A 144179-nucleotide genomic window follows, 5' to 3' on the forward strand; every position below is an offset into this window, starting at 1 on the left:
ACAGAGCTCTCAATTAAGTCTCAGGGCTCACACCTCGAAAGCCCCAGGACTTGATCGACGACGTGGAACAGAACATGCGCTTGTCTTGAGAAGCATGTGATGGAAGCAGCTGAGCCAGAGGAAGGTGCAGGCGCTTGACAGGTCACCCAAGATGAGGCTGAACTCGCAGACCCGCCAAGCGCGCGGGCGGTCAGGCAGCCGGGCTCCGCACCCCGCGCCAGCCCTGCCCCAGCGAGCCAACCGCCAGCACGACTCGAACGTCTTTTGTTTTTAAACTCACACTCCGCTCACCCACCCCCGCTCGCTCGCTCCCTCCCGCCCCAGAACACGGCTCTGATCCCCCGCCGCCTTCCCCGCCAACAAACGTCCCCCGACCGCAGCCCCCCACAAGCCCGTGCCCCTGACGGTCCCCACCCCGAGGGTCCCAGCCCCGCCACCCCCACAGCGAGCCCCCACACTCCGGACCTACATCTCGACCGGGGAAGGAGCAGGTCCCCCCGCATGGCACGTCCCCGCGCGGCTCTCACGGGAGTAGGCGAGACACGGGGCTGCTCCCGCCCACGGAGAGCCGGGCTCGGGCTCGGCCCCAGAAGACTCCACTGCCGCCCCCTCCCAGCGGAGCCGGCTGGGCATCCCCACGAGAGGTATCCAGGCAGAGAAAGGAAAGGAGCAGCACCCACCTCCGCCATAAGCCCCAGGCTGGCCGCCGTGCCGTGCCGTGCCGAGCCGGCCGGGCCGCTTATGACGGGCAAGACGGCGGCCCCGCAGGTAACGGCTGCGCGTTCCGACAGCAGCGGCAACAGGGCCTCGCTCTGGGCCGAACTGTGCCCGCCACAACTTCCGGGGCACGGCGCGAGCGCCTTCCGGGGGCAGCGGGCCGGGGGCGGGGGCAGCCGGCAAGCGAGCGAGGCGCGGCGCGGCGCGGCGGGGCGGCCGTTAAGGGCGGGGGTAGCGGCCATGTCACCCGGCCCGGCCCCGACCCCAACAGGCGGGAGGGGCGGGAGGGTTGCTCCTGGGTAAGCGGCACTCGGTGGAGAGCGCGCCTCAGAGCGGTGCAGGGGTCAGCCGCGAGAGAGGTGGCCGCGGAGCGGGTCTTACTGGCTTCTCAGGTAAAAATAAATAAATAGAGAATTAAAGGTGTAACTGCGCACACAGCTCTGGACAGGATTGGGTCAGCTGGTTTGGTTTGAATTTCTGGCGAGGCAGTGCTTTCAGTTGCACTGTACAAGGTGCCACAGTGTTTTAGGCACTTGACACGGTAACTCATCAACAGCTGTTGAAGTTGTGCTGTTTTCATTAAGTGCACTACATGCAACTGAAAGCAGAGTGGACAGTGTATCAGTTAAAACCAAAGATACAACAGGAATAAATAGGGTAAGAAGAATAATGAGAGGAAAGTGCAACACCTGTGTGTCGTGCAGCTTTGTGGAAACACCGAATGTTCCTGTTAGCTGGCGCAAAAAAAACACCACATATTTGTTCTTACTGTGACTACCCACGTGTCATCTCGTGTGTTGCCTGTTGACAGACCAATACATGTAACAGGTCCTGGGCCAGAAGACCTTGTAATCTACAATTAATCTTGAATGTGTAATTACTGTCCCAGTACACACACGCAAACCAAAAACATTGCTTGTGGTTAGAGCAGCCAGCAGCCTGCACAAAACTCTCATCAGCTTTGTTTCAGACCATGCTGCATATGTTTCCCTTTTGCTGTCTGGCTTCTTTGGCCTTGCTCTAACTTCTGACCTCTCCTCCAAACAATACCAATTGCCCAGTTACTTCACAGAACTGGTCTATGTATCTTACTTTCACAGAAGTTGTGCAACTCATGTTTTGACTGTGTTTCAGTTATTTAAAGTCTTTGACAGAGAGCAGGAAGAATCTTACTCTGACAGTTGCTCACCCTTCCCTTCTGTTGACAGTCACTGCTTCATAGCAGAAGTGGCAGAAGCACATGGATGACAGTACTCCACTACCCCAACATTAACTTAATCTGTAGGTTGCATGAGAGCTGGAGAAGCTGAAGTCCATGCAGAGATTTTCTTCAGATGTACATGCTAGAAAGGTCATAGTATCTAGAAGGAAAAGGGGAGAAAGCACACAACTGTAATTTGTACCATTGCAGCTGTTGGCTTCTCTGTGTGTGAGTCAGTGCTCAGAGAGCTAGATGGGTAAAACAGAGGAAATGGGATTTTCCTATAACTGAGTCACGTAATAAGTGAAGACACGTAGCAAACTTTGTCATCTAACATACTGTATATGTTCATGTCCCATAAATGTAATATATCAGTGGGTTGCAAAGCAATGACCTGCTCTTAAGACATCTGCAGTATTCTTTGTGACCTTCATATTGTCTGTTATGCACACTTGCCTTGAAGTTTGCTTGGCTTCAGTTGTTGATCTTGATCTGTGAGTCCACATCCAGATAAGTAGTTGTACCTTGCAATTTTTCCACAGCTGCCTCAGCAGCATCTGGATGAGCAAGGAACAAAGTCTACAAATGTCTATTCTGCTGGGTCATTTATTTCTTTTTATACTCCCTCTAGCTCTCACTATGGCTTCACCAGCTCATGTGAATGGCAGAGTTTATATGTCAGGATTTGTATTAAATTTGGATAGCATAGTGCCTCTTCGACAGTCAAGTTCACTGTCTTCATCAAAGGTAAAGTGCTGGTTTTGTTCACCTGCCAAATTGGTTGTCTTTACCATTTACCTGTTTTCTTACCCAGGTCACTCGGATTTACTGACAGACCAATTTTGGATTTAGATACTTCAGGAACTTTGCTGTTCTCTGTGGCTCTTTCTCCAGGTGGTTTCCTGTCTTCTTAAGACCTTACCACATCTCATTCCTGCTGAGAATTTCTGACTGGTCACATAGAATCATAGAATAGTTAGGGTTGGAAAGCACCTTAAGATCATCAAGTTCCCACCCCCCTGCCATGGGCAGGGACACCTCACACTAAACCATGTCAACCCAAGGCTCTGTCCAACCCAGCCTTGAACACTGCCGGGGATGGAGCATTCACAACTTCCCTCCACAATGCATTCCAGTGCCTCACCATCCTTACAATAAAGAACGACCTCCTTATATCCGATCTAAACTTCCCCTGTTTAAGTTTTAACCCGTTACCCCTTGTCCTATCACTACAGTCCCTAATGAAGAGTCCCTCCCCAGCATCCTTATAGGACCCCTTCAGATACTGGAAGGCTGCTATGAGGTCTCCACACAGTTCCTTCTCTTTCTGACTTCATAGATGTTTTGGATCCAAGACATACTGGTTCTTGGTCATATCTACTGTCGTTTTTGTCATCCCAAACTGGGATTACTGCAGCTAGTCCAGATGCTGCATCAATTACTAGTCTTTCAGAGATCGCATATCTGTTTGCAAACTTCTGCACATTATGAACTTAGATTGCTTTAAGTCCTTTGATGGCATCTTCAGTTCTGTTAGATTTTCCTAAACGTTCTTCAAATCAACTTTGAAGTCAGAGACCTCCTCTGTTGTTTCACTATAACTCATATTCTTTCTTTTTAAAAATTAAAATTGCTGCTGACACCTTTAAAGCTTTTCTATAGTGGTTAGCCCGTAGCTAACATTTGTACAATCATTATTTTAGTAGCTAAATGTTTCAGTTTGTTTGCCTGGGCATTTCTTACGTGGTCTTATGCAGTGGCTACTGGGTATGCTAAATGCATGGTTTTTCTGAGGCATCAAAAGTAACCATACATTTCATTGTTCTCTGATTCATAACTGGTGAGTAAACCATTTCATGGTTAAATGTTCATCTTAAAGGTATTAAATTTTAGCACTATTTAGAATTAACTCCTTTATTAATACTGAAACTTTTACCCCAAATGAAAATTTTTAGTTTAACCCATCCTTTTCATTTAAAAATTAGCAGGTCATATAAATATTTTGTAAGGAGTCATTGAAAAGGAAATAGAATTGAGCTGCGTCAGATATACTGTGGCTTGTATTTCCAGAAGTTCTCGTTTCATTGTAAAACGTATTTCAGTGTCAGTTCACAGACCCCTTGTGTTCCAGCTCCAGAATTCTTCCAGGTGGCGCCAACATTTTGTGGTGAGCTTTATCATGAAGTTTGGACTCAGCAGGTCAAGTGCTTTTGCCTGTGGCTTACACTGATTTAGGCAGCATTCAATTCTGGAAACGAGAGAGTCCAGTACCACACAACATTTTAACAGCAGATTCATCTGGTTAAGAAAGTGCTCCCTTATTTATCTTGTATTCTTTCTTTTAATGCCTGAGCCTGACAAAAAGGGGACTCTTTGGGAACAGACTGCCAAATTTTGCATTGTGTTTCTGCAGTTCCCTGTCATGCATTGTTCAGAGATTTGTGGCAACAAACTTCTCAAAGGTATGAAGTGAAGGAGTTACATTTCTTCTTCCCAAGAGCTTTGGAATTTATCCCATTTCATGTGTAGTTTGCCTTCTTATCAGGGAAGTATTTTCTGATCAGTATGAGGTGCGTATTCCCCAGCATGAAGCCTGGATGTATTTTCAGAGATGGATACTGATTAAGATCCTTAATGTTTCAACTATAAATTCTATTCTTGAAGTAAACATAGGAGAGTAAACAGTTTCTGTTAAAAATAAAACCATAGCAATAGCCTCATGACAAATCACAGAACTTTGCAGTCACTTTGTTTTGTAATAAAGAAGGCCTTTGATATGCTATAGGCACCACCTAACCCAGCTATAGGTGTCAGTAACACTGTCTCACAGCATGTATGACTCAGCATCAAAAGCACGTTTCTGGTTGAAATGCGGTACAGAAGCTCGCCCTCTTTCTCTGCTGTAAGAGGCTACCTAGAGCTCTTTTATTCTGACCCCAGAAGTGTCCTTTGGACACTGTAACAAAACCCTTATAAAAAAAAAACAAAACAAAAAAACACCAACACAACAAGATTAAGCCAATAATTTAAACCAGTAGTTCAATACTTCGAGTATTGTCATCATTAGTTAGGTTGTCATCATTTCAGTTAAAAGTAGGGAAAAAATATGTACAATAGCAAATAAAGGTGTTTTGCTGCTGGACATTGTAATTCACATTGCGAAACTTTTCCTGAAATGATTGCTGGAATATGACAGACCTTGTCCTCTTGTTCGTGTGGTATTCAGGGAAAAATGGAGCAGACCTGGTCATCCAGAAATTCCTCAGGTGGCTGTTCATATTGTAATTTGGTTTCCCTCAGTTGAACAGATTGTTTTGTTCTTGTACAAATATACCACTGATGTGGTTAAAGCATCCATGAGCTCTGAGAACCAACCTGTGAAGGGCAGATACTTGTCTCTGTGGCAGTTGGTCAGCAGACTTTTAAAGGTAATACAATATGCTACCAAAACCAGAATTTTAAACTTTAGGTGTTTTCTTAGGCTTGCTGTCTGAGATACTATGTATTCTTGAGATACTAGATGCTTGGTCCTTACCATGTGAATATTGAAAGCCTGGAAAACATCACTGCAAGTGAAGCTGCCTTTTGAGTCTCCCAAGTATATATTCTAATTCACTTCCCTTCACAAATGGATGTTCTCCTTAACCAAATTGATCTGTTTTCATTCCTCTAACAAAGGCTGCCACTTGCAGTTCCTGTAACTTCTTGATGGCTGTTTCCCAAGAGGAGCGTCAATGTGCTGACTGTAGAATGTACACGTCTGCTTCCAACTAGCCTGTGATAACCAAGTGGGATGTAAATCTAATTAAATGCAAAAAAAAAAGCTACAGTGTGTTGCAGTAACATTCAAGATCTGACATCAGCTGACAAAAGCAAGGAAATTCCAAGTGAAGATTGCTGCTATGTCCTTACTTCACCCATTTGTATTTCAGAATTTTAGGGCCTCAGAACTGCACACACTTGACTGTACAAAACTGTTCAAAGAGCATTGTCACAATGTCAGACTTTTAAAAATCAGCAACTTGTGCAACTGTAATTTTGACTCGCTTGTGGGCACAAAGTATGACAGAATTAAGTAGCCTATCATTCATACACTATTTTTCTGTTTTCCCCCTTCCTCATTCAGGACACAGAATAGATGCCTCTTACAGGAGAAAGCAGCTGGTTATTTCAAATCTCTGTGTGCAGCAAGTGCCCTTGGCCTTCTTTATTTATTCATTCAATGAATAAATACTTAGGTATTCTGAGGGCATTTGTCATTGTGTTAGGTGATACTTCATTAGCATTAATGGAATTATTTCTGTGTTTATTTTTCAAGAGAAGAAATACGGTTTCATTATAGTTGCAAGGGAGTGTGGATTAGGTCTGCAGGGGGTGTCAGTACTGCACTGCTCAGATTTGTGGCAGTTAACACTGAAAAACCTTGCTGGTAGGTGAAGTCAGTCACGTCGCAGCTAGTTCTCTGCTCAGGTTTCCTATATGGTCCTTGGTGGAAGCAAGTGAAGAAACAAGCTGGCTATACTGTACACTGTGAAAAGCCCATGACATTTATGTGACTGAAGTTACAGTGACCAGGGATTAGTGGTAAAGAATCTTGTAAGATGCTGGGATGGTGTCAGTTGTGTCCCATGAGCAGGTATTACTGCTCATGCTATTGGAAAATTGGCAGATGGACTGTGTGCCTTTGTATCAACCACTACGATGCTAATTCAGGAGTATTATGTTAGGTCCATGTCACAAACTTATAACCAGGACACAAGCAAATAATTCATTTTGCCAACACAACTACATGGGATGTGTTTCAGTGCAGATGCAAATCAGGTGATGAAGTACAGCTGCAAAACTTAGAAGTGTGTTTCTCAACATCATCAAAACTGAGTTGGAAGGAGCTGCTTGCTCTGCTTGGAGTTCAGTAAACTTTTTCATGTTTAGAAAGAGGTCATGTTTAGACCTAAGGAGGCCCCTTTATACATAATGCAAATATTTAAGGGATAGGAGATACCATCCTGTCCTTCTTCTATAGTCCAGTGATTAGAAACCCTGAAACTCAGCTTGAGGAGGGCCTGCGTTTTGTTTTATGCTCTCTCTGTGAACACAGAAATTAACATTTTTTTCCCCCTTCTTAACTATGTTATCCCAAAAGCACTACCATCTTCACTGAATTGCTCGGACTTGGCCAGTGATGGGCCCATCTTGTAGCTGGCTGGCACTGGCTTTGTTGGACATGGGGAAGCTTCTAGCAGCTTCTCACAGAAGCCACCCTTGTAGACCCCCACTACCAAAACCTTGCTTTGCAAACTCAGTACAAGCAGTCAGAGATGCTTTGGGAACCTCACTGAAATAGGAATTTATGGAATGTAGGCATCTCCATAGTTGGAAAACAACTGGATGAGAATTTTGGCTTTAATGATCAGAAGTATTCATTTTCAGCATCTGAGTCCTTTTGCTGGTGTAGTCACCAAGAGTTGTCTCAGGTCACACAGGGAAATTACTGACAGAGAGCTGGGGTGAGGCTTCAGCATACAGACAAATACGTCAGAGTATGGAAAAATCAACATGGGTTTTTGTAGATAGAGAAGCCTTGTCATAATTATGAAGTTGTTTGACAAAATCAACAAACTGATAAACCAGGGTGATGCATTCATTGCCATGATTTCAAAAGGGCTTCTGGCACAGTCCTTCACCAGTGCTGCTAAAGGACATGAGCAGTCAGAGGTTAGGAAGAAAGCTTGTCTTGTGTTTTCTGTCTTCCCTAGGTGAAGGAGAAGGGTTAACGGGTAGCAATAGTCATTTTTTACACCACAGGAGAGTTACGATTGGACTCCCACAGGGATTCATGCTGGGACCTGCACTAGTTAGCATTTTCAGAAGTGGTGTTGGAAAGAGACTGAGTAAGGAAGCAGCACAGTTTGCTGCTGATGCAAAATCCTTTACAGTAGTGGAGTACAAAGCTGAGAGCAAGGAGTTTCAAGAGGATCACATTCTGCTGAGCAGCAACTAGAAGTTGACAGTCTCAATAGCTGTAAAATAATGCCTACAGGCAAAATCAATCTTAATTGTATGAACCTAAGTTCTACATGTGCTGTTACACCAAAAGAAGTTCTTAGAGCCTCTATAGGTAATTGTTTAGAAACTTAATTTCCAGTTCCAAGTCAAAAATACCAGGAATTATTAGAAAAGGAAGACAGAATGGAGCAGAAATCGTTGTGGCATCCTTGTGTACACCAGTGGTGTGGCCACATCTAGACAACAGTATGAAGTTGGTTTTCCAGGTCAGAAAGAAGGTAAAGGTAGCAAAGAATAATAAAACATAGAGCACAGTTTCTGTTCTACACTTGACTACACTTGGACTTTTCAGTTTGAAAAAAACAAAACAATGCCTAAATGATGGAGGCGAGATATTTGAATTATATAAAATGGTCGTTTGTGGAGAGAAGGTAGGGAACTCTCATGCACTTTTTGTAGTAAGTAATTGATAGCAGGTTAAAACCAACCAAAAAGTAGTCTTTTTTTCAGATGCTGCAGAACTAAAGTGTGGACCTCACTGCTTCCAGAAATGTGGAATCTAAAACTATAATTACTTTCAAAAAGGGACTAAATTCAAAAGAGAGGTGGAGCATTGGTAACTAGTAAATAGAACAGAATACACTGGCCTTTAGTTCAAGTTTTTGCTAACCAACGCTTTACTGAAAATTCTGCATATGAAAAAGGATTATGCTATACCTGAGTTGTTCTTTATACTGTCCTCCTGACTGTGTAGTCCTGGTCATTAAGTTGAGAAGCAAGTTAGGCATACCTGTGGAGTCTGATATAGTACGGCTGCTTTGCAACTAGTACAGGAGTGAAACACCAAGATGGTCAAGGGACTGGAAAAAATGGCAACGCAGACGTAAACCTATCTGGGCTGCTGCACTGTGCAAATATATTGCTGCCCGGGTGCAGAACCTGGTGGTGAACGTTATTAATGAGTGTGAAACGTGCTGCAATTAAACAAGCCAAACGGTTAAAGCCTCTTTGGTATGGAGGACGATGGCTGAAGTATAGATATGGGGAGGCCTGGCAGATTGACTATATCACACTGCCACCAACCCACCAAGGCAAGCACCATGTGCTTACCATGGTGGAAGCAACCACCGGATGACTGGAAACATACGCTGTGCCCCACTTTGGGCGCCAAAAAGAACTGTTGTGGTTTAAGCCCAGCCAGCCAGCTTGTTCGTTCACTCCCCCCGTTCTTGCCCTCCCCCTACTCGTGGAGGGACAGAGAGGAGACTCGAAAAGAATGCAACTCCCACGGGTTGAGATAAGAACAGTCTAGTAACTAAGGTATAACACAGATCACTACTGCTACCACCAATGATAATAATGATAAAGGAAATAACAAGGGAAGAGAATACAACACCTCAGCACCAGACAACTGATAACTCGCCCCCCCAGCCCGACCAAATACCGACCGATACCTCCTCCAGCCCTGCAGTCGCAGCCCTTCCGGGTAACTCCGCATTACATCCTGGGTATGACGTGCTATGGTATGGAATACCTCTTCGGTCAGTTTGGGTCAGGTGTCCTGTCTCTGCTTCCTCCTAGCTTCCCCTCCTCCCTGGCAGAGCATGAGGCTCAGAAAAGTCCTTGGCCAAGCCAAACATCTGAGCGTTATCAGCTCTGTTCCAAGGCCGAAAGTCAAAAACAGTGCTGCACCAGCTACTAAGAAGGGGAAAAAATGACTGCTACTGCTGAACCCAGGACAGTATATTATAGAAGACTGAGAGAACTGATACTGTTCAGCCTTAAGGGGGCAGCTAAGGGAAGATCTTACTGCTGTGGTGTGCATGGAAGGCCAAGTCAGATTCTTGTCAGAGTTACACAGTGGTAGGCCAAAAGGGAATGGACACATGTTGAAACATGGGAAATCCTGCTTAGATGCAGAGATAGATGTATTTATTTATTTATGTATGTATTTATTTATTTATATAATGAAGGTGGTCAAATATTGGAACAAGTTGCCCAGGAAGGTTGTGTGACTCCTGGTAGATACTCAGAGCTTGACTAGATGTGGTCCTGAGCAATCTTCTCTAAGTGGCCCTGCTTTGAGCAGTAGGTGGTCCTTGGTGTCTTCCCAAGGCCCATTGCAACCTGCTTAGTTCCGTCCTCTTAAGATAGGCTCTTACTATTTGTTTGTGCCCTAACTACACATTACTTCATATGGTATATTTTTTCTTAGAAGTGGAATATAGTGGGTTTGGATTAATAAATATATACTAAAGTTCAGTGCAAGAACATAGGGGGACAAGACATTTTGTATTTGCCATAAAGAAAATCCAAGAGTCAGCGAAGGTACTTTCTAAGTGGCTTGACAGTAGTCATTAAAATGCTTTGTAAAAACACGTCAAGAAGAGGACTTGTTTGTCAGGGTGCAGCTGTAGCACAAGTCAGTAAAGGCACTGTTACCCATGCTTACAGTGTTTGTGTTTTACTTCTAATGTCTCCTTTAAACAAATGATACATAATTAGTTTGTCAGACACTGGTGGGGAAGAGTATACCTAGCATAGCATGTGCTGCCATGTCGCCCAATCTGATTGTGAGTGCATATTCTCTGCAGCTGGGTCAAACCTGTTTCCAGCAAGAAAGCCAATAGAAAGATGCTCTTCACCCTGATTTCTCTAATCATGGTCAGCATTTCTTGGTATTTGGGTTAAGATTTTTTGAAAGATAAGATAGGGCTGTTCTGACTGACTGCTTCTGTTCAACAGCTGGCATGCATGGCATGAACAAACATTTCAGACTACCAGAATATCCCAAACTGCCCCTCACTGTTTTCTCCTGTAATAAGAACTTTTATTCGTAAGCTGCAAACCTTGCTACAGCTCAGCAACTTAACAACAGTGTACTTACCAGCAGCACTTACGGAATAAGCTGAGTCCTGTACTTTCAAAGAACAAATGCACTTCAACTTAATTACAGTCAGGCCTGAATAAAAATTAAAGGGTTTGCATGTCTGCTAGTCTATATGTGGGTAGAAAGGCAGTGAGGTTAAGATAATAGGTTCAAAATGTATTCTGAGAAAACATTTAAAACCACAGCAGGGTGTGATTGTATGCAAATAAGTATTTTTGCAATAGCAGATTAAACACCTTATGGAATTTGTATGAAAAACTGCATGCTTGTACACGATGCAAAGTGTGATTAAGCACCAGTGTGTGGAGGTTTTGCCTTTGGTAAAAAATTAAGGCAGATTTAAATCAATCAATGTTTTTCTCAGTCTTGTCACAGAATATGTTGTAGGTTACGAATGGTGACTGCTAGAGAGAAAATGTTAAAAATAACACTACTTTTTCCTTGGGTGCACCCTTACAAGACTATGTCCTGCTACATGGTAACATACAGGAGCTGAGACAGTGAGAAAAGAAAACTGGCAAGTTGATCTAGGCTTTTACTGCAACAGCTGTTAGTGGTATGTATTTTGCCATCAGCTTACTAAATGACTTACTTAGAGAATGTTTTTTATAAAGCCTTCCAAGTATCTTTTTGATGGTTCTCATGAATGGGTGGATTAGTCATCCCAGGTTCCAGGGCTACATTTAAGTAAACATTTTTCATGTTTGCAGATTATTAAAGTGACTCTGAGGGGACCTGGTGCCTATAGGGACAGCAGGTACCTTCACAAAAATGTGCAGTGAGCAGTGGTGGAAAAACCTGCACTGGCATAGGCAGATAATCACTGCTCTACTTGGTTGTTTGCATAACTAAGATTGGCAGAATGACTGAATTGTCTTTAGGAAATGGTCTTTAATGTCAGTTTCTAATTGACATTACATGCCAGAGTTATGTATCTGCCTTTCTAAAACTCCTTTCTCTAACACATAAGTTACTGTGTCCTGGGCAATAAGAGACCCTGTCTTTTTCAAGAAAAAACAGCTTTTAGGTGCTCAGGAAGAATGTTTCAAGAACATTCAAAATTGCAGCCTGGATTTTTTTCTCCTAGCAGGGATAGATCTGACTTAGCAAAATCAGATATAATGGTGTTTGTTTTCATCTAGTGTTTTTCCTATCTGGAGTAGAAAAGATAAAATACATTACTTCAAATTAACCTTGATGTAAATAATGAAGTAAATTGCACTGACAATGATCTTCTGCAGCTCCTCTGGGTGAGTATGCAAGAAATAAAAGCTTCTCTGAAGAAGTCAAAGTGTCACATTGAAAAACAGTGAAACACACACTGTTTCTGTTTTCCAAAACAACTCTGCCTGCTCAGCAGTAAATCTGCAGAGGGAACCTAAGCTCACACTGCCAGGATTACTCTTCTTTCCTGCCTCTTAAACATAATTTGTTAGTGAAAGCAGTGGACAAAGAAAGTGCAAGATCAACAGTTCTGAACAGTGGTACAGCAGGCTTTGCTCTCCTTCATTCATGTGCCTTTGTCCCACATACTCCAAAATCACATCTAGCCATGAATGGATAACTGAGTGGCGTGATTTATACAGACAGATGAAAATCAGAGGGCTGTGAAAAGTATCACCTACCCATCTCTTGAAGGGTCCCATGACTGCTTGGGGGGGAGCTCAGTTTATGAAGTTGCTGCTGAACTATGTATTATAGCCTGACATTTTAAGAGAAGAAAAACATAAACACCAGGGATTTTTTATTTCTAACCAGTGTATAAGGAGTGGGTTTCTTCAGGAAAGCAAGAACCTTCTTACCATGTAGGCAGGAACTATTAAGTGAGGGTAAAGGGCCATCCAAGGTGAGAAACTAACTCCAGTCCTTGAAAAAATGACTTTTAAAATCAGAGCTGAGACATCCCACATAAAAGTCTGTGAGATAATTTTGGGTATGTTCCCTCAGAAAAGGCATAGAAGAAGGGAAGATGGAGTATGGCAAAGCAGACTTATTGGTAATAGAATATAAAGCTGCTTTTACAGTGCCTCATTTTGCAGCCAGTATATTATTTCTCACTTTTAGGACTCCCTAAATTCACACATAAAGCTAGTAGAAGCAAACTACATAATTGCTTGAAATAAGGGAAATAAAAGCAGACTTGTTAATTTAATGATATTTTAAGCAATAATTATTTTAAGCAGAAATAATTAGATTTCCCTTCAATTATGTGTAAGAGCATATATTTTAAGCCAAATAAGGTACAGAATTAGAATATATACCAACATTATTCTCTCATGCAGAAACAAGTATGGGGAAGAGTCTGAAGGAAGTCCTGCTTACGGAATATTTTCCAAAGCTATTTGATTCAGGTGGGACTAGCCAACTCTACTATAGAGAAGTATTTGTCCCAGTTGTCTTTGTTTCTCCATACTGCCTCTTAGCAGGAGGAGAGAGACAACGGAACATTTTTGCTTGGCTTGTATTTATGTTAAAGAAACCCCAAAGAATGAGATTGTCAAGATGAAGGGAGAAAAGTTGATGTTTCTGAGGTTTTGACTCCTGGGGATGTTTATTCCACTGCTAAGAAAGCTTTAGCCCCCTTGTGAAGAGAGCTTCATTATGGCAGAAGAACCAAACTGGTAACTGTGGACCATGGATGATCTTTGATGTTTTTTCTTCTCTCTCTGTCCTACTTTTGGCCTTTCCAAAGATGTTCAAATAGTTGCTCTTTGTGTTAGTGGTCAGGGCAGGCTGCATATCCTGCGTATCCACTTGTCAGTGCAAACCTCTATGAAGCAGCCTGAAGTATTTGGTTTTTTTGTTCTTCATTCACAGTTGTTGGGCACAAGCATATTTTGTCAAAGTAATGAAGCAAGATGCTTAGAGTACGGGGGTTTAGGTTTGCTTCCCAAGGCTACTTAGTTCCGTACCAAAGGACTGCATGCCCACTCCAACCCTCAAATCAGTCTTTCTGATACAAATGGGAGATTTTCAGAGTATTTTGGCTCAAGTTTCATTTGCATCTCTCCTTTTCTAAAACCATAAGAAAAATTTTCATCTAAATGACTTCCAGGAATATTAGTTTTTAAAAGAAACCTATTTTGTTAAAGATGGTGAAAGCCATAGACAGCAGTCGCTTTGCTTACCCAGTGTAGTCAGACTGAGTTGTGTTGCCACAGGATGAGAACTGTACTGAATGCTTCTTCAGTTCAAAGTGGATCAAGGGTATAATTTTAGAGCTAAAAGACTTTGCTTACAGTTCAAGTAAAGAACTGCAATTTATTTTACCACCCATCCTCTATTGCCCATTTAGATTGAAGGCCTTCAGGCCTGGAACTCTGCCTGTGCATTTCACATGTACAGTATTCTCAGGATACAATATAAATAATAATACATCAGCATTGAAGGGAATATCCCTGTGGAGCAATCCACAAGTGAGTGAACTTCTCGGATATTATGGAACAAGGCCAGCATTACTTCAAAAACATTTTTCTTAGACAAAGTCAGTCAAATGCCTAAATTAAAATTCCACTTTATTGCTTTGGTCTTATCAGATGAAGTATCTGTATGTTCATTTAATAACCCTCTCATGCATTTTATCTTTATGCTTAATTTAAATATGAGAAGCAAACACATTTTATATAGTTGTTATTCTCCAATTACTACAAAAGCTTCTGAGAATCTTTGATCATGAGAATGTTATTTCAAATCGAGTTGTGCTTCACAATTACAAAATGTCTTACTGAAGTTAGTTTGGATGCAGTTCTAGTCCAAGTGCAGTAAACCACAGTCAGTCCTCAAAAAACAGGTATGACTACAGAGCAGTAAAGAGATTGGAATGCACTCATGTAACTGACTTGATTTATTTGGTGGTGGGGTTTTTTTAGGCAGAAATTCCAACAAAACTGTAATAACAAGTGTCTGATGTAGTGATTTAGCATGAGATGCAGTTTTCAAAATGTTACTGTTATTAAAATACTGTAGATTATAAAATTTTATTAATTTATTGTTCAGGGACAGTACAGTACAGTAGAGTTTCAGCGACAGAGTTTTGGTTTTTAAGGGGTATTTTTACACAAGATCATGGAGAGGTGACACAGGCCAGTAACCAATATCAACAGCCTTGTGCATGGACATGGTCAGATTAGACTATGAACAAACTTTAATTAAATTTAACTTCTCAATGAAACCATGAAAAGTTTTACTGCTTTTCCATTTTCCACACACATACTGTGTCACCCTGTAACACTAAAACTCATACAAATGAATTTCATCATCTTTACAGTAATGACTTTGTTTCTACCTTTTATTCTTGAGGGGAAAAAAAAAGTACCAGAAAGAATTCACAGCCTTAAAAGAAGTGTCTTCTCTCTATTCTCAGCAAATGTACAAAACTCGGACTCACTTTTGGTTTATTAATAGAAAGCAAGCACAATTATAAGTTTATTTTAAATTCCAGGGAATTTTAAAACCCAGAGAACTACAGACCAGTCAGTCTCACCTCTGTGCCTGGCAAAATCTTGGAGCAGATTCTCCTGGAAGGCGTGCTAAGGCATATGAAAAACAACAAGGTGCTTGGTGACAGCCAGCATGGCTTCACTAAGGGGAAATCCTGCCTGACCAATCTGGCGGCCTTCTATGATGGGGCTACAGAACTGATGGACAGGGGTAGAGCAGTTGATGTCATCTACCTGGACTAGTGTAAAGCGTTCAACACTGTCCCACACGACATCCTTGTCTCTAAATTGGAGAGACATCAATTTGATGGATGGACCACTCGGTGGATAAAGAACTGGCTGCATGGCTGCACGCAAAGAGTTGTGGTCAATGGCTCAATGTCCAGCTGGAGACCAGTAACGAGTGGTGTCCCTCAGGGATCAGTGTTGGGACCGGTCTTGTTCACCATCTTTGCCGCTGACATGGACAGTGGGATTGAGTGCGCCCTCAGCAAGTTTGCCAATGACACCAAGCTGTGTGGTTCAGTTGATACGCTGGAGGGAAGTAATGGCATCCAGAAGGACCTTGACACACTTGTGAGGTGGGCTGATGCCAACCTCATGAAGTTTAACCATGCCAAGTGCAAGGTCCTACACCTGGGTCGGAGCAATCCCAGGCACAGCTACAGGTTGGGCAGAGAAGAGATTCAGAGCAGCCCTGCGGAGAAGGACCTGGGGGTGCTGATTGATGAGAAAATGAACATGAGCCGGCTTCAGTGTGCGCTCACAGCCCAGAAAGCCAAATATATCCCAGGCTGCATCAAAAGGAGCGTGACCAGCAGATCTCAGGAGGTGATCCTGCCCCTCTACTCTGCTCTTGTGAGACCTCACCTGGAGTATTGTGTGCAGTTCTGGTGTCCTCAACATAAAAAGGACATGGAACTGTTGGAACAAGTCCAGAGGAGGGCCATGAGGATGATCAGGGGCCTGGAGCACCTCCCGTATGAAGATAGGCTGAGAAAGTTGGAGCTGTTCAGCCTGGAGAAGAGAAGGCTGCATGGAGACCTCATAGCAGCCTTCCAGTATCTGAAGGGGGCCTATAGGGATGCTGGGGAGGGACTCTTCATTAGGGACTGTAGTGACAGGACAAAGGGTAATGGGTTAAAACTTAGGGTGGTGAGGCACTGGGATGGGTTGCGCAGGGAAGCTGGAAATGCTCCACCCCTGGCAGTGTTCAAGGCCAGGTTGGACAGAGCCTTGGGTGACATGGTTTAGTGTGCGATGTCCCTGCCCATTGCATGGGGATTGGTACTGGATGATCTTAAGGCCCTTTCCCACCCAAACTAATCTATGATTCTATTCTAAATTCAGCTAAACTGCATGAACTGTTTGAAATTGCAGTCTCATGGCTGTTAAATCCTGTAGAATGAACCTAGCAGGGAACAGGAACCTAGGAGACTGGTCAATAAAGAGATGCTCAAAGAGTACAACTACTAGCCAAGAAGAGTCACCATATGCTGGCTTGCAGGCCTCACAGTTGGGTGGATACTAAATCTGTTTTACCCTTGCCCACGACATTCTGTCATGATCCAGGGCAGTGCCCATGTTCATGGAACACTGCAGTTCCTGGGTGTTGTTGCTAAGGGCTAAAAAAGGAAGACTCAGAGCAACCACAAAGCTGTGCAAAGCAGCAGATGCTTTAATCATTTCCAAACACACTGTTAGGAGAGCAGTGGAGTCCAGTCTAAGTGCCTATGCTGTTTCTTGCCTCACCATGCAAATGTGCTTAACCTGGAGCAGGAAGGAAAAAAATCAGTTCAAATTTGTCCAGTATATAGATTTGTTCTACTTAAAAGGTGCATGGCTTCTGAAGGTAATAGGAAATTAACTCCATCTAATTTAGATATGTTCATTTACTAAGGATCTAACCCTTTTCTGAGATGGTGGCTTTATTCAGGTTGAAGAAAAGCACTGAATTTGTATTCTCCAATACCCTAATTAATAAGTCTTGCAGAGCTGACTGTCTGCAGCTCACTGTGAACAGCAGCAGTAGAGAGTACTTTTATGATCTCATGGTTAAGAACATCTAAAACCATGAGATACAGGTTCAGTCTTCCTCAGGATTATTTAGCTTATGGAGTGAATGCTTTAACTACTACATAGACTTACATACAGAAACAAGGAATAACTCCAGAAGTTAACACAAGCCCCTCAAACCTAAGTTTTCAAGATTCTCCATATTACCTACTCAGAGTTCAGGTGGCTTAGGACCCGAGTGGAGCTTTAAGTGGGACATAGTTATCACTTGAATCAGGACAGTGAAAAAAATGACTTGGATTAATTCTTGCTTTAATAAATATAGACAGGAAGAGGGAGCCACATGCTAGCCCTGCTACATTCATAAGACTCAGGCCATGGAACAGCTGCAGCACTATCCGTACTCCAAAAACTCACCCTGTAACAAGATTACATGCATAGAGGCATAAACCTTGTTGATTTTTCCACCTCTTAATACCTATATTTATCCATCATGCTAGTGCTTAAAGATGCAAGCTTAGAAAATATGATTTCACTGTGAAGTGATTTCAGATCTTTTGTTCAGAGTCATTAAACTGAAGTGCTGTTTTGTCTGATCAATTCAGCAGGTGAAGACCTTTTTAGCCATATGTCTTCGTTTACTGCTTCTATGAATAAAGATACAAGAATGTTTCACTGAAAAGCTTTAGAAGTGTGTTTATATGAAACCCATGCATTTGAATAACATCATAGATCAGAGGTTAAATAAAATACGTTATTTGAAATAAGACTGAATTTTAGAGTAGGAAAAATGTGAGATTTGCCAGACATTGCAGAATTAGGCATTGGGGAAAAAAAACTATCGATCCCTTCGGGGGGAAGTATTGGCAAAGCAGAAGCCAGTAGATCAGATGGAATTTGTTTCTCTCTGTGGGAATAAGTGCCAGCCACTCGTTTAACACATGAACACCTTCAAAAGTGTAGTAATTACAAAGGAGGGAGTAGGACAAATACTGCATTTTCCAATGCTAATGAGTTCTTTTTATGGCCTAATCACTAGGCATTGGAGAGGTTTTTCCCAAGAAATTTGAAATGTAAATCTTAATTTCAGATGTGTGTTGGCTATTTGCACAGGCCAGCCTTTCACTAGAAACTGAAATGATTTCAGGTTCCAGCTTAAAACATTTTAAAATGGAAATAGTATAAATGTATTGTAAATGAATGTTAAAAATTAACCCAAACTCTCTTCTTTCCTTACTTAAGCTGAGATGTTCTTCCCTACTGTATTTGGGAAAATTAAACATTTCACCATGTTTGGAAGCCAAAGGTTCATTCATAGTGTTCATTAAGCAAAGAAGCTTATGAACTCTATCAACATGAAGCTTAAAAAAAGAATTACTTTTACTTACGGAAAATCCTGCCATTTTGCACCTGCAGTTGAGTGCAAGCAAAGTATACAGTCCAGTCCCTAACTTACGTTTTGTTTGTTCATATTGTCATGCAATCTCAGCCTGAAAGAGCAAAAAAAACCAACCTGAAACCAGCCCCATAGATTCATATTTTGAAAGCTGCTTCCCTTGCCCAAGTGAATAAAAATTGCAAACATTCACACTTCTTTTGCTTCCTGGCACAGCACATTTGATTCGCTCACAGGCTGCTGGACAAACTACAAATACACCTTGTCTAATCAGATGATCAAGTCTCAAAGCAAATGAGGGCACCAAAGATATCACCAATCTTCCAAAATCTCAGTAGCTAAAATGCTGTTGAGACTGGAGAATACTTTGGACATCCCTGCCACCTGGCGTTTGGAAAACCACCTCATGTCTGAAAACAACCTGAATTGCTCTTAAATCTGTATTCCCATTAAGAAGCAAACAAACATTGATGTATTTAATATGGATTAAAAGCATAAGCAGCAAAAGTGTCCTTAGGTTGGTGTTATTACCAGAATCTGTCTAGAAAGAAAAGGAACAGGATTACTTAATGTTCCTTCCAATCCCACCTCTGATAACCACAAAAATTCTCAAGTAAATCTTTGAATTCAGTGTATTTACACATCTCCTGTCAGTAATGACACTTTTGATGAGAAACCTCCCTTACACAGCTTCACAGTCTGCAAGGTACAGCGTGCCAAGCCCAAAGGCAAAGGAAAAAAGTTGTATGAGGTAGAGCTACATAAAAAAAGGACTAGCAATAAATAACACTGAGCAGTAAATGAGTAAGCAGGCAGGGTCTGAAATTACTGTGATGACAATTAACATGTCTGAGCAAAATACTTAAAACCCCCAAGGCTGTTTAGTGGAAGTGGCAATGACACTACCACTTTTGTATGTTTGATGCTTGAAGGAAACATTCTTCATTGGCAGCATTGATCACATTAAGCACAGAAACTGAGATAAACCATGTTTTATCTTTACCTATGAAAGGGTTGTTTCAAGTGGGGTCTAAAGCTCCAGTGTGGGCAACTGGAAAAATTACTGTGCAATTCAGTGATGATCAAACTGTACCTATAGCACAGTGAGGGCTGGGGTTTTTTTTCCTTTCCTTTGCAAACCAGATTGAAATACATCTGTGTTTTACCGTTGTAACTCTGGATGAAACCACAGTCTAAAGTCAGTCTGAGCAGTATAAATAGCTAGCGTGTAAGTGAGCACCCCTGGCAAGCATGAACTGTAACTGCCTGGAATCGCTTCTTTGAATGGCTGCCGAAAGTAGAATGCAGCAGTTGGGTTTTTCTGCAGGGCAATGGAGGTCAAATACAACTGTGTGTTTGGTGCCCCACTATTTCAGTTCTAGGAACTTCGAAAATGATATGCACTAGAAGGTCAGCTCTATATTGTACATTTACTGTGTACATATACTATCTCAGGTGCTTGCATCAGCATCTCTTGTAATAGCAGAGCACATAGGTTACGTTTGGACCTATCTATTAACTGAGAACCAGGCACTTGCATGGAGAGAAGGTAGCTAGCTATAGCTTTACTTGTGAAATGCAGGCAGGTGGTTTTTTTCCAGTTATTCTTAAGCTGATATTCTAAACCTCTTAATTCTCATTAACTTTTCCCAGGATTTAATTACTGCCTAGTGCAGGGCTCAGTGGCTTTCTCACCATCTGAAAAAGTGCTTTCTAATGAAAACACAGAAGAAGGAACTTTATAAAGCAGAAGATATTCTTCCTGCTTTCTATCAACAATAACTGCTCAGCACAAACAGATGTTAGTAATATTTTTTTGCCTTACTATTGATGGGGAGAACTAATGACTCTTGTATGATCTTTACAGAGAGCATAAAGGGGAGGAAAAAGAAATACAAGAAGTTGAAGGAGAAAACCCCCTGCTAACCACAGGTAAAAATTATGTCACTGGCCTAGCATGTCAACAGCTACTAACAGTGGGTCCAGGATCATTGCTTCTGTGACGTTGAATACTAGGCTATTTATGGGATATTTAAAATATGTAAACAAAAAGAATACTTTAAGCTGTTATGAAAATGTTGGATTCAAAAGGTATCACTGTTCTCTTCTGGTCCATTCAAGCCTGTTGCAGCAGACCTCTTTTTGTTAGTCACAGCTCTTGCAAACCTCTTTAATATTCCATCTGATTTACTCAACATTAGTATTATTCTAACTGTCAAATACAAAGATAATAGTGTTGCATATAACTTAGTACCATGAAACCTGTGCTTTCCATTCCTGTTTTGGTTTCACCACACACAAATGGACCTTAAAAATCTCAGAAAATGGAATAAATCTGCAAGAAGCTAAAAGAAGACACCCGAACTCACTTCACACTAACCCTACTATTTTGTTCCTTAAATATCTGCCACTGATGATTGTCAAAGATAATAAAGCAGCCAAATAAACCTCAGAAAATGGAATAAATCTTCAAGAAGCTAAAAGAAGACACCTGAACTCACTTCACACTAATCCTACTATTTTGTTCCTTAAATATCTGCCACTGATGATTGTCAAAGATAATAAAGCAGCCAAATAAACCCTTTGGATAATAAGGTATCATCAAAGAAAATGGTATGGATGATTTTACTTTTCACTAAAAAAATGTGAAATGCATGACATTACACATGGAGAATGTATAATACACCATGGCCCACACGAGTCTTATTTTCAGAGCCCAGCTCTGACAATGGCACATTCTACTGTACTGAAATTGCCTAACATTCTCCTTCAGCTGCTGCTTGAAAGGAAATTGGCTCCTGAATCAATAAACCAAACCAGTTAGGTAGCCGGAAAATCTGGGATTTCCAGAAGGCTCTGAGTGGACACACTGGCACAAGCTGCTCCCCAGTCTATGTGCATACATAATATCTAATAGCTAAATATGCCAAGTTTTAACAGCTGTTTTCTTAACGAAAAACTGAAGTCTACATATTGAGTGTTTAAACTGTTTCAGTTCTAAATTTTTACCAAGCCATGGTAAAAGCCAATCAACAATTGTTTCAAATATGAAGAAATGTGTACTTTGTTTTCAAAGCATTGACAATATTTGTTTTCTACGGGAAAGTGAATGTGGGATGTTTGACTCTAATGCAGAGTTAACTGCAACACGGCATCTTGAAGCTGTACAAAAGGTGCCCAAGCCTTTTCCAACCCTGAGGTAGCACCATCCCTGTTCAGCTATTTTACCTGTACAAAAGGAAAAAAACCCCAAACATGGATATGTTACAGGCAAAATAAATACGTGAGAGCAACAGCTCTGCAGACAGGCAGGTCAGTGCAGGAGGGCAGGAGGTGCTCCAGGTGCCACAGCAGAGATTCCCCTGAAGACTGTGGTGCAGCCCACGGTGAGGCAGCTGTGCCCCCTGTAGCCCATGGAGGTCCTCCACTTGCAGCCCAGGGAGGACCCCACACCAGAGCAGGGGGGTACCCAAAGGAGGCTGTGACCCTGTGGGAAGCCTGCGCTGGAGCAGGGCCCTGGCAGGACGTGTGGCCGTGTGGGGAGAGGAGTCCACACTGGAGCAACCTGTTCCTGAAGGGCTGCACCCCATGGAAGGGACCCACGCTAGAGCAGCGTGTGAAGAACTGCAGCCTGTTCAAGGACTCACACTGGAGAAGTTTGTGGGAGGCCCAAGGGAAGGACTCCAGGCTGGAGCAGAAGAGTGTGAGGAGGAAGGAGTGGCAGAGACAACGTGTGATGCACTGGTGGCAGTACAGTGCAAATATTAACCAACGTTCTACAAAACAGGATCGGAACAATTTCCTGCTTCTGATCACAACTTGCGTAACTGCTGCATTTGTATGTGCTAACGCAGGTGTCGGGCTAGAAACTCTTACTGCAGATATAAGTTGTTATTTAAAGTGCTGTCTTCAGTGTGCTGATACCAGACAAACATGCACAAATCACTGTAACCAGACTTAAGCAACTTGCATACCATTATTATTTCAACAGCTGCCTTAAATCAGAGCATGTTTACAGCTGTTCTTGAAGCCCACAACTGCACAGAGACAAAAAAATACTAAAAAACCACATATTTTATTTTAGCATTAAAGATGCATCTCTAAACCATCAATACAAAACCAAGTAAAAAAGTAAACACCTGCATTTTGTGAAATCACATTGAACTAATACGAGACTAAGTTTTCATATACCACTCAAATGCAGTTTAAAAACAAACAAAACCAAACAAGTAGCCTGGTCTCCAAGACACCTTCTACCAGAAATAAGCTGTTGAGTATCCACAGATTTTACCTACAAACCAAGGATACCTTCCTCTTCTTCCATGTATGAAGTCAAGTCACACACTTCAATCACCTGCAAGTGACATCTGCATAGTCTCATTTACAGAACTGAAGAGAACGCATACAATGTCATGATTGAAGAAGTCCTTCCACTTTCAGTATAGGCTCTTGTATCAAGTCAATGCTTGTCACATATCCTTAGACTGATCATCTTCTTCAAGTTTTCTGATCTCACTCTTTAAACAGTTGATGGTTTCACGACTTGCTTTTAGTCTCTCTTTAAGGTCAGCAATTTCAAAACTAGTTTTCTTTTTGGCAGCTTCCAGCTTTTCCCTGGTTTTCACTTCAAGATCTGCAACTGTGGTGGCAACAAAGAAAAATGAACACTGTGAGTACCATGAAAAGTTGTGATCATGTTTTTTTAAATTTGCAACAGATACAATTTGGATGGGGTGTTCTGGAAAAAATGTATTTTAATGTATTTTATAAATAAATTATATTGCTGGGCCTCATTCAGCCAATCAGTTGTGTGGATGGAGTTATATAATTCACTAAATCATAAATCATTTTCTAGAGCTTTTTAAAGATTAAATGGGAAAAATACCAAAAACCCTGACATGGTAACAGCAAATAAATGGGAGATTACAGAGAGTTACAAATAATTTGTATGTGGTGCCCAGTGCCAGGACACGAGGCCATGGACACAAACTGAAACACAGGAGGCTCCATCTGAACACCAGGAAACTCTTTTTTGACCAAGCATTGATATAGGCTGCTTTAGGTAGGTTGTGGAGTCTCCATCCATGGAGATATTTAAGAGCCATGTGGACACAGTCCTGGGCAACCTGCTGTAGGTGGCCCTGCTTGGGCAGGGTGGAGGGAGCAGATGACCTCCAGAGGTCCCTTCTCCAGCCATCCTGTGACTCCTTTTCCATGTACTGTAACCACTTTCTCTCTCTGCCTTACTGGAGTAAAAGACTTAGTTGTGCTGCCACTGCTGTTATGAATATCTGACATTAGAACGTCTCGATCTGCTTTGCTATTTTTAATTTGCTCATGCACAAGTTTTTGGACAAAGCTGGCAAAGCCAATATACCAGGGAGGCCATGGATATCCCTTCCTATTCCAGACATTACATAATCCTGGATCACGGCAAAAAAACCCAAACAACTTAATTTTTACCTGCTTCAGTAGCACATTTTAAGGGAATATATACCACAAAAAAAAAAAAACCAGTAAAATTTCTATCTGCTCTCAGGAGAAACATCCAGAAATTTTAGTGAGAAAAGTTTAAATTTGGAGAATACTTTCTTATTAAAGATCTTCTACACATAAACCGTAACAACATGCAACATAAGGAAAATCCACCTCAAGACAGGCTAAACAGATGTAGAAAACACAAGTAGCTCACAAGTCCACACACCCAAACAGACATAAGGCAGATGGGAACCCAAACTTTGTAGAGCTCCAAAATGATGGCTGTTCTTGGCTCCAGACACTGACTGCCCAAAACCACCCAGTAACATGTGCTGTCAGGGGAACATGCAGATGAGCCAAAGGCCTGGTGAGCTGGCCTATGCTGGCATTAGAATTTGTAATAACAAGGTAGGGTTTGGGCTCAATAAGTATTACATTTGCTTTCTGAGTACTAAAGAGATGAAATCCAAATATTCAGAACAGAAATCTTCACTAAGTACATCCTAGTTTATGAATTACTGTATTTTAATTTCCTTTCTTCAATTCCCTTAGTATTCTGATTTAGTTTTAAAGACAGATTAAAGGACTCAAAGAACATTAAGCTATACTTAAGAAGCATGTTATGAAATTACCTACACTTAAAGAATTAGAAGGGAAAAAGGTAGAGCTTTCAAGACACTACTGTATCCCCAAAGGGTTGCTGCTTTGACTCAAACAGTACCAAATGTTCTGTATTTCAGTGCTTAAAGTGTGATCTTTGCATGCAGTTAATATCTAGATGAGCTAAATACGACTGTACCATGCACAGTGACCTTGATTTATTATCTGGTTTTACTCATTTCAAAGATGTTAAACTGGATGTAGATCATGTCAACATCTTCATAGTGAGTAATCCCTAAGTTGTGTTCTTCCAGCAGGTACACAGACCAGGAAATCTTAGAAGTTTTTAAATAAGCATTAATATCTTTGCAAAAGTCAAAGATAATTTAATGCAAAACCACCATTTTTTAGCAGCATCCAAGACCACTGTACTGTTACAGCCCAGAAAAAAAAATACTAAAAGCAAAACCAACCATTGTTCATTTCTAAGATTAAAGTATTTTCATTTTCAACTTACACTCTGTTTCATGCTTATAAGCACCTAACGTTAGTTGACGAGACGTTGTTAACAGCTGCTGCATCATTGCAGTAGGATCTTGAAATATCTAATGAAGGAGAGAAATACATGGTATCACTAACGCTCTTCAAAACAAAGTGAGGATTATGTTGAAAACTTCCATACCATTTCATCATAGAATTCAGAAACTACAGTTTTCTTTCCCAGAATGGCATTGGTATCGGACTGAAAAAGCTTCAGCAAGTGATACAAGGTTACCTGTACAAAGACAGCAGTTTATTAGATTGACAACTGTAGAGAAATAAAAGTCATCTTCTGGATATCAACAAACAGTATTTGTTCTTACTGAACAATTGTATAGGATTTAAAAATCTTTCAGGAACACAACAATAAATGTCATTTAACTTTAGAATAATTACTAAAGTTTAATATGAATCGTTAAAACACACCAACTACCCAGAGTTACTTTAAAGTACTTTAATATGATAATTTTAAAATATTTTAATGATACTTTAAAAATGCCTGGGCAAGTATTTTAGGATCAGTGTAGAAAAACTACCAAGAACACCTTCTCTTAAACATTTCCGAACAGATGGTTTCCTTCAAACCAACTCTCCCAATTAGAGAGTGCTTTCTGTGACTGTGTCAACCCTTCTTGTGAAAGAAAAACACCAGGAGGGGACTGTGAAGAGCTTCTCACTGAAGTTTCGCTTTGCAGCATTACTCTTCCATTACACCACTGCAAATGGCAGAAGCCAGTGAGGAATGGAAACCCTCTGCCCATCCCTGAGGAACCACTGACCACTTGAACCACGACCTGGGAAGGGGACACAGAGTTCTCCCCTTCCATGAACACACTTGTGAATGGCTGGGGAAGAGAGTGACACCTGACTCCGACTGGTACCTCCTGGAAAGGAAGAACCTGACAGGCACTGAAACAGCCTTCCACCAACAGCAGCAAATTAAAAACACACCCAACCAACTTTAGGACAGCTTGGTGAAGCTGTGAAGGGAATTAATACCACAAGTCAGGATGCTGCCGAGCACAATGGCACAAGAAACCCTTTCTAGTCTACTACCAATTATGACGTATTTAAGAAAAACTTAACAGTTTGCCCCTCATCTGGCAAAAAATGGCTAAAGCAAAAGGATCACAGCAGAATGAACTTAGTCCTTCCAGAAATAAACAACCCCTTCCCCTAAAATATGGTAACTGAGTTTCCTACCTAAGCCTAAGACAAACAAACCTGCAAGATACATCGAAAACGCGGAATGGGAAGAATGGGAAGGAAGAAATTCATTCCAATGATTTATGCAACTAGAGATGTGCCTTATCCTGGTTTTGTTAGGAAAGAGACTACTGCTAGCATAGTAGCCTGGCTGTCTTCTGACTGGTCTTGACCCAGTGTGATAAGACCAAGAACAAAAAAAAGAAGACAAAATAATTCAAGTACCCTAGAACTAGGAACCTACATGGAAGAAAAATCCTTAGTATGTGCTCAACCCAGGTAAGGTGCAACACGTGGTCACATACTAGCAAATGTCAAGAGAAGCCAAGCACAGGCAGAGCAGATACCACAAACGCAACAGTAAATAAAGCACAGAAACAGGAAAGCATGGCCAGTTTTTCAATACATCTCCTACGGGCACAGGCTCTATTCATTCCGTGGCTGATGGGGCTTATTTTGACCAGCAATATCCATCCCACAGCTCAGCTTCACACCACCGCAGCAAATTAAGCATTGATAGAAGTTCATTGTACTTACAGGCCTTTCATTTGGATCAATGAAAAATATCTTAATGATGATCTCAAATTCACCCCAGCCTGTTTCGGTGATTTCATACGGTGGTTTGGTAACAACTGCAGAAGGAATCACAGAAGTGTTAATATGGGTGAAAGCTCCCCAGTGGAACTAGTCAAAATCCCAATTGTAGGAACAAGCCAGGTGCAAGACCCACCTCTCAAGGGGTTCCCATAGCTCTCATGCAACTTGAACTGGATTTTTTTCACATAGGCTGACATATCCTAAAACAGAAACGCTGTTATTCCTGGTGATTTACCCAGCACACCAAACTACTGGTCATCATCCACAGAATCAGCCAGGCTGGACAAGACCTTTCAGGTTATCAAGTCCAACCTTTATCCCAGCACTGCCAAAGACCACCACTGAATCAAGGCACTGGGGGCCTCACCTCTATTTCCAGGGATGGTGATTCCACACTGCCCTGGGCAGCCTGTTCCAATGCCTGAGCACCCTCACTGTGAATAATTTTTTCCTAATATCCACTCTAAATCTCCCCTGGTGCGGCTTGAGGACATTACCTCTTAGCACTTGGGAGAAAAGACCAACCTCGCATCACTCCATCCTCCTTTCAGATACTTGAAGAGAGTGATAAGGTACCCCTGAGCCTTCTCCAGACTGAACCCCCCCAGGTCCCTCAGCCGTTCCTCATCAGACTTGGGCTCCAGGCCCTACACCATCTCTACTGCCCTTTTCTGAACCTGCTCCAGCACCTCACTCACTCCCTCCACCCATCCATCCTCCAGGCCTGTAGCTTCTTCTGACAAGCACAGAACTTCTTCTGACTTCAAGCACGAAAGTCAGGCAGTAAATCCACATGCTACTGCCTGCTGGCGGGTCTGTCACTCCTTTGTCCCGTCCTCATAGCCCTGCTTTTTAAACCCCCAATTCCCAACGCGGGGCTCGGCTTAGGCGGCGGGGTAGGAGCTGCCCCCCGGTCGCGCCTCACCTCGTTTCGGTAAGGCTTCACGTACACGGTCCACTGGTGAGTGTGCCCATCTTCTTCCCTCTTCTTCCCGAAGTACCGCGCCACGTTTCCGTACACGATCGGCTTCACGATGGTGACGCCCTTAAGCAGAGCAAAACCAGGAATAACCCACAAGTGACACGTTCCGACACGAGCCCGCAGCCCGACTCAGGCCGCATCCGCACGGAGCCGCTCCCGTTCCGTCCCGTCCCGCCCCCCGGCTCCTCCCGCCCGCGGAGCTCCCCGCAGGCTCGGGGTCCGGTCCGGTCCGGGTCCGCACCTTCACGCGTCCCCCGGAGTCAGGCCCGAACTCGGCCATTCTCTTGAACATATTGCCCCGGGGGGGGCGCCGCCCGCAGCCGCCGCCCGCGCGCCGCTCCCGCCAGGCCCCGCCAGCTCCGCCCGGCACCGCCGCCCCCGCCGCTTCCGGCGGCGCGCTGCCGTCATGGCGCCGCGGCGGGCGGGGCGCGGCGCTGAGGGAAACATGGCGGTGGCCGAGGGGCCGCTCTCGGATGCGGCCTTGGTGCCGTGGCGTTACGAGTGCTCACCCAGCCTTGGCCATGGGTGTATCGCGGCGCGGTCCCAAGGGCCGGCACGGCGCCGGGTGGAAGGAGCGCTGCCGGGCGGGTGCAGCGGGAGGGAAAGGCCCGCCTAACACACAGGAAAGGGGTAAAAGGAAGGTGGCAGCCGCACCGAGCTCCGGGACAGCGGGCTGAGTGCTCCAGAAATCCGTGTATATCTCTGGAATATACAGAATATCTCCTTCGGCAAGACACGAACCTGTTGTCTTCCAGACAACCGAAAGCTGTGTACTTCTCTTTCCATTATCCAAGGGAATGCGAAGAACTGCCCTCCAGCAACTCTGTTACCAGAATGAGCAGAGTAAGTCCAGTGAAGGAAGTCCACACATGATGGAAAGCAAACTGGGCTGCAAGAGGATGCTGCATCTCATGCATTTATCTTCACAAGATAAAATACAGAATGAGGTTAATGGTGGGAGAACAAACTGGTTTCTGCCACTCTTTATGGTTACTCTGCAACAGAGCTCCTTTGCTCATGGGTAAAGAACTGTGTCATCGCTGGTCTTCTCGGTAGACACCAGTTTTGCAGCAAGAGGGTTATCCCACCACAAGTTAGCAAGTTACGCTTCTGGCTCAGAATTGGACCAGGTTCAAAGTTGAAGGTTCTTTGGCTGAACAAGGTATTAAAAATTAACTGATGCTTAGGTGGGAGCGGCTTGTGCTGGTGGTCCTTGTCTTTGTCAAGACAAGTCGGTTTATCAGGAGTGAATGCCTTTAAATCACAGCCTGCGGGAGGACTGGGGGAAACACCTTTCCCATTACAAAGGTGAGTAAGCACAGCCCTGTTTGAAGCAATGAACAGATTCCCATGAAGTCTGTTGAAACAGCAATGTGTCGCGGGACTTTTTGCAAGGTGCACAGGGGGTTCTTGAGGAATAGCAATAAAGGATTACACTTGTAGAGTTGCTTTAGAGTTGGCACATCTGTATAGATTAGAACAGCCCTCTTACTGCAAAAATGAACTCGGTATTAAGTAATTTCTACTTTTATAACCATTTTTAATTCAGTTAGCTGTGCTACTGGAATTTTCTAGGTCTTCTGTATGTTGTTTCCCTTCACCATTTGAAGTGGGTGTCTAAGCACATCCCAAAGGAAGTAAAACTTGGAAGTTATTTTCAGTTCCAGCTGATTCTATAAACATGAAACGTGTTACTCAGAACATGCTGCAGTCACAGCTAAGTGGCTCTATTCACTACCCACATGTGCTCCAAGGCCCTCCTCTGGCTGGAGCCAAAGAGTATTTTCCAACCTTAGTCTTCATGATGGATAGAAGGTGCCACTCTCTCCATTTTTGTGGGGTGCAGGGAGGAAAGCAGAAGTGAAGAAACTGCCTCCATTCATTGTCACTCACGCAGTCAGTCTAACACTCTCCTGCTGTAATACTAACTAGTAATAGCTCAACCAGAAGCACTTCTTTTTCAAAACCTGTATTTAAAGATGCCAGATAAACAGCTTATGACCATCTTTCAGATCCCAAAGCTATATGACACTTTGGGACTTCATCCTTTACTTTGTAGGTGTGACAACTCCCCCTGTGCTGAAAAGCGCCCCTCTTTTTCTTGGGTATTGAAAACATTCCCTTATTCCACATTGACACACAGCTAAAAGCTCACAAGCATCATCATTAAAAAGGAAGATCTTGCCTTGGAGCTAGCAAATTCCTGACTACATGTTCCCATCTAATCTGGCAGTTCTGACTAAACTGCAGAGAAGCAAAGATGTAATGAACTGCACGTAAGCATCTACCTGGGAGGCATCAGTCAGAGCAGTAGTAAAGGCCTGAAAAAGGCTGTACAGAAGTAAGCAGCTTGGCTTCAGCTTGGCCATGTTCTTTGGATGGGCTGATTTAAGAGTTTTATTTCTAAATTAATTCTGAGTAAAAGCCATAAAATTATAACTAAATGGAACAGGCAGGGGATAACTTAAAATTAGGAGGGCACAGTAGGGATCCCACCTGACACACACCCCGGCCCATTATTTTTCTGAAGTATCATACTGTTACCACTGTGAAGGAAACACCAAGGAAATGTTCCCGGGCCCCAGCTGAGATGGAGGCCAGCCAACAAATTGCTTTCATCATGATGGAGCATTTACACTAACGCAGAGAAACTCAAAATACAGCTTTTTATAGCTGCCAATAAAACACTGGCCTTCCCTGACCCTTTTCATTCAAAATAATTTATGTGTTAAAAAAGAAGCCATTGCACAGTTTCAACATTATTTCCTGCAGTTCCTCCTGCAGGGCTCTGTTGGCCATTCTGCACTATTCAGTTTCCGTTACCTTTACACTATGGGTCTTTAAGAAAAGAGGAGGTGCGGACCTACATCTTGCAAAGATTCCAGGCTAAATGGCCAAGGAAAGCGAGTGTAGTTTTAATTATGCACAGGCTCCAAATGACTTTGAGGTGGGAGCGCAAGTCCCTTACAGCTTGAGCCATGAATAGGATTCTGTTTGGGATGAATGGTCTCTGTTTTCATCCCTTCCCACCAGTGTGGAGCTGTAACACATCCTGGCAGAGACACATTTTTAAGTGAAGCACAGTCTGAGGATTGTAAGTGATGGTGAGGGCAGCTGCCCGTCAGTCAAAAAGTAGATGGCTAAACAGGGAAAGGGGATACCAGCACACTTCACAAATTACTTTTAAGCATCAGTTTAACCATTCTGAAGTACAATAGCTTTGTAGAGCTTGCTGCTTCTTCAGAGGTGAATGCTGCGTGTTCCACACAGGAACCCACTCATGGTCTTGTTCAGCCTGGGGAAGGCTCCGGGGAGACCTTAGAGCAGCCTTCCAGTGCCTAAAGGGGGCCCACAAGAAATCTGGGGAGGGACATTTTACAAGGGTTTGTAGTGACAGGGCAAGGGAGAATGATTTTAAACTGACAGAGGGAAGGTAAGACTAGATACTGGGAATAAGTTCATGCCTGTGAGGGTGGTGAGGCACTGGCACAGGGTGCCCAGAGAAGCTGTGGCTGCCCCATCCCTGGCAGTGTTCAAGGCCAGGCTGGACACAGGGGCTTGGAGCAACCTGCTCTAGTGGAAGGTGTCCCTGCCCGTGGCAGGGGGGGTGGAACTGGAGGAGCTTTAAGGTCTCTTCCAACCCAAACCATTCTATGATCTTCTGCCAGGTTTTGGAGGTGTCTTCAACTACAGCCAACATGTTCTCTGCCTGTGTGAATAGTATCTTCCAGTGTCAAGGAAAAGCTTCTTAGCATATTATACAAAAAACACAGCAATTTAAGAGCAGCACACTTGAAAGGCATTCAAAATAATAAGTAGAAAGTAAGGCAAGAAACAAGGACTTTTTCATAAGGTGTCACAGCAAGGACAAAAAAAAAATACTTATGCCTCTTTATTTTGTGGGAAAAAAAGGGAAGAAGCAACTGCCATCTTAAATTTAGGGCAGGTGGGGATTATCATATCTGGTTCTGCTGATAAAGCTCAGAATGGATCTGGTTATGTGGGATAAATGGCCAAGGTGTGGATAGCACAGTAATTAGATAAAAGAGGATCGCAGACAATTAATGAGATTGTGAATTAAGCAAAAAGGAGTGGCTTTATGCCACTAGATGGCAGGAGAATACCCTTTCACACCAATTCTGCACATTGCACCATACTGTCACCTTGTGTGACAGCACACCGGGGCGGGGGGGGGCGGCTGGCTTCACCATTAGCAATATACGGGCTAAAATCTACTCAATGAGTGCCAGCGTAAAGTATTTCCATGTGCTTTGGAACAAATGTTCGGACATATATATATTTTAAAACACCTCCATATTGGGTTATTAAATTGGGAAATCCGGTTTGAGAAGAAATTAATTTCCTCTATTTCTCACACAAAGGGCACAAAGTTTACAAGACTTGCAGTTACTGCGATCTGATGGGCAGCAGAGCACAAACAATTTTCTGCTCATCATTCAGAAGAGATGCTAAACAGGTTCAGATAATTAAAAAGGATGGCAACCTTCTACCTGCAGCAAAAAGACCTGCTTCTACAAATAAAAGTGGTCTGCAATTGTTTTTCACACCATCTCTCTGGAAGTGGAAAACAGCAGAGTAAGAAAGATAGAAAAACTTAACGATCAGTTCCTTGACTACCATATACTTTGTGTCTCAGCGTTAAAAGCATGGGCTGAACAGCATCTCGCTGTTTTCTATGTTATTACACGTATAAAAGATTTTCTCTCTGACTGCCAGCTCAAACTTAACCAGCAAAATCTGTTCAGCAAAGCAAGAAACCCCAACATGTTCCATTTAGCTCCAGTCCTTCTCCCTGCCTCAGCCACAGGACAGCACTGAACCTCACAGTCTGTGACATCCTTGAAAATAAACCTGCTCTCTTCCCTGCCTGCCACTTCCATCAAACAGCTTCTGTACCTTCCACAAACCCCTTCCATCATCTCCTGTTCAATAAAGGGAATCCATTCTCACCCAATTTTCACTTCAGCCTCTTTGTTGCCTCTTCTATGCATCTCCCAACGAGTTACTTTTCCTGCATATGGAGCAGGCTTGTCGCCTCCCCACTTCCAGCCATTTACTTATATTTTTCAGAAGTCATCACTTGCTTTTGTATCTTCTAAGAGGCAAAACAGATAAACATTCAACGTGACTGATACATTTTCTTCCTCATGCAGCCCTGGTTAATCTGTCCACCTCTTACGAGACGCTCTCCAGAGCAGCAGCTGCCTTACCTGCTTTCATAAAGCATGAATGAGCATCAAGTAGTCAAATTATTAAGTATGTTTGGAATAATCTGTTGTTAGCCAAGATCCATTCAGAATGTTAAGTAGTGTCATGCTTCAAGTGCTTTAGGGCATGCCAACAAACTGTGAGAGGTGCTGAGTGTGCAGACTACATTCTTTTAATAAATACGCTATGCTACTGGGTGGTTATCTTTGGAAAATGCAGAGGTTAACCTGGAAAACATACTTTCTCAGTTGACTACTTGATTTCTGAGAGTGTGATGCTACAGGCCTTCAAGAGGACACAGCTAGTTCCCAATGCAAAACAGAGGTTCTGGCCCCAAAATGCTAAAACCAGCATTTCCTTGCCTGGCACATTATGATTGGTTATAGTCTAGCATTTCAGGTTAAGTTGGTTATAAAGACACTCAGCTGCCTGCATCTGATTTCCTTGTAATGACTGTAAAATCTTCGTGATCATGAGCTACAGATGCACCTATGGTTTACTTTACTCAGTCTGCACTGGACAAACTTACCTTTCACAGCTTCATACAGACTTCGCTGATTTTCGCTATTTGCTTTCTGTTGCTCCTCTTTTGCAACTTACCATCTCCCCTGGACCAGCTGCAATAGCATGAAGGACAGAGAACAGCACTAATACTGTGAACCTGAGAGTCTCTTCCCCACCCTGAACATAACAAGGGTCAAAAGGGACATTTCTGAGCGCTTACTCGATGTATGCTTTCCAGCAAGTGCTTAGGTGTCTTTCATTTCCATAAAGACAGATTTAAAACACTAAAGCCTCTCCCCAACCAGGAACACTCCTCTGTTGACAGGAAATGAAAAAAGATGCCAGGAAGTTCAGTAGTACCTTCAGTGAGGCTTCGGGTGCAACAGCAGCAGAAGAGAAGACTTCTCTTTCCAGAAGGATATCCTGGTGACTCTGCTGTGCCACTGCCTGGAATGCAAACCCTACAGCAGAACATCTGCAGAACTCCAGAGCTACCTCACAGAAACAGTTCCTACAGTCCAGAAATCTCCTATCAATTGCAGCTGGTGTAAGAACACGTCTCATACAGGTGACTGTTTTAGGCTCCCCTGCTAAACCTCACACATGCCTTCCACCACTCTCTCCTCCCAAGAAGCTGCCAGTCAGTATTGAGGGTCACACAGGTACTCAGCCAAGTACAGGCTGTGCTCAGGAACAGGTTTATCCTAGTGTGGGTCATTCTGGTTTTGCCATCTTTCCTTGCAGTCCTCAGAGGTCAGGGTAGATGGGAAGGGTTAGCACTGTCTTCTGAAGGCCAGTCAGCCTGCAGCCAAGAGGTGGCAGAGAGGCTTTGGCACCAGTGAGGCACTGTAGGAACACATAAGAACAATCTTCTGCAGAAGCCTGGATTCCAGCAGGATCTCCAGCTCATCTCAGCCTCTGGGCCTTTTAATCTGCAGCAGCTATTGAGAAGACACTGAAAAGGGTTGGAGGCAAGGTTCTTGCACGTAAAATTGAGCATGGAATAGTTCTCATAAGCATTATAAAGTTACTTGTTTCCAACTCAAGGGATGGTATTTTTCCCCAGAGAGCTTACATGGAAGAACACTCCCCCCCCCCCAATCCTCCCAGTAGTGCTTACCTTCCTCATTCTTCTGATACCATTTCAAATCACACCTTGATGATCTGACATCCTGGTTAGGCTGACCTGTGCTGACACAATGAATTCATCCATGTCCTACTGAATCCTCACTGTGTTTACCTTAAGAGTGTACATTCTATGTTTTCGGGGCAGGATGCTTTACAATTCCCTCCCATTCATCAATGGGAACTGCTGAACAACCTAACCTGGAGGAAAATTCCAACAAGATACTTAAAGTCAAGAGTTAGCAATCATTTCCCTCTGTTCTCCACCTAGAAAGAAGCCTAAAGGGCCCTGAACCCCAGACACAGCTGATTACTCCTTCTCTCAGTCAGTGAAGCCATGTCATTAAAAACTCATCAACCATGAAATTCAGACACAGTGCAGTAAACAATCGGTGGCCAAGTCAGTTTTGCTATCCTGTTGCTTGCTTACCATGCTAAGCCCTTTAGAGCAAGTGAATTTTACTTTCTTTAGTACAAGTTTAGAGCACTAGCCAATGAAATTCAAGTTAATTTTCTAATAAGCATTTTGTTTATTCTAAACACATCTGCACAATCAGCCACCTTAATTCACTCACAAATCAGGTTTAAATAAACTCATTAATGTTGTGGGTTTCCAAGCCAATCAGACTGCATTTCACACTTCTGAAGCTATAATGATTAGAGAATTTTTTTCACCAACCAACCAACCAACCAGTGCCCTCACATGATCTCACACTGCCAAATGCTGGTGGCTCATCACAGAGAAAAGTTTGAGCCAGTAACACTGTAAAATGGTACCAATAATATAAGATGGTACAATGGATATAGCTTATTCTGTGCTACAGTAAATCAATTTCAACAAGTATTATAAAGAGTTTGCCAGTAGTAGGGCACAGTATGACAATGCTAATGACCTTCTGTATATAAAATACAGATATATTTTTTGTATTTGCCCAGAGAAGCTGTGGATGCTCCATCCCTGGCAGTGTTCAAGCCCACGTGGATGGGGCTTGGAGCAACCTGGTCTGGTGGAAGGTGTCCCTGTCTGTGGCAAGGGGGTTGGAACTGGATGAGCTTTAATGTCCCTCCCAGTCTAAACCATTCTGAGATTCTGTTCTATGCAATACAATGATCTGATTTAGCAGCAGACTAAAACACTTGCCCATGAAACCCCAGTGTCCAAAGCAGTTTCAAAATCAGTATAGCGTGGATACTGTCATTGGTCCCAGACCAACTGTCGTGTGAGATGAGCTGACAACAGTTCAATCTGCCATAGAGCTGCTTTAGCACTGCTGCGTTTAACACACATACTTTGTAATGATGAATGTGTGCCAGGTTTAGTCAACTCAGGAAGCCAGATTAAAATAGGAAGTTTTACCATCACTGGCGAGCAAACAACCAAGAACATCTGCAGTTATCAATAATTTTAAACTCTGCAAAAAGTCTTTAGAGACCAGATGAGGACAAGAGCTAATATGAATAAAACTATTTCTAGATTCAGAAACAATCAAAGCACAGAATCTAGCTATAACTACATTAGAATGTCCCTGCTGTAAGTTTAAACGTCTGAAAATCTGAAAAGACTGACAATCATGAATGCTGTGAAGATATTAAACAAGCTGAAATGAAGACAGACAAAGTATTTTTAATAAAAAAAGGTCTTTATTTCTTCAATACAAGGTAAACTATTGCAGCTTAAGACCAACACAAAAGTTGGACAGCAAATTGCTTAACAGTCTCCTAAAGGCTGAAAAAAAAGAAACCCATGAAAGCTAAAAGTTGTGCAATATTTCAAGTATAACATCTAAAAAAGATGAAATGATCCCTAAACTTATTAACTAAGTACCTCTGCTGAAAACGTATTAAACCCCACATTTTCCAGGATACCATCTTACCTTGTTGAGAAATACAGGTCTCCAGAAACTCAAGTATTCAACAGACTCTTTGGCCTGCCAGTATCAGGAAACTCATATATATGTGTGTGTATATATATGAGTGTATATATATATGTATATATATGTGTATATATATACACACACATATAAAAAAATCCTTTGGAGTCAGGCATTCTGACAGGCATCCATTTCTTTACATTCTGCATTCCAACTCAGACAAGTCCCCCTCCTGTATTTCAAAACCATTTCTTGAATAGCTTACTCAAGACATCCTTGTGCAAAATGGGAACTGGGAAATGGAATGAATGGTACAATTCATTCAGGAAGACAATACAGCCTTTTGTTTAGAAATTCAGCAGTGCTGGCAACAGTCATAAAAACATTTAGGTTTACCAAACAGGAATGTATTTCACCTTTAAAACACTTGGAGCTTTTTTTTTTTGCCTTTTTTTTTATATATATAGTTGATTTTATTTTTAAAAAAGGATGCCTGCAGTAGTAAGGAAACTGAATTTGCAATCACTTGTATTTATAAAAGCACACACATTACTCCTTTTCTTACACTTGAAGATCAAGGTAATGTCTGTTTCATAATGTAATAGTAATATGCACAGTTTAAAATATTTTCTATTACAAAATACAGTATACAAGAGGGTGAGGCCAAAGTCTTATTAGCTGGATATATTCCAAAGTGTTAGCACTAAGTCATGTAAAAAAATCACATTACATGGAATGAATAGATGGGAATTTTTACAACTTAAATGCTCCATTTTATTGGAATCAAAGGTATAATGTTTAATATTTTCAAGAGACTTCACTAAAACTAATGTATCTCCAAAGAAGGTTTAAAGTACTTAAGCACAGGCATAGGTCATACCAGAACCTAGAACCCACTGCAATAACTGGGGCTCCAGAAAGGATTCAGGAACTAACAAGTGCATAACGTGCAAATAGAATGAGATGATTTATCATATTTTGTCCAACATGGAAAAAAAAAAAATCTCATGAGAACATCAAACTGAGGAACTTCCATGCTCCAAAATACTCCTTAGTAATTTGTCCTCTAAAGCCAAAGTGAATCTAAAAGTACATGTCAGATCTCAATTTGGGGGGGGGGGGGGGCTATGGTAAGGTAGGTGAGTGAGGGAAGTAAAAGCAACCAAAGAAAACCCCCGAAACACCAGACCACCTCCACCCATCCCAAGCCTGCCTGCAACATTAACTGCAAGGCATCATAGTTGTAACAGACACTATTTCTGCATAACCATCACGACTAATGAGCACGCTGCAACCATTATGTTTAAGACCTGTACAATTACCAAAATTAAATATAAATTCTGAGCAAATCAGTGTTGCTTCCTACATCAAAAATATTTATTTTGCAAAGAATTTACTTTTCTTTAAGTATATGCACACTGACCTGCGCCTTCCTTACATAAGATTTTGAAAGGTTTCCATTTCAAAGCAGAAGCAATTTAGTGTCGTGGATCTCTGAAGAGTACCAGTCTTAAACATGCATGTTTTATATTTGAATCTACATGACTAACAGCATCTTAATGAGCATTATGTTAGAAATTTTAAGGCTGTATCTCAGTTTACACAAGAACCAATGATAATGTTAAGAGTCTATGTATAAAATTCTGTAAATAAAAATAGGAGTAAAGTCTGATTAATCTATATATAGAGAGTAAGTGGATAAGAAAAGGAAATCAGGAATTAGGTATTTCTATAAAGAATGCCATGTATTTTTACTAAAAACACAGATGACAAGTATGTACAACATGTAAATCTCCAATTATCCACACAGAACTACGAAAACATTTACAAGGGTTTCAATAGGCAACTAAACGATCAGGTAAAAAAATTGGTTAGAAAAACTAAGCTTCACCAATTTCAAAAGGAACAAAACCAGAAAGCACTCACTCCTTGTAAAGAAATAAAACAAGAATTTCAAGCTAATGCCTAAATTTAATAAGGTATCTTGCTTGTAACAAAACCAACAGCTATCCAAGCTTATAAGCCACACTGTAAATAAAATGTCAAAGTTCTGACAAATGTTTTTCAAAATGCAAATCGGAACTAAAATTATTGGCACAGAAAGCAAAAAGGGAATGAGGGGAAAAAAGCCTGTACAGTTTCAAAAATGGTATGTTGTCCTTCTGAAGAAGTATTTTTGACCTGTCAAAACACGTAGTCCAGTAGAAATCTTACTTAAAAAAACAAACCCAACCCTCTACTTCAAAAAAAAAAAAAAAAAAGAACCTCCAGAAAAACAGTTTCGGTTGCTAAAGCACCCCTAAGTCACTACTCGTTGGTTTTGTCTTTCAAGGTAAAGGACACAGCCTTAAGATAGTATTTTCAACATTACTTATAAAAATCAGTATTTGAAAGAAATACAGTATTTCCTCACAGACTACTTTGTCCTTTCATCAGCAAAAAAAGAGGTGAAACACCACTGAACAAATATCAAAGAGCACAGCAGTAGCCATCATGGCATCATCACCAGCCCATAAGTTACCAAACTGCTATTTCCTGAGCGTGCACAGGAAATTGCTAGCAACATTTAGTAAATCAAAACCCAGTAAAAATTCTACTACAGATCCAGTTATACACGATGTGCATTAGGCATATTCCTTTTTGGTGTCTATCAGGGTCTTTGGATTTTTTTTCTGTACATTTTTTGATTCATTAAAAAAATTCTAACAAATGAAACTCAGAATAACAAGAGAGTATTATCTAAATTGCAACACAGTAAATTTATCAGTTAAACCTAAGTATTCAGAACAGGCAGAAATAAGGGGCTAAATATGGGGATCTCATCCTTCAAGTCACAACGAACACTCAGTTTAACTTATGTTATTTCCCCCCTGCTACTCCCTCCCTGCTATTTCCACTGCCAGCAATGGAAAGCTGTATGCGAGTGAGAAATTACACTGCATAAAACGAGTAACAGTCTCCTTAAATCTATTTCAGTGTGGAGTAAAATATTAGTTCCTGCATAAAATGCTTGTGCATTTATTTTTTTATTTTAAGATTTAATGTATCTATGCAATGGAACATTACTTACCTGCTGCCTCTCCAGTATTAGCTACTCCTCACGTATCAGCTACAGGCAGGTTATTTCTTCCTTAAACTTATTACACATAGCAGTAAACAATGTTTTTAAGTAAAGAAAAAAAAAGTTACAACAGTACTGTTTGTAACCAAGACCAATTCACAAAACGCAGGAAATGAGTCATGACTTGTTTGATACAACTTTCAGTTTTACAAAATTTTAAAAGGCAGTTTTCATTTCCAAACAGGATTAAACATGTCAAATATCTTCTCAGTAGCAAATAGTTCAATAAACACCAGTGATCCCATGCATGAGGAACTGAGGTACACAATTTAGGGGAGAAAAAAAGTGGGGGAAAAGAGTCTGAAGCTGTAACCAAGTCCAACAGCATCAACCTGGCTGCAGGAAACCTGGCTGAGTGATAGGTGACAAAAATATTAGAGCACTTTAGACTTACGCAAAATTTCCGCAGTTGCACAGGCTACTGGTCCCAACTCAGTAAAGCATAAAAATCACTGATGTATGCAAAGAAGGTACTTAAAGCGTATGTTTACATTCCTTGAAATCTATGGAATGTACGCACACACTTTAAATGCTCTGGAAAACCAAACTGATTTAAGTGCTTTCCCGAACAGGGTTAACATTTTAGGTCAGCTATAAAAATCTTCAAAATTGGTAAAAAAAGAGCTCAAGAGTTGTCTAAGAGTTGCCTCTTAAAGCCATCTGAGGTCTTGAAACTTAACTTAAAACATCAAGTGCAGCTATTTGAATAAGAGAAAACTGCAAGAATATTATCTGCCACATAACAATTTAGAATAGACTAGAAATAAGCCTTTGTGCAAGGCTGCCAGATACTAAGTTTTTGAAACTTAAAGGAACTTTCTGTTTGCTTGCATGTCACAATTTAATTTCAAACCAATTCTTAAATTTGAAGTCAACTTTCACTGCGAGCTCCAGTAATTTGTTTTTAGGTAAATTTACAAAACCTCATCTGACAGATGCCATTAGCACCACTTTTTGCTAAGACATTTAAATATTGTCCGTCACTTCACTTAACAAGGACATACAAGTGTACCTTCTCTTGTATATGCATGTGTGAATAAACCCCGAAGTATTAAGAAAATACCAAACCCATAAAGTCTGAAAAATGGAAGCATCCTGTTTCTTCTGGCACATTTCTAATATACAACTATGTACAGACTGCTACAGCCTTGGGGGTGGACAGGGAACAAACGCAAGCACTATTACTATAAAACTGTAAACAACTGCAGGGTTTGGTTTTGTTTTTTAAACCTAACCTTTCCACCCCTTATTATGGACAGTTTAAGTTCATGTGAACAGTTTAAGTTTATATTAACTTTAGTGTCAATCAGGATCAAGGCTGTATGACAGAAATTCGCAATCCTGGGACCACCTCTCCTCAAAACAGGCCACAAAGAGCTGCAGTTTTTACAGTTTTATATCTCACTCAGCAAATTCACAAGCCACCTAGGTAAACACTGCTAGAAAGCAAAAATAGGTTTGAAGATTTTATGTAACCACCTATTTTCATATCAAAACTGAATGTGTGAGAGCAACATTAGTATGTTTAACTCACTGAATGCAAGATTAGGTGGAGGCATATGCAAGAACTATTGCAATGTTTTTAAAAACAGCATCAACGTTTTCATTGTAACATTATCTTTAAATATTGCTGAACACAAGACTTTCCCTGAGGTGTAAACATCAAATAACTTGAACAGCTTTACACATCAGCCCCATTAAACAGTTTATTACAACACTACATCTACTGTAATCAGTGGTGCTGTGTACAGACATCATATGAACAGTTTAACATGAACAAACTACTATAAAAACAAGCATTTACTTGACTTTTTCCAATTGCTTGCACATTATAATTGCCAAATGTATATAACCAGTAATAAAGTTGCAAAAGCTATAAGGTTTAAATCACACAGGTTTCCCTCAAATAAAACAGTTAAGCAACATAAGAAAGTAAAAGAGCTACTGGTTACCATGTATGCAGATTTGCTTTATTCAGATCTATTCCTGTTCATTTTATCCATGAATCCTTACAGGCTCAGTTCAATCACATGAAGCAAACTGCTGGACAAGCATCTTTCCTTGAAGAATGTATCTTGTCTTGCACGCTGTTCCTCTTCCTTCAGCTGTAATGTGTCAAAATTTGTGATGTAGATTTTGCTAGTCCTCATAATACACAGAAAATTGTTGGCTTATCTATACATACACAAGTCGTGCATCTACTTCACCAGAACGTAAACTAACAGAAAATACCCAGAAGCAGTAGCTACTCGTTTGTGCACGAAACTGTTTTCTAATACAATAGTTAAAAAGAAAAATCAATATTGTTGTACAAAGTTGAAAGAAGATATATTTCACAGCTGAAGAATCGAATGATAAAGGGAGAAACAGCTACCATTCCTGTGACTGATAGAAACATTCATATAGAACATTTCCTAAAGTATGCATTCTGTGAGAGTAAACAAGCAAGCACGTAAGGTAGTTTTACCACGACTAGAGCTTTACATTTTTACCTGCCCACTTACAGAAGTTTTAAGCTGATCTCACATTTAAATAATGCACTGGTTGTATAATGAAGTGGATGGCTCACAGCTCAGTAACATTTAAAAGTGCACAGATGCTGATACCAGTACTTGAAAATGTTCAGACTAATGGCAAGCAGGATGGGCTTCACATCTAAAAATACACGCTCGCAGTTTAATCACAAGAACCCACTTTGCAAATAATACAATATAGATTTGCAGGTTTCCTCACTTACTTGCCCTAGGGAAAAAAACTCAAGCCCTACTTCCTAATCTCATCTCTTTTGGCAAATTAAGGAACCGCACTATTCAGAGTTAATGACTAAGAGTTCACAAGATACTTGGGATGGTATAATTCCATACACTGGATTTCAGTTGAATTCCATTACAAAACAATTACCTATCTTCATTTCATTAATAATCCACAATCTCAACATTCAATATTTTCAAAATAATTTAAATCAAACTGTTCAAAAACCCAACACATTCAACTGTTCATTTGAGAACCAAGACATTTAGAGGAGCAATTTCATGAACGTGCACCAGTCACAGCTGTCAAATATTCTTCTACTAGTAATTTTAAAGCAGTCGGGAAAACAAAGTACTCAATTTTTGCATGAACAATTGACACATTTCTTCTTCCTCGCCTCAAAGTGACCGATAACCATAACTTTGTAAACCAATGTATAACCAGGTAGGCTCTATATGCTACAAGTACGCATGCAAATTAATCCAAATCCAAAGCAGCGACTCAAATTTCCTTTCTTATTCACAGACTTTATTCTCAAATCCCAAATGTATCAACCAGTAACTACTTTTAGGGAAGATCCTTCCCCAAAAGACCAAAATTTCCATGGGTGTTATATACTTTAATAATTAGTAGCAAAGTGACAAAGTGCTGCCTCCACAAGATGTGTTCAGAGTTACAAGATAAGTTAGCACAGAGGGGAGAATCTGTTTTTTTTAGTGGAGAAAGTAAGTATATGACAGCTGTGAGACTGCATATCAGAATTTGCTGCTCTCATCATACAATTCCTGTGGCAAGAATTACGGATCTTTATAATTTCTGTGGCGACAGTTAGCAGATCCAAAGCATCATATATATGATTTATAATGCTAGCATAGGAAAGATTCAGTTCCTGGGAAGAATTTGCTAGATTTGTAAGGGTAGTTACGGAACTACAGGAACTTTAAAGAATGAATGGTAAACTGGATTTAGGATTAATACTTATAATTATAAGGCTCCTAAAATGATCAGTACCATACTGAACCTTAATTTAAACAACATAACCAACTAAAATCCAAGGTGGTGTACGTTTTGGTTCCAAAGCATTCTGCCAGTATATCTTGGCAAAACTGGAAACCTTTGTGGTTCCAAAAGGAAGAAATAGATCTGTATGGATTATACCTTTACGATCAATCCTTTTCAGTATTCTACAGGCAAGTAGAATACTGAAGTAAGAAACAACTTTAATAAAATGTTAAATCTCTAGTCAGTACTTCTTGGCAATGCTGTTTTCCAACTGCCTTTCCATCTGACTAGGCTCACATAAGCTATTGGTCCCAAGCATGAGTTAGGTTTGTACAATTTAACACCATACAGCAATCAGTTTCTCAGCATTTCTATGAATAAAGCCCAAATTTCAGACTTATTTGTTTAATAGTTATTTTCTCATTTAAAAGTTAGTTTATGCCAGAACATTATACAAATTAAAGCCTCGAACTTAAGTGATCAAACATTTTTGTATTTATGCAAGATGCAACTTGAGCAACTTCCCCCCCCAAGACAGACTCTTACAAAATCCAACAGATTTCTTATATATGTGAAGCATCTTGCAGTAGCAACTCTATTTTTCCCCTTTAATCCCAATTATCCAAATAAGCATAAAAAAGCTTTAAACAGCTTTCAGAGGTGTAAAAATACACAGTACTTTAAAGCTGTATGGGCATACACCTGTTGAGTTTTGTTATAGTGTAATTTCTGATATTTTCAGAGATTGAATTTCAATCTCCCAACATATTCACATTTCAGTAGAATGAATGATACACATTTGTGACTACATCCTAATACGTCCTAAGAATTACTTCATGTAATTCTTCATTTTATTCTATACACAAAAATACACAAAGCAAAAATCCCACAGAAAATAGTATCAGCTTGAAAGCCAAAACTTGTTTTAGCTTAACCTACATTCCAGAACATCACAAACCTCCAAATACTGTGATGCTTTAGCTATAACACAGTGAGAAAGAAGTAATTCCAGCTTGACTCTACATTTGTTTTTCTGCATGTAAGCCAAGACACAGATGCGATTCTGTTCACCATACATGTACAGACTATTTTGCCACCACTAGTACCTTGTTCCATTAGTTGCATATTTTTCCCCTATTATTAGTGTACTTACCTGGTATCTTTGTTCAATCTTAGTGTATAAGATTGACACCAGAATAACTTCCTGATTTTATAAATAATTTACATTGGAAGAAAAAGAATGCTCCCCAACTAGTTTCATTCATAGTATGTCTTTTTCCTACTATCCCAGCCCATCTATTCATCAAAAATAACTCATGAAGAGAGGTAGGTTCAGAAAACTCAATTTTTGGTTTACAAGTTGAAAAGATGTGAATTATTAGCAATATCTTTCACATTAATATATGAGGAAGACACAGGAAGGTAGATCAGGCTGCCACAGGAAAACATAAAAATGAAGATATATCATGTATCTTTCCCTTTTTTTTTTTCTTGGATAAAACCAAGTCTTAGTTCTCAAACCACAGTGAGCAAAAGGAAGAAATTTTTTTTTTTTTCTAATCTCTAGAGAACACTGCATCAAACTAATGTTTTCACTTGCAAATAATTTCCATTTCAAATGCTGTAAAGCCTTAAAGTTTCTTGGGGAACTTTCACACAGCTCAAATTTGTCAAAACCACTGATTTCACAAAAAAAAAAAAAAAAGCACAGGACATGGGGAACACAAATATATGTGTGTGTCTAAAAACACCTCAGAAGATACCAAATAACAGCAACATGGTAATGGAAAAAATTAATAAAAGTTACAGTTATGCATTTGAAAATAGCATATTCTCAGGTTTTTGAGTCATCTTATCTCACCCTCAAGAAAATGAGAGAAGTCACTGATACTTAAGCAACAAACTCTATATTTCTGTAAAGCACCAGAACAGTCTTAAAACAGTTTTTAAGCAGCACATGAAACAGTGGCACTGCTTGCCTCATTCACTCTGTGGTGCACTTCAGGTACTGAATCAGCTGCACAAAGAACTATTTCCCTGAGGAATTCTATATACAATAGAATAGTGCCAGCCCCACATATGTGCTTCTTGAAAAATATGCATTTTACAAAAGAGATGAAGAAAATAACATTCATAACAGCTTAATACTAAGAAGATCTGAAATAATCCTGGACAGGTAAGTATACCCAGGTCTTGAAAAATGCTAGCACGATTCACTGAAAATTCTGTTATTAACCAGAAGTTTATTATTAAACTAACTTACAAAAGTAGGCCTTTTCCTGTTAATTTACAAGTTTCTTAAAAAGGCTAATTTCATACTTGATGTTTAAGTGGTCATTAACACACTGTTACAGGACAATTCCTACTTATACAAGCAAAAATACAATGAGTATTACTTAAACAAGCAGTACCTTTTCAACTTCTACTGACAGCAAACAAAAAAAAAAAAACAAAACCAAACAACCATGTTACTTCTTAGACCTCTCCAAAGCTTGAACTATTTCAGAGAGAGCTGACAGAAGCTTTTGAAAAAGCGTATGAGCCTCAGTCTTTAGATTATTTTGCTTACAGTGGTTTGAGAGCAGAAAAATCAGAGGAAAACCATGAAATATGGAGTACACACTCTACATACATATCAACTGTTACAATGTTGTGGTTTTGTCTTTGCAATTCAGTCCAAATCCAGTTTAAATAGGAAATAATCAACCCAGTAACAAAAACATAAAATGAAAAATTTAACATTCAGCAGTTATAGAAATTCAGACAGATTAAGATTGGGACAATGCATCAGCTAGAAATACATCATTGAGTATCAGTTAAACTAAAAAAAAAAAAAAAGAAGAAAAAAATCTGTCTAAAAAAAGGAGTCAGGACTCATGCTGATGAAGTTACATTACTATTCTGTTTGTACACATTAATTTTGCTGTTAATCTTTCTAAATATCATCCTATCAGGTTCTTAGCATTCTTGACTAATACAGGTTAGACATTTGAGTTAAATCCAGTTCTCTTTTGTACCTACAGGCTTTCTAAAAGCAAAGGCAAGATGTTTCAAGGAAACATGAAGCATATAGTAATTCTGTGGAATGGATTATCAGCGTACATAAAGCCTTACTCAAGTGAAGGCACAAAAATCTTGCAACAATACGATTTTAAATAATGAAGTGTACAAACAGAAGTGTAAATACCTGCTATGGTACATCTAGACGTTTTAATTTTTAATAGAGTTTATTATTATAAACACATTTAGTAAGTTATTCCAATTTAACCCATCTCTATAAATGTAATACAGTACAAACTGAATTTCACTGTATACAAAAATGTTCACAATGGACCTTTAAAATCCTTCTAAACTTTAAAAAAATGCCAGTACAGTATCACAGTTATGACTACAGGTACACAGTAAGGAGTATAGGTGCCATTCATAGGGGCAGGCACAGAGGCAACTTCATGTTATCTGGCAAAACACAGTAATACGGGGAGTAACTCTTTTCAGCTCTGCTGATATTTATTAAATGACTGAGACTGTTAAATCCAATTATGAATATTAATCAAGGTAAAGAACAAAACAAAAAATGTATGGCAACATACACCTTAGTGAAAATGAAACATACAAACCAGAAGATAACTGTATTTCTTTGGGGTATGTGTGTATAAATACATAAAACCAAAAACTACAATAAAGCCCTTCTTCATTAAGACGGCAACAAGACAAAATGTTTACAACTTAACTTTAAAAAGAATATACCAAATGCTTTCATTTATGATCAAAATACTAAATTTGCCCTTTAAATCAACTTCCTAGGACCTATTTTCTTCTTTGCACAAGGTAATCTTACCTATGTTACCCCTCTGAAAGAGAAGTCACAGGACACAACAAAGTTGAAGGATATTGCATATATTAAGTCCCACCTAAACTGAGACTGAAGCCACAGTCTCATTTTAAAATTGTGCTTTGTAAATCATAAAATGCAACCTAATGCTATTTGATACCTTTTTTCTTGGGGTAACAGGGTAGGGAATCTGTAACTTGGCAAACAAATGCCACATCTACATGCACAATGCTAAACACACAGAAATGAAAGCTAGATTAATAAAGTATGCCATCCATGGGTAAAAAAAATTAAATTCCAGGTTATTAACAATTTTTTGTATGGCTTGCTCATCTCCACCAGAAGGAAACAGTCTGGAAGTACATCCAGCACCCAGCTCAATGGTTAACAACTGTTTGCAAATAACACAAATACTCGCTTATTGTAAGAGGTAAAAATCCAGGTCAACAAAAGAAACTATAATTACTTTTGTTAAATCTCTATTTTTATGTTCTGATATTTCACAGTTAAGAACCACAGTTGCTATTTTATGCAGTTCCAGAAATATTTCTATCAATCCATTTTCTATGACAAAAAGTGGCATTAACAAATATACTGCCAACTTCATTTCAGCTGCCACATTTCACCTTCCTATTTAAGCCCTTGACTGCCCTCCTTTAGGCCGGTTACTGTTTCATGTATCCCCTATTTGTATATAAACCCAAGACAACAACACACTTAACAGACTGGAGCATTTAGTATCAGAATTTGTTCTTTCCCAGAGGAGTCAGTAACACAAAAGCCTGACTAAAAATCTGATATTTAAATAATACAAAATTATATTTTCATTTCGGAAGATACTACATTTTATGTGATTTCTAGAAAACTTTCCTCTAACTTCTGTAAATGAGCTTCCCTGAATAAATACCACATGCAAATCTGAAAACTAAATCAGAAGCTAAATGTAAGAAATGGAAGTCTGGCAGACAGGCAAGTCTGCAAGCTTCAATTTTAGTGCAGATGTAGCGTGAAGTTTTAAAAAGAGAAAAGACCATTGCAGAGAAACTAATAGGTAGTTAATAGTAATTAATAGCTTTTTCCAATTGTCAAATATAAGGAATCATGGGTACCTTGAACTCCTAATCTCCAAAATGGTACAATACATGTGATGAACATTTCTATGTATTTTAAAGCCCTCAGCAGTACACTGAAATAAGCCCGCTACTTTGCGGCTATCTAGAGGGTTGATGCATGCAGATATATGAAATAAAAGAACACATTAGTTTGTGAACAAGAAAAGAAACAATCCTTGTGTCATACATTTGTTAACTAGTCCTCAGAAAATTACTATCACAGCGGGGGAACGAAAAATCAGGGTGGTTGGGAACAACTGGGTGTAAATCTTACTAAAGATAACACCTGAATTTAGCTTGAAGACAGAAGATACTGGCTGGTCACATTTCATCGAATAAAGAGCAAAGTCTGTCTGTATTTCCTGAATTTGGGGAAAAACTCACTGGGAAATTAAAAAACCAACCCAAAGCCAAACCAAAACCCAACAAACAAAACCCCCCTAGAGCCCACTGCCATACTTGTGCAAGGACAGCAACTGTATGTACACGTGTTCCCTAAACTGAAATAACACATGACATATGAAGAGCTAAAAGCTGCAGTCCTTACAAAAGGAGATTTTAAAATACAAATTTAGTATTTAAGAATACTAGTAAGAAATAGAACCATAAATTTCATATAATCTTATAAGTTTACAAAAAGAGCAGACATATTAGTCTGGCTTACTGCTTTCATAAAAAACTGCAAACATTAATACAACCTAAAATTAAAAAGGGAGCATGCAGACTGCACAAGAGAACCACACAAATACTCCCTCCCTCCCAAGACCAGTTACCTGTTGTTACTTACCTACATTCATGTCAGATGCTGCAAGAAGAAAGTGATTCAGTACATAATGCAGGACCACTTAAATGTAGACATTAATGGTCTAAACAATCCCAAACCCAAAGTAGTTACTTTTACTAAGACAGTAAAGTTGAAAAACATGAAACAAATGCTCACCTTCTTTAACGATGACGATACTCTCTCTCTCTGTCTCGTTCTCTGTCACGATCTCTGTCACGATCACGATGCCTCTCTCTTTCACGGCTTCTTTCCCGGTAATAGTCATCATGACGATCTCTACTACGTGATTTGTGGCGCCTACTTTTTTCTCGTGACCTACTGTGGTCCCTCTCTCTGGATCGCTCACGTCTTCTAAAAGAAATTACTTCATTAAATTTTTATTCATAACACAAGCCACCCAAATGCCAATTTTGTATTATGAGTATGGATTTGATCAAAAAAGGATACAAGAGAAGCAACTGTTCACTGTGATGCAGATATGTTTCTGTATATAACATGAAAGACAGCTGATATAAAAAGAGGTGACTGAGAACTCAGAGACAGCAAGGTGCAGAGCCACTAAAAAAGCACATCACCAGAACAGAGGATGAGAGGGCTGAAATCAGCTGGGGGAACACACCATACCTCAAATGATCACTACGACATGGCTGCTAATGTGTGCACTGAACTGCCAAAACCAGCTGTCTTTGCATTTTTAATATTCAGAGCCAACTACACTACTGCTACACTATCCTAATGAAACAGAACCTCAGTGTTTGTCTTGACACTGAAAGGGGTGTTGTTTTTAAAGAAATACCTATGTCTTATTTACGCTAGATAGAAGAGCACATGAATCTGAAATCTGCCTACTCTAGATTTTTAGGCTGACAAAGGACCACAAGCAAAAACCATTCTGCTCAGCTTTTCCCCCCCCAGCTCAAGTGTATTCCTACTGTGACTAGTATGGAGAAAACTAGTTTTAGGCAAAATGAAAACTGGAATCAAATATTTTCAATCTTAATTTTAAATCGCAAATTATAATAGAAATTATGGGTCTCTTAATTGATAAAGGACAATTCAATTCCGAAGTTTACAAACTGCAAGAGTACCATGTAGGAAAGGATATCAAATAAAACTAAAAGTTAAGTTTAAGCTAGTCAGATCAGTTTTGAGAAGAGGGTTAATGAAAAGGCAGCTAAGTTCAGGGAAACCCCTATTTGGTTCTTGCATACTTCTTGCGCAACTCAGCAAATCACTAAGCTTCGTACACGACTTAATTTCTTTGTGAACTAGTCCTGCACTACACCCACCCTTTTGTAAGTTAGGGCAGATGGAAGAGGAAAGTTTTACCTGGATCCAGAACCATAAGACTTGGACTCAATTCCATGAAGGCAGTCCTGGAGAGAGCTAATAAGTACTTTACAGCGATCATCTGCAGATACTTTGGACTGTTTAATTAAGGAAATTGCAGTTACCAAGGTCTCTATAGCACTTCCATAGTCCCCTGAAAATGACAGAAGATCATGATCAGAAAATGATGCAAATTAAACCAATGAATTTTATCTGTAATAGTATTACCATTTTAAGTCTCTTCTTCAACAGCCAGCCAGATAATTTACTGTAGAACCAAGTATTAGGATACTGTCCAGATCAGTACTCAGAAGGCATTCTCAAAAACTACCTGGATCGCAGTACAAAAATCAGTCATAGTTTGTACCTAGATTCAGCCTCCTTTTAGGAAAACATGGCTTCAAGGGCTGCCAGTTTCCCAACAGAGAAACCATAAACTCTTTCCAGTTGGGTAGCAAACACATTAATCAAGTTTTACTAACCAGCACTGGCATCTGATACAGCTCTTGAAATGGCACTGCTTGAGATTGCCCTATTTCTGTTCATGATTTCTTCAAATTCTGCTTCACTTAGAGGTGTCCTTGCAGCATCCATTTCTCTGCAAGCAATAAAATTAATATTTTAAAGGTTAAAAAAAAAACCACCAAAATCCCCACAACTTTACAAGATATCATTGCAGTTTTAACAATCCAAGTTTGCAACTTCAAGCAAAGTGACAAACAGAAAAGAAAGCAGGATCTGGGTTTGGTTTTGATTTCTGTTTTTGTTAAGGAACATGTTACAGTATAACATCCTGAAAGCTAAAAAATTAAAACCAAAGTAAAATAAAAAGGTAAATAATTCAGACATTGCTATATAAGCAGACTTATTCTTGTTCATCCCATCTATTTTAAAGATTCAGCAGCAGCATTCAATATTGTGCTTTACAAATACTTATAATTTTCAGAAAATTCTTGACAGTATGAAAATAGGTATTATCCCAATTGAATAGATGTGGAAATACATGTACATAGGCAATGCGACTTTGAGCAAAAGTAGAGATCATTTTTATAACAATACTGGAATTAGAACTATATGATCCTGTTTTCCAGATCTTAACTAAGACCAGAATGCTGTAACTTATGAAAAGCAAACATAGTCTATAGTATCTTTAGAACACTCAATTTTCTGAATGATACTTCAACATTTTACAACTTATTTTAGGGTTTTATTTCTAGTCCAGTTCAAGGTGCTCCAATTTGATCTCCAAACTGGTCACAGTAAGGAGGAAGCAATAAAGCAGAATCCTTGTACCCATTACACTTTTTTTTTTTTTACTTTAATCATTAGCTACCTGTATAGGGTTTCCACAGTAACAGAAGATAACCTATACAAAAACATTCCCAAAAGTTTTGCAGTGTCCCATTAGCCAGTCTGGGTATCATATAGAAAAATTTGGAGATGTGTTAGAAACAAATGTTGAGACTGGTAAACTGCCCCACTGCCTGGTATTTCAAGAACAGTGTTAGTCCTTCTGGTAGAGAGAAAATGCAGAATAATAAGCAATGCTATCCTCTTAATTGCAAGAAGTGGAACAAGATCCTATAGCCAGTTTAGCATAAGAGGAAATGTCTAAAAATTCATACCTCCCTGAGTTTTGAGTATTATTTTTCGTGTGCCTCCCATAGAATGGAATATGTAATTTTTCTCTTATGGACATGTTATTTCCAGTGAAACGCCTATGATATATAATTAATGACAATTTAAATAGTTATGGATTATAGTTTTAACATTATTAATGAAAAATACTGGACAGTAAATTATACTGTCCTATTCCCACTCCTTCCCTCCCCAGACATTCTACAAACTGTAGACAACCTTGATTTCTGTCCATCAAAAAACAATCAACACCACATTTTTTAATATTTCAGGCAGTTAAGCCAAATGCTTGATTTTCTGTAGTCTGTTTGAACATTGGATGCACAGATTCATGGGGGTTTTAAAACTTTGTCATAAAAGAAGAATCAAAACAAAGTGTCTTTGCAGAAAACATTTTAAGCAAGAGAAGTCTCTCATGCTAGCAGTATAATCACACCTCAAAAACCCAAATGTAACTTTGCAAAAACGTGTCTTTCTTACAATTTATCCCAAAATTTTCTGTGACAAATACAAATATGGTGAAAATCAAGAAACAGCAGCAAGGCAGAGATGTTTAAAAGGACAGATGAAAAAAAATGTTTCAACAAGATGTAAAAAACTTCACAAGTCAAGTCAAGACAGACTCAAGAACTCCATCCCAGACAAGATTAACCATAGGAACAGCCACAGCTACAAACACAGCATGATTGCACCAAATAAGCAGAAGCATCCTGACAGGAAAATAAAAGTCTTGCTGTAAATTCACACCTGGATTTTGAGACAAAGATTAACTTTGAATTGAAGCCTGAAATAAAAAAGGGGCAAGCAGAGCTGATGAAAGATGGGAATGGTATGAGTTTGGTATGGCACTGTACTCAACATACGCACATAATCAAAAAGGAGAACTCCAGAGCATTCTAAACAGACAGCCTGCAAAGCATGATGACAAAGGTGCAAGTCAGAAATTTAAGATAAGCACAGCCAGAAGCTGCTGCGTAAGAAGCGATATAAGTTTGCATGTAGAACACATGGAATGATTACGCTGCCAAATACAACAGTGAAAACAAACAGTTCAGAGCTGAGAAGTGAAGTGATTACTGATGCTGCATTTCAAAATTTTCTTACTACTACAAATGTGTGAGAGATATTTCAGTAAAAAAGGGCGAATCAGAAGACTGTCTGGATCCTTTCCAGACATATTTTTCATTATTTCTAGTATCTGCATTAAAAGCTAAAGTGCTTCCTACAAGAGGAATAAAATCTGCTATCAAGCACATTACACTGAAAGCACTCACCTTCCAGGTGGCCCATAGTCACCTCTGTCATATGGTGGAGGTCGACCATATGGATCTGTTGGAGGTGGGCCACGGCTGTCTGAAGTAGGTATGCCACTATTGGCAGGTGGGGGGAAGAAAGCTGGATTCACATGTGGTGCGGGTGGTGGAGCACCTGGAGGTGGCCCAGGGAGATGAGGAGGAGGAGCAAGAGTCAGGGGTGGCCCAAGAGGGCCAGGTGGACGAGGGGGAAATGGACCCGGAGGTGGAGGTGGACCCTGCTGAGGTGGTGGCGGACCTGGTGGTGGCCCATAGCCTGGAACTGGTGGTGGAGGGCCTGGAGGAAGTGGCCCAAGTGGAGGCTGACCAAAAGGCTGTCCTGGAAACAGAACTGGTGGTGGTGGACGGTCACCACGATTAGGAGGTCCAGCTAATGGAGGTGGGAGAACCTGACCAGGAGGTGGGGGGCCTGGGGGGCCTGGTGGGCCAGGAGGACCTAGAGGTGGACGTGGGGGAGTTTGTCCAGCTAAAATAAAAGAAAAAAAGAGAAACAGAGTTAATAAATACAAATAAAGACTTAATGAAATAATTCAAGTTCTGGGCTTTTTTTTTATTCTTAAACAAAACAAACACAAGAAACACCCCTCACTAAACAATCTGCAGCTCACACAAGACATGCACAGTCCCACTTTGGGTCCAGCAGTTTAGAAAATTTTTAACAGCTGCTTGACTGTCAATATCTGAAGAGAACAACATTAACTTGAAAACTGACAACTCACCTCTCCAGTCACATAATCACCTGCTATTGTTAGCAACACCCCCAAAATCTTACAAAAAGGAGAAAACACTGCCTCCTACTTACACCTGCAGCTAGTCGTTTATACGGGGCATAAGATACAACATGTATTAAAAATTTGGGAAAAGCTATTTTGGAGAAGATAAGGTAAATGCAGTACTCAAACCTACTTTCAGGTCTTCATTAGTGGTTTTTCAATTGTTAGTAAGCAATCTACTACCGAATGACATTTATTAAAAATACTTAAGCTGACATAAGAAGTTCACTGCAACACAAGCCTGACTGGTCTGCCATATCAGATACCTGACTAAACACGAACACTTCCTCTCCAAATTTGTTGTATTCAAAGAGCCAACTAACCTGTCACTGGGCACGAATCAAAGCTGAATTTCTGATGGCGTGCAAACTTGTAATGCAGTAAGGAAAATTCACTTTACACTGCAACACAGGCATACTCACCCCAGGCAGCAAATCTGCACTACACTGAGCTAATAGCAAGTTTACTTGCCAATAGGATCGATCCGCTTTTTTCATAGTTAGAAGTATATATATTGACACATTATAAAGACAGTTTCTAGAAAATGTTATTATATTGCTACCAAATTTAGGAAATAAGACTTGTTTGAATTTCAACAAAGAAATATTGTCAAATCCTACAGTCCAGCTCTGATCACTGATTACAGCACACTACTGAACTGTCTTGATCTTTTTAATTTCCCAAGTATGCCCCACTAATACAAGAAAACACAAATGAAACAAACTCTACATATGAATTATTTTACCTGGGAAAGGTGGTGGGGGCCCTCCTGGCCCTGCTGGTCCAGGGAATCTGTCTCCACCTGGAATGGCACCCGGAAAACGGCCTCGCCCTCTGTTACTAGGTGGAAATGCTGCACGCGAGCTTCCTCCTGGGGGACCAGCTTTACCTTCCCCAGACATCTGGCCAGACTGTGTGGCTGCAATGGAAAGGCAAAAGTGTAACTACGTAAATCAAAATAGGTGAAAGCTTTTCAACACTTGACCTAAAGTTTTATGCAATGATAAAGCGTGACCTTAGGAGCACCAACTTCTTCCTTGGTACCCAAACCCAAAGCATTTGGGGAGGAGTAAGTGCTTTGCCAAAATATGGCAGTGATCCACTATGCCCCATACTAATGAAATGGCACCTGGGGATACTGTCATTACTTCCTCTAACATAGCCCAAGGCCACAAACAATTAGGGCTGGGAGCCACAAGACAAGGTGCTAGAGAGCACAACACAGAATCCCCTTTCTCCATTCTGTCATAAGCACCGCTTGTCCAGACATCAGAATTTAGTCCAGTTTGTCCACAAATGTTAAATTTCTAAATGCTTCTGTGCTTTTTTGGTTGTTTTTTAAGATTACATCCACAAGAAATTGAGAAAGCTTCTCCAACTCTAAGACAAGAGTTTGGCAAACCTGCAACCTTCTGTCGGAGAGTGCTATCAGTGTATTATCAGCTCTTCAGTGTAGTAAGTGTTTTGTTTTGGCTTTTTGTTTGGTTGGGTGGTTTGGTTTAGGGTTTTTTGTTTTTTTAAATTCACTTTTATTTCAGGGCATCATCTTTAAGCAAAGATGCAACCTCATTCACCTGGACTGTAAACATTTTATAGCTATTTTAAACTGTAGAAATTATCACAAGCCGAAAGGAGAAACTGCCATGCTACTTGTGGAATAAACAGCTTTTTCAAGGCAACACATAAGAAAGGCTTACTTTTCCTTGACTGCATTTCAAACTGACTCAGAAATTGTTTATTACATGGAGTTACAACAGGATTCTGCCCATGCAATTCTCTTTTAGGCAACAAATCCATCAACTTTTTGGAGGATGCTTCCGATCCCACACCCACAAGGGCAAACCTGAAAGGGAGAGAAAAAACAAGAAGTTAACACCACAATTTTTCCATTTCCTGGATATCTTGAGGCCTCATGAAAAAGGTTACACACAGTAAACAAAAAAATATTTGAAAACTAGATACAAAATTGTCCCGTAGGCTGTAGTCCAGTTTTCAGAACAAATGAAATAACTCATTCTAGGACATAAGAACCACCAAAAGTACAAGATGCATCAAAATATATCACAAAGGCAGCTTTCTTGTGGGGTATCACTGTATATGAACTCATATGACCATATGACCATATTATTAAGCATTTAGCATGTTCTCATTACTGCTGAGGAGAGAGAAAAGCACATTTATGCAAAGACTAGGTTGTCAGTGAAAAAATGGGCTCAAGGACTCACTTTCAACAGTTAATGGAAAATAAGGATGTAAAAAAAGATTTAATAATGGCAGCTGGGGGAAGTATCACCTCACCATCACACAAACTGAAATCTAGGAACAGTCTTAATGAAGAGGGCCAAAAAGACACAACTCACAAACTAATGAGACACACAATGCCATCATAAAAATTTATGCCTGACACTTAAGTCACGAGTACAAAATAATATACACATTCATTGCTGCACATCAATAAAGATTATCAGTTCCCTTACTGATAGTTATGAAAACTGAAAACTCTTTTCCCCCTTTCTACCCTCCCAAACTTCAGGCCATTTGCAGAACAAACAAATGAGGAGTTCTTACCCTTTAGACTGGCCATTAGCACGGTTTTCAAAAAATTTTATCTCCAAAATATCATTCACCCCTAGTGAATGAACGGCTTCAGTCAGGTCTTCATCTGTTGTCCACTGAAAAAGATTTTTAATATTCAGTTATAAAAGCTTACCTAAAACACCAGGAAAATGAGAGCTAAGTTTTCCATGGATTCTTCGGGGTGTGTGAAGTTGGTCAAGAGGAATACTTTATTCAAGCTGTCAAAGTTTTCTGACTTTTGGCAAGCAGTCATTTGTACATTACAATTCTCAGAAAATTAATCTAAAAGATATACACACTTGGCCATATGGTATACTGTATGATTCCCTCCACATAGTACACCAATTACAGTATGCCCAAAAAAATGGATTTGGATTCAAGTGACTTTTCTGAGAATATAAGTCTTAAACTGGACTATTCCAATAACTTAGTTTTTCCACACCCAATCCATTTTTCCTCCCCGGTTCTATTATTTCCACACAAATGTCAATTTAAAACACCATATTAACCAGGTGCTCTTTATGAGAGCTTTGACTAGTGAGAGTTTAGTGAACTACATATTATGTGCACAAAATCAGCAAGATTTACAGACAAAAGGTGGCAAACTAGACAAAAACTACACTTAGAAACAACTGCTCCCACTTAACCAAACCTACTTGCTGTAACTTCCTGTGAATAACTATGTAACATTTAACAATTTCACTCATCCAAAGACACACAATGACACTAACACTTACTGTTTTTTCCTACTTCAGTAACTCCTAACACTTCTTTAAATTTCAAATGGAAGCGCAAAGTAGGCTTTAAAGATTCTGAGCTTATGTGACCTCACCCAAATCAAGGCTTCCTTTAAACACTCAACAAATTAAATCTGTTTAGAGCTAAATGCAAACAAAAAACATGACAGCAACACTAAAGTAGGCAAATGCACTTTGTGGCTAACTTCATTTGTGAAGCCAAATAATGAATAATGGGCACAAACTGCTGAACACTGGCGAACCTGCTTTACAAACCATGACACTTCACTTAGGTGAGTTCAGCTAATTCATGTGCTTTTTACGGATGCCATTCATTTCAGAATAGTACAACTGTTAAGTCAATAGCTGCTTTACTTACCTATTAGTTCCTGAAATTAAGATCCTGCAATGATTAATAAAAAAAACCCAAACACCTCAGCACCCATAAACTATTCTTTTTCAAGTCTAGCACCAGTAAGAAATTAATCAGAATCTTGAATTAGAATTTTGCAAGTGTGGATCTGGAAGAACTGGATACCAACTTCCCTTAATTCAGCTACTGACCAGCTCTTGCCCTTTGTTTGCTTAACTGCAACTGAGTTTAAAATACTTCAGTGCTAGCAAAATTGTTTCAAGGGCAACTGCTGTTCAGTGAGTTATCCCACATCTGCAACTCCTAGGAGAAAGAAGCCTCAAGGCAAATACCTGAAAACAGTTTTGTTGCAAGAGTCACTGCCTGGCAAAAAGGGAAGTGGAAAGTGGCCCTGGGAAAATATGGAAAGTAATTTCAAGAAAATCCCAGAGAACCTTCCAGCTCCTTTTTAAAATAAAACCTACAGGAAGAGTTTACTGTAATTTGGGTTTGTTCAGTAGCTTTAAAGTTATCTGCAGGCATAAAGTATTTCACAGTTTAAGTTTGTTTTCCTCTTCCATTCAGTTTTCTGAAAACCTTAAGAAGACAGCAGCACAAATAACCCTTTGTTAACACTTAAAACATAAGCGGAAACTTTAAATTTTGTATTTACTGAAGGTTTCCTTGATTTTGAGACATCAAGACAGCTCCAGTCAGACTCACTGCACTTCAGGGGATTTTCTTGTGTTTTTCCTTTTGCCTACCTGCTTTGCTGTATGCTCAGCATTGCATATAAACCAATTTTAAAGCCAAAAATATTTACAAAGAGTTATGTCCGTAATTTAAAAATTCCTGGCTACCTGTAAGTAGTAGTAAGCTACTTACCCAAGTAAGATTTCCAATGTACAAGGCAATTCTCTTTCCAGTATATGTATAGACAACATTTGGTGCAGCTCCTTTACCTACATCATCCCCAACAGATGGTGGGAGAGAATCCATGTAATCACGATCTTCTGGAGCATCTCCATTATTTGCAGATGGAGAAATTACATCATCATACAGATCAATTTGATCATGGCCACCATATTCAGCTTCCTAAAACACAAAAAGACACTCTAATTATATTTAACATTAAACCTCTTGAAACTTGCATGAAACAAAATGCTGTGATAGCTGACACGTTCCACAGGCAGGGTAAGCCTGATCCAATACCTACATAACATCCCTGCTGAAAATCTAATCCCTGGTTTCATTCACATTAAAGTATATAAAATTCTCATGACTACTATCATATTCTAAACTGACAGGAGGAAAAAATCCAAAATCACCAAAACCTTAAAAGTACTTCTCTCCACTGTTTTGCATTACAGTACCTCAGCCCTTGTAATATAAACAGAAATCCATTATTCTTGGAGTAAAACCAAAACACAGCACTGTACCAGCTACTAGGAAGAAAATTAACTCTATCCCAGCCAAAACCAAGACAGTATCCATCCCTCTCTGTCTCTCTCATTTGTGTCATGCCCAGGCCCCACACTTTCCAATGCATCCCAGTTAACCACCATCACTGTTCATGTCTTTTGATAGGTACACACAAGTATCAGTCCCCTAGTCAATGGGGCATCCCTATAAAATGTCTGTTGCATTCATTTAGTCCATGGCTTTGGGATCCATCAGTGCAGTCTTTCAGGTCATGAAAGATGTTGTGTGGTGGTGTACTGCCACATGCTGAATCCAGTTCTGGTTCTACCACCACTGCCCATGTCTGGTATCACAGTTCATTCTTTATTAATCTGGGTGATTTTTATTGTAATACCATTGATATGGCATAGAGTCATCACAGAAGTGATGATATACAGTGCTATTAACATCATTCATACATGATATAGAGCAATTAACATCATGCAATTTAATTAACTGGCTATTCTCAAACAAAATCAAGTCTGCTTGAGGCAGTCCTTGGACTTCCCATCCTCCCGCATTACTCATCAAGTGCACCCAGGTCCTTGAGTAAAAGCAATGCCACAGGCGGGTTTGCCGCTGCCTAGGTCAGGAACAACCCAGACTGTTTTCCCTAGCGTATTTTATATATGTGCTACAGGAACTTTGTCCCCTTCTACACTACATGAAAGTTTTAACTGTGCGAGACCAGGCCAATCGGCACATCCTCTAGTGTTGACTAATCAGGTGGCTTTTGCTAAATGTGTATCCCAATGTTTAAAGGTCCCACCACCCACTACTCTCAGTGTAGTTTTTAACAGTCCTTTGTATCATTCTTTTTCCCAGAGGCTGGTGCATGATACCCACTCAATGCTATGCTCTTTGGCCCAAGTCAACGAGGTTGTTTCTGATATAAGTCCTGCTGTCTGACTCAGTTCTTTCTGGGGTACCATATAACCCTAAGACTCGTTTCCCAAGGCCCAGGATAGTGTTCCAGGCAGTGGCGTGGGGCACAGCATATGTTTCCAGCCGTCTGGTGGTTGCTTCCACCATGGTAAGCACATGGCACTTGCCTTGGTAGGTTGGTGGGATTGTGATACAGTCAATCTGCCAGGCCTTCCCATATCTGTGCTTCAGCCATCATCATCCATACCAAAGAGGTTTTAACTGCTTGGCTTGCTTAATTGCTGCAAGTTTCACATTCATGAATAACCTGGGCAATAGTGTCCATCATTAAGTTCACCCCTCGATCACAAGGCCATCTAATGTGGCATCTGTGGCTTGAAGTTTTATGGGCCCACCAGGCCAAAAATGATTCACCATTATGCTGCCAATCTAAATCGATTTGAGCCACCTCAGTCTTAGCAGCCTGATCCACCTGTTGGTTGTTCTAATGCTCCTCAGTGGCCTGACTCTTGGTTACATGAAAATCTACACTGTGTACCTTCACCACCAGGTTCTGCACCCGGGCAGCAATATCTTGCCACAATGCAGCAGCCCAGTTGCTCAGCTTCCATTGCTGCAGCCACACCCACAGGGCATTTGCCACCACCATTTATACTGTCAGTATAAAGTACTGCCCTCTTTCCTTGTTCAGCAAAGTCCAAGGCCAGATGGATGTCCTTCACCTTGGCAAACTGACTTGACTTGCCTCCTTCAGTAGCTTCTGTGTCTTGTTGAGAACACACAGCTGCCTTCCATCTCCAATATTTTCCTACAGTACAGCAGGACCCATCAGTAAACAAGGCATATTGCTTTTCACTTTCTGACAGTTTATTATACAGTAGAACCTCTTCAGCACACATCACCTTCTCCTCTGGTGACATTCAAAAATCTTCGTCCTCTGGCCAGTCCGTGATGACTTCTAGAATGCCTGGACAATTGGGATTTCCTATTTGAGCTCATTGTATAATTAGTGCAGCCCACTTACTCCATGTAGCATCAGTTGCATGATGTGTAGAGGAAACCCTGCCTTTAAACATCCAGTCCAGCATGGGCAACTGGGGTGCCAGTAAAAGCTGTGCTTCAGTGCCAATCACTTCCAAAGCAGCTCAAACCCCTTCATAGGCTGCCAGTATCTCTTTCTCAGTTGGGGTATAGCTGGCCTCAGATCCTTTATATCCCCGACTCCAAAAGCTGAGGGGTTGACCTCGAGTCTCCCCTGGAGCTTTCTGCCAAAGGTTCCAGGTAGGACCATTCTCCCCAGCTGCGGTGTAAAGCACACTTTTCACATCTTGCCTGGCCCAGACTGGCTCAAAGGCTACTGCATGAATTATCTCCCGTTTAATTTGTTCAAAGGCTTGCTGGCACACAGGGCCCCATTTGAAATCCTTCTTTCGGGTCACTTGACAGAAATGGCTTACTATAAAACTGTACTTTGGAATGCGCATTCTCTATGGGGCTATTAAAGGGTGAGCAGATCCCACTGACCACTCCATGGCTCTCCAGCTGACAAATCAACTTATGGATGGGAATCAGGGAGCCTCTGTTGGTGCGATATTGCCACCAGTGCACTGCTGTGGTATCAATCGTCACATGCTGTTTTTCAACCCTCAGCAACCCCGTAACAGAAGGGTCCTCTGAGAGACCAGGCAAGGTGGACAGCTGCTTATTTATTTAGCTCCATCTCCAAGGCAGGTATAGTGAAAGCCCACCAGTACCCTTTTATGTCCTCAAAATATCCTCTATGCCAAGGATGCACAGAGCCTCTGGGCCAGTCACAATGGGGTGCTTTTCTCACTCATTCCCAGTCAGGCTGACTTTGGTCTCCAATACATTCAGCTGTTGGACCCCAACACACTCTCTACAAACTTCCACCACAAAGGCTGCATGCACTGGAGTTCATCTGGAGTGATGGGTGACTGTGTCAGGTCATAATAAGTCATATGTAACACAGCTAATTCCCATAGGTACCAGATACCTCTCTCTGTGGTGGCCCACTTGTCTTGGTGACTTATAACATCTTCCTTACAGGGATACCTTTCCTTTACACTTGACAGGAGTCACCTCCAGAGTATGAGGACTTGTGTCTCTTTTCCAATCACCTTATCAATGCTCCTTCCCTAGGAAGTGATTCCCAACGGCTTGGCTTTCCTACCCCCTACTTTCAGTAGGACCATTCTGGTTTCAACACCCCAAGGATATTCAACATTTTCAGAATTCCCAAATGCTGATGTAATCAGAATGGAGAAGAAGGGAAAGATGTCTCCTCATAGGTTGGCTCTCCAAGGAGAAAAGTTTACAGGTGTCATTATTAATAGTTTCCAACAGATGGCTTCTGAAGTACAGAGGTAATGGCAGCTCTGAGTACAAATACCAGATTAGCTTCACAACCAGTAATTCTATCATATTGTAAGCCAGTGCTCCAAAGTACCACAAAATAACCTCAGCCCAGACCCCAGAGGTGATACACAGCAAAATAGGGAATATACGGCAAGTAAAGTGCTACAGAACACAACTCTGAGAACAAGCACAACTACTTTGAGAGCAAATAAATCAACATTGTGACCAGCAACTAATAAACCAATACACTGAATGCTTGTAACGAATTGTTTTAGCAAGCTCTGATCAGATCTGTCATTATCTCAACTCTTCACTGTCCCAAGCTGGGCATCAAGAAGGACTCTCATGGTTATTCCCAGTAAGCAACTAAGTACCACACAGCCACATGCTCACTCTCCATACCCTGAAGGGATGGGGAGAAGAATCAGGAAAAGATAAAACTTGTGGGTTGAGATAAGAACAGTTTAATAACTGAAATAAAACACAATAATAATGATGATGATAATTATAATAATTGAAAGGAAGATAACAAAAAAGAGCAATAAAACCCAGTAAACAAAAGTTATGTACAATACAATTGTTCACCAACTGCTGACTGATACCCAGCCCTTCCCTGAGCAGCGATCAGTCCCTCCTGGGTAACTTTCCCCAGTTTATGTACTGGGCATGATGTGCTGTGGTATGGAATGCCCCTTTGGCTAGTTTGGGTCAGGTGTCCTGGCTCTTCTCCCTCTGGCTTCTTGTGCCCCTCCTCACTGGCAGAGGATGAGACTGAAAAGTCCTTTATCAGAGTAACGTAAGTTGTCACTTAGCAACAACAAAACATTGGTGTTATCAGCACTATTCTCAGATACAGCCAGAACAGAGCACTGTACTAGTTACCGGGAAGAAATTAACTATGGCAGCCCAAACCAGGACAGCAAGCAACAAGCAAAACGAGAGGCTAACATCTACTTTCAAGCAAATTTTTTCCATCAAAACATTTGGTAGTGAACAGACCATGCTTCTAGAGGAGCCCTACTGACAAACACAACATTCTACCTTTCAGACTTCTACTGCATTCCTAACTTGATCTTTATCTCCTCATTCACACAGAGGCAGACAAGGGCAGAATTCTGTTTCATTGAATTTAATAAACCCAAGGGTTTGTGTTTATTAATCATTTACTTACTCATGGGCTCCACGGGGACTATTTTACAGCATCACAGCTGCCTCTGGGATATTTTAGTTCGGAAAAGCATCGTGATGTTTCAGAGTAAATCACTCCCTTCTCCCTCAGGTAGATGGAGGGGCCTGAGCCCCAGCTGCATCAGTTTGCTGATGTGCTACTACCAAGCCATATTACTTTTATTGCAGACACAGCTGTACTGCCATCACAATTTAGAGGACAAAACACGTTGACTGTAAACAATAATAATCTCCTTCACAAAAACATACAAAAACCTTTTTTAAAAACACAATGTAACCTTAATCAGTGGGGTCAATTTCAAATATAAATGAAGCTGGGTGTTGTATATTTGCATTAAGAAACTATTTTAAAGTAACTTTCTTTTGATATTTGCCATTTTTCATCTTATGTACTGCTTCTCATCATATTCAATGGTGTTCAATTCCACAATGGGATGCTGCTATCCTTTTTTACTATGCTAGCAACCACTTGTTCTACCAAACAGCTCAATCTGTGAGAGGGAGTAGCACTATCTAAATGCCTGCTGACAGGAAGGCAATAACGCCTTGGTGAACAAGAATGGTCCGACAGAGCTTAGGAGAGTCTTATAGTGTTTAAAGTTAACCTTCAGCTTTTATATTTACTTTCACAGGTTGCTTTGCAACATGCAAAATCTGGATTTCAAAAGCCTGCAGAGGGTTCCTGGATTCTTCCACCCTGATCCAGAACAGCAACCACCTCAACAGGTCCTGATACCAGAGATATGGCAGCACCTGCTACCTTGTGAATCTGTATCTAGACATCCACACAAGCATCCTAAATATTTCAAGGTACCAAATATGGTGACTAGAGTAAATCAAGTTTGATTCCATGAAAAACAGGCTGCAAAGCTAGCAATCCTGGTTAAAAACCTCAAATAGCCACAACCATCATCAGATGATCAGCTTTCTTAAACATGAAAACATTACCACTGCTACTCATACAGACAAAGTATCACTAAAATAAACAAACAAAAAAAACAGATTAGCTAAATTTTGGGATTGTCAATCAAGCAGATTTGATTTACAGTAAACTGTACTGTCCCAATACACTCTAAACCTCAACAGAAAGTATCTCTCTCAAGTTTATCATCATTAAATTAAATAAGGGCTTCTTGTTTTCACCTAGTCTGCCCAGTTCTCTATCTCAGTTTGATTCCTCCTATCATCACATCTAATGAAAGTAGGCTCAAAATACTGCCTGGGACAGGCCTAAACATGACATCTTACAGCAAGATTAAGGATGAGATCACAAAACAATTAAGGAAACCCTCTGCTAAAAGTGCAGTAATTCTAGTCATCTGTGTGTATGGGTGATGACTTCAGGGAAGTAGGATTTATAGTCTTGGTAGACAGATCCAAACAGGCAGTCACTAGTCTTTCAGCAGATGCACACTAACCTATCTCCCTGAGAAGGCTGAGGTCAGCACTGCCAAAATACCGGAGTAGGCAGCAGTCCACTGCTCTGCAGCACTTCCCTTGGGCAAGAAACTCCTCTGAATCATACCAACTTTCTATCACATCAGCTTTCTGGTCACCATCAAAGGACGGAAAGAATTATTAGGGCAGCACAGTCTGCATACAATTTTTTTGGTGGGCATGAAGTGCCTGATAGCATCAATGACTTAATTTAAAATCAAAAATGACAACAGAAAACCCAACGTTGTTCCCCATAATCTCTTCTTAAATTGTGCTGCTTTGGTAAGTGACTGAACTCCATTTTGGCTACAAGTCTATCAACAAGGTGTGTGGTTAGATGATTAAGAATGATGAGTCAGCAAGTGTAGAGGGAAGAGGTGGTGCCTCAATGGCTGTTACAGAAGAGTCAACAACCCTTTCTCTTTCATACCCGTACCATGGAAATTTACCTACGCACACCCTTCTTTCCTAGTTTTAGAAGAACAAGAAAAAGAATACAGGAAGTGTTACTTCTCTGGTCTCAGCTATTTTGACAAATGCTTTGCCTGTACCATAAATTGGTTTTGACCTCTTCCAACTTCCTCAGTTAAGAGAAAATCATCAAGCATGAGGAGACATTATTTCTGCTCAATTATAGTCATTCACAATCTTGCAGATAAACATGCTAAAAAACTAAGTTAGCATCATTATTCTGGCCTCCAGCAATGCATTTCCAGAGCCCAAGTTTCAACTAGACCACCTCCTAAAATACTAGATCATTTGCTCTAGGAAAATCAAGACTGAAATTCCACATTCTGTGCTACTACGTATGACTGTCTGAATGAAAAGGGCACTTAAAAGATACGCTCTCAAAGATTTATGTCAAACTAGCTGTTACACTTGTAGTTACTCAGCCCTTCCTCAGCATTTTGTCTTAATTACTGTTTACAGTGGTTTGCAACATTCAAATATAAAAGCAATATAAACACATAACACCACAGTCATGTCCAGAAGGGACAAACTGAAAGTATTACTTATTTTTGGAACTTAGCAGCCAGACTCCTCTCCTGCAGAGAGCTGGTCACTCCCTTCACAAAGGCTGTTTTGAAAACAGCTTTACCCCAGCAATAAAATTTCTTTTAACTGTATATACATCTGAGACCTGCTTTTTCTGTATAGCTCTGTTCAATGTAAGAGTTAAACTCTAAATTACACCTTCAGAAAGACATAAAATCCAGTGATGTATTTTTTTTAATTTAAAAATGTAATTTTTATTTACTATTTTTTTCAGGGGGAAAAAAAACACTCAAAAAAGCTAATTATCCAGCTTCTCCCTTAGCACTTTTTTCATTCAAGTTACAATGTTTGTGCTCAAAAACTCTAAATACATGTTAACATCCTCACTTTAAAAAAGTAAGTGCAGGTCCTGAAAAATAAGTTAAAGGGATAAGCAAAATTCTTCCTGGTCTTGATCAGCTGTCTGAGCACACAAACTGGAACCTTAACAGAACAGCACTTGTTTGATGTTTCTAAAATAGCACACTGCCTGTGGCAGAAACATCCACCACGGTGGACAAGTCTGTTAGACCACAAGATTCACATTTACTCTACAGACCCACATGCTCTCAGCTCTACAACTGGCACACACTCCCTTGTCAAACAGAGTAACTGAAAATTCACAAGCAGTCAAAAGTATAAATTAAATGTAGGTAATAGTGCTGTTTGCATCAGAACAAAGCTAAGAGATGGTTTCAAGTTTCCTTTGTAGTTTGGTATTTGTAAACATGAAAAGGTTATCTCTTCCCCTTGCCCCTCGGAGTAGGTCAACAGAAATGACCATATACATACGTAGTAAGGTATTGCACATACGTTTTATAACACATAAATCTGCCAGCTTATGGTTTTTACAATCAGGACAGCTCTGCCTTTCTGAGTAGAAATGCATTATACTACGATGTGTCCACTCCCTTCCATAAGGCACCCTTCTTGCTGATATAAAGGCGTGTTTTACTAGCCTGATTTATGTGGCTACTAAATGCTAGCTTCTGTTATTTATTACACAAAAATAAAAATATTTTCCTCTCTGTTACAGACAAGAAGTCAAGAGAGTAACTAACATGTTCCTACGGTTCTGTCGCCACAAAGGTTTCCCGGTAATTAGCCTCTTAGCTGCTTGTTCTATCTAAATTGCTTTTATTATCCAGTCACAAAATATAAAGTTAGAACTCTTAATTTCTAATTTGTTAGCATTTAAGTATCAACAGAACACTACAGGCATGTTTAGACACATCTACAACACAACTGCAAGTATACTTGTTATAGTATAAACAAAGCAAACGCTTTCCCCACAGCATTATAATAAGAGATCCTTAAATTGTTTTATTTCCTCAGCTTGGTCAGAAGGATTTTTATACTTATATGTAATATGTACAATAAGTCCAGGGTTGGTGTTTAAAAAAAAAAAAAACAAAACCAAAAAACCCAAAAACCAAACCACCTAACAACTCTGACTGGCACAGCAGGGAACTTGACAATGCACAAGCACACCTTCATGACTGCCGGAAAGTAAGACAGTTTGCTGGACAAAGTTGCAGGCAACCTTGCGTCAGAATCAAGGTGGCCTCATGCACTCATCATCTCAGTACCATGCACTGATAGTCTAGGATTTTGTGTACAAAACCACCCCCTAATATTTGCTAAAGTGCCCTTTACTGCTGCCTTCTGCCATGAAAAGAATGCCAGCCTCAGCCATTTCTATGCAGATAATACAGGTCTCACGTGCAGCATAGATCTCCTTCCTGAAGAGCAAGATGTATAACATGTAGGGAGATGCTCAAGGTGAAATATGCCACGTAATACCTATTTCTTACAGGTAACAAGCAATGTATGCAGAAAGTATTAGACTGATGGGACTCTTGTCTCAAAACAAGGCTTCAAATACATATTATAGACCACTGGATGTGGAAGACAGCTTAGAACAACAAAACGGAAAATTACTCAACAAAGTACTTGGGAGGGAGCAGGGAGAGGAAAGCACAATTTAAAAAAAATAAGTACAACTGCTAAGAGCCAAGTTGAGCAAAGCTGTAAGCCTAAGGACAAAAAATATGATTATGACAAACAATAAGTTCATGAAAGAGTGAGAGGCAACACTGACAGACACATTTTTGATGAGCTCTAGACAGAATAAGAAAAAATGCATTTTCCGTAAAAGGATTCGACTTCAAGTCAGTCAGGTCACTCCAACCAACACTAAATAAAACCCAAGACAGTTCTCAGTTTTCATGCATCTTAGCCAGCTTGTAAAATCATGGCTCTGTGGTCTTTATTTCACCCTTATAACCTGTGGTTCATTTAGCACTAATCAAGCAGAACATCCTTCCCTTCCTTCTCCTGGAAAAAGGCATTAGCACAATCCCAGAAGGACCTCAAGGATAAGTACCTTGAGGCCCCGAACAAAACAACCAAAAAAACCTCAGTCACAAGTCCTAAATGACTCATTTACTACAGATGCAAACAAAAGTTTCATCCCTCCTTGGATATAAATACAGTTATATTGTACCCAGATGAGCTACAAAAATACCTAGTGTATTTTTTAGTCAGTGCTATTTGCAAAACTAGTGGAAAAGGTTCCTATAGTTTAACTTCAACAAATATTGTTAAGTCAAATTAACTTGTGTGGTACCACAACACAATCAAAAAACAATACCTTATTGCTTTACATAAGGCAAATTTTCCTTACAAATACAGTGTTTCATAAAATGTCCATTACATAAACAAATTAATAATGCAAATCATTTTTTCCCTACAGCATTTCCTCAACTGTCACCTTCACTCATCCACAGATACGCAGAACCATTCCGTCTTATCAGTTGAAGCTGCCAGCTTCAAATTCAGAAACAGTAATTCACAAATAGAAGCTTCTAGAGGACCCATCACAATGATGTTAGAGGTAGTAATACCGTAGACAGTAACAACTAGTCTTCATTCATACTTGACAGAAGGGAATGGGAAAACACAGTGCTGTCAATGGTTTCCAGTAAAACTTTCTATTTTAAAGTAATAATACTTCAACTGTGCAGTTCCCGAGATAACATCAAAGTTAAAAAAAAAAAAAGAGGGAAAAAAAAAAGCAAGACAGAGACAAAAAACCCCACTAACTTGGAAAAGAACAAAAAGCAAATGGTTTTTGCAAAAGGAAAAGGCAAACAAAATACAAAGCCAAGCTGAGGGGTATGGGCACCAGCCTCTTTTTGCTTTGTTGCCCTGCATTTTACAAGGTTCACAAACTGAGAAAGCAGACTGCAGAAACGCAGCACCAGCAGGACAGCAACTAGGGTGAATAAAGCGAGAAAGAGATTAACTGGTCTCCTGTCTGCTGGAATATGCTAAGCCAAATTACCACAAGACTGTCTTCATCCGGACCATCATCCCTCCTTGCAGCATGGCTATAGGGACTATCAATTTTAACCACAACCTGAGTAGACCAGGACCATGCAAGTAAAATGCATCATCCCATCACTTTTGTTCGGGTAGTGTCTGCACTACACTTACAGCATAGAACAATCCTATTCTGAGGGCTTCTACGCACATGAATTTGCACAAACACTACAAAAACTACTAAAAATTCAAATTAGTTTTGTTTTGGGTTTTATTTTTTCCCTGAAAAACTTTTGTTATCAGTGTTTTTACTTGCAACTGATTAAAACAAAACCAAGGTATTAAAGAATCTGAAGAGATGTACTTTTATGATAAACGGTATTTGTCCTAAGGTTCACTCCTATTTAAATTTAGTCTTCAACTGTAAGGGAGACACCTTCACCTGCAGACAAACTGAGTCCTCTCCATCACCTGCTCTCTGGTATGGCATTCTTTTATAGTACACCTTTACAAGATTACTGAATCTTCTCAATTATTTCGTCAATAAATATCTAAAGGATTAAAATTTCCCGAGATAGTTATAAGTTTCTATCCAAGTTAACTGTAACTTCCATAACCTATTCCCTATTTTCCAGTTCTCTGAGGGGTAGACAGGCATACAGCATCACACAGTAAAACCAGTAAATGCATGAAAGTGCAGTTCTGGGTTATTTCTGTTCTAGGACAGGAATAATGCAATCTGGGGCAACACAAGCTGGAGAAGTACAGGAGTCACAAACACGGCAGATAGTACACAAAACCGATACGAACATTAGGGCTCGGTAGGAAAGCTGGCACACGGCTTTTGGGAAAGGATGAGGCGTAAAAAGAGAACTAGGAAAACGGACTGCCTGTAAACCAGGGAAGTTGTGTTTATTTCACCCATACTTCCTCATTAAAAACACAAGCTCGTCCTCTAAAGAAGGGCTGCGTGGCTTTTTTAACGGCCAGGAGAGAATAAAAGGGAAAAAAAAAAAAAAAAAACAACAAAAGGAAAGCAAAACCAGGAAAAAGAGAGTTTCCCTGTGCTGCGGAATTAAGCTGCACTAGTTCTGCCTCCCCCGCAAAAAGCGGCCGAGAAACTGCTCCCGCTCGGCGGCTTTTATATTCATCTGCGAACAATGGCAGTGCTTCCCCTCCGCTGCCGGGAAGGAGCTGCTCTCCCCACCGCACCCGGGAGGGTCCCGTTCTTTCGCGGCCTCCTCCGACCCGGGCCGGGAAAGGGATGTGGAGCCGCTCCTGCGAGGGCACTTGAGAGCGGAGAGAGGAAAGGACGGCGGGGAGGAAGGAAAGGAGGAAGGTGGGGAAGGCGCCCGCTCTCGGCGCACCGCGTCCTCCCTTGCCCTGCCCGCCAGCAGCCTCCTCGCCACCAAGCAGGGCCCCGATAGCGCCCACAGGCCGGGCCTGAGGCGCGGCCTGCCCCTACCCCGCCCAGTCTCTGCGCAGATCCGCGCACCCGGCGGCGGCGGGAAAGCCCGGCGGCGGAGCCAGCCGAACAATGGCGGCGGCGGCAGCGACCGGGCCCCCGCGCTGAGAGCCCTACAGGCGGCGAAGGCGGGCGAGGAAAGGGAAAAGGAAGGGAGGGAGGAGCCGAGCCGAGCCGGACCGGACCGGACCGACTCGGGCCGCACCGCGCCCGCCCGTACCTGGTTGAATTCCTCGCCCACATCGGCGTAGATATCGATGTGGTCCACGCCGTCCGCCATGATCCCGCCCGGCCGCGCCTCGGGCCGCCGCCAGCCGCGCCCGGCTGCCGAGCCGCCACCGGGAGGGAGGGAGGGGGAAGGGAAGGAGCGAGGGGCCGGACCCGCGTCGTCACTTCCGCACGGGGAGGGGCTGCTTCCGGCGCCGCAGAGGTGGCGGCGGCCCGGGGTGGGAGCGGTTGGGTTAGCCGGGCCCTACCGCCCAGCCCCGCCCCGCCCCGCCCCGCCCCTGGCCGCCTCCCGCCGCTGCCGCCGCGCGCTTGCACGTCTTTGCGTGGCCGTGGGCTCGCGGCGCCTCAGAGCGGGTGAGCGGCCGGGCGGCGTTCGGGGCACTGCTGTCCCGTCCTACCCACGAGACCGGGCTCACGCGTGCTCTGCTAGGAGCTTCCTCCTGTGTCCCGCTGCCTCAGCGCCGTGCAAGATACTCCCGCCGAGCAAAAGCGCGTCGGTTGCTTTAAATAGCTTTTGTAAAGTGAAGCAGAGGGACACATCTTCAAACTGGGGCTGCGTGCACTGCGCTCAGGAGTGCACTATAGTGCGCAGGAAGAGCCTGCAAGAATCAAAGAATCATAGACTGTTTTGGGTTGGAAGAGACCTTAAAGCTCCTCCAGTTCCAACCCCTGCCACAGGCAAGAGACACCTTCCACTAGAGCAGGTTGCTCCAAGCCCCTGTGTCCAACCTGGCCTTGAACACTGCCAGGGATGGGGCAGCCACAGCTTCTTTGGGCACCCTGTGCAAGGTCCTCACCGCTCAGTAAGGCACACAGTATTCTGTGTTTAGCCAGACTCCGAAATACTTTGCTTTTATAGAGCTCAGTTTTAACATCACAAAGTGAACATAATCAGTGTCAAACCAAGAGATAGAAGTTTTTTTTTTCATAGAATCATAGAATACCAGGTTGGAAGGGACCTTAAGGATCATCTGGTCCAACCTTTATAGGTGAAGCATGACCTAGACTAAATGTCCCAGCACCCCATCTGGCCAAATGTTAAAAGTGTCCAGTGTTGGGGAATCCACCACTTCCCTGGGGAGATTATTTCCATGGACGATTGCTCTTATTGTGAAAAAAATTCCTCCTGTCCCCAGTCGGAATCTCCCCAGGAGCGTCTTTATCCTGTGACTCCTTGAAAAAAGGAGTCTCCATCTTCTTTGTGGCCACCCTTTAAATACTGGAAGATGGTGATAAGGTCTCCCCTGAGCCTTCTCTTCTCAAGGCTGGACAAACCCAGTTCCCTCAGCCTTCCTCATACAGCAAGCTTCCCAGTTCTGTGATCATCTTTGTGGCCCTTCTCTGCACCCTCTCCAGCCTGCCCACATCTTTTTTGTATAGCAGGGATCACAACTGACCACAGTATTCCAGATGTAGTCTGGCAAGTGCTGAGTGGGACAGTGAATTTATCTCTGCTGGTGATGCCCTTGTTGGTGTAACCCGGCATCCTGCTGGCTTTCTTTGCTGCAGCTGCAGGTTTTTAATGCATTCAGAACTGTTAAGAGTTGCAAAGATAGCTTCAAGTTATTTTTGAATGAATGTGCCTATTATCTGGATCCGTGTTTAAGCTCCAGGTGATTTGGAAAAAAACCCAGCATCTCCTGGAACATACTGCACAACGTACATAATGTTCTACATCAGAGATTATGTTCAGCATTGTACATTATGTTGCACATCCAAAAATAAAGCTGCTTTCTTCACTTTACTATGAGCTGACAATGAGGAGCTTGTATTTCTCAAGACTGGATTAAAATAATGTAAAGACATCACTGCAAGGAATAAAAATGCTAAGTGTTATTTTTAGCTTGACTCAAAATTTCTTTTTCCATGTCGGGGAGTACTTCTCAGTTCCTAGATCAGCATCCACATCCCAAACTGTCCTGAGTGCATGTTCAGTTCCAGGCTTGGGTACAGGCCACCCTGTCTATCTTGCTGCCTCTGCATTGCAGTGTCTGTTGGAAGGAAAGATGAATGGACTAGAAAAGAAGTGAAAAAACAGAGAACCCAAACAAGGGATATGCTGGGGAGCATACCTGCTGACAGTCCAGATATACCTCAAGCATGGAGATGCTTAGGAGTTCTTATCCAGCCTGTGGCACATTAAAATTATCAGTTGCAGATCTCTTGTGTTATTCCTGGTGTTAATAATTCTGGAAGACAGAAACTCTGTAACTGAGTTTGTTTTCAACTCTGTAACAGTGTCCTGATAAGAGGAACTAGAACATCCCTTAGCCTTTGGAAAAGTTCAGAGTATCACCTGAAGAAAAAATAAAAATACCAAATTTATAGGAACAAGCAAACAAAAATTCTTAATTGAACTTTTATTGTTGGCTACAGTTGTGACTGATAATAGTATATTTTATCACAGATTAAAAGTACAAGTTCACATCTATGTATGTGCAAATGATCCATTGGTTTTGCAAGGAAGATTCGCCTTTCCTCTGGGTTTCCCACAGTCCATACAGGTACTGTTGAAGCACTGAGAGCTCATTGGATTCATATATTTGCTTAATGATGAACTGATTTAGTGATGTAACCATTACTATTCTAATGATCAGGCAAAAATTTACAGGAGATAGTAGGCTGTGGACAGCTGAATGTTTTATATGCATCTGAATGTCTTAAGGAAATTACGCATAGATTGTAATGACATTTATAAGAGCAACTGAATCAAATGTGAATGAGAAAGTCATTGTCATCACCTCAGAAACCACCTCAGGGATTGTCACTTACATTTGAAGGGCTCTGCCAGGGGTCTTTGAAGAGGCAGGAAAAGACATCAGTCTCTGCATTTTAAGGTAATAAAGGGTGATCAGTGAAGCTTTTGGATCCCCCCCTGTGCTGTATTTCATGTCTAGGGGGTTTTCCACTTCAGAGCCTTTTTAAGTAGTTCAGCTTACTAGGTTTATTGTCCACGGATATTTACCAAATAGTCTACGATCATTTTTATTCTTGTATACATATATAAAAACCTCTCTCCAAACTTTCATTTTTACCATCAAGATAGGCAGTAATCTATTTCTGGAATACTTTTCTGCAGTTAATCTTTTCAAAATTGGCTGAAGCCTCCTACACGTGGTAAGTGCATTAAACATATCTTTCTTTCTTTAAATGGGCTATACACATATACAAAGAAAGAAACGGCACTATCAAGATCACTTTGAGATCGTTTTTATTTTTCAGAGAATTTAAGCTCTGAGATAACTTAGTTGCATACATTTCTGTTCATTTTCTCTTCTAATTTCTGTTTACCTCTGATGTCAAGCATCATTCTGAATTTGGAAAAAATCTTCACTGCTCACTCATGTATTGCACCTGCCTTAGCCGTTCGAACACAGGCTGGTGCAACACTGTTCTCCAGGCTTCTGCTGCTTCAAGCTGAGGTGTTCAGAGATAGATAGTTTCAGAAAAGAGAGACCTCATCCATAACATTCAGGTTTGTTTTTTTTCTGAAACTTGAACACTTCCAGTTTTCAGGGGTGGCAATATCTATCTTTACTCCATTATAAATAAGCAGAATTAGTCTGGAACTGGAAAGCAATATATCTTCTTCAAATAGTATGCCAATCTGTCTCACACTGCTTCTCATCCATGTCTACACGTCTCTGCTGAGCAATGTTCATGTGAGCAGTTAGCAGTGGTCTGAGGGAATGTGCCCATGCCTGTGCCCTTTGGGAGTTCAGCATTCCTGCTGCTGGGATGTCATTCTGTGTGGCATGGCAAGTCCCAGGCCCTATCCCACTACTGGGATTGCAGCAGAAGGGCTTGGGGGTCCCATTTGTACTGCTGAGATTTTAAGGAGTGGCTGTGCTAGGGTTTGGAAGGCAGGTGCAGCGGGACAGGCTGCACCAGGCACCTTGCAGAAGTGCAGTGGGGAACAGGAATTGTTCTCATCTGCAGCTCTCCCAGGGGCTGTCCTGGCTGCAGACAGCAGAGAGGCACAGTGGGTTAGATGTTTTCCTTCCAGCATCCCCTGAAAATGCCTGGGGAATGAGCTGCACATAGAGCCAGAGGGTTTGGTCTTGAGGATACTGCAGAATAAATCAGCACTCTAAGTACCATGGCAGCTTCTTGCTGCCCTACAATTCAGGATGGAGGAGACTTGCCCCAGAGGAAGAGTCATCAACAGCGGCTGGTACCATAAATCACAATTATGTGTGCACTGATTACAGTTGTTAAGAGACAAGGGTTTAGATTTAAAGACAGCAAAGGGAAGCAAGTAAGCAGAATATGAATTGATGAAGGCTGTGTGCTCCAGAGAGCTGACACCACCAGACTTACTATCAGAATGCTTGTAATACAGCAAAGTTGTGGTTTTCAAGGCCACTCTCAAGGAGTGTTGAGAGCATTGTTTTCATGTATCGATATAGAACATGCTTTTGTTAACAGCTCAGTGGCAGAAAAGTATTCCTCATTCTCAACAAGGTTATTTCTTTAGGAATTTTAAGAGGTTTTTAGGGATAAATAGTTTTCGTATGTAATAACTAACTTCTGCTATGTGAGGTCTCATTCTGGATTAGTTTTATCCTGACTTCATTTTGTGTTACAAAAAATGCATGAAGTACTTGTAATTATTTTGCATTTTTCCCAACACTTTAAATCTGAATTTATTATCTATTTTACAAATGTTATCATATATTTATTAACTCCCTCTCTCTGAGAGTTAGATAAGTATACAGTATCACAGTATGCCAGAGATTGGAAGGGACCTCAAAAGATCATCTAGTCCAATCCCCCTGCCGGAGCAGGAGCACCTAGATAATGTTACACAGGAATGTGTCCAGGCGGGTTTTGAATGTCTCCAGAGAAGGAGACTCCACAACCTCCCTGGGCAGCCTGTTCCAGTGTTCTGTCACCCTCACTGAGAAGAAGTTTCTTCTCAAGTTTAAGTGGAACCTCTTGTGTTCCAGTTTGTACCCATTACCCCTTGTCCTGTCATTGTTTGCCACTGAGTAGAGCCTGGCTCCATCCTCGTGACACTCCCCCTTTATATATTTATATACACTAATAAGGTCACCCCTCAGTCTCCTCCAAACTATAGAGACCCAGCTCCCTCAGTCTTTCCTCATAAGGGAGATGCTCCACTCCCTTAATCATCTTAGTTGCCCTGCGCTGGACTCTCCCCAGCAGGTCCCTGTCCTTGAACTGAGGGGCCCAGAACTGGACACAGTATTCCAGATGCGGTCTCACCAGGGCAGAGTAGAGCTGGAGGAGGACCTCTCTCGACCTACTAACCACCCCCTTTCTAATACACCCCAGGATGACATTGGCCTTCTTGGCCACAAGGGCACAGTGTTGGCTCATGGTCATCCTGTCGTCCACTAGGACCCCCAGGTCCCTCTCCCCTACACTGCTCTCTAACAGGTCGTTCCCCAGCCTATACTGGAACCTGGGGTTGTTCCTGCCCAGATGCAGGACTCTACACTTTCCCTTGTTATATTGCATCAAGTTATTCCCTGCCCAACTCTCCAGCCTGTCCAGGTCTCGCTGGATGGCAGCACAGCCTTCTGGCGTGTCAGCCACTCCTCCCAGCTTAGTGTCACCAGCAAACTTGCTGATAGTACGCTCAATTCCCTCATCTAAATCGTTGATGAATATATTAAATAATACTGGTCCCAGTACTGACCCTTGAGGCACTCCACTAGTTACAGGCCTCCAACTAGACTCCGCCCCATAGACTAAAACTCTCTGGCTTCTCTCCTTCAGCCAGTTCGCAGTCCACCTCACTACCTGATCATCCAGTCCACACTTCCTCAATTTAGCCGTGAGGATGCTGTGGGAGACTGTGTCAAATGCTTTGCTGAAGTCAAGGTAGACCACATCCACCGCTCTGCCATCATCCATCCACCGTGTTATTTCCTCATAAAAGGCTATGAGATTGGTCAAGCATGACTTCCCCTTGGTGAAGCCATGTTGACTACTTACTGTTAGTATCATAGAAATACATATGATAATTATTTTAATGAAAAAGAAACATTTGGGCTCAAATTTCCAAAAGCACATATTGAATTGATGAGAATCTAGAGTGCCAGCCACTGTGGTATTAGCAGAAGTTGGTAAACACTAATGGAATTTAGCACCTTTGTGTGTTTGAGCTACTCAGAATGAGTGGACATTTTAAAAAACATTGATTTTCTCTTCCAGTAGGTGTGAGGTCATATTTTCTACTTTAGTAGAAAGTAGTACTTTCAGTGAAAACTATTACAAAACCATATAATCTGACTAATTTAAAATGCAAGTAAGTAAATACAAACTCCTGTTTTCTGTTTGTAAGCTGTCTGGGATGACTGAAGATGGGCAAATGAGAACAGATGTGAATTTATATTGGATTCATTAGAAGAGAGGTATCATACTAATATTAATTCAATACTTTATTGCAATGGAAAAGGAAAAGTATCTAACTATAATTTTGTGTTATGTTTGTGTCTTTATTCCTTACTCCTTTTGTTTGGTTGGTTTGTTTGTGTTTTTGTGGTTGGCTGGTTGTTTTTTTACTAGAAATATGTATTTTTGTTATGACCTGAGCACACATATGTGAGGAGCAATGGAGAACTGCATGGACAAAAATAAAATTTCTTATCCATGTTTCCATAGAAGTTATGTTTCTTTCAGACATTTTGCATTGAAATAAAAAGCAGACATGAAAGAAAGAAAAAAAAAAGGCAAGAGAGATCAGAAAATGTGGGGTTTGTCAGCCAGATATAAAATGGCATTAATGGCTGTTTCTATGGTAACTGAAAATGAATGGCTTTGAAGACAAAATTGGTAATTTTTTCATCAGGGATACTAATGTTGCTTTCTGCTGGCATACACTCCAAATTTTATTTTCTGCCTTAAACTTGAGTATGTAAAGATTCAGTATCACCATCATATAATTTCACACAGATGACCTGCAACAACTTTTAATGCTAGGGACTGGTCTTTAGTAGAGTCTCATCTGCCCTGCAGCAAACCACAGCCCTGATACTTTCTTTTTCTGAACTAAATCCCACCAGCACTTACCCATCTTTTACTTCTGCCAAGCCAACTCAGCAGTTTTTAACTCCTTGGAATTACATTCCCTTTCATTAAGATCCATTTATCGCCATGAGATTCATGATGTCCTTCCAAGACCAGTTGAAGTCCTCCAGGCATTTGAAGTAGACACTGCCACCAGAGGAAGGGGAGCTGCCCTTCTGCAAAGCCTCCTTCTCCTGCCTGCACCCCCTCTCTGTGCCTGGGCAGGACTCTGATACAGTTCACTCCAGGGTCCACCTGACTGGGCAGGATGGATGAGAATTTGCCAGTTCTGGGTCCCTCTGTCTTCTGCAGTCCCTACTTGTCAACCCATTCCCTGCCCATGTTATCAAAGGGCATGCAACACATAGCCACAGCTTCACGCAATAAAAAAAACTCTCCTGATAAGCTGCAACACAGCCATACCATTCTTTCAGACTCTTTGAACTGAAAAAATAGCAGACAAAAGAGTAATTATGTCTTGGGGCCGCAGTGGCCCTGTGTGTGATCTATAGAAGACCAAGGGCTGGGTGTTTTGTGGAAGGGAAGAAACTGTTCCCAGAGGTGGCCAGCCATAAAGAGAGTAGCTATAAGTCCCTCTGCACCGTTTGGCACTCTTCTAGTTAGCAATAAAGTCATAACTTGTGTAGACCATGGTGAACTGGGTCAAAGCAGTGGTCTGGCTCTAAATTACCACATAAAAAAGAATAAAGCTGACATGAGTCTGTACGTGCCTTTGTGTGAGCAGATAGGAGTAGCGGGGCCATGCACACAAGGGGAAGGGCAGGGTGACCTCTTTGGTGGCAACTCTGGTTTATGTCAGTTCCAAACAACTGCGAAACTATGGCCTTGCTTAGCACCTTAACCTGCCTTTTAGTTTGTTAAAGGTCCGTTTGTTTTTCAGAAGTTCTGGTGCCATACGCAGTGAAAAACAGCCATTTTTTTTCAGTTATGTGTGCTATAAATGCATTGAACAAAGGACTCTCAGAGAAGGATGACTTCAAGCAGTAGAGTGTTCTCACACCAGGTTACTAAAATACCCAGTGTTAAATTCAACCAACTGATATAGAATCAAATCCTTAGGAAGCCACATCTGGACACAACGAGCTAGCACCAGACTTTATAGGATATGACCTCTCAGTGAACTACAATATCATGTGTTTCTTTAGGATTTGTTTTCATTGCTCCATAAAAATTCCAGCAGGGGAATCATTCACAATACAAGCAGAAAGGAGAAGGGCATACAATGCAGTTCACTGAAAAGAGGGAATTAACCAGTTGTAAATTTCCATTGCCTTTGCAGTGCAACCGTTAGCTGCAAAATGGTCTGAGAAGTCAGCAAAAAGGGCAGGCTGGTTTGAAGAAGTAGATAGCAAAAAGAACAGAGCCTTGCCAAAGACACAAAGAAGTATAGTCTGTTGTAGAATCTGATGTTCGGTGACACAACCAGATGCATGTTAGATATGAATCCTGACTTTACTTGGAAGCTGATGCAAAGGTTTTGAGGAAGATATGAGATGCTGCTTGGTGGCAGGATCAATAAATCAGTTGATGTTGTCTGGAATAGGAAAAGAAATCATAGGCTACAAATGCTCACTCAGTCTTCAGGGTGATGATTTCTTTCTTTGCTTTTAGAAAACTGAAGCCTGGTACAGAACTAACAACAGCACCTTTTTCTTCATAGTGGTATGTGATATAAATACACATTTGCATCAGTGTAGAGGGTCTGTGGAACGTAATTACTTCTGGTATAAGAAACTTGTAGGGAAAATGAGATGATTGTACATCATTGACTATTCTGCAGGGCTGTCAGGACTACCAACAGCACCATGAACACACGGGCTGCTGAACTGTGGGCTGTGTGTTTATTGTCCCTGTCCTAAGAGCTGCTCCTGTCCCAGTCATGATACCAACATGCCAGAAGGCTCTCTGGAGGCCAGACTGTATCTGTGCCCACATTGCTTGAGTAAGGGGAACTATCTCTAACTAGCACCTGTCCCTTCAGTGTTTTGCAGTTGTCTACAAAAAGGCAAGGTTTTCATCACTAGTTCTGTCTTTGAGATCTCAATATCAGTGTCCTGTGATAATTTACATATGCCCATCATACTGGGGATATGTATGGAAATGTACCACTTTGCATCCCTGCTCTAGCAGTTGGGCACAGCATTCAACTCCGTGTCATCTTTTGGAGGAGGGAGGTGGTTAAGGTTAACAGAGAGTGCATTTAATAGAGAAGAGTACAGAAAAATATCCCTCCTCCAGCAGAATGGTTCATCTCTCGGGGTATCCTCTTCAGCAGCTGCACTCTCAGAAGCTTCAAAAGAATCTGTGAAAACTCCAAACCTGGCAGGAGGGTAAAACACGCAGCAGGAAAATTTCCTTCAGATTTCAGTATCTAAAGACGGGCTTTTTTGGCCATCTTGAACTCTGAAGCAAGAGTTACGCACCCTCCAAAAGGCTCTCTTGTGGTTTGTGGGTCTGTCTGGTTTCCTAAAAATGTGTTCTATGTTGCTTTAACTCTGGATGTCCCTTCTTTTTATATTCACATCTGATACAATTTTAGTGCTTCTGAACTCATAGCTGTATTTGATTACAACTACAGTAGAAAGTAATTGAAAAATAAGCTCAGAAGAGGGGAAATTTGTAATACATCTGGATACGGTTGGCTTTCTGGGCTGTGAGCGCACACTGAAGCCGGCTCATGTTCATTTTCTCATCGACCGACACCCCCAAGTCCTTCTCCGCAGGGCTGCTCTGAATCTCTTCTCTGCCCAACCTGTAGCTGTGCCTGGGATTGCTCCGACCCAGGTGTAGGACCTTGCACTTGCCACAGTTAAACCTCATGAGGTTGGCATCAGCCCACCTCACAAACGTGTCAAGGTCCCTCTGGATGGCATTCCTTCCCTCCAGCGTATCAACTGAACCACACAGCTTGGTGTCATCGGCAAACTTGCTGAGGGCGCACTCAATCCCACTGTCCACGTCAGCGGCAAAGATGTTGAACAAGACCGGTCCCAACACCGATCCCTGAGGGACACCACTCGTTACTGGTCTCCAGCTGGACATTGAGCCATTGACCACAACTCTTTGTGTGCGGCCATCCAGCCAGTTCTTTATACACTGAGTGGTCCATCCATCAAATTGACCTCATAGCAGCCTTCCAGTATCTGAAGGGGGCCTATAGGGATGCTGGGGAGGGACTCTTCATTAGGGACTATAGTGATAGGACAAGGGGTAATGGGTTAAAACTTAAACAGGGGAAGTTTAGATTGGATATAAGGAGGAAATTCTTTCCTGTTAGGGTGGTGAGGCACTGGAATAGGTTGCCCAGGGAGGTTGTGAATGCTCCATCCCTGGTGGTATTCAAGGCCAGGTTGGACAGAGCCTTGGGTGACATGGTTTAGTGTGAGGTGTCCCTGCTCATGGAAGGGGGGTTGGAATTTGATGATCTTAAGGTCCTTTCCAACCCTAACTATTCTATGATTCTATGGTTCTCTGTGGCTATTACTACAGTAGATGGCACTGTAACTTAAGTCAAATGACCAAGTCAGCTGAACAGGGGATCTTACAAACCTCTAAATAATAGGATTCTTTGTGCAGTTGTAAAGAACATTCCAATAAAGTAAGTAAGGATCAGGCCTTTGGCATGCATCTGCACTGTGGCCAAATTCCAGTTTTATATTTTTCAGGTCAAATTATTTCCTTAGGAAAACTATGAATCATGTATTTGCATAATAGTTTTTCCATCTGCTTGCATTTCTCCATTCAGAGGCTTATTTTTATTCGTTTAAATATTTCACCTGAAAACACATACATCTTATTTTCTTTATTAAATTCTGTGAAAATCTTTGGGTTTCTATCATCAACATACAACATTATGATCTAATCTCACTATTGTGTTATTACTGACTGAAAAAATCATGTCTTGCTGTAAATTTGGAGGATCACATCCTGGAATGATACTGCACATACTTGGTATTTGCACACTGATTTGATTTATCTGAGCTAGAATATGTATGTGACCCTATATGCATAATATAGGTGCACCCCGAAATGATTTATTGCTTCTACTCTTATACTATTCCAGGAGGTAGGATAGCAATGTTCTTATTTCCAGATAAAAAATCAAAGAACAGATAGACCAAATAGCTTAGCCTTATTTACATGAAGACTTGCATTATATATGAAATGTATCTCACATAGAGCACATTTTTGTTCTGTGTATCCTATTTGAAGAAAATAGTTCACATTCCTCTAAACTCGTGTTTAATTTGGTCTGGTGTTTCCAGAACAGAGGCTTGGTCTGAAGCAAGTCTTGCTGTTAAGCCCTGTATGCTTTGGAAAAAGCCTTAAATACTGGATTATCTGAAATAAAGTTGATTGCTGTAGACAAACCTAAGGCATTTGTAGCTGTTACTAAACCTCTTTCCTGTTACTAAGCTGCTTTCTGAAGTACTGAAAAAATCACAGAGCTGTAAATAAATTAATTCTCTGGCTTGATAACGTATTTAAAAGACAAGTTGACTCTCTCCAAGCAGCAGAGAAAGAAGTAATTCCACAAGAAAGAATGAGAGATGTAAACCTTCCCATGATGTATCGCCTTATTGTTCAGTGTATATTGAAATACAGCTGTGGCAGCTACTGCATTCCATCAGGGTCATCACTTTCTTCAAGATAATTTGGGGTATGTATGGACCTTTGTTTCTTCAGTAATATACAGCCAAGATAAAGCCAGATCTTGAGGTGTAGGATTTTCTTGATAGTGTTCAAGAAGTGCAGAAAGGACTCTGGTATTTTTTTATTATGTTTCATTGGTGTCTGTCGTGTTTGTGTTCATCAGACCAATTGTGCTGTTGGTTGTACTTCCTATAATGCAAGGGTATGTTTTTCTAGTTTAAAAAATATAGTTTAAAGACAACAAGGGCTGAATCCAAAAGTCAGGGAGAACAAGATATTGCTGCCTTAGGAATGTTATCAGTTTGGTAAAGAACTCACAAGCATTTCCAAAAGCTAAAACTTCTGTGATTCAAGTTTGCACTAGGCTACACTAGGTTGCTAAATAAAAGGGAGCATGCTTTTATGCAAGCAAGGAAAATCCTCAGAGATGTTATTCATAATGTACAGTTTTCAGAAGATAGCTTTTTATTTCTTACCTTGACACATTAACACTCATGTAAGAAACCTCAAATGAGCAGCTATTCAAGACATAATTTAAAACACTAAACAGCTGGGCCTCGGTAAGACAAATGATTGAAACAGTAAAGGAGTGAATCTAAATAAGTAAGTGCAAACTGCAGACACATTTTTATTCCCAAAAGAGCAGTTACCAAGGTCTATTTTAAAAGAAAAATTTCCAGTGCAGATCTTGAAGGAAATTATATCCACTAGAGAGAACTCATCTTTAGTTTCACATCTTTAGCTTTCATCTTTAGTGTCTTCTTTCTATGGAACCTGTCTTAAAAATGAACCTAATGAGGGTTGTCATATACTTTATGTTTGAGGTCTTCCTATAATGATTGGAAACAAGCTTCTAAGTGATATTCCCTGAGCTAACATGCAGAGAAGCCTTATTCATTCCATTAACAAGGGGCTCCTGAACTAGATGCCTTAATTCAAACAGCGTGAGTGTCCTTCTTGGGCTGCTATAAGTTTTTAAGATATTTCACTGAAACATTACATGTGTAATATGTAACTTGTTTATTGGATCATTAAACTACAAATATGAAATAAAAGGATCAGAATCCTTGGATCAGGATACTGCTTTAAGAAATATGTCTCAGAAAAGTTTATGGTTTAATATAAGCCATTTATATGTATAAGTGAAAGAATAATCTTAAAAATACGTTCTTATAATAGTGGTTATATTAATTGTATAGGCGGAACAATTATTTTCATCTGCCCATAACAGATTTACAAGTTAAGACAAGCTCATTATGGATATATTCAACCTACTGTATAATTCTACTTTGCCAAGTCTGTGATTACTTCCACAGGTACTATGAGGTTATAAACATACTTGAAAAGATGATTCACTACCAACTCTGTATCAGTTGGCAGTGTAACTGCCCTGCTTTTGACCCCTTGAAAAATCTGGAATGAGTCAGACTAGCAGCTTTACTTATGGAAAGGTTCATTCTAAAATGCTTATATTGCTTTTTAAAACACATTATTTGAATATATCCTTTCTCACACCTCTAAACTTTTGTTGCAGCTTGCTTCCCAAAAAAGAAACTTATGTAGAGAGTGACTATCCCTAATCCTCACTTGCTTCTTTTCCAGTTCCTCAGCTTTCTCATCCTTTGGGGCTGTGAAGATTTAGACCTTCATACTTCTTTTGCAGAATTGTGACACCTACACAAAACTGGTATTAAATTGAAGCCTTACGATATAAAATGTTGGCTAAAAAGCTGAATTTGTGTATTGAGCTGCTATACGCTTAGTTTTAATCTGACGATAGGTGTAATCTTCTACGTGTATGATCAGGGTAACATATGTCGCAGATCAAAATGAAAATAGCTGTGCTTCCTCTTATGGAGAGCAAACACTTTTTCTCATACAGTGAAAGATAATCTTTTATCTAGAACCACCTTTTTTAAAGTAAATGAAATTCTAAATATTTATATTGCATTTAGTGCACTACCAGAAACAGTAAGTTTACAGTAATTCTTTGATTTCACATATTACCTGATATGTGACCATATTTACCATGGCTTATGTGGGAGATACTGGCATTTTTCATTCATTTTTCTTTAATTTTTAAGGTAAATTCAACATATAGGTCCTCAGTAGATGTTTTCTTGTAGGCATGTTGATATTGCATCGGTTATGATGCATTTAACAACCATAAGCCCAGTGAAGCATATTCACTTAACAGACAACTTAAGAAATGAACAGGAACAGAGGGAAGACTTCAGTGTGACACTTGCATTTGCAGACTGCACTAATGGGCAATCATGTAATTTCTTGCATTTGTAATTCTTGGTGCCATGCCAAAGTGATCGGAATTGTAAACTGTTTTTTTTTCCCAACTTCAAAAGCATCTCCCAAATCCTCAGCACACCCTTTAGCCTTAATTGAAAACACCTCATTGCCTGTGTTTCCTGAAAGGAGGAAAAATGTCAAAATATTAATCTTAGAAACAAATTATTGGACAAATGGTGCCCTCTAGATAATGTGTTGGGACAACAGGAAACTTGGTTGGGAAAAGGGGGTGATTATGTAAGGAAAAAGATTTACAACTTACACAGTTCTCTGCACTGGAATCAAATCTCCTAGTAAATGAACTTTTCTTCTGGTTCTGTCTTATGCGTGTCATTTTAATGCCTGTGGTGAGGGAGGTGTGAAGAGCCTTAGGGAGAAATATTCTGAACAAACAGTAGGCATTTCTGACAGCATGCTTTCAGACATGTTAGTTAATGCCTTTTCATCTTACAAGAATAGATGTGAGCTTTTAATTATTAATTTGATCTCAGAATAGGCTAAGCAGTAGGTAAGCCGATAGGAAATGTAAAGAAAAACTAGAAACTAACACAAATGTTGTGGTGATTCAGCAGCACTGTTTTCTCATACAGGAAACAAAAGAGGTTTTTGATGAGAGACACAAATGGTTGATTAAATCTAGCAGAGGAATAAAAGGGCTGCTTTTGCAGGAGGCAGGGAATACCTCTCCCAGTTACAGCACAGTGCTGGAGTTTTTAAATGAGTTTTTGTTGTGTTCATGCTTACAAGGGGAACGCTTAATGTGGATAATCTCTCTAATCACTGTACAAGCTGAAAGTTTGTTTTTTCTGGAAAGGTCACTGCCAGAGCTCTTGAGAGAGAGGATGAAAAGGGTGTGAACTCTGAGAAGATGTAAACCGAAGGAGGAAAAAAATCCTGTCCTTGTAGGGGTGGGCTGTGGAAAGGAACAAAAGAAGGAAGGAAGATGAACCCTAAAACAGTGGGGAATACAGCAAAAATGCATGAAACGTCTTCTGTAAGGGAATCAGTGGGAGTTGTGTGCTATTGCTGTCTAAAGCTGGCAACAGAGACTCCTCTCAGGACAATAATGAACATTACTTAACTGAGGAAAGATATCTCCAGATGTTGTTTCCTCTCTCTAGCATTCATAATCCTTTTGTTTTTTTCTGATTTATCTCTGGTTTATACCCTCCACTTTTATCCTTCTGTGTATGAACAGGTGCATTTCTACTCTAAAAGCATCCTTAGTCATATACAGTGTGCAGTTACAGTAACTGGAAAGACCTTTCTATCTATCTATCTGTCTATCTATCTATCTATCTATCTATCTATCTATCTATCTATCTATCTATCTAATCTATCCATCCCCCCGTTTGTCCACTACATAGTCCTAGAATCCTAGGATGACATGATAACAGAGCCTGGAAGGGCTGTCAGGAAGTCTGCAGCCCAGCCTCCTGCTCAAAGCAGCATCACCCATGAGATCAGACCAGATTACTCAGGGCTTTTTCCAGTAGGTCTTTAAAATGGTCCAAAGATGGAGAGAGACTGCACAGCATCTCCGGAAAACCTGTTCCAGTGTTTGACTCTCCTCAGTGTGAAAAAAGTGTGTACATTGTGTTGCATGCCAGTGAGCCGACATTGTTCTTCAGGAAGATGTACAGGTCAGAAGCATACAAGAGCTTCATGCTGATACTTCAAAATATTCATACTGGGATTTATGAATTATGTTTTTTAACCGTGCTGTATGTATGTAGGTATATATACTTGTGGAAGGCTGAAGAGAACACAGAGGACTGCTGATTAAACAGAGACCCTCAAAAATGCCCAGCTGGCTAACACCCAAACCAGTTTAATGTCTAATAAAAACTAGCATTTGTACACTCAGGTGAGTATTTTATGGCATGTAATACAAGAAACATCTGTGGCTCCAGCCAGGTTCTCGTGAAAGGAAGTTCTGATTACAAAGCTGTCCTAGTAGTATATACTAATCTGTATGCTTAATGGAAATCTGAAGGAGAGTACAGTGAACAGTACTCACCCTCTGGAGCTGGGAAGTGATGTGAATCGCAACCCTTCAAAACCCCAGAGACAGAACCTACTGATTCATGAGAGTGGTTTAAAAATAGAGGGGTTAAAAATAGTAAATGTCCTTGTTGTCGGTATGCTGGTTTTAAATCCATATAGTTCACATTTTCTGGCTACACAGGCCCGAAATTACTGAAAAATGTAACTACTTAAAAAGTAAACAAATAGCCACTGAGACCATTGTATAATCCAATGAAACTGAGCTTGGCTTTATGCTGATGAATGGGACCTTTACACTGCCAAAGAGCTTTGGAAAGTCATGACTTTCTGCTTTTTTGTTAACAGAAATCTCAGCTCAAGATAGAAGAAAGCTGATGCTTCCTTATGAAATGCTGAACTCCTGATCCTGCTCTATAGATCATCCCTCTATCCTGCTTCGTGCAGAGGGGCCAGCATGAGAAAACAGATGGGTCTGACATTGACTGTCTTCAGCGCGCTACCCTGCTCGCCCTAAGAGCTTGCCTGACATCATCGCTGTGTGCTACAATTGTATTTTAGACATACCGTCCCCTACTCTGTCCTCACAATGCCCTTTGCACTGTGACTCGGTGGGGCTGCTAGAAGACAGACTTACAGCTGTTTTCCTTAGTGCCTGCCCATGCTCGAGAAACCGTCTCAGTTACAGAGTGTTCAGGAGTCTTCTCATTTCTTTCAGGGCATAAAGGTTTTAGGGTGCCAGTGAAAAATCTTGTGACAAACCAAGTCCTTATGTCCTTCCTCAGATATAATTTAAATTTGACTCAGTCAAGACTCCCACTTACTTCAGTAAATCTTTTGAGATTTGGCCCTATCCCATGAGCACATTGCAATCAGCTGTAAAAGCAGGAACAGAACTGAATCCCATAGAGTAACATCACAGTAACATACATTATTTCCATCCAAGTAAAAAGATCTTCCGGGATTTTCTTTTCTGGCCAAATTTAAAGCTAAACACATTACTCATCTGTGCACAAGTCTGCTTTCCAAGGCAAAACTCACTAGAAAAACAGGAAATAATAACACTGTGATATATAAAACTAGGTTGCTCTGCTCTGTTGTCAAAGCCACAAAATCTGTTTTCCATTAGTTTTCAAGTATAGGGTGAAATGTTTAGTGCATCTGTCTACCCATCAGTCCATCCATCCATCCATGCATGCATCCATCCATGCTTCTTATTTTTCCTGAGCAGAGGGAAAGTTCAGCAGTTTTCAGCTATATTTCTTAGAGTCTTTTGTTTAGAGAAAGTAACTGACATCAGAATTGAGACTATGTTTTTTTCTTACTGATAAGATTATCCCTGTGAAAGGGGAGCAAAACAGACTCAAGAACATCATGCTTAAAAGAGTGTTCTGCTGGATCCAGTCTCAGTGGTTCAGGAGGCACAGTCCTTCCTAAGCTCCTTCCTAAGGGTAGCTAAAAGTGAAGGAAAGCCACCCATTTCCAAGGGCACTTCATTAGGCTTGTCTTCATGTGAGGAAAAAACTACATTTTAATACATTAATTAAGTAGATATTTAAATCATTGTGTCAAATATTTTACTGCAGGTGCCAATAAGCATATGCTACGTACACCCTAGCCATGTAATTGCTATTACTATTTCTTATTTTTTGAATAACACTTACAAAAGCGAACCCAAAGTCTGCAGCTGATGTATCTTACTAAATGCCATGCACTCCAAAGTGCGTCCAAAAGTCTTAAGCAATTCCACAGTTCTTCACAGAAGCAAAGTTGCAAGATAGGACCCAGCAGCAAAGCCAAAATATGTCCAAAATTTTACCTGTTTTTTGTAGCAGGAACATACTCTTTCAATGGTAATTGAGATGGGCTCAAGTGTCCTATTGTACTTTGGCCTGGATTTTTCCAATCTGAAACATCATATATTGATCACATCTGTTCCTAAGGTTGAAGGACCAGAGTGTGTGAAGGACTTTGGTACCCACAGTGGATTGTGAACACCAGCACCCAAAACTGCTAATTTTCAGACAAGGTCTCAGATACACAGTCAGCTAGGAGGCATATAAAATCATTGACTTTTTGAAGGTCCTGAAGATTCAGCCTCTGGACATGTGCAGAAGCACTTCAGTTTTGACAGGGCTCAGCAAGTTGTTTTCTCTCATGCATGTACGACATGCATGTATCTCACCAGAATTCAGAAACCAGAGTTTCTCTGCTGGTGTCTTTGATGGTCTGCTCCAGAAGGAATCAAAGCCTCTCTTTCTCAAGCACCAGCACGAAACTCTTGAATGCTACTGATTCCATTTAAATCATGGTGTGGTTGGTGTGGCACCATCACTCCTTTTTCACAGAACTGCCCCAGAGCTGCAGTTCTCTCCTTTGCCTGGAGCATTAAGAACTCCTATTTCACATCTCTCGTCTCCTTCTGAGAGTGGCCTAACCACTAATCTGTGAGTTACTCCACTTTCCAGTTGAATCTATGCCCCTGTGAAGAAAGAAATCAACAATTTCTGAGTCCTGAGGGAACACCCAGACAGCTCCTGACTTTGTGGGCAGGATGCTACTGGCCTTTTGGCTGTACATGAGCAATACAGGAGCCAGAATAAAGCCAGTATGGGAAGGGAACCTGCCCTAGAGGCAGCTTTTGTGATGATACTGGAGAGAAACCAGTTCCCACCAGCTGCTGTTTCTCCAGACAGTGGCTGAGACTTGCCACTGGCAGAAGCGGGACAGCTAGAGGAAGCTGGGAAGAAGGACAGGGCTACAAGCAGCAACTGGAAGCAACTGGAAATGGCTATAAAGAGACAGGTGGCATATCTGAGGGAGGGATGAACGTGCCCACCTTCCTCTCCATCCTTCTGCCTCTTGTAGTCTCTGTGACACAGACAACTGCAGCTGGAGGTGCTGGCTAGGGAGAAAGGGCATCAGAGACCTGCATTTCAAGCCAGCATCAGTGAAAGCCACTTACTGTGGCACTGATTAAACCAAAAGCATCTATTCTGGGAGCAGATGCTGTAGCTGAGGTGACTGCCCTGCCATCTGGGCAGTACTCACCTTTCTGCCGGCATTTCTGCTGCCCTTGGACTTAACTGCACTGTTGGGAGCTAAGGGCTTGACTGGTGAGCACACTGCTAACAGATTCACCCTCAGCAGGTGTGCTCCTTAACAAAGGATGTGTCTGCCTGTGATGCTGGCTCTGTGATTTACCATTTGCCATACTGAATACCCTCATCAACAGCCTTGTGTCTTGGTGAGCTGGGGGAGTGGAAGGGTTCAGCAGAATCCTCTTTCCCCATTCTTCATAAGCAGGCAATCTTTCCTTTCCCCATGCAAAGCAAACATTCAACTATCAGGGAAAGAATGTAACTGCTAGGACAAATTGTAAAAGTCTGCAGCAAAAAGCACAGACAATTAAGTCCAGTGACTGGTTCTTTATTATGGGCTTTTCAGTCCAGGTTCATTCATGGGAGGTCTGGATTCATGCAGTGCATGAAGCTGAGCAAAGGAGCATAGAGAAAGAGGGATTAAATCAAAGGGAGGGTGGGGTGATGGAAACCGTGGGAGGGAAGAATGAGTGGGAAGAAATAAGGGAGAAAGGGAGGGGAGATAGGAAGGGTACAGACAGTTGAAGGATGGGAAGGGGTTAGTGGGTGATCATGCAGATGGTGTGAATCATCCTGTGGAAGAGATTCACAGAGTGGATCTCTTCCACTCTGTTGACTGCTGGAGCTATTACTTGACATTGTTTCATGATGTCTTACTGAGAGCTGAAGTAATTCTCATGTTTCCAGTGAGTAGAAGGTGAGTATTAAAGACTAGAAACCAGTAGCTTTTGGAAGAGATGCAGCTCTTCACTAATCTGAAAACAGAGATGAGATGGAAACTTCATTAAAAAGTCCAAGTCCTTGCCACCTGGCAGATTTCCTACTCTTCAAAGGGGTGATTACAGTCCAGGGATGTGTTTTGCTAAATGGTGGGAAATTATTTGGTCTTAATGTGACTTTCCCAAAAGAATTCTTTCAACTGCGTTGTATTTTTTTTCCACCTCATAATCAGTTTAAGATGTGTAAATATCAGTGCATGATATCTGCCACTGGAGTAAGTTGCAGGTCTTTTCCTGAATTAAACTCACCGTCTATGAGACATCTGAGCATTTTTGTAAGGATGAGGAAGACAAGCTTTAAGAGTTTGCCTTTCCTTGTGGGCTGCAGGATTTGGCTAGTCCAGTTGTAGAGAGAATATGTCTGTTTTGTAGACTTTTCTGGATGTGGGCATGCATCTCTTGTACTTCATCCTCCACCACAAATATCCCCCTTGAGGTTCATCCGCCTGTCCCAGTAGTGTTGCCAAGAAGAACTAATTGCAGTAGCATCTAACAGTATTGTTGGACACTGTGATTTTAATTTCCAAAGTGAGTACAGTAATTTTCTTCAGCTGGGCCTTGGTGCTCTTCCTGGCAGCCACCTTGTTTGAGAGGATGACTTTCCATTCTCCTTGTCTTTCAGCAGAGTCCTCTGTCGCCAGCTGCTTTATTGATGGTATTTTTGAAAGTTTTGAGGCACCCGCTGTTTTAGTCTAGAGATTTGGATGAAGCTCTGGGAGCGAGTGGGTGTCCAGAGACATCTGGCCCAGCAGAGTACATCCCTTTTGGCCCCATGACCCACCCAGAGTCCCTCCAGCTGCACTCCCCAGGGTGGACCACAAATCGTGCATAAGGTGGTTTTGTTTTGCTCCTGCTGCCAGAAGCTGGGCAGCTTTTACTACCTGTGTGTATCATTTCCTATATATTATGAATTAGAGGAGGTTGTCTAGGCCACAGTTTAGCTGATGAACCACCAGTGTAACATCAGGCATTACAGAGAAAAACCCCTGTCAACTAGATCACCATGCCCATATCCAAAACACTGCCGTACATTAGGATAAGCTGTATACACTGTAAGGAGGTCATATAGCAGCCAAGATCTTGAAAAAAAAAACCACCCATAAGATCTGTAAATGAAGGCAAGATATATTGGTTACCCCTTTTTGAGCACACCCAGAATGTTCATGACAAAGCTCCTGTACAAACAAAACCAAGATAAGCCCACCCAGGTGCTGCTGCTAAGGCACAGCAGAAAGAGCCTTCACATCTTTGTGTGTTTGATTTCCCCCATGACTTTGGAATGAATAGCTCTGGAAACCAGAAAGATGTGTGATCACAGAAGCACAAGTTCATGGCATGTTTCCAAATAAAGCAGAAGAATCATCACACTAAAGGGTTTAAATTATGTCTTTTTCATCAAGTTGGTTTGTCTGAGGTTGCATTTTATCTGTATCTCATTAAAAAGAGTAAATAACTTTAGTCCTGACTGGATCATGTTGCATGGGCAGATCTTCCTAAAACTCTAACGTCAACATGTGGAACTGCTGTAATCCAGACCTGGAACTCTTCACTAAACAAAAACAGGCCCTCACTTAGTTTTGGCTTTTAAACCTGATTGCAAACACCATACTATTTTTTTTTTTTCTGAGATGCTGCTCAGCATTCCAATAGGACTGGAAATCTTCATTAATTTATCAATTATAATTTATTTATTTCCAATGTGACACAGAGAACAGTTTCATCCATGACTGCTCTCAGAACTTTTCAAACTGGAGATGTATCAACAAAAATTGTATCATGTGTTTCTCATTGCTGTGAATTGTGTTCCTTAAGATAAAAGAGGAAGATTTATCAGGAGAAGATTGCTAGATGCTGTCCAGAGATTAGCGGAGGTTGTCAACTCTGAACTGGGCTGAGTGCTTGTTCCTTACCAAGCCAATAAAGTCCTGGCACTGTTACAAATGCTGTATATGTATTTGAAGGTTTGAGAGGGAGAAATGGATAATAAAATATCCTAATTGAATGGGGATAGAGTTAGCTTTGAAAGCCAAAACTTTTTTTTTTTCAGGTGTCCAAATTAAAGCACATCTCATTACATATAAAAAGAAAATCTTGATAATTCCATTTATGTATTAAAAATGTGAGTCTTTGATAACTTGTGGAGACTGTGAGTTTTAGAAAGCTGTTTCCCATTTATCCTCCTTGTTGCTGCTGCTGCTGGAGTAAACTACAAACTGACTCCCAAAATAACAGCTAAGTAGCAATCGGGTAGTGATTGGTAAAAATGTTTCCTAGGAAAGACTAGGTTTGTTCCCATGCTGACCAGGCTGTGATCAGGTTTCTGTCTTCCACTAAACACACAGACATTCCAAGAGGAGAAAATAAGTTTTCTACTCCCTGTTCCTAAAATAAAAGGCACAAGAGAGAAACCATGGAGAAACCATAAGTAGGAATAAGAAAAGCTGTACTAGCCTGGAGGATGACCAAGTAAGAGAAAACCTCCAGAGAAAGAGATGATTTAGAGTTTATACAAAGGGCCTTCCTGGGGCTTCATAGTAAAATTACAATTAGGCCACTGTGGAAGACTCTCCAATCTGGTGGAATTATGGGGTGAAAAAGGAGTAAGAAGTCCTTGGAGGCTGCTGGATATTGGGATATTGCTTCAATTAACTGCCAGATATTGGCATATCCAGCAGTATAATAAAGAAGCATGAATTCATGCAACAGAAAAAAAATGAGGGAGAAATAAAAAAAAAGAGAACTGTTTACTTTTCTTGGGCTTGGGTTTTTTTCCACGTTTTCAGTTGTTGCTTCAGTTTTACATTTGTGGAATAAAAAAAGAGAGCTATACACAAAAATATTCCCAATTGTTAGCAAATTTAAGACAATTAAAATGAGAGATTCAAGATAAGCAAATCTGAGAGGTAGCAAGACAAAAAATAGTTCAGGTTTAAGGACGGTAGTATTACAAAAATCAGTAATGTGTTTTCAAATAAATATGTGAGCACATGCAGGAACTTGGAGGAATGTGTATATTGGCAGCACAGTAATCAGCGAAAAGAGAAAGAAGAGGTTTCATATGAGGACCTGAATAAGCACTGTTGGTACTGAAGTGGTTAAGAGCTCAGAGAATTGTACGTTTGACATGTGTATTTGGAGAGTTGAGAGAATTAATTCTATTCTTACTGAAGAGCAATACAGTTGGCTTTGAAAGCCAGAAGTCAGCTCTGTAAGTGTGTGTTTCCAACTGATGTGCTGAAGCCAATTTTTCTGATTATGGAAAGAGGGACTGTTGATTTAAGTTCAGTCATAAAGTTCATCTTTTGTTGTAGAGAAGAGGTGGAAGCAATGGGTAACATACATGAAGTAAAGACTGATAAGCAGAAATCAGAAACTCACCAGAGGGGAGAGAGGTTGCTTATCTTTGTTTTAACTGTGGGGGGTTTTCTGGTTTTATGTGTAAGTGAAAGGGAAAAGATCTAGTATTATCAGATTCATTGCTTTAGCTGAACTTAAAAAACAAGAGAAAAATTAAGGTAGCATGGAGAAATAGATGCCACTTTAACCACATCTCCATCTACAAACATGTTAAACTGTTTCTCTTAGTGAGGATAAATGTACTTCAGTTATTAAAGGAGCCATGACAAAAAGATCGCTAGAACATAAATGAACAATGTCTATGTCTGTAACAAAGTATATGCAGGTAGATGGGACTTTGTGTATGAGAAATGTTGAGCATTATGAAAAAGAAAAGGCGAATCAGTTAATTATAGAAACGCTTATTATGGTAACACCTACTTTGAAAGGCTGGTAACATCATCTTTAGTTTTGCAGCATTGAGGTTAGGAAAAAATGTCACTTTGTGAAGAGCTGTATGGGGGATATTTTTAAATGTTTATGGAAGGAAGCTGATGGAAAGCAAATACATGGTCAAAATCAGAGGTTTGTCATTTGTGGTAATCAAACCTTTCTCTGTGTGTACAATATGCAAGCAATTTAATGAAAAATTAGGTGTGTTTTATTTGCAAAGATCCAACTGGGTAATGTTAGAAATGTACAACTGTGTTAAAAGAAAGACATGTTGCCACTGGAGTCACATAATCTCAAATCCACCTACTCGTTCAGGGTGTGATAACCCAAAATATGTTCTGCTTTAACCTTGCTCTTTGTCAGTCAAAACAGATTAGAGCAAGAGAAAATTTTCTGGATGGTTTGACTGTCCACGTATTGTTAGGTTAAATCACAAATCAGCCTGTGCAAAACATCCATGAAGACCTGCACCTGCAGCCATCAGATGATTACTTATGTTTTAACGTAACTACAGTGACAGGTCATGATTACAATTATGTGATACGCATAGAAATGACCATCGAACTCCATTACGTGAAGGCAGTTGTTTGATAACTTTAAACTAGTGCCTTTAGATACCTGCTAAATTACTGAGGTACATGCTAGAACACCCTGCCTTTACTGGATTTGTCAGCTAGGTAGCGTTCCAGAAATTACACTCTGTTAAAATAAGATTACTCACAATGCAGCCATGGTGGGGATCCTTCCTAATGGTTGCTTTCCACAGCTACAAGCATTTTCAAATGGGGCTTTCCCTTTTACAGCTGGCATTTTAATTGTTATAATGATTTTTGTTAACTGTGCAGATTGTTTTGGATATAAAAATTATATGCTTAGCAAAATGAGTAACGGCAATACACCTAATCTGTGAATTACAGGCTATCCACTGGCCTGTAACCATCATTACAATGCAGGACCAGGTAAGAAGTAGCAGATGACTCCTAGAAGAGCCTTTACTCAGTCCTAATCAGGAGCTTTTAGATAAAAGCGTGTATCCTTTGTTTCTGATATGTCCTTTCTGTAAGTGATAGAGCTTGCAGCTTGCAGACTATCACAAAGGGAAGTTTTGGTTGCCAGTAATAACACTGTGTATGTAACATTAGAAATACCTGCTATAGGATGGGTCATTTCTATGCATGTCATGTAATCACACCCCTTTTAGGAGATTACACTTACACATTTTTTTTTTGTTAGTTTATACATTGAAGAGATTTACATACACAGCTGGCGCATTTCTAAACAATCTATGAGGCCACATATAGAACCAGGTTTCATGGGCTGTCCCTACAGTAGTTTCTTCTGGAGTCAGCTCTTCTTTCAGCTTCTTTGCTTTTCAGAGTAGTAAGTTTGTGATGCAACAGATTTTGTAGAAACTTGCCTTCAACTGAAGAAAGATTCTGGGGGCAAATTCCTGTGCACCAGAATGGAAAGGGCATGCTGGTAGAGAACTGCATCACAAAGCATATAGTCAGAGAAATGGAAACAAAACTGCAGTGTCCCAGACCTCAGGACAGTCCAGATACCATCAGTGAAAGGACAAGATTGGCTCAGTGATGTGCATCCCAGAATGGCAGGACAAAAGCACTACTGTAGCTTAGTTCTGTGAATACAGAGGACTAACACAGTAACAGTCCATACCAGAAGGGAATAGTGATGTGGTAGTGGCTTACGAACAATATTAAATCTTTCAGAGCATAGAAAAATACCCTTGCAAAGCAGGGTGATTTTGAAAAGACTGCTAGTGAAGGGTAAGGGAGCATGACGTGTGAGTCCTCTCAGGAAACTTGTTCAAAAAAGCATCTAGAGAGCCTCGTCATTACAAAGATATGCAATACCTAATACCAGTTGATGTCAGCCACATAAGCCATGACAGAGATGATCATTTACTGATGCAGGATGACTGTTGTGTGACTCTTCACTCAATTAATTTATTATGCAGAATTATTCACACCATAGTTTGCAAGAGCAGCCTTAGTGTCATGTAACAGAGATCTAGCAATCTATTTCCCAAGAAAATTGAAGGGTCACCTTAGCCTCCTGTGTCAGGTCCTAGTTGTGTACTATGGTGCTTATAGTCTTCTCTATTGAAACTTTTGGGGAATTGTAACAATAATTTAAACTGATAAATCCTGAATTATATGCTCATATATTTTAAATATTCTGTCTGCATTTTTCTTTATTTACCTTAACTTACCTTAACTTATTGTTTGTGGAGCTACAATAACATCAGCGGAACTACAGCATTTATGATAGGATGAAGTGCAGAACACCTGTAAGATAAGACCAAATTAAATATATGGCAGTTTAGGCAAAATAGAAGCATTTTCAGCACTCCATACAGGGCTATAGTAAACTTACCCTCTTTTTCTGTTTTTTGTTTGCAAGGCGTAACCATAGATTCACTACATACTTCTTGTAGTTTTTAATTTGGTGCCTGGTTTGCCTGATTTTCCCAAAGCATTGTTCAGATCATTTTGAAATGTCCATAAAATAAATTTTAAGCAAAAGGAATGCCAAGTTGGATTTCAGTCTTTTCTTACATGTACAAGTTGAAAGAGCCAAAGGTGAAACAGGGCTGCTGCATATTCTCTTCTGTGCCCTGAGGCAACTTCGCACCAGCAGGATAAGCAGTTTGTTTGATGATTCAATTTAAAAAAAAAGCTTTTTCTGATTGTAATGAAGTGATTGACAGTATCTTTCTGCAATGGGAGAGTTTGTTATAGGAAGTTTTAGTGAAAAGCTCTTTTGTTCTGCCTCTACTGTTTTTAAAATCACTTTGTATTAAATGTGTTTATGAGCCTCCTGGCAATTTACTTCATGGACAGCCTAAGCTGTAACTAGGCATGGAACTACGGTTCTGAATTTTGAGTCTTTTCAAAGTATGAAGTGTTGGGTTTGTCCTTTTTACAGAGAAAAGGATGAGTCAAGACAGACAGTTCCAAGACTGGGTTTAGTCTTAAGGTCTGGATTCTGTGACTTTCCAAAAAATGTAGCGTTCTTGCCTTGCATTTTGATACTCTAATATTTGTGTTGCATTAATATTTGACTATTTTGATTTAAATGTCCTGATAATGTAATTTTTCTGTGTATGAGAAGTTTTATATATTTATGTATTCTAGTATTTAATATGAAAACTTTCCTTCTACTTCCAGTATCTTCTTCCTTATGAAACTCATATTTAATCTTTAAATATATATATATATATTTAGACTTAATTCAGCCGTTACATAAGTGGATATATCTGCCAGGAGCCTGAAGGGACTCGTATCTATGCAAACCTGAATTTGATCCACTGTTTTCTTTGTGAATAAGGAATAAGGAACTACAAGAAGCTTAGGTCGTTAGTCATGAACCATGTCGTTATTTATACAAATTTATTGGACCCATTTATTTGCTGCTGTTACATAAATACATCAAAGCCTTCACATGTATGAATTTCTTGGCAACTCATGCTTTTTGTGTTTTCTTGGTAATATCCTCAGGTGCTCAGATTTTTTTGCTGGATGAATAGTGTTGAATCGGAACATGAACAAAAGGGGAGAATTATATGAACAAAGAGGAGAAGATGTCAAATTCATGAGAATTCATACATTGCAGTATATAAAAATATGCAACTTCTTTCAAACCAGATGTTGAAGTTGAGATGAGTAGCTGGCATGACACAGAAAATCAGTGTCATCTGTTAGATCAGCAAGCCAGGGTTCTGAAAAGTCCCAGTATAATTTTTTTTTATCCTGAAGACCTGACATAGAGTGGAAATTTTATTCATGTTTTCCTAATTTCCTTCATATTTTACAAAGAAATAAAACCCACAAAGTATTTATTATGCCTTATTGCACTCTCAGAGTCCTATTAGTGGGGCAATAGCAAGTAAAATAGAAATGACAAGAGTTGAAAGTCACTAAAGGCTTGAAAGATTGTGGCCACTGATGATACAAAGGCACACTGGTGTCTAAGAGAAGAGAAGCAGCTGATCAGTGAATGGTTAGAATGGCTTGGCTTGTATGACCTAGACTGCTTCCTAATGTTTCTGAGAAGGCCATCAGGTTTTTTTTCCCCTGCATTAATGGAAAGAAAGGAAAAAAACACTGGTAGCCTGTAAGAACAATCAAAGAGTGCCCTTACAACTTGCTGGGTAACTCATGATTGCTTGGTAATCAGACTGAAAGGGAAAATAAGGCCGATTGAAGATTCTACAGCAAATGGTTTAGTTCCCTTTATTTTTCAGTCTTCAAAGTGTTGTCTTTGCAGATTATTAGGCTTTTAGCAAATATGACAAGATGATAGTCCATGTAACAAAAAGAATAGCAGCTACCAAATACTTGTGCAATAATTCATTTGAGCTAATATATAAATAAGGTAGGTAGAAGTGATAGGAAACAAGCAAATTAACTGACTAATGTTATGCACCCTGGAAAATGACAGCATGTAAGCATTTAAGTGTTGCCTAGATTTACCTAGCATGACAATAGTTATATTCATTTGGAGGTAGAGGAGTTCAGTCTATTTGAATTCTTCGAGTATTCAGTTGAATACAATGGTGTGAGTTGAAATGTAAGCACAGGACTTTGATAGGCCTGATGAAAGTGAAAGGATGTTTTTCATGCTGTTGTCTGTACAGAAAAGAAGTCACAGTGATAGCTCTGAGGCAGATAAGCACTTCTAGCATTCACATTTCTGGGTGTCAGCTTCTGTCGGAGGTATGCAGCTTCTCCTCTATATCCAGAACACAGCTAAAAATCAATCAGTAACTACAGTGGGTGGAAAAATACAGAAGTAATGTAATAGCCTATTTAAGGTAAAGGGAAGCAATCTGGGCCTAGGAATGTCTTTGGTATGTATTGTGACTCTTGCTAGGTAAAGAAAATGGAACTGGAAAAAGAGTCCAAGCACCAGGATGCATCAGACCAGAAAAGTAAGAAGCCAGTGTTCAGAGGGTATGAGAAGTCAAAATGGGTGAGAGCTGGGTGAGGTAAGCTTCTGTGCTCTCCTCAGGGCCAAGAAAAGATCCCTAAGGTTCCCAAATCTTGGATGGCACCAAATATCTTTGAAAGGTGCTGGCACTGTCCCAGGTGTACGTGTTGACACAAGAGGTAATAAGTCATTGCTAGTCTCATTAACTCAACTGGCAGAAAACAAATATAACCTTGTTCATGAACTGTACAGAGGATGACATTTCACAGGACTGAATACCTGTTTTTTCTATCTGTTTTGGATTTTTCAGGTGGAAGATTAGGTAAGAAGTCTCTTCACTAAAAGAGTATCACTGCTAACTAGAGTGTCCATACATCCTTTTCCTGCCTCCTTCATGTGTAGGCCCTGTAACAGACTTACTAAATGACACGTGAATTTAGGCTGCAAGTAAGTCATAGCTAAATCTAGTCACATTTGCTGCTGAAGCTGGAAGGGATTATCTGAGACTATGGAGTGCCAGAAGAAAACATAGTTATATGTTTAAGGGTGCAAATACTGTCCAGCTGAACAGGATTATGTCTCAGCCTGTGCTATGGGATGCTACTTCATAAAAGTACTTACCAGATGTGCCATGTTCCTAATTTTTTTGGACCTGAAAAATATGGAGGAGTTAAATTTGTCAAAGTCTCCAGTATTTACAGCTGCAGCTGAAGACAGTGATAGTTTTCTTTTAAGCACAAAGAAAATAATGCTGACTATCCTCAAAAATAAAAAATTCTGGTGTTTCACACTGGCTCCTAAGACTGATGAAAACTTTTGATCCTATCTTTTATGTGCTCCAGTGCCTCATTTGTAAAATTAGGATAAGATCAGTCTTCAGAGAGGCATATGAATATGTGTTAATGCTTGTGAATTATTCTTAGTCCATTTTTATGAACATTACAAAACTAAACCCCAAGGAAATTAATTATTTGTTCATCCTAACAGGCTTTGGAATGTCTTTTTGTAGTTAAAATAGTGGTCTGTGTAAATGCACCAATATCACATAAATGAAATTGTGTTTAAAGTTCACCTGGAATACAAAATAGAAAGACTACATTTCTTCTGAAAGTAAGTCAGCTGCAAATACAGGTTATATATGAATTTGATCAGAAGATGAGCCCCCTGTCTAGGTGAAGAGTAGTTGGAGGGAACTTGGTACTGTTTGATGAAGATGCCAGTGGAAGCGGGACAGAAACTAACAGCAAACAGAATTAGTGCCAGTGTTTCTTGAAAATGTAAGAAAAGAAAATGCTTCTTGTCTGACTCCTACTGAGTTCGGCAAAATATCACTTCGTGACTGTCCATTCTTTCTAGATGAAAGGGATTGAATTAACAAAATACCCAATTCCATCACTAGTCTCCCATTTTAAAGGGAACACCCAAAATATTTTGAATTTTGACTGATATAACAGATGAAAACAGGCCACCCACTGAAAAATGAATATAAAACAAAATATTCAATAGTTGCTCATCAAGTGGCAATACTTATTGTGTACTCTGACCAAAATAAAGGTCCTGGGTACAGAAAAGAAATAAGTTCATATGAATATCATAATACAGGCACAAAGTATCAGAGTTGTGCGAGAAATCTTTATTCTATGCTAGATTTTACAATTCTACTAATAGTTTTCAGTTCTGTGTGTGTATCACATAGAGGACCACTACTTAAACTGCAATCAACATAAATATCAATCCTACTCAGAGAACTTAATCTTATCTAGAATAAGACATTCAACACGAACATTTATGAACTCATAAATAGAAGATACTTCAAAGGGAAAAACTAATATATTGTGTTAAAAACTATTCCTTTGTACATTTAACCATATTGAAATTAAAACCATGTCTGAGATTTGCAGAATAGGGTGGAGAATATAAACTAAAATCTTCCATTAACATTCAGAGTTCATCAAAGCATATCCCGTCTCATGAAAGAAAAAATATTTATTGGAAATATATCTGTTTTCATAACACTTTCCTGTGGACATTTTTTGAGGTCGTTTCTGCCCAGAGAGAGTAAGGAAGTGAGAGACAGATGCTGACAGACCCACCCTAACTGAAAACCTGAGAGTTCTTTTAATCCCCAGACAGCTCCCTCATCTCTGAGGCCTGCCCTTCCCACTGGCCAGGGATGCCAGCCCCTCTGGTTTCAAGTTCATTCAGTTACTGGAACTGTCCTTCAGCATTGTGGCAGTAAAACCAGTAATAAACTGCTTGTCACAGCATACGTAGACAACAATATGGTGATGGTTGACTTTCTAGCAGCTAGAAGCAAAACCCATTTATCATAGCCTCTGTATTCTGTCATGAAATGTCATGAAGTTGCTAGTTCAACATCAGTTACTCCATGCACATAAACCATTGTTCATACCATGTTTATGATACATGCATTATTGCCTTGTTTTTAGAGCATTTTTGACTTCCAATAAACCTTTTGAACAAGCTATCGCTACCTACAAGTTCAGCTAAAGTCAGCAGAAGTACAAGCACCGTATCTTTCTAATTAACCCTATTGACATAATTCATCAATTAAATAAATACAAAGCTTTCGGAGCAGCTCTGTTTTCATTTTCCTTGCCCATGGCCTTTGCAGAATGTCACATGACAGTAGACCTATTCTCCACGGCCCAGTCAACATATCAGTGCCAAATGTATGGAAAATATGTATCACTCTTGCATACTCTTCAATTAACTTGATGTACAAAAATGGCACAGGGCAATGCAAAACTGAGTCTAGAGAGTGTACAATCTTTAGTGAAGCAGAAAGAAAAATCATTCCCATGTCTTTAATTCCTTGAAGAGACTGGAGTAAGATTTTTTCCGCATTAATCAGTTCTGAATAGAAAGTAAACACTGGAGGGAAGGAATGCCATCCAGAGGGATCTTGACATGCTTGTAAGGTGGGCTGATGCCAACCCTATGAAGTTTAACCATGACAAGTGCAAGGCCCTACACCTGGGTCGGAGCAATCCCAGGCACAGCTACAGGTTGGGCAGAGAAGAGATTCAGAGCAGCCCTGCAGAGAAGGACTGGGGGTGTTGGTTGATGAGAAAAAAAACATGAGCCAGCTTCAGTGTGTGCTCACAGCCCAGAAAGCCAACCGTATCCTGGGCTGCATCAAAAGGAGTGTGACCAGCAGGTCGAAGGAGATGATCCTGCCCCTTTACTCTGCTCTTGTGAGACCTCACCTGGAGTATTGTGTGCAGGTGTGGTGTCCTCAACATAAAAAGGACATGGAACTGTTGGAACAAGTCCAGAGGAGGGCCATGAGGATGATCAGGGGACTGGAGCACCTCCCGTATGAAGACAGGCTGAGAAAGTTGGGGCTGTTCAGGCTGGAGAAGAGAAGGCTGCGTGGAGACCTCATAGCAGCCTTCCAGTATCTGAAGGGGGCCTACAAGGATGCTGGAGAGGGACTCTTCATTAGGGACTGTAGTGATAGGACAAGGGGTAACGGGTTAAAACTTAAACAGGGGAAGTTTAGATTGGATATAAGGAAGAAGTTCTTTCCTGTTAGGGTGGTGAAGCACTGGAATGGGTTGCCCAGGGAGGTTGTGAATGCTCCATCCCTGGCGGTGTTCAAGACCAGGTTGGACGGGGCCTTGGGTGATATGGTTTAGTGTGAGGTGTCCCAGCCCATGGCAGGGTGGTTTGAACTAGATGATCTCAAGGTCCTTTCCAACCCTAACTATTCTATGATTCTATGATTCTAAACACAAGAAGAGTAAACAACATCATGCTTTAACCAGATAAAATGCCCATATAGGACAGGGAAACCTCATGAATCACTACTGGCCTAGCAACTCACTAAAGTTTTGTTTCAAAATAGGATGGGAGGAATTAATGATGACCAGAACTCTGAGCCCAAATCATTAAAAGAAGACACAATAGAAATTACAGATGTGTATGTCCATGCATCAACTCTGGGCTTATTTAAAGCAATGCAAACTCTGGGATGAGTAATGAAGACAGACATTTCCAGAACAGTAGAAGCCCCAACTAGGAAAGTTCCCAAGCCTATTCTGTCTCCTACAAGACAGCACACATCTTAATAATGCACTTAACTTTGATTGAAGTTAAGAAAACTTTGGCATAAGTTTAAAGTTGGAACATATGGTTGTGTGATTTACTGGCTCAGATTCTCTATTTGCAGCTGGGTAAGGCTGGACAACAGATAAACATCTTATTTGTAAATCTAGATCTAGACAAAAGTACAAAAATTGCTGAGAGGAATTAGGACAACACTGGCTGGAGAGGAAGAAATAAATTTTCGTCCTTTTATAAGGAATGTCCTTGATACAAACTTACGCAAGGAATAATAGCTTTTGTGATTTTCTTTTTTCCTCTCACATGCAATGAAAATAAATTATCCTTTATTTTAAGATAAAGAAATAAACCTGGTAAAATGACCTAGTAGACCGAGTACCCATTTTGGTTACATTTAGACTAAGAGGCCAAATTTAGAGGTGCAGTCTCATGAAATGTGAATCTAAAGAAACCAGGACAAGTAAAAAATCTTAGTTTATGTTAATAGAGCTTACATCTTATGCAAGTTTTGCCAGGTTCTTCTTTAAGTTTAGTCCATTATTTAAAATTATTATAGGTAAAGTAAAACAAAGCACTTTCTTCAGTTCACATAAGAACTGGCTAACATTCCAGTCCTGTAAAATATTTAACTGCTGGCATGAAGCTCAGATCTGTACCATGACTCTGCAAGCCAGCAATCACATTAGGCTTATATTGTAATACATTTATAATTGTGATAACCACTTTGAAATAATACCAAATTCCAGAGCAAAATAGATCTATGAATATTAGGACAAGATGAAATAATTTATGTTCAAAGAAGGCAGATATTTTTTTGAGTGATCAAATATCTATATCCATGGCAATCTACAGCAATTTTGATACTATATAGTGCAATTTGAAGTATTAGCCTACGGCAAGATAGTTTTAAGGGCCAAGTAATTCTCTGAACAGTCCAATCTTTGATTGAAGACAGAATCTTTCATGTAGCTAGGCTTGCACAGGAACAATTCTGGTAAAGAAAAGCTCCCAGAAAGTTACTCTGTGTAATGGAAAGGGTAGATTGAGGCTCCATAATCATCATTAAAAACCCTGTGGGATGAACAATAATTAAAACTACATGAGAAACAATTGACTACAGAAAAGCTTTTGGTATGCAATATGTCAATCTTTGCAGTGCATTCAACATCCACCCTTGTTATCTGTTATGGAGATTTCCCTAGATGTCTTGAAATGAGGGCAACCTCCAAGTTATCTTAACATTGTGATCTCCTTACCACAGGCTCTCTGGGGAATTCATGTTTTTCTTGTGTATTTTCAGACTTCCTGCGCAGGAGACTGCCAAAAAGGATTACTAATGCAAATAAGATGAGGCTACACTTGAAATCCTCATTCACAATGGAGAACTTTATATTACATTTACACGTTCATATATTAATAAAATACAAATGAAGACATTTGACCCCCAAGATTTGTCTCCTTCTGAAGCTGGCATAGGAAATTCTATCAGTCTGGGGCTTGCTCAGATGTCAGTTTGGTTCCTGATGACCATGCTTAAGGCTGCTATAATACGTGCTGTTTTGAAACATCCATTCCAACAATGTGCCAAGAATGCAAGAGCATCCCTTATCCTGCATATCTTCTCTAAGCCTGGATTTGACAGGAAAAAATTGCTCTATTAGGGAAGCATTGTGGTAGCAAAATGATTCTTACATGATTTAGTTTAAGTACAAAGCATTCTGAAGCAAGAAATAACTTTAAAGTCTTAATTGAAAAAGAAGCTTCATTATATAAAAAGTCAATGAGCCAAGACAAAACTAAAGCTTACCTGGTCATTCCTACTCCATATCAAAGCTTGACTACTTCTACAATTTTCTCATCATTCTGTAAAACATGAACTAGGGGGGGGAAAAGTTTTCCGGTGTCAGCAACAACTTTCATCCTGATGTTTGATTTTCTGATGAGGTTATACATGACCTCAAATAAACCACCTTCAAAGCTTGAGGACTGGAAGATTCTTTTCTTTCTGTCCAGGTTTTGTCTTCTTAAGGGCTGCTCTTTAGCCAGTCTCCATTACCACCAGGAGAGCAGCTTTTCTCAGTGGACTTACAAACATTTGTGAATAAAGGTTATTATTTTTGTGACGGCTGCTGTGTTTGTAAATACTGATTGTATCTAGATAACCTTAATAAGCTTTCTGTCATGACAGGTTGTCTTGGAAGGCTCATGGAGGAACTATCCATATTTTGGGAGTGATGGTTGATGAGAAAATGAACATGAGCAGGCAGTGTGCGCTTGCAGCCCAGAAAGCCAACTGTATCCTGGGCTGCATCAAAAGGAGCATGACCAGCAGGTCGAAGGAGGTGATCCTGTCCCTTTACTCTGCTCTTGTGAGACCTCACCTGGAGTATTGTGTGCAGGTGTGGTGTCCTCAACATAAAAAGGACATGGAACTGTTGGAACAAGTCCAGAGGAGGGCCACGAGGATGATCAGGGGACTGGAGCACCTCCTGTATGAAGACAGGCTGTTCAGCCTGGAGAAGAGAAGACTGCTTGGAGACCTCATAGCAGCCTTCCAGTATCTGAAGGGGGCCTACAAGGATGCTGGAGAGGGACTCTTCATTAGGGACTGTAGTGATAGGGCAAGGGGTAACAGGCTCAAACTTAAACAGGGGAAGTTTAGATTGGATATAAGGAGGAAATTCTTTCCTGTAAGGGTGGTGAGGCACTGGAATGGGTTGCCCAGGGAGGCTGTGAATGCTCCATCCCTGGCGGTGTTCAAGACCAGGTTGGACGGGGCCTTGGGTGATATGGTTTAGTGTGAGGTGTCCCTGCTCATGGCAGGGGGGTTGGAACTAGATGATCTCAAGGTCCTTTCCAACCCTAACTATTCTATGATTCTATATTACCACTTTCTATACAGAACAAGCAATGGTATCAGACCAAGTCTTGCAGAGGTTTCCACATTTGAAAGAGCATTCTCTTTCTCTAATTTTTATTTAATTGCCATTACCAAACTGCTTGACAAGCAGGAATTAATCGACTGGTAAATTCAACATTACTATTCCAGTACCATTAGTGGGGTAGGACAGTAATAGGATTTCATGTCCAGCCTATCTCTAAGGCATTAGCCATTGCCAGAACTGAAGCACAGCATAAGTCTCTCTCTTCTGAGTTCAACTCATTCTTCTGAAGAAACTCCCTTCCAACCTGTGGAATCACATACCTGCCTACCACTAGCCAGCAGCTCACTCCCAACTTGTTCTTACTGTCCATGGGCTATGCAGCCCTTCTGCTCCCTCAGGCAACACCAGTGCTTGTCTGGTCTGAACCAGGGAGCTGAGCCAGGTGAAAATGAAGAGATTTTTTGGACTGTGTGAGTGTGTTTGGGTTAGCTTCCAGATGCAGCAGGTCCCCAATCCAACTGACCACACAGCTGCTTGAGTGCTCACACTGGCAAAAGGGACGCAGCAGCATTGGGTGCAGGGATGCCTTTCTCAGGGAAAGCACAGTTTTAGGTTGATTTAAGCTGGCCACAAAACCACACCCGTATCTTCAGAGAAATGCAGCCTTGGTAGAGCCATATGGTTTAAGAAATGACAGTCTAACCAGTGCAGAGACAGTATAGATTAAGCGAAAAAAAGACTTGCCAGCTGCTTTCAGCAAGGTCAAGCAAGTGCTATGTTTATTGCACCACTAAACATTCATTTTTAACTGCTGATCAGCAAATTTGTAGATATTGTATATCTTGAAAGCTCCCTTTTCATTTTTCTCTCAAAAGAAAAAGGTTAGTTCAAAACATCACAATGTGTACTTTTCACTGACAGGAGATTTCTGCACATGCTGTTTACTTGGTTGTCTGTGTAGAGGCCCATTATGCATAAATCAGTGCAGAGAAATAGGGGATTGTTTTATTACACAATGAAGTTTTCCAAAAATGTCTTAATTTCTTGTTCAGGAAATGGCACCATTGTTTACTTGAAACAGATACGTTCAGTGGCCTGGAGGAGTTTTGTTTAAGGAGACAGCCTAGCCATAGCTGTGAGTAAGAGTGTTGCATTGTTCTTGACAATAGCAATTAGGAAGATATTTTGATCTGAAGGTAATTAGCAAAAATGGCAAAATGCTATTCCAAAGCTTGACAAATTTTCCAAATGTTGAAAGATGAAATGAGTCCAGTTCTTGGGACAATTTTCAGATTACTCAAATGTCTTGCTTAATATCAACAAGAAATCATCTATGAAGAATCTCTGTAATTTCCATGGTATTAACTTGCAGTGCATTTCATATACAAATGAGCAGGGCTGACAAGTTGCTATGTCAACATCTTAAATCCCTGAAATTTTATTATCTTGGGATCAGATTAGCAAGATGTTAGTGAGCAGAAAGACTGCTCTCAGTCCTTTTCCATATGACCCCTTAAATCCTCTCAATTGTTTTTTCCCAACAATAGTATCTATAATCCTTCTACATTCCAGCCCCTTCTCCCCAGGTCCACTTCTCCCACCTTATCAAGACCTCTGTGATATTCCTCACCTTCCTTCTTCCCATTTACTTCCCTGACATACACCAGTCCCTGGCCCACTGTACTTTCCATCAAGCCTTCCTGGCTTCCTCTATTCTTAGTCATGTGTTCTTACATGCCCAGGGACCCATTGTACCACAGGTACAAAATTAAGTTCTCCCATTCCAAGGATAATTTATTTTCAAATCTAACTCTGTGTGAACTGCTGAAAGGGCAAGTGTAAACCAATTTAAGAAGAGAAAGATAAACCTGAAACATTTTACAATTGTATTACAATACCCAACACACACCACTCAAGGCAATTTGTCTTGAATGAGATCACATTCCCATGCTTCAACAGGTTAGCAGAACTGATCTGTTCCACCGTAGCACATGACAAAGTGTTGGGATACAGAAGCTCAAAATCTCTGCTGTATGCAGATTGTGCTGTTTGCAGGATGGGATGAGTGAGAGGCTTGCCAGGCAGCCTGTTGCGGTTCCAGATTCTCCAGCTAATTCAGTGCTTGTCTGGACAGCTTTAAACTATACCAGCTGCTGACAGTCCCCCTCGGGATCATTTGCTAATTGCAGATTACCAGAAACAGCAGGGTATCCCTTTCTACTCCAGGGGTAATCCTTGTGCTGGGATGGAGGGGAGGAGAATTTAAGAACCAAAAACACAAGCCTCAGTTGAGAATTGCCTGCATGGTAGAGACAACTAATAAGTTGGTGAATGCTTGAGCGATTTCTGGTGCCTTTGTGCTCTTTCATGCAGGGAATCTATCTTTCAATATACTAATATCAGCCTATTAATTCATCAGTGTGGGTATTACACACCAGAATGGCTTCATTGTAATTTGTTCAAGTGGTTGGTATCTGCGTTTGCGCTAATCCAGGTCTGTGCTGTCCTGTCAAATTGATGTGTCTGTGTTGCCACTTGTACTGAACTCACTTGTCTGGTCCATTTCACTTGAGAAAGCCTTTATCTCATGTTTTTCCCACACCAGAAATTTGATTGTCAGGTCCTTGGTGTTATGTCAGTGCAAAGAACATGAAGCTGTAATCTGTATGCCTAGGACACAATTTCAAATGATACAGTTTTAATAGCAGCAGCGATCCTTAAAATGTTTAATCCTCCTTAGTGACTTCTTTGTATTTCTCACCAGCACTGTTTTGAAGCTTTAGTTACCATGTGGGCCATCCATTTTTTCTTGCTAATCTTTGGAAAATGCAGAAATCCTGCACGAAAGGTGACAAAACCCTGAGTCAGATTTCAAATTCCAAGGTCGCTCCTGTGAATGGCTCTCCAAATTACAAAAGCTTCCAGAAGAACTTTTTACTGCCGATACCTGTCTTAACTATGTGTCTGGAAAGCGTCTGACGGTGCTACCTATTGCATGGAGAAGAATTTCTTCACCTGTCACTAGAGGGCAATACAGCTGCTCACATCATTACACCGCCCGGCAATACTCCTGCAGGCAACTGCCTAAACCCATCGGCGCGAATTTCACGTCAAAATTCGCATTATTTCCTCTACCCATGCTCAGGTTCTGCCTTTAATAGTCACTTGTTGAACACTTTTGAACAGATGATCCAGAATGTCACTAACAGGAGAATGTCACAGAGGGGAGAACAGTTGATGCTGTTTACAGCAGCAGGATTTCTCAGTTTGTCACGCTTCCTCGTAGGGGTCATTGTCCACACTGCAGCACTGAGAACAATAACTGCAATTAGACTCAGACACGTAGTCCCTGATTTTGAACTACTGATGCCAAAGGGAGATTTATTGCTGACTTAATTTCATACAGGATTTGTTCCTTGGTACTGACTTTTACCCACAACTGCATACACCAGAATATTATTTATATTGGATTAAACTGACTTTCTGAGAAATGATTTAAGAGCAACATGGATCTCTAGTTTTGTGCAAGCTGGGGTGAGGGGGGAGAGGGCTGGGAGAGGAGGAGGGAGGTTGAACTGTCACATGTAACTCAGATATTGCCAAACAGGCTAACTTGTCTTAACCTGCAAGCACCTGGCACGGAAACTGTCATTCTGAACATTCCTAAATACAGTAATGCTCTCATTTAACCATGGCTGTGTTGGCTACGTTTAATGGTGGTGTAATTTCCAAAGGAGATAATGCTATGTGATTACCTGGTATCAAAGGTAATTTCAGTTGTTTCACTGAGATTAAGTTTTTACAGCCCCCTCTGATTTTCTACCATGTTGCCCAACCTTACTTTCGCTTGGAGTCAGAGTTCTCTGATTTCGTATGATTATCCTGGGACAGTTTCCAAGTATGTATATGTTGGATTACCACCTGAGTGTATTTTCTTCCCTGCTTACTCAAGTGGTGCCTCCAGATAATCTTTCAAGGAGCCTATAAATATATATATATTCAAGCCTTGCAAATTCAGATGTGAAGCTCACATACTTGACTCCTTCCTCTTGTTTCTCTGCAGCCATGTTTGCAGTATAACCCCAGTTTTTCTCCCATTCCATGCAGAAAGTGGAAGTAGCTCTAACTAACTATTAACTTTTTTTTTCCATATATAAAGAAGGTAAAAGACATTCATATTTAGGTTTTGCAGGAGTTTTCTTTTGCACAGAAGGTCTTGTCAAATCAGAAGAGTTAAAATATGGTGGAGTCTGAGTAAGGGAGGAAAGGGTCTGAGGAGGAAAGGCTCTGGGGCTATCTTCTCCCCCCAGATGCAACACATGAAGGAACACTATTCAACAGAAGGCTAATAATATATATATCTTTCAACCAAGTAGCCTTCTACATGGCATATATCCCTTGTCATATGTGATATGGAAGTCCCTCCCATGAACTAAAAATACTTGAGGGATCTGAACATAGATATATTAGCACCATTTTTAGATGTACATGCTTCTGGTACATTGGGATATTACAGACACTTCCATTAAAATACCTTTTTGTTCTTTTTTTCCTAAAGCTTTGGTTTGTTTTTTTTTTAAAGTGCCTTTTAATTTAGTTGTAACTTTTTATTTAACAAGTCCCTTTTATTAAATACAGCATCTTCTCTTTGAATGCAGGACTTGTAATTTTGTAATTTTGGGGTTGGCTCATATGTCCATTTCCTTCAATATCCTCTTTCTGACGCTGCCCAGTATAGCAAACTTCAGAAGAAGGCAGATGAAATCCTGCTGCTGGTTAGAACAAAAACTGCCATTTTTCTCTCTCAGAAAAATTATGCAAAATTTAAACAGCTGTATTCTAACACTCTGCTATATCCCCATTCATATTTTAAAGTAAATGTAGATGCTTTCCTAATTTTTGTTGCTGGAGGCCAGCTTTACTTCCCCCCCCCCCCCCCCCCCCCCCCCCGGTTAGTTCTTTCCAAACTTAAAGACAATAAAAGGTGATGAAAAAGTCTTTGTGGTGAATCCCAAGTCTAAGATATCCCCAAGGCATTGTGGTTAGTGCAAACCCAAGAAAAGCATTTAATTCCGTAGATAGAATCCAGCCCTTTCAGTAAGTGAATACACACCTATTAAAAACTCATATTTTTAAAAAAACCAACAATTCCAGGTATATATTTTGATAGATTGGGTGGATAAATTCTCTCGAGTCCCTCTGCACACAGCGGGCTTTGTCTCTGGGCCCCAGGACCACATAGGCACTGAGGAAGAGCAGTGAACAGAGTGGACAGGACAGTTAAAATGGAAAAAAAAAAAGGTGGTGGGTTTTTTTTTTCCTAACAACCCTCCTGAATCGAATCAGCCATCAAAACTCAGAATGGGAACTTTAAAGCCCCTCGCCTCCTTCTTTCTTTCCATTTCCTTCCAGAACCCCTCACGCCCTCCGGGAAGCAGAACGAGGTGAAGCCATCAGGGGCTCTTCACACCGCACCTCCTCAGGACACAGCCCAGCAGCAGGGCCAGCCGGCGGGCCCGAAGCGGCACCGAGCCACCACCAGACGTGCGCTCGGAGCCCTTTCCCTCCCCTCAGCCTACAAGGAGGGACACGAAGAGGAGCAGGAAGAGAAGGAGGGTCCGTTTCACCCCGAGGGGCTGCGGCCTTCAGCGGCGAGGTGACGGGAGCTCCATGCCGCCCGCCCACCGCGCTGACAGGAGCCTCGCGGCGCATAGGTGAGAGCCGTTGGCGAGGAGGGAGGGGTGTGTGCCCCCACACCCGACCCCTGGGCGGGCCGGGGGACCTGAGTGGATGGAGTCCGCGTCAGTCAGGGGCAGGGCGAGGCCGGCGACGGGGGATAGCGGCCCCCGCCCGGCGGTGTGGCTCCAGTTGTGGAGGAGCTGCGGCACCATGCAGGCGGCCGCAGGGGTAGGAGGGGAAAGGCACCTGTTCTCTGTGAGGGGAGGCGGGCTGAGGTGGGAGGGCTCCCTCCGCGGGCTTGTCGCTGCTATGGTGCTCCTGCCGGTGTAGCGGCAAGCCCGCCGGTCCCCTCGGCTGTTCGATTCATCTGCTGCTTTCTAGGACGTGGTGGGCATCCTCTTCCTGGTGTCGGTGGCGGCCGCGCTGGATTTCAAGTACCACCACGCCGAGGAGCTGGAGGCGTACCTGAAGAGAGTTCATGCCACCTACCCCTCCCTCACCCACCTGCACAGCATCGGGCGCTCGGTGGAAGGTAGGGGAAGGGGCAGTGTGGGGGAAAAAGCTTTCTGCTCTATTTAAACTGGGACAAACATGGGTAGAAGTGGCTGCGGTGGCGTTTCGTGGGCGCTTGCTGGCGGCAGGGCTGCTTTAATCCCAAGTGCCGGGTGCCTCTCTGCTTACATCTGTGAAGTTTCCTCTTTCTCCCGCTTAAGCGTGAATAACGAACTCGGATGACACATAGGGCACTTCAGCTAGGGTAGAAGTGCCTCAACAGCTTTTTATTTGAGAATTGGAAACCTCCCGAGTGGCAATTTCAGAAACAGGGCTCTCTTTTAAAGAGTTTAGGATGTTGTGGTACCCTGTTTGCCAAGTGCCATTCTAGGTGGGGCTGTAATAAGAGTGTGTGTTTTCTAACATGTGGCTATGTTAAAAATAACCTCTCTTTTGGCTCTGCCTATTATTCCAGTAAATCAGGACTGGCTAGAAAAAGGATTTCAAATTCCATACTGATATAAGGTCTTATGCATTAAAGGAATAATGGGATTTCAGTCTCAAACCACACAGGCAAATGCACTGAAATCAGTAATTGCCCTTCTGGCCTTATATAGCTATCTGAATTTATTTCTCCATAATACTTTCTTACAATACAGAAAAAAAAAAAACCAAAAAAAAGCTTGTAGTTTAAGATACTAGGAAGTTTAGTGTTTGGTACCATATAAATAGTATGTATCCATCTAGCTTTAAGCAAAAAAAAAAAAAGTAGATTTCAATTTGGGAAAGTAAATTCCTTTGATAGGAGGTATAAAACTAGGCAGGGACATTAATTCTTTAGAAATATCATCTGCTCTTCTAATCCCATTTTGTACCACTGGAAGGTGACAGTGTAGCCTCTGTTATCAAATCTATGCATGTGTTTAAAAAAATCTGCTGCCTTCTAGGTAGATAACTGTGAAGAATGCTAGTAGCTTCTTTTCGTGCCTCCTTCCTTGTGTTAGTATGTATGTCTTCGCATTTTTCTTACATATACTTGTATTTGTCTGCGGCATAAGTCTTAGTTGATGAGAGGGTTCTATTTCAGTGAGGTATCAAACAGCTGTTGTCACTATGGATATGTGATCTTGTCTCTCTGTGTGCGGCTGCACTTGTGTTAGAAAGTGTCACCGTGGGAATACTCCAAGTAGACAAGGAAGCTGTGTTCTTCCTGGTTTCGCCAAAGGCAGGATCATATTGGACTCTGTTAATCATTCACACAGAGGAGGCTAGTCCCTTTAAGTGCAAGCTACCACTTATCCGCATCTTCATTTTCCTACCTTGAGGGGACTTAGCTAATGTTTTAATGATAGGGCTAGATTCTGACTTTTCTGGCAGGAGCTTTGCTGGCTTATCTCCATGCAGGTAGGAATAAAAAACAACCCTTTCATCCAACCTGAGATTGAAATTTTGGCTTTTACATATCTAGACATCTGAAAGTTGATAACATGAAGTGTTCAACTTGTCTGAGTTCCATCAGCAGAAAACTGGAAATGCATCATCTCTTGATTGTAGCTCAGCAGTGTACTGAAACTTCATTCATATTTTGGTTATATTACCTTCTGCTCTGCCAAGCTATGTGAGAAAAGAGAATTGTGTGGGCTCTGCCTTCTGCCAGCTACATGTCACGATTTGTGAAAAGGGATTATTTATGCCTTTTGCATGTCCTGTGTGCCTGCAGTATTCCTCTGAACAGGATAGCGGGCAGTGGGAGCTTTCTTGGTGCCATATAAAGCAGAGTGGCAGTGAAAAATGTTCAGTGCTTTTCTTTTTCCTAAATGTTAAGAGATTCCTACCTCTGTTAAGAAACATGCCTTTAGAGTTCCCTGAAATATGGTAGAGGATTGTGCTAAATCAGGCTCTTTGCTTTGTTGCTCATACTAAAAGTGTGTGGAAACAAAAGTGTTATAAATTTGGTGGAAATGAAGATTCAAGATTGGTAAATGGGCTGAAGTTCTATTCCTTTTTTTTTCTGTGTTAAGCTGACATGAACAAGAATATATGTATGCACTTGCACTTACTGGTATGGGTTTACTAGTGTCCCACTACCACTTAGCTAAACTGTGACAGCAAAATGTACCAGTTGATGATAAACTAATTTAAGTATTTTACTAATTTAAATATTTTACAAAGGCACATAGTGACAGGGCAAGGGGGAAATGGCTTTAAACTGTCAGAGAAGAGATTTAGACTAAGCAAAATGACCTGTTCTAGCTTCTCCTCAGATGTAGTTTGATCATCCTGGTGGCCCTCTGCTGGACTTCATCCTGTGTGATGATGTCTCTATTGCCCCAGGAAACCCATAGCTGAACACAGTACTCTAGATGTAGCTTTACCAATGCTAAGTGGAAGGGAATAATAATTTCCCTCAAGATGCTGGCTTTTCTTCTTGCTGATGCTGAAGCATGCCGGTTGCCTTTTTGTGATGTGAGAACACACTCCTGACTCAGAGTAATGGAACAGGCTGGTTAGGTAGGTTGTGGAGTCTCCATCCATGGAGATATTTAAAAGCCATCTGGACACAGTCCTGGGCAACCTGCTGTAGGTGGCCCTGCTTGAACAGGGGAATTGGATCAGGTCACCTCCAGAGGTCCCTTCCAACTGATTCAGGTTCTGTTGAAAGCCTTGCTAAGGTCAAGACTAAAGAAATAGAGTACTTTCTTCTCTCCCACTAAGCTGGTCCTTTCTGCATGAAAGGTAAGCAGTTGAGTATAATCTGTCACGTGTTTATTTGAGGCAAGACTTTCAAAGCATGATTGATATATGTAGACTATAAAAGCAGTGTACGCAACAGAGTCACTACCAAGAGTCTCAATGAAAAACAAAAGATGCCCAATCTGTTTTGTAGTGGTTTACATTACCATATACAAATTCACTAGCCCTTTGCCAGGTTACTAGGAAGAATGTGTTCTAGACTGGCAATGGCTGGTTCAGTCTCCAGGTCTGTACATTTGGAAGCCATGATCATAGAATCATAGAATCGTTAGGGTTGGAAAGGACCTTAAGATCATCTAGTTCCAACCCCCCTGCCGTGGGCAGGGACCCCTCACACTAAACCATATCACCCAAGGCCTCGTCCAGCCTGGTCTTGAACACTGCCATGGATGGAGCATTCACAACCTCCCTGGGCAACCTATTCCAGTGCCTCACCACCCTTACAGGAAAGAATTTCCTCCTTATATCCAATCTAAACTTCCCCTGTTTAAGTTTTAACCCGTTACCCCTTGTCCTGTCACTACAGTCTCTAATGAAAGAGTCCCTCTCCAGCGTCCCTATAGGCCCCCTTCAGATACTGGAAGGCTGCTATGAGGTCTCCAAGCAGTCTTCTCTTCTCCAGGCTGAGCAGCCCCAACTTCCTCAGCCTGTCTTCATAAGGGAGGTGCTCCAGTCCCCAGATCATCCTTGTGGCCCTTCTCTGGCCTTGTTCCAACAGTTCCATGTCCTTTTTATGTTGAGGACACGAGAACTGTATGTCATCTTCTAAGCTATTATCCTTAACTAAGGGAAGAAGGTAGCCTAAAAAGACAAAACCTGGCTGACAAAACTGAGTGTTATCTGTTTGGCTTTATTTAGTAGGTAGCCTCAAATACCTCAGGTTTTTTATAGGATGATTTGTATGTTTGTGAGAAACCAGATATCATCTTATAAGCAGGTAGGCAGAGATGTGTGGTGGCCCAGAAATCTTAATTCTTTTATATTGTTTTAGATGGGTTGTTGAATAAGCTCATAAAAGATCTTTGGCATGACTCTGTTTTCTAATATACACAGTATCCAACCTCAGTATAGTATGTGCACTTTATAATAATAATAATAGAGGAGGCTGCAGAGCTGTGTCAGTCAGGAGAATGGACCTGGTGTAATCATATTGACCTGTCCTGCCTGATGGCACCCTAGTGAAAAACAGACTACTCTTCAGCGAGCAAATCTTAGTGTGTGCTATCAAAAAGGAAATATTTGATGTCTAAGTATGATCTGTGGCTTTTAACCGCTCAAGATACAGTGCTTTTATCCCTCTTTGAAAGGAATATGAGCATGGTGGAAGGCAGACTTAAAGATCTAATAAATAGACATTTAGGCAAGCAACTTTGAAAGAGCTAAGCGGCTTTTGTAGTAGATATGCAGTCTTTTAAAAACTCTTTTCAGATACACTTATGGATGCAGATAAAGTGACTATAGCTTGGTTTAGATCTGGATTTCTGGTAATCAGGCTGTATTTTTAGAATTCCAGTCAAATTGGAACAGTTGTAAACAACATCCTCAAGCCAGATCCTGCTCACTGAGCAGAAGGTTGTGTATGGCTGAAGTACCTGTCCTTTTCCTAGTGAAGAGCTTCAAAGTTGACTTCATAGATTAACATCTCTGTGGCAGATTCCATCATTGAAGAGACAAAAAGCTAAACTGAGCAGCTCTTAATGTGGTTTACATTAGAAATTTTCAGAAATAGCTTCTTGCAAGAGAGCTCTCCTGAAAGCTTTTAGGTGAGAGCTTTAATTCTATTCTGCTGCTTTATATTCAATTTCTCTGTTGCCCTTGACCTGGCGCATTCCATCCATTATTCTTAAGCACTTTGCTAGTTTTCACTAGTCCACCAAACACCTCCATTTCCCCTTTCTCCCCCTTATAATTATTCAGCTGTCCCTGCTCTGTGAACAGGTTGAAGTATGCAGGTGTGTGTGTTCAGTTTGGGTTTTAAAGTTCATGCACAGACTTCCACACATCTGGGTGCATAGAGGATATGATATACTATGTGGAAGGAGTACTTGGCAGGGCTCCCAGTAGGCCGGCTTTCTCGGTGTGTTAAAGCTCATTATGTCCACTTCCTATCTGCATTCATGGGTTTCTCTTCTCGGTAAACAGAAGTGAATGATGCATGCCCAGGTTTCTGTCTAGTAAGTCGCTGTGACTTCAGTAAATGGAGGGTGCAGTAGGGACTGGGACTTGGGCAGCTCAGTAGGAAGTGTGTGTCTGCCTGTTAATAGAGAACTTAGGCAGTTAACCTGTCTTTGACATCATCCTGCACAAATATCAGTGGAACATGTGCCCAGTATATGCCATGGATTAAGTTATTTCCTGACTTTTCTGATACCGTGTGATTGATACGTTTAGGTGTTTACAGGCAACTATTGAACAGGGGAGTGCTACCTTAAGGGTCATTGCACTTCTCTGAAAATATTTAATAGTAAATACTGTACTTTTCTCCTCTGGATATTGATACTCTGTGAATGTAGCTGGAAAATGATGCTTACCTGGAATTTACTTTCAGGAACTGTTTTTCAGACACTTCATGTGATACAGTGTGGAAGGAGCCTGGGTTACTAGCATCAATAGTAAAATGCACTGTAAATTTTATTGACTTTACATTAGAAATGCTTATATTCTGGATTTTTTACTTTGTTTAAAGTACTAGAAAACAAGTTTTACTGCTGGAGGAAACAAAACTGAAATACATATCCATTAAATGTTTGTAATCTACTGTCATTCTTCTTATCAGGTTAGTTTCAGTGGTCCTGGCACTCTACAGAAATAGAATGAGAAGGTTATACACAGCCCAGTGTACTCTGAAGTAAGTTTCTCAGTGCTAGTCATTATTAAATGTTTGTACAAACTAAAAATGAGTACCAGTGTATTTAGAAAGAAGGAAGAAAGAATGTTGTAAAGAACTCTTTTTGTCTTGAAATAAACAAATTTTCTAGAAGAAAATCCACGGGGAATGTGATGTCTTTAAAGAAAATATTGCAATTATTTTTTTCTTGGCCGCATGATGCGAGGTATATCTGAGTAGGAGAATATTACCTTCTGTTTGTTCCACTTGCATGACTGCTGCAGATAGCTTTCCTCCTGTCTCCAATCCTTGATAATGTCTCCCATTCCTCCTCATCTCTCATCCCACGAATTTCTTTAGCAGTGTGGATCACAGGCTTATCATGAAAGCATGGCATATGTAGATAATATAAAGCATTGAGATTTTCAGTGTTCATTTTTAGAAGCAAGGATGAAGAAGAGATTTCCCACTGAGGGCTTCATGTAAATCATACTAAAGTCACTTGGCTCGAGTCCAGAGTTTCATTTAAAAATGGGCATTCTAAAACTTACTGCGATAGTTGGCTTTACCCATTCTTGCCTGCCTCTCCTGAAATTTCCTCCCGCCCTTTATGTGCTACTTGCTCTCTTTGGTCCCTTTGTTCATTACTATGTTTGGTTCAGTTGTAGTCAGTTCTTGCAGCATATAAAGTCTTTTTGTCCTTGCTGAAGCTAAAAAGTTGAACATTTAACAACATTTCAACATTTAACATTTAAAATGTTGAAACATACTTTCATCTGACTGCATCATCTAGCAATTTAGTTATCAGAATTAGTTCAAGCGGGACTACTGTGTAGTTGAAGAATAAATATAGTCCTACTGCATCAGATCAAAAGTCAATGCCAGTACACAGTTGTATGCAAGCTGGCTTCTGATAGACAAGTACAAAGACTTTTGTTTGATAACATGACTTAACATTGCTTTTTTTTTATCAGCATGGCTATGCAAATAAGTACAAATAACTTATAAAATATGTAGCTTGGTCAGTGTCAGTTGTATAAAAGACTGATATGACGTTACTCTTTGAGGTGCAGTCCACTGAGCATGTTGCTGTTCTCTTGCAGTGAAAATAAAATAATTTGCTTAAATATTCCCTTTATGCTTGCTCTGAATTGGTTGATCATTATTGTGACTTCTATGCTATCTCCTACCCCTAAAAATAATAATGGAAGTATGTTTGAGTTGTGCAGTTTTTACGTACATGTGCATACACAATTTAAATACAGTTCTTCAGAGAATCTTGTAGCAAGGCTTTTCAAACAACTTTTTGAAGGGAACCTATCCTAGCAACATAGATCAAACACTTCTGTTACAAGAATTGTTTTCTACTGCTGGCATCTTTATGTTGTAACTTTGAAATGGAGAGATCTGAGGTATTTAGAAATCATTCACTGTTCCTATGAGCAGCATTTATTTAAAACCAGCATTGCGGGGAAAATCTCTGCTCTCTTGTTTCCTCTCTGTCCCTCGCTTTGTAGTTGTCTAGTTGTAGCATATATTTGTCAAGCTTTTTTTTTTCAGAGCAGTAGAGGTCTTAAGCCTGAAGCCATCCTGTTTTCCCTCAGCAAGACTTTACAGCTTTCCATGTTTGTTTAGAAGTAGACAGAATTGACAACTGGATATTGTAATTAACACCAGTGAAGTTAGCAATGCTGGGGAGCTTGTGTAACAGAATCAGCAATTGCAGCTGGTGGGTGCAACTTGATTCTTGCCTAGCTGGTGATGGGAAAGTAAATATATAGAAGACTGTTCTGTTACCTAAAACCAAACAAAAAACCTATTCCAAACACCCAGACATGAAGCTCAGGATACTTGGAATACTGCACAATAGAGAAAGATTAATTACTGGGGTCTTCCCCCCACCCTTACTTCATATAGGATGCTGCTTCTTGGGGCACTGTACATAAACTTTTAGCCATGTGAGTAAGAGGTGTGATCTTGAAACATGGCTTGTGATCCTTCTTATAGCTCGTAACTGCGCTAACAATTTGACTCGAACTTATGTACTGCTGATTGCAGGGGCATATCAAACCTGTATGCTCACTTTGAGTTGCTTTCTATATGTAAGTCAGTGTTGACTTACACTGGTCCTAAGAATTTACTTCCTCAAACTGCTGTTTTTTCAGATGCTGGGGGTAGCACAGGAAGAGTGCTAAAGAAAAAGAAAACAACCATTAATCAAGAGATGGCCTTCAGTCTTTGGGCCATGCTACAGGGCTTGTATTTCTTTAGGTATAGGGGAAATGGGGTGAGTAACAGTGTCAATGTTCAGTGGTATGGGTTGAATGGCCCTTTCAGTACAATATTGCTCATGTAAAAACAAATTCTGACTGCAAACTTAGAAATAAAACTCATCCTGTGCCTGTATCACCCAGAAACTCAATCCGTTTTCATTCTTCTCTTACTTGAGGAGAGCACAGTAACACACTCCTCCTAACCCACTTCAGGGGATGAGTCTTTCTAGTAAAGTTCTTCCAGTAGCTTTCTAGTCACTTTCTGCAAAAGAGCAGTGTGCCTTTCGCATCCCTTCTGGATAGCCTTTCTGCCTAGGAACGCTGACTGTAGATCCTTCCAGCTACCTGACTCTCAAGGTAGCCTAATAATAGCTTTACTGTATGTAGCTATGGTATGGGATACTGTGTTCAGCTGGTTCACATAAGTACAAATGGAGACCTCCTTATAATGCACTAATTAGTTGATAGGCAAGATGTCACTTCTTTCCCTGAAGCATTTGGTCCTTAGGCAGTTGTTCTGTGCATGATTTTGCATAGAAGAGAAATCTAGTTTGGTTTGGCTTTCTTAAAGGCTTTTTCATTGAATGAAAGCTGGATGTGCACATGACTGCTAGTGTTGCTTTCTGAACTGTTATGAATTAGGTAGCTACTGGAGATGAAAACAAAATGCATAGGGCTGGCTATAGTTCTTCTCCCCTTCCAGCTGAGATATTACTCTCCTTATAAACCACTCCTCCTCTGGCACAGTGACTCTTGTAATCTATATAGTGGCTCAAATGTGAGGAAGAGGTCAGAGGATGCTTCGAAGCAGATGATTCTGCACTTTGATATCTAGGGCTTACTTATATTTATGGGAAAGGTCAGACTATGGCAGATAGAGTTATTTAACTAAATTACCATAGCTGCCGTGTAACATGCTGAGCTCACAGGGGATTTAGGATAATTGAGTTACATTTCCTGTTTGCTCCTAGCCAACGTGTTCTACATCCATTGGTCTTGCAGTTATCTGCATTTAAGTATCTTAGGCAGATCTGAAAAAGTAACATTTGTCCTAAATAAAATAAAACCAAACTATGTTCTCAAGAAATACAGTCCTACTGCATCAGTTCAAAAGTCCAGTCTGGTCCAGTATTTTTTTTCCTAGAAAAGCTGGAGGAAATTCAAGGAATAGGGTAGGCACAAAATGCTACTTCCCAAGTAATGTGCAATTTGGCTGTTTCTGACAAAGTTTCATAATTGTGGTGGACCTAAAGTAGAGTTTAGTACATCGTTGCATTAGGCTGATCTCAAAATCCAAGAGAAAACAAAGGCCACCAGAGCATGCTCTTTGCAGAGACAAAGGACTAAGCTACTGTTTGTAGGTAATAACACTGTCTGAATTTTAGTTATTTGTAAACTATGTGTTTGCCTGTTGCTTATCTTAAAAGGCAGTTGCTAATGTTTCAAAGGAGACATTTTGTGACCCATTTTACAAGAGAATCTGGAAGCAACTGGTCAAACTAATGTAGCCTGTCAACTAAACCAGAAAGATGATGTAAGGATTGGATTCTTTTAGAAATGTTAAGAAGCTGCTCACTTTACAACTTGCTTGCTTTACAAGTAATCATTCTGCTCATGATGATCCAATGGCACTACTGTGAATGAGTAATATTTATTTATTTTATGGATACAGAAGCTTTCCTGAAAATGACTTGATGTGTAGCAGTTTCACACCTTTCTCAGAATATAAAGGACAGATTTCTAGAACTAGGTTTAAAACCCCCATGGTAATAGAAACAAGAGTTAGTGGAAAGGAAAAATAGACTATTCGGTTTCTGGGAGTGAATATGAAACCAGTTAGTATAAATATTGGGAAAAGCCTTTTCAGGATAATTCTTTGTGTCTGGTGTTCTCAGTGAGCAATACTGGCTAAGATTAGTGTGTATTTTAAAAACAGTATTCCCTTCTGAGTTGTTCTTATTTGGATTTGTAAAATTTATTTTTATTTCTAGATTTGTGTTCAAATAAACCATAAGGTGCTATTGTAGAAAATGCTTTGGAATGGCAATTTTTAATGTTTTTATGTATAAAGTGTGCCCAGCTTGATGGCAATTTTTAATGTTTTTATGTATAAAGTGTGCCCAGCTTGATTATGAGAACTTGGGAATGGAACAGTTCAAGTCATGTATACATAGGAAAGAAAGGGTTGTTCTCACAAGTCCTGTGAAAGTGTCTAAAGCAGTAATGTATGTCCCAATTGACCAAAGATTTGTAAACCTTTAGAAAGATAAGCAAGCACATGAACCATGAACTGTTTTGACTCACTTCCTTTCTCAAGTGCTTTGGTTACAAATAAACACTGTCTAGGCGGGGGTTGAGAGTAATTTGGTTATTTCTTCAGTTCTGCTGGTAAGGTAGTGACCCTAAATTGAATAGGCTGGTATAGTCTTTGGACATAGATAGGTGCTTATTAAATTGTGGGAAATAGTTGGGTTTGTTGTTTGGTTTTGTTGTTTTGTTTTTTTTTCTCTTTAGAGAGAGGTAGCCTTGTGCTTGTGATAAGGGATACATGGGAAGGGACCGGAAGTATTAAGTTAAGCAGTGGCCCCAGCATAGTTACTGTGTCAGTGGTAGTATTGGCTGAGATGGAGCTGTCTTTGTTAGCAGTCAGGAAGTTGACAAGTGGAAATACAGAGCATAGGATAGACCCAATGCTATGAAATAAAACTAAAAATGCTACACAGGTACTGTACCAATTGGTCTCTCTTGCTGTTTTCCTCGGACAAGCATTTGCTTATGATTCGTGCTTATCAATGATCCTAAAAACAACAGTGTAGTTAGAGTAGCTCTTGCTAAGTATAATCTCTTTTACAGTCTCTTCATTAAGCAGATTCTTGGGGTACAAAACAAGTACTAAAACCTTTGCTCCCCTCCATAAATAGGAAATCTTATCAGTTGAGGAGGGAAGGCATGGTAGGCCTGCAGTCTAATGTTACCATGAGCATCTTTGGTTTGTTTTGCTTAACTATGCAGCATGCTGAATATTGTCAGATATGCCTGGTTAACATGTGATTTATCTGTATCTCTTTAATCTTTTACAATACCTTGAAAACTTTCTTGATGTCCTAGTTTTTCTTGGGGTATCAATTTTGTTCATTAGTAATGATAGGCCAGGCCAAGTTTCTCTGTCTCGGTGGACCATGAGAACCTGGTATATTGAAAGTGAGGATAAACTCTCACAAAAAGAGCTGATGTAGTACAGTTGTTCATACGGATGTATATCTAATCCCAGTTTTCAGGTATGTAGTTTATTCTGAGTATAAACCAGACATCTCAAGTATCTGTTTTCTGAGCAGAAACAGCTGCCTTTTTTTGGCTGACAACATACAGAATTTGTATCCCCAAAGGGTACATATATATTATTTATCATAATCTGGAGGCTGCTTTACTCAACAGTCTGGTTAGATTAAACTTGTGCATTTGCGCATGTTTGTGAGGCCACTTCTGCAATGCTACTATGTCAGTCATTCTGATTAAAGATTTCTGGTTATAAAAAGTGTTGGTAACTCAAATTCTGTTAGAATATGAATCAAGCCATGTGTGCTGTTGGGCAGTCTCCGTGCAGAGGACAAGTTCCAAAATAGCTTTAGATTTTCCAGCTTGAATTGGTGATGGCAAATCAGAGTACCACAGGGCAAGAATGTTGTGGGTGCTTGCTTAGCCAGTGAGTGAGGATTGCTCCTGAAGTCCTTCATTAGTTGTGGTAGCGTTTTGCTGAAAGACAGCATTGTCCCGCTGTTATGGAGAAAGGAACACCTTGTCTTCGTATTGAAGCTTGGAAGTACAATACTGCCTGAGCTTTGCAGGGCATACAAGAATAAATTATATGAAAAAGTAAAAGCCAAAAAAAGGTTTGTGTTATCACTGAAACAGACTTACCATGGATATGATTTAAAAGTTAGAAGTGATAAAGCAGGATTGATTTCTTCTTTTTTTTTTTTTTTTTTTTCCTTGCAAGATGAAGACCTTCATGTAGTAACGAGCATAGTCTGACTTAGACTTAGAACATAGGTATGTGCAGGGAAGATACCCTGGCATAGTTCTGTAATAAAAAGAAACTGTGAAGATTCCTTAATATCTTGCATGGCAACAATTAACCTAGATTTACACTAGTATTACAAGTAGCCAGCAAGGATGGGCTATCCCAAGTCATAGCAGAATATGTTGCCATATGAAGTCAGCATGTTTCTGACATCAGTATGCATTGTTGCAGTGGATTAAAGAGTGCATGAGAGATTGTGGGAATTGGGGTGTATCTACAAAAGTATTTATCAAGGAGTGGCTCTCATGCCACCCTGTCTCTCCACAATGTTTTGTATAAGTAATGTAGATGTTAGTTATTTGCATTGTTTCTTTCTTCTGTCAAACCGTAATTACATACTGGCTGCCCTTGCAGTGGAAGCTGTTATAAAAATCAGCTGGTGTATTTCACTACTGTTACTTGGTGTTCTCATCATAGAATCTAGGCTGAAGATCTGCTTGTAAAGGAATCGAGCTGGATTGACACAAGCTATGCCTATGGCATATCCACTATCTTCTTATGTTCTCATAGAATAAAAACTTGCCTGTCTGGTCCCCCTTCTTATTTTGCACTACTTTGAGTACATGCTTTGGGGCTCAGAAATTTATATTTTGTGTGGAGCACACTGGAATGAAGCCCTGATAGGATGAGTTCACAGTACTCAGTAGCCAATACCAACCTGAAGAATAATGATAAAGCTTTTAAGTTGTTTACACTTTCTATTTAATTTCTCTGCCTTTTTTTCTTACTACTAAGGGGGCCTTCCCTACAGCTTAGGGCCGCATCTTTCTGAGTCGTGTACAAACCACCCTGGTAATATGCTACTTGGCCTGTAGAGTTTGTTGGCAAACATGGGATAAGTAAGAATAAAAAGTAGTAAGCTTTAAGAAAGAGGATAGGAAATACAAAGAAGTAAATTGTTGTGGCTTGTGTCAAACCTCATAAGTATACTTTTTTGAGGTCATTACTTTGATTTGGTATAATGTCATGTTGTGGTTTTTTGGGGTTTTTGGTTTTTGGTTTTTTTTCATAACCTAGCTTTGTGTTTTATAGGTAACATAGATGGGATCCCAGTAGATTGATATCTGAGGCTTGCTTGCATTTAGACATCTATCTAAACCCTCAATTTTCTAGCCAGTGTCAGAGGAAGTTTTGTATGAGCATGTTCAGTGCTGCACTGTTCAAATAGGTATTCAGTCAGATCTGGAGATGGAGTAAACTGGTTTTGATGCTGTTTCCCACAGCCTTCTCCTGGACAAACTGGCAAGATATAGGTTGAATACATGGCCTATAAGATAGGTAGGAAGCTAGCTAAACAGCCACACACATAGGGTGGTGATCAGTTGTTTTTATTCAGGCTGTAGCCTGTTGTAAGTGGGGCCCTTCTGGGATTAATACTGGACCCTACACTGTTGAACATCTACATAAATGATCTAGACGATGGAAATTTTTTACAGTGGGAGAAATCATTCATTGGAACAACTTCCCAGGCATGTGGTAGTGTCCACATCAATGGAGGTTTTCAAGATGCAGTTGGACAGAGTGCTTGATAATCCATCTAGGCTTCCTTTCCCATCAAAAGTTGGACCAGATCTTTTGAGGTCCCTTCCAGCCTGAGCTGTTCTACAATTCTGTGATTGTTTCTATGGTTAAGTTGTTCTGGCACCTTACATTCTAATGAGAGGCAATCTTTCTTCCTTTTCCCTCTGTTCTGTGCCTTCCTATGGAAGGACTGCCTCAACATGGATCAGCATCGCTGCAGTTCCTACCCATGAGCAGCATATAGCTGGCCCAGGGGGACTGTAGTCAGCCTATTGCTTTTTCTGTGTAAAAGTAGGCCTCCATGCAAGTTTTTGAATGAGTAGCCTGTTCTGAGTGGTACTGAGAGTGGGTCTGATGCATTGCCCAGTCATTTGACTGAATTTCCTAGCCATAACTTTCTTTGATAAGTTTTTTTTTTTGTTTGGTTGGTTGTTTTTTTGTTTTGTTTTTGTTTTGTTTTATAACTGTAGCTGTAAATAACGAAGTGAAGAAAAGCAGAAATAAATTTCAGAACAAGACAACGGGAGTGTGATCCAGACTGCAACACCTGCAAACTGATTTGGTCTATTTCCCACTACATCTGAAGATTGATTTCAGTTCTCCATGTTAACTCCCAGTTTTCATGTATCTGTTTAGAACACTGATACTATGCCATGAACTGTGCCACTACTAGAAAACTTTAAAAAAAGACTGCTTATTCCACTAGAAATTGTGTGGTCTAGCTCTGTTGCAGTACCAATCTTGTTACTTGTCCTCAGACACGTGGTTAGAAACACACACTTGTCTTGATTACTTGAACTACACTTTGCTAATTAGTTGAAGCAAGTTCTGGTTTGGCAGTAAGAAATGTCTTTTTGGTATACATTCAGTTGATTCAAAGAACAGGAGGCAGGTTAGCTGTTCATTCCAGGTACAAAAACAAAGTTATCTAGGCTTTACTGATTAAAGGAAACTATCTAAAGGCTGAATCTTTTTATATGCAATAAATCACTGCTGTATGGAAAGAAATTTTATGTCATCTCTTGTAGGTGCACTATCCAGTACTGCAGGCTGAGCAGACCCAGGAATTTATTTTAATTTTTAATGGCAGGTTTTAATACTTCTCATAAGCTGGAAATGCCAGAAAATAATTGGTGTCTTAGTTCATGGGAGTGTTTATCATGTAGATGGCCCTGGCCCTCACACAAACTATAAACAGTTTAAACACTCATGCTGAAAAGACTGATTTAAATCAGCACTTAATGCTAGTCTATACTTAGCTCTTCCTTCAGTTTCCCATGAGTGCAATTTCAAGTGGTAGCAGCAGGAATGAGCACTGCTGATGGTAAAGCATTGGAAATTTCTTAAAATTTGAAATCAGAATACAATATTACTTGCAGAAAGTCTTAAATGATGGAACTATAGCATTTTAGCTGTACTCAAACTTTTGCTGCTTTAGTGTACATACAGTACAAAATTGGTGCTAGTACTGCTGAAGGTAAGTGGCTAAAGACTATGGCACTGTTCTATGCTGGTTCATGAGATGGTTCAGGAAGTCTGTGTGGAAGGGATGTGTTACTGATAGTAGTTGGATTTGAAATAGCCCTTATGATCTGCTAATTTTTATGTCCCTTTTTTTGGTGAGATAAGGTGCTTCATGTTTTCAGGACTGCTATATTGTTTGGCTGCTGTGATTAGATAATTAGGTGTGGAAAGGTAAGACTGTCAGGTCTTCAATATAGGTCCTTTGCTACCTTAATTTTATAACTTCACTGCTGTCTTTTAGACATTGGATGTGCTCTTTGGTCTGCTGAATCCCTAGCTAGGGAAGCTGGACACTGTAGGTTTGCAGTAGCCAGTCTTGAGCTGTTGGTGGAAAGGCTGCAATTGCAATGGTAAGCAGGTATGTTCCTCTTGGTGCAGTACTCCACATGGCAACTGACAAGTTGGGAACTAAGGAGGGATGTCTGAGATTTCCTTCCAGCAGAGAGGGAAGGAGAGCTGGGCATAGTGTCTTAGAGAAGGGCATAAAGACACCAAGAAAAGACGAAAGTTCTAAAATGAGGGGATCCTGAGACCACTTCTTGAATCTGTCTGCTCTCAGTGCTCTCTTGCTGCTTCTTGAACCTAAGCCTGAGACTGATTCAACCTCTTAAGTGAAAATTTAGTTTGGCAACCAGCCTCCAGTTTTACCTGTCTTGCACTTGTTTCAGTGCATTTTGTAGTGTGCCTTCCGTCTTCAATGTTTTTCTCCCATTCCTGAAGGTACTGCGGTTGCCAGCGTATATTTGCTTTACTTTCTAGCTATATGACTGGCGCTCTGCAGCTGTACCATGAGCATCATGGCTCCCACCTCCAGGAAATTGTTACACTCTAGAGTTTTACTGCAGATTTGCAGATTTCCACAAAAGTTTTATAGTACTGCATATAATGTAGCACATACATAACAATGATGACTGGCCTCCTCCGAGATGGCTCCTGGGTCTCAGCAAGGCCTGTGTGAGAGCTGGGGACAGGAAATGTACATGCAAGGCCTGAGTGTTAGCAATCCATAGGCTGTGATTGATATTACCAAGGAACTGGTCCAGTTTCATTACTGCCATCTACTGAAATGAGAGCTTTCCACCTCATTGAGCAGACTAGTGGGAAGCACAGTTTTGCAGATAGGATCTGTAATGCTACAATATCACAAAAAATAATGATCAAAAATGCCTCCACCCCCATTAAATAAGGACTTCCAAACTGTATGTGTGTTGTTACTCAAAGTTCAGCTTCCTGTGCAGCTTTTATTGTCCTAACTAACACTCTTCTGTAGCTATTCTTTCCCTACTGATTTTTTTTTGTTTTAATATATCTGATACAGCTGTGACCAATGCCTCCTGTTTTCCAAGCAATAACTCACAAATGTGCTTAGCTTTAGCTTTTTTGGTGTTGTCTTTAATACAAAAAAAATATTTTTACTCTGATAATAAAAACTTGGAAAACCCTTATGATATTTCTGGGGGGAAGACTGATTTTTAAATGCTTCTTAGTTGCTTGGTGACTTTGCTTTACAAGATCTTGCTTGCTAAACTTGATTATAAGAAAGTTCACTCCAAAAAAAAAAAACCAAACCCAACCTATTTTCTAGGATTGGTTAAATGCTTTTGAAAGGCTTCAGTACACACTTTTGGTCAGAAGGCAAAATGTATTTATTCCTATAATTAATACAGCAAGTACTCATAGAATAAAAACCCACAAAGTCTGCCTTGATGTGCTATATATAGGACTGGCTGGGTAGCACTGAAATATGCGAATTTGTACAGTGGCCTTAATGACCAACTCTTCTTATTATATGTGTTTTTTTTCTCTAAGGTTTGTGTATGATTTTTACACTTGTTTAAAAAAACTCTTTTCCCCTTCCCCTCTTAAAGGTAGAGACCTGTGGGTCCTTGTTCTGGGAAGGTTTCCAACCCAACATAAGATTGGCATTCCAGAGTTCAAGTATGTTGCTAATATGCATGGGGATGAGGTACGTTTCAACTTTTGCAATGTTGTTTATACCAAATACACTTACCACAGGTTTACAGTGAATTTCTCTCAGGTGTGTGCTACTTATTATTAAGAGGTGTCATGCCTCAAATGGACCCAATGTATGTATTTCTTGTAGAATTTCAAGAATAAAGTCCCCATATTTTGGTAGAAGGGCTTTAGGAGACAGTACATCATGGTGAAGAATCCTACAATCCTACACCTGAGATCTCTCAAGTAGAGAGCATTGTCTTCTTCATGTGAATTAACCCAGAGGCTTAAATTTTCCTGGTAATAAGTCAGATGCAATAGTTTGCTTGTACATTATTATTGCCTAGGCATAAAGTATGACTGATAAGCTCTTCAAATGCATCCCATGATTGAATAATAATTGTTGTGAAGCACCAAGTGATTTCTTTTAGGAAGAAATTCTCTTTTGGAAGCCTTAAGGTAGGAATACCTAGATTCACCTGAGAACACAGTAAGTACAAACCAAAAAGCAATTTCAGGATTAAGTTGCTGTGGAAAGAATACCTACTGAATAACAATAAAGGAGAAAATGGTGATTATGAGCCTTCCTGATGTAGCATGTGAATCTGGAACAGAAATACATCTTCACTCTTCTCTCTAATCTTTTCTTGCTTTCTGTTTCCCTTATTCTTTAGCTTTACCTGCTTATATTAGTCATATTCAGGATAAGTTTACACTATTTCTGTGCAGTCTTTCATGTGAACTAATTCAAAAGAAATGGCAAAAATTTTATATATGCTGGACTGAATTCCCAAAACTAATGAAAGTAGGTGTACTAGGAAGTGTATCCTGTGTAAAGCGCAGCACATAAGCTACTGCTATTAACAATACTATGTGTGAGCATTTGCACGCCTACAGGCACTTGTGACATTATGTGCCAAGAATTTTCCCCAAGTTAGCCCACTGTCAAACCAGGTGAAACTAGTCTATGTTCAAAGGGCTGCTGGGAGCCTGACTGCTTTGGAATTTAACTGTGTGGGAGGAAGCTGATTCATGGTTTCAAATGGGTATATGTTACTGGATGCCCAAGCTACAGTTTGCAACTCCTAAAACCTGATGTGTTGCCATCAGGGTGTTTAGGAACTGAGGCTCCACATGATAGTCCCTGCAGACTGCTAAAGGCAATTGCAAACCTACAGCTGCAGATGACCCAGCTTTGGTAGGAAAGAGATGGAGGGCAGGAAGCAATCTCATCCTGGCTCTCAAATCCAACAGAAGGCCATTCCTCCTGCTGAAACTTCCACAATGAAGCACTTTACCATTATTGCTACCCAGCTGGATATGCACAAGGAACTTTGACCATGAAGACACGAACTGTTTGCATATCCATAGGGTCAGGGATTGCTGGAGATCAGGCAGCCTGGATCACTGCGTAGGATCTAAACTTTCGTAATGACTTTGTGAGGAAATGAGGCAAAACTTGTTTTTAAGTATTTGGTACTGTTTGAGTTTGAGCAGCGTTGATCCTTGAGCTGCTGAGTTACCATGTAGCAGTTAAGTGCCATGCTGCATTCTAGCTTGTTCATCAGACCAAGCATGCACCTAGGAAAGATTCTGGAAATAGAGCTATTCCTCCTTTTCAGGCTGTCATGATGATCTTTGGTTTATGCTTTTTGTGCCTGGGTCTAATGCACAAGTGGCACTTGGTTTTCCTATCTGCCCATAAAAGTATTTTGGATGGCAGGAAATGAGTTCCTCATTCAGAAAAACGTTGAAGAACTTCAATATTTTTTTCCCCATAATCTATGATTCTTCTGGTCTAGTCTCTAAGGAAAGGTTCAGCTATTCCTATAATATATTAAGCAGATAAGTTTTGCGCTAACCGTATGACAAGCTTCAACTTGTGTTCCCCAGTCCTTCATAACTTTAAAATTGTGGAATTATGGCTTCATTGATCTAGTTGGGTCTTTTGTGCTTCGCTGATAATGTCCATAAATGGTACAGAGTGAGGAAAGTTTTGTTCTAAAGGGTTTGGTGGTAATGCCCTTCTAGCCTGTCATGATCACACAGATGACCCTTTATGACTCTGACTCAGCTGGCTGCCTGCTCCTTAAACCTAACAGCTGGGCAGAGGAGCCTGAATTGCATGTGTGCAGGCTGTTCACACAGGCTGCTGGAAGAAAATCTAGGTTACTTGGAGAGCTGCCCAGCAGCAAAGTTCCAATAAAATAATGGGAGTACATAATACTAGGAAGAGTAATTTTTTCCCCAGAACTGGAAAGACCTTTTTTTTTTAAAGCAAGTTAACTTTTTTTTTTTAATACTGTAAGGCATGACCAGCCATGGTTACATGGTTTTATTTTGTGATCATCATTGCCAAATAGAGTGAACTTTTTGCTCCACATCCCTGGAGATGCAGCAAAAGACTTCTCCTATACCTTGTGTGCCTGTATGAAGTTGTGCACTGGTTTTAGCAGTACTTTTTGTTTAACACAAGTCAGATTAAAACTGATTAGAGACAGTTGTCACTTGCAGCTATGTGAGACTTGAATTAAAGTGGCACTAATAGGTATATGTATTTTGAGCAGTCTGTGAAATACTAATGAAGTCTGCACTGAGGAAGATGAGGGAGAGTCTGCCTGCTGTTCTGTGGCAGCTCTCACTCTGAACTGGGGCATCAGCATCTCCTGTCCCAGGCTTGTACTCTTGAAAGACCTTATCTTCCTCAGCGTGTACACTCATACTTTGCTGAGGAAGAGCTCATTCCACTTAACATCAGCCACAACCAAGCTCCAAATACTCCTAAATCATACATAGAGCAGAATTACCATGTTTTGACCAGCTGTGCCAGTAGCTGAAGTCCAATCTCCACATCTGAACCATGGGATCTAATTAGAAGGCTGTTCCTAACCCATGGATATCGCAGCTGAGAAACCCTTTAAGGAAAGGCATATCTGAACAAAGTGTAAACTACCTGTGTGTTTCTGCTTGCTCCCTTTAATGTATTAAGTATATGGCTTTGTTAAATTTCTGCAGCTCTAGTGTAATTGTACCATCACAAGATAAACTCTGATGGTAATGCTGTGATACCAACCCTTTCCTCCTAAATCACCCATTTCTGATCACTTTTTTAGTGTAATAGTATTTTGCCTCTTTCATGATGTGTAGCTGAGCCTGTGCTGATAGACCTGAGTCAACCTACATGAAAGCATGTATCTTGCTGGCTTATCTTGTGATTTAAGTTAAAACAACTAGACCCTATTTTCCATGTCATCATAGACAGTCATATGCATAAAAGGGCTTCCTGAGATATGACTTATTAGGACTTGGCTGACAGAGGACTGGGGTAGGTTTATTTGTGATCAATATAATTGGAGCTTAAAAAAAATCAAACAACAAACTAAGACATCTTATGTAGTATTCTTCAATGATTTCTGAAAAATGGATGGAAGCTGCATTTATGCTGTCAAAATGCCACTATAAATGAAGGGGGCTTTTTTTTTTTTTTAAATCACCAGGTTGGGCAGAAGGTGTTGTGTCCACATGCTATACAATCTGCTATATGGGATCTTCAGCACAAATTCCTCTATCCTTTGTACTGTGTCATAAAACATGGAAGTGGTGTGGCAGGGAAACAAATACGTGCTCTAGAAAAGAGACTAAAAAAAGAGAAATATTTCTTGTCTAGTGAACTATTTTCTACCTGGCTTCAGTATTAGCTGATGTGATGTAAAGAAGGTCAAAAGCACCAGAGATTTCAAAATTCAAAGCAACCCAGTCTACTTGCTAACAAGACTTACGCTGCTGGCTGCTGCTGAGATCTCTTTCACCAACTGCCTCACCCCAGTTGCATTTTTCCTTATCTTTACTCCCACTCTTCTGAGTGGGAAAAGAAAAAGGGATCCATTTCCAGGTGACGACTGTGCTGAGAAGCCTGTGGAATTTGTGCAGGTGGCAACATCTTATGCCAGTTACTAGTTCAAAAGCAAGAGATAGGTATGTTGCCATTTGCCTCAGTAATAAACCAACAAACTGCAATTCCCTGCCATATATGTGGTAGTTATCATATTTTCATAGTGATTGCTGCTGTAGAAATAAATGGATATGTGCTGAACTGTATTTGCACAGTTGTTTTAACACTGGTGGCTTCCAGTAAAGAAGGACAAACACAGCAGGGCGTGTCACAGTGAAGCAGGTACAAGTGTTAAATGCCATGCTTACAAGATGTTATTTTTTAAGTGGTAAACCAGGATGGCCTACTGGTTTCTTTGCTGTAACTCCACTTCCTTAGGTGGGGTTGTGCCCGGTATGTTGTGCTAGGTCTGTAGAGCAGTCAGGTCCAGAGCAAGGAAACTGGCAAGACCATGTTGCCCTGAAACAGGTCCTACCTGATGGTTTGGATCTTTATTTCAACATATTTAAAAACCAGGCTATGGCTAAGGAAAGCATTTTGATCATAAAAATGGGCAGAGTCTATCCACCCATAGTCCCCTGGTATTAGGCTTCTATCATGTGGTAACAAATGCTTTAAGGAGTGCTGCAGTGAAGTGTTACAGTGCAGGTGCAATTGGAGCTAACCTTAATCTTTTAACTGGCTGCTGTCAGGGCTTCTTGAGTAAGTCCTCAGTAGTGAGCAAGGTGCTGACCCAGCCGTGCCAGAAGCAATAGTCAGGCAGTTTAAGGGGTAAGGAACAGCAGTCACACCCTTTTCTACAGCGTTGATCCATGCCCTGACGCATGCTGCTTTGTTTGGGGCTTCCCTGAGGATCACTGAAAGCCTTTCCTGCTGGCTCCCTTTGGGGCACACAAGGAAACTGTCAGTTGAAAGTGCACAGAGAACTTGTTCAACTCTATCCCCAGAGGTGGGAGAAAGTGTTTTCCTTGGCTTTTATGTCACCCCTCATCTGAGCTATAGCAAAACAATACACCTGGGCATCGCCTTTGGGATACTGTAATTAAAACCAAATATTCATCATGTCTTCTCAGAGCCCCAGAGCACATAAAGGCTGTTCCCTGCTCTTTACATCTTTGTATTACACTACAGGCAAGTTAAGGTGTCTGTCCTTGACTTTGTTGTCAGCAACTTATTTACAGTGTGCCTAGATCCTTTATTTGAGGCTCTGAAATAAAGTCTTGTAACTTATCTCCACAGGTGTAGCTGACCTCTCTATTACCAGGGTAAAGCTTGGCTGAAATCTTGATCAAAACTTGAGCTATGCTTTCCCAGGAGCAAAAGCTTTCCCTTTCTCTCCCCTCAAACACCTCCAGATGTGCACGCTCAAGAAATGCAGGGTACTCTGGCCTGAAACAAAACCTCCCCTCTGTCACTCCAGCAAAACACAGTGGTAATAAATACACTCTTTCCCCACCAGGGATGATTAACGTAACGACTCTCTGTGATAGAGATTAGTTGAATTGTTTGATGATTCTATGTATGAAGTACTTGGATACAACAATAGGTATGCAAGGCATCCTATGAAGTAGGGTTAGTTTTTAAAATGCTATAATGTATGTAAGTCTGGGTTTAACTTTCATGTACAAAGAATGTCACCTGTGAAAAACTGGACAATGTTCAATGGAACATGATCTTTTCCACCACCTTCTTTTGTTGCTTTTCTTTATCTTTTTTTTCCTCCCTTCCTATTTCTCTGTTCTTTCATTTCTGAATTTCTTTTTGCCAGGCACTGAAGTATAGTAGGAGCAGAGGTACTTTCCCTGTTTCTCCAGAGAGCAGTCCAGTTTTGTCTGTAGCTCAGCAATCTCTGTGGTAGGGCCATTCATGCTGCTTCTAAGTCTGCTAGCTTTATCTTTCATCTTCCCTCCTTTCTTCCCCCCTGCTCTGCTCCGTTTGCTTTCCAAGATGTCTATCAGAGCTGGAACTGAACTACCCATGCAAGACAGGTTCTGTAGCATCACTTCCTACATTTCATGGGGTAAATTTATCAAACCTGCAGAGCAGTCCGCTTTAGCGTACTCAGGTGCTGTTTTGAAAGGTACTGGCAATGGAGGAAATTAGGTACTTCCCCCCCGCCCTTTTCAAAGCCCACTTGCTGTAATATCTAGGAAAAGAGCCACTCGGTATATGCACTTGAGTAAGGTAGCTTCCCCTCGCAGAATATTGGATGGTGGCTTGCAGGAGACAGCAGGAGCTGACAAGCAAGGTTAGAAAATTTAGGAACAGATCTGGAGGGCAGGTGGGAAGAAATCCTCCTTTTTTTTTCCTGTACAAACAGCATGGTACAATTCCTGAAACACCAACTCAGAGACCACGGCTGCCTTGGAGTATGGCACAGCAGTGTGATCTGCAACTTCATTTTTCCTGCAATAAAGGGTAATTGCCAGCTAAGTGGCAAGACACAGTTTGGTCCCAGCCTGAACAGCAGTTACACCTAGCCCTCGTTATACCAACCCAGCTCCTGCAGAACAGTGTCTCTGTTCCTATTTGTCTTAATGCCCAGAGCAGGATTTGCCACTTAAAATGCACTGATGTGAAAATTCAACAAGACATTAGTGCAGTGAAGCTATGGAGAAATATTCCTTTTCCCTTGCTTGATTTCATCTACCTTTTACCCTTAGCCTGTTCCAGTCTCAAAACAAGGAGATATTTACCCTTGACATCAGTAATGCTGCTCCATGAACCTCACTTTATTAAAAAAAAAAAGTTGCAGTATTTTCACTTTAGTGATACAAAACTCATTCTCAAAGATAGTGAGATGCTGTAGCTTTGATTTAGAGCCTGCAGTGATTTACCAGGCTTTGTTCTTGTAGATAAAGTAGGGAGAAGTTATCTCCAGAGCACATCTAGTTGCAAGTCTTGATTTGTTCCCATTGCAGCTAGGGCTTAGGAACCCGGCAGCCCCCTTGAGGTATGGGTCACAGTGCTACAGAAAGTGCTCCTGGGAATTATGGTCTAGTAAATGCTGTACTAGTGGTTTTTGGGGTGTAGAATAGGATTGTTCTTAACTCACTGGAGCTGGAATTTCCCACTGTTTTGCTTGAAATGTGCTAGAGTAGACTAAAGGCAGATGTCCTGCCAGTTTTCACAACCTATGCAAGCTTGCATGAACAAAAATAAGTAGCTATTTCACTGTCTTTCCTTGATCTGTCTGTATCCATATGTCTTTCCATCTCTTTTTCTGAGGATTTACATATGCTTGTTTTCCCCAATGCCTGTGTTCATGGCACTAAAATAAAGTAGTGCAACAGAGGCTGTAACAGAAGTGATTATGAGGCCTCTTTTGATTCTGTATTAAAGTTGGCTTCCCATAAAAGGGGATCAACAAGGAAAAATCCTAGTCTGTAGCACCCTGGAAATCATGGAAGGTGTCTCCTTCCTTTCTTCTGAACCCTCCCTGCCAAGTAGTGTTGCAGAGCACAGATGTGCTTATGTTCAGGATTCAGGGTGCCTTGGGCATCAGCACAGAGCTGTGACTCTGGTGTGTTTCTGAGCCCACATTGCCTTCAACAAGCAGCCTCTGCAGGTTTAGTTTTTGGTAAGGCTGTGCCTTACCCATGCAGGATTAAAGCAGTGCAGCTGACATAGTCAGTTTCCCATAACAGAAGGAGCTCTGGTTGGTACGGGTTTAAAACACGTGTAAAAACCCTCCAGTGACTCCTTCACCTATTAAATAAATATACAAAAACATACAAAACAGTGTTAACCAGAACGCTCTTGTATGCCTTGTATGTCTGTATAACCCGGTAAGAAAAAGCTGTAAGTGCAAAGTAGTAGGTCTTTTTTTCACTTCTTTTTCTTCCATAGCAAACTTAAAATGGAATCTGTGATTCTTTATACAGACTGTTGGGAGAGAAATCCTGCTCCATTTGATAGACTTCCTGGTGACCAGCTATAGGCGGGACCCAGTTATTACCCGGTTACTCAATAATACCCGGATTCATATCATGCCAACAATGAATCCTGATGGATTTGAAGCTACAAAGGTTCCTGACTGTTACTACACGCGAGGAAGGTAAGGGTGGCTTAGGAGGGTGGGAGCAGGTAAAGGAAATGGGTGGGAGTAATAACCAGAGATAGCCAGAGACTGAATCATGATCAGTGGAGTGGATACACCAGGGGATGTGTTAGGGCTAATTTTGGCCTGGGCTGTTCTGAAGATACACTGTTGCAGCATAGAGTTTTTGGGAAGACTGAGTCAGACTGGTGTTAATATGTGGTGCAGCTAAAGAAAATTGGTCAGAATGGTGTAATGACCTAACCTTTCAGGCAGGAGACCCAGACAGCAAATAGAAGCACAATTACCTGTTTAGACCTTTAGGGTGCTACAAAAAAAAGGAAAACTCCACCTACAGCGCTCTATTTCAACTGGGTAATTCTGTAACCTTTATTAATGTGAAAAAGATGTGTCTCAGCTTGTCGAATGGACTTACAAAAATATGTTTAAAGATCACATTGAATGCAGATGTAGTAAGAGGGAAGAGTTACACGAGGAGAGGTAGCTCTAATAGGTGCTGTGCTAATAACAGTGCTCTGGAAAAAACATGCAAAACGAAACATAACCTAGCATTGCATCCTGTGCTGCTTCTGCATTCTTTAATGTAACTATTGTAGAGACCAAAGAGGAGAGGAAAAGTTTAACAAGCTAGTAGAGGGAAAAGGGGGAGTGAGTGAGAGAGTGGGAAGAAATGCCAAAGGGACAAAATTGGAATATCCACTAAAAACAAACTCATGAGCCAGAAGTTCTCTTAGGCCATGGCAACACCAGAAGCAGGTGAGAATGTAGCTTAGGTAATTTAGTTTTCCAGGTTACTGGTGCAGGCCCTCCTTTTTATTAGGAAATACATTTATTCCTCAGCAAATAGACAGGACTTTTATGGAGGGTGATATCTTTTTTTTATCCCCTCACTGTCAAATAAACAGAGTTTAACTAACTTGAGTTTAAAAATTAAAAGAGCTGATACTAAATATTCTCTCTACTCTTGTACTGACCTATTTGAGTGAAAAAGGAAGAAAGTATTTGCAAGGCTGGCCCTTCAGGTACGGGGAGAAGAGTATACATCCTGGGTTTGAGTCAGATTTTTTTTCTCTCTGTCTAGAGTGACAGCAGTACAAGGGACACAGCCAGCCAGTAGTTACCTTGGTCTTCTATACAGGTGGGAAGAACACATACAGAAGGACAATATCCCCCTTACTTGGCTTAGGTTTTTCTAATTCATGTATGTGCAGGTGTGTATATGCTATATGCGCTATACAACAGAATTGTTTTATTGTGTCCTATGAAATTGCAGTGCTGCCACAAAACAAACTAAAGTCCATCTTCATGATGCTTGAGGAGATTTACAATGGTCATCTTTCCTGTTTCCTGAAGACACTAGCACACCACAGATGTGAAGTAGTGGGAGGCTGGTGACATGAAAGTGTCTATAAGAAAAGCAGTAATGGGAATGTCTTCTCTTTCTAAGGTACAATAAGAACGGAGAAGATCTGAACAGAAATTTTCCTGATGCCTTTGAACGTAACAACGCCAGCATTCAGCCAGAGACTCAAGCAGTCATGAGCTGGATAAAAAATGAGACATTTGTTCTTTCAGCAAACTTGCATGGGGGTGCCCTGGTTGCCAGCTACACCTTTGATAATGGCAACTCAGGTAAGCTAGTACCGAGCTCTCCTCTCCACAGCTGATGTGGGCTAGGAACGTTAGCCATACAAAAGCAAAATTTATAAGGATTTTGGTAAGGTTTTGTCAGCTTTTGAGCTGAGGTGGGCAGACTTTGAGAAACACTGCCTGATATGGCTACCTGGAGATGGTTATGCTGTATGTAAGCCAGCACTGTACCAGTAACAAGAGTGACATGGTGGCTCTCTTCATCCTGCAGCTACAGGCTCTTTGGAAGGCTATAGCAGGTCTCCAGATGATGATGTCTTTATCCATTTGGCAAAAACCTATTCTTTCAATCATGCCAGCATGTACAAAGGGACTGGGTGTGACAACAGACAAACCTTTCCAGATGGCATTACCAACGGGTATTCCTGGTACCAGCTGGAAGGTAAGGCCGTCTGTGTTTGTTTTTCAGCTGCTTCAGATATGATGTTCTCACTTTCTCCTGCCATCTTTGATGATGAAAGGGCTGTGACTGTGCCAGAATAGAGGGGACATGGGGAGTAAGACACATTCACACTGACTCTCTGAGCAGGACCTGGCTGTCAACAGACTCTCCCAGTCAGCAGTTGCACAAGTGCATGAGGCATTCTCTGTTGTCTGGCTGCTTCTGTGCTCTTTCTAAGGCATAGCTGCATAGATTACCTTTTGGCACCAAGGTCTTGTTCTTTCAGAAAGAAAACCAATCTTCTGTTCAGGTATCATCCTTATTTTTACAGTTTGATCACTGAAATAAATGTTTTCATTACTGTTTATGCGTAGCCAAATAGACTATCCTGTGTACTGTGGCAGAATGTGTTGCTGTCACAATCAGAATTCAAAGCCTTACTAGGCTCTTAGGATGGCTTTGGCAGTGGCAAAGTCTATGCCAGGCTGTGAATTTATCTCCCCCTATCTGTGAGCGCTGGAAAGACTTTAAGTTAAAAACCCACCCTTCCTCAGACATAATTGTCATCATTCCCAAACGGCTCTGTGCTTTAGAAAATAACACTCAACATGCAACTGGAGCAATGAAGTTGGTTTTCCACAGGAGGCAGTAAATAGAAGTGTGGCATTGAGGAATAAATTTATCTGATTTACTTTTCTTACAGGTGTGATGTAAGTAACAACATCTTAACTCTCCTATTTTTCTTCTAGCCTGAACTTGGTGCTTCTTTTCAGCTGAACACTGTTTTATTTCACTTTTAAGGTGGAATGCAAGATTACAACTACATCTGGGGACAGTGCTTTGAAATCACATTGGAGCTGTCATGCTGTAAATATCCTCCAGCAGACCAGCTGGAAAAGTTCTGGAGAGACAACAAAGCTGCTCTGATCGAATATATAAAGCAAGTACATCTAGGTGAGCGTGCACATGGGGAAGGGAGCTAAAGCTGAGGCCAGGCCAATGGGCAAACTTTGGAGCAATTGCTTCTGAATAGCAAGCGCTACACGGTCAGGGATGGGTAAGGGAGGAGAGCATTCAGGTATATTAGGTGTAGGGCAGTACTACAGCAGTGCAGGTGGCTTAGAATGCACTGGGGCAGGAGCAAGGGACGGGTCCTGGGGATGTCCTTCCATACACACCTCCAGGGAGCCCGCTTTTCTGAGCAGCCTAAAGACAGCCATTTCTTTCAGAGGTCTCTAAATGTGTGTGTGTTCATGTTTCATGGGTCTTTGCTGCTTGGATTTTGTATTTTTGTAAGGCTTTTCTAGGTGTGATTTTTGGCTTCACAGTTGGAAGAGAGCTGCTGCTCAATGAAACAGTAGTGCTTTGCAATGAGTTGAAGGGTTTGCACAAGTCTGTTGCTTATCTTGCATTCTGTTGCCTGGAATGTCTGACTGCTGGTTTATCTTTGCTTAGTGCCAGTGCTGCCTTGAAGGAGGTGTGTGAGAATTGAGGGAATCTACTTCACAGGCAGACATTGTTGGTGTTCTGACATTGGGAAGTACCGGGTAAAAGGCTGGTATTTTTTTAATTTGGAGGGAAAGAAAAGGGGGAGAGGTAGCAAAAAAAACCACCCCCAAACCAATACTGAAGATTGAAGCCCTTCAGTAAAAGACACGGACAAGAAGTATATGTGATGCTTTCAGCAGCTGAGATTTAGAATCGGTGATTACATTGCTGCCTTCTAACTTAATGTGAGCATAAGCTATGAACAACACCACCAGATTTTCTATTCTCATTCCCTTCAGTAAGATAGGAGTGACTGGTGATACTATTGGATGTGCTTGAGATCAGTGAGGTAGCCTTTGAGTGCATCCAGCAACAGAATAGTCTGATGTTCCTGGAGAAGGAGGCTCACTACAGTTAGAGGTTGTGATCTTTCTCTGCCTTTTTGATAGGTATCAAGGGTCAAGTTACTGATAAGAACGGGAATCCTATTCCCAACGCCATTGTGGAAGCTCAAGGAAGGCCTCATGTCTGCCCCTACAGAACAAATGAACAAGGGGAGTACTTTCTTCTCCTTCTGCCTGGGACGTATGTGATCAATGTAAGTGTAGCCTTACTGAATTATGGTTTCTAATGGTGATGTGTTCCTGAGCACAGCAAAACTGCATCCATGCAGATGAACGAGCTGAACTTGCTCAAGACACTGGTACAGAAGCTGTAAAGACTCTAGCAGATTTGAAAGAAAATATCTTAAAATATGAGTCAGCAGAAGGGGTTTTTTGATTCAGTAAGATCTTGAGTCCCCAGAATGTCTGGAGATAAGCACTCGTCTGACCTGGATGGTGGAGCAGGCTGGGATGAGCGTCTGGACCACAGTGATGCCAGCTTGAGGTGTCTGAAACAAACTCTAGAGCTCTTGAAGGGTGAGGAGGGGGAGGCTGGGACCCACACAGCCCTGGGCTGGCACCACCCTCCATGGCAGTTACTCCCCAGGGTTGAAATGGCTCTTCTGCAGCAGTTTTCAGATGCTGGTGTTCAGAAAACATCAAAGCAAGATGGACTCTGCCTGCCAAGGGCTTATGCTTAAGTGACATTGCCTCTCTTGCACAGCATGCAGTGCCCCCCATTATAAATATGCATTCTGTTTCTATTCAGTTTTGGGGAGTTTGTTCTTTTTGCTGTAAATACTCTTTCCTCATTCTGTGTTCTCTATGTTTAGAACACTTTTCTCTATGTGTCGAAAGCGTAAACAAACACATCACACAATGGTTTGTTTCCCAGCTGAACTCAACATTTCACACCAATAAGAAACCTTTCATGTTTGCTCCTAGGCTACTCTACCGGGATTTAAATCCATCCTGAAGACAGTGGAAATACATGACAACACTGGTAACTTCAGTGCTCTGAAACAAGACTTCACTTTCCCAGAAGTCTCTATCAGGTCAAGTGCTGCTTCTTGTCCCAAAACTCCCCTCTACCAGGAGCTCCAATGGGCTTCAGCTGCGGTAAAACCAACTTTCCATGTCATCTTGGTTTTAATGACCGTTCTGCTTGTCATCTTCCAATAGCTGGGAATGACATGAGGTGGCAAGGCAACATCTTCCTGCACAAATGCGGTTGAAATTCAGGCATGGAGTTGTATATGCAAAAGAATGTATGTTTTTATGAACCAAACTCTCAGATTTACAGGCATGTTTTTTGCATTTTGTAAAATACTGGCTCAACAATCAAATGTTTTACTTTAATTACAAGACTATCATATTTTCTACGTATTTTACTCTAAAGACACCCTGTACAGCCTATGGAGATAACTGTAGAATTGTGATGCACAAATACAGTCTGAAGAATTTGCCCAAGTTTAAAAGAAGTCATGGATTGTCTGCAAATGTTTCACACAAGCTCAGGCTCCTGTGTGAGCCGGCAGCTGCTGTGTGACCCAACTGAACTGAATGCCAGGAGCCCAACCCTCATTTCTCATAATAAAGCCGCTGTAGTCACTGAAAAACAGCGTTTTTCCGTATGCTCTTTCTTACCTGGACAGAAATAAGGTGAAGCCCAGTAACACAGACACGGTCTAAGACAAGAACATGGAAATGAAGTGTAAGTATATGTTGAAGGGCCATGCTGCTGGAAGCTTGATGGTAAGCTGTGCTACCATGCAACAGAGAACAACTTGGGTCCCTGAAAATGGTGTTCCCCCATGCCACAGTATTAAAAACAATGTGGGAACAGCCAAACAGCCAGTGACAGCTTTATACTATTGCTGGTCTCCATTTTTTACTGGATTTGGTATGGAAGTGAGGCTTTAAGTGGCTTCAGTGTTCCACAGGCCTGTTACTATGCTGTTTGTACAACCTGCTCTATCAGCCGTGCTGGGAGCTGGAAGTGCACAGAGTGGGGCACAAACCCTGTGCAGAGCCTGGCTCCAGTGCCAGCCGATGCCCTTCAGTGCCCTGCCTGGGCTGGGCTG

The 144179-nt window shown here is 40.8% G+C and overlaps 3 protein-coding genes and 2 long non-coding RNA genes across 16 annotated transcripts; 2 read left to right on the top strand and 3 right to left on the bottom strand.

Annotated features, from left to right (window-relative positions):
- The first annotated feature begins 1009 nt into the window (after window positions 1-1009).
- LOC133276401 (uncharacterized) lies at window positions 1010-21108 on the top strand. 5 transcript variants are annotated; one of them, XR_009745866.1, is made up of 4 exons: window positions 1010-1374; window positions 1926-4228; window positions 5432-5516; window positions 20533-21108. It is a non-coding gene; the product is annotated as an uncharacterized LOC133276401 (long non-coding RNA). The 5 variants fall into 5 exon arrangements; XR_009745863.1 differs by having other exon boundaries at window positions 1010-4228; XR_009745865.1 differs by having other exon boundaries at window positions 1010-4228; window positions 5439-5516.
- Window positions 21109-22721: 1613 nt separating this feature from the next.
- YEATS4 (YEATS domain containing 4) lies at window positions 22722-28427 on the bottom strand. The gene is made up of 7 exons (XM_061467118.1): window positions 28310-28427; window positions 28012-28131; window positions 27220-27286; window positions 27027-27121; window positions 25426-25518; window positions 25261-25348; window positions 22722-23304 (listed from the first exon to the last, which is right to left on the bottom strand). Exons 1-7 carry the CDS (start codon window positions 28358-28360, stop codon window positions 23135-23137), a joined length of 684 nt encoding a protein of 227 aa, XP_061323102.1. The 5' UTR covers window positions 28361-28427; the 3' UTR covers window positions 22722-23134.
- An 8818-nt stretch (window positions 28428-37245) lies between these two features.
- CPSF6 (cleavage and polyadenylation specific factor 6) lies at window positions 37246-71704 on the bottom strand. 5 transcript variants are annotated; one of them, XM_061467134.1, is made up of 12 exons: window positions 71510-71704; window positions 59004-59213; window positions 57021-57124; window positions 56150-56295; window positions 55198-55371; window positions 53641-54145; window positions 52354-52446; window positions 51211-51326; window positions 50729-50882; window positions 49556-49750; window positions 49403-49420; window positions 37246-42023 (listed from the first exon to the last, which is right to left on the bottom strand). In XM_061467134.1, exons 1-10 carry the CDS (start codon window positions 71567-71569, stop codon window positions 49561-49563), a joined length of 1752 nt encoding a protein of 583 aa, XP_061323118.1. In that variant the 5' UTR covers window positions 71570-71704; the 3' UTR covers window positions 37246-42023; window positions 49403-49420; window positions 49556-49560. The 5 variants fall into 5 exon arrangements, with proteins under 5 accessions (XP_061323118.1, XP_061323116.1, XP_061323119.1 ...); XM_061467132.1 differs by lacking the exon at window positions 49403-49420 and having other exon boundaries at window positions 71510-71702; XM_061467135.1 differs by lacking the exon at window positions 49403-49420 and having other exon boundaries at window positions 49556-49747; window positions 71510-71698.
- A 19667-nt stretch (window positions 71705-91371) lies between these two features.
- Window positions 91372-110668, bottom strand: LOC133276402 (uncharacterized). The gene is made up of 4 exons (XR_009745868.1): window positions 109684-110668; window positions 106056-106125; window positions 97440-97515; window positions 91372-92496 (listed from the first exon to the last, which is right to left on the bottom strand). It is a non-coding gene; the product is annotated as an uncharacterized LOC133276402 (long non-coding RNA).
- A 1991-nt stretch (window positions 110669-112659) lies between these two features.
- Window positions 112660-143659, top strand: CPM (carboxypeptidase M). Of its 4 annotated transcripts, none has more exons than XM_061467122.1 (8): window positions 112660-112847; window positions 113194-113344; window positions 138017-138189; window positions 139640-139824; window positions 140054-140224; window positions 141026-141178; window positions 142162-142310; window positions 143041-143659. In XM_061467122.1, the coding sequence occupies exons 2-8, from the start codon at window positions 113291-113293 to the stop codon at window positions 143275-143277; spliced, it is 1122 nt and encodes a 373-aa protein (XP_061323106.1). In that variant the 5' UTR covers window positions 112660-112847; window positions 113194-113290; the 3' UTR covers window positions 143278-143659. The 4 variants fall into 4 exon arrangements, with proteins under 4 accessions (XP_061323106.1, XP_061323105.1, XP_061323104.1 ...); XM_061467121.1 differs by lacking the exon at window positions 112660-112847 and adding an exon at window positions 112887-113040; XM_061467119.1 differs by lacking the exon at window positions 112660-112847 and adding an exon at window positions 130153-130250.
- The last annotated feature ends 520 nt before the right edge of the window (window positions 143660-144179 follow it).

Source organism: Pezoporus flaviventris, unplaced genomic scaffold (assembly GCF_033815535.1).
Source record: "Pezoporus flaviventris isolate CSIRO_AGI_PZ_B2104156 unplaced genomic scaffold, CSIRO_AGI_Pfla_v1 ptg000045l, whole genome shotgun sequence".
Classification (NCBI taxonomy): Eukaryota; Metazoa; Chordata; class Aves; order Psittaciformes; family Psittacidae; genus Pezoporus; species Pezoporus flaviventris.

What these genes read in the sequence shown, in the direction of transcription:
- YEATS4 (XM_061467118.1), bottom strand. Translation starts at nt 28,360, where the DNA reads ATGTTCAAGAGAATGGCCGAGTTCGGGCCTGACTCCGGGGGACGCGTG. An exon ending in TTGATCCAAATGAAAGGCCT is followed by an intron (nt 25,519 to 27,026) that starts GTAAGTACAATG and finishes GTCTTTGTACAG; the next exon opens with GTAACCTTGTATCACTTGCT. An exon ending in CTGAATTCTATGATGAAATG is followed by an intron (nt 25,349 to 25,425) that starts GTATGGAAGTTT and finishes CTCCTTCATTAG; the next exon opens with ATATTTCAAGATCCTACTGC.
- CPSF6 (XM_061467134.1), bottom strand. Translation starts at nt 71,569, where the DNA reads ATGGCGGACGGCGTGGACCACATCGATATCTACGCCGATGTGGGCGAG. An exon ending in TGGGCGAGGAATTCAACCAG is followed by an intron (nt 59,214 to 71,509) that starts GTACGGGCGGGC and finishes TTTGTGTTTTAG; the next exon opens with GAAGCTGAATATGGTGGCCA. An exon ending in GCTAATGGCCAGTCTAAAGG is followed by an intron (nt 56,296 to 57,020) that starts GTAAGAACTCCT and finishes TCTCCCTTTCAG; the next exon opens with GTTTGCCCTTGTGGGTGTGG.
- CPM (XM_061467122.1), top strand. Translation starts at nt 113,291, where the DNA reads ATGCCACCTACCCCTCCCTCACCCACCTGCACAGCATCGGGCGCTCGG. An exon ending in TATAAAGCAAGTACATCTAG is followed by an intron (nt 141,179 to 142,161) that starts GTGAGCGTGCAC and finishes CCTTTTTGATAG; the next exon opens with GTATCAAGGGTCAAGTTACT. An exon ending in CTGGGACGTATGTGATCAAT is followed by an intron (nt 142,311 to 143,040) that starts GTAAGTGTAGCC and finishes GTTTGCTCCTAG; the next exon opens with GCTACTCTACCGGGATTTAA.